The sequence below is a fragment of the Scyliorhinus torazame genome, chromosome 19, assembly GCF_047496885.1.
Source record: "Scyliorhinus torazame isolate Kashiwa2021f chromosome 19, sScyTor2.1, whole genome shotgun sequence".
Lineage (NCBI taxonomy): Eukaryota > Metazoa > Chordata > Chondrichthyes > Carcharhiniformes > Scyliorhinidae > Scyliorhinus > Scyliorhinus torazame.
This window is the reverse complement of record NC_092725.1, coordinates 128,578,990-128,723,168: the sequence shown is the minus strand read 5'-3', so window position 1 is coordinate 128,723,168 and position 144,179 is coordinate 128,578,990. Positions and strand designations below refer to the sequence as shown.

Here is a 144,179-nt window from a genome sequence, read left to right as displayed (position 1 = left end):
AACCGGCCCCCTCCCCCTAACCCTCACCTCCTGCCCACGACCCCTTCAGCTTCAGCTTCAGCTCCCCCCCCCCCACTTTACCCCCACCCCAGGTCTGGTGTAAACTCCTGATCCACGTCACATTTTAAGTTGGTGCTGAGGCTCAAGTCGCCCTCTCCTACCTTTCCAGCCAGCTCTTCGACATGATGACTGCAGGTCAAACACCCCAATCCTCCGCAAAACCGGCGAAAACTGCATCCACCGTCTGCCCGCCCGTGCGCGCGCCTCCCAACGGCCGCTTCCCGCACGGCCAAGAGGCAACGGCCCGGCTGCGGAGCACGGCGCCGGCGGGGGCGCCCTCTGCGGCGGCCGAGCAGATTGACTCATCCAACCTCTTCAATTCCCCATGGAGGGCTCACTTTGCTCTTCATGGACACATGTTTGAAAGACTTCTTTTTGAAGGGATCAGTGGCAGCAGTGTGTAGCATCTGCAGATGCCAAGAGAGTAACTTCAAAACCTACACTCATTTATTCTCTAGATTGGAAGTAAGGTAGCAGATGTCTGGGAACACAACCACTTGAAATAATTGCTGGCCTTGCCAGTGATGGTCACATCCCATCAACAAATAAAAAGATGGCCCTGTTTTCTACTTGCTGCATTACCACTTCTTATAGACAGTCCGTCAGGATGACTTACATCCACTCTAGTTCACTAGTTTCTGAGGAGGTCAATAAATCCAGTTCGCAATCTGCAGACTCTGCCAAATGAGGGGTAGGTGGTATTGGGTGAGAGTCAGGTGCATGAGTTGTTGGGAGATTTGCGTCCTCTTTCCGACACACTCTTTTACTGTATATGATGCCTTCCGGATTGAAGCTTCTCCATTTTAGGGGCGGCTTGGTGGCACAGTGGCTAGCACTGCTGCTTCACAGTGCCAGGGTCCCAGGTTCAATTCCAGCCTTGCATGACTGTGTGGAGGTTGCACATCGTCTGCATTTTCGCTAGAATTTAGAAGGACACCAATTATTTCTAGTGGTTGTGTTCCCATACAATAATTTCCACAGGTTGGAGATTCAAAAACTAGGGGGCATAGTCTAAAAATTAGGGCTAGAGCACGCAGGAGATGTTAGGAAGAATGTTTTCACTCAAAGGGTGGCAAAGGTTTAGAACTCTCTCCCACAAACAGCAGTTGACGCTGGATCAGTTGTCAATTTTAAATCTGAGATAGATAGATTTTTGTTCATCAAAAAATATTAAGGGGTATGAGGTAATATATGGAGTTAGGACACAAAACAGCCATGATCTCATTGACAGGCTCGATGGACTGAATGGCCTATTCCTGTTCCTATTCAGGGATTCTATGATGTTGGTCACTTACAAGACAAGGACTCCAATGAGTCTGTGGGGCTGTTTGTCCTCTTCAGGAATGCTTTGAACACATCCCTGAAGCATTTCTGTTGTCCTTCTGGGAGACTCCCATTTTGACTGAGTTTTGGTGTACAAACAACATTTCCTGCCGTGCGGAGCTGAGATTTTGAGTGATAGCACCTCAATGCTGGAGAATCTTCCAAAGGCGCTGCTGGTGGTTCTTTTCTAGTGCGTTGAGGTGCTACCTGCTGTAAGTTGACCATGTCTCTGAACAATAGAATAATATAACTTACTGTTAAGTATATTCATATTCAGATTGGTTAGCGATAAAGAGCCAAGCTGAGATACTATTCCCGAGGTTGACTATTGCAGAGATCAATAGGGTCTTAACATTCCTCATGCCATCGGTCTCAGACCTTTTCCCCTCTCCCTCAGCCACCACAATTCTTCTTCTGGTCTCTGCCCAAAGGCAGGTCCAACCCTGGTACCACGACCTGCACCATAGATTGGGAAAGGAGGCAAGTCCCAAAGCCACTCCTGCCAGGCTGGGGTCAAATCCAATCTGATCCAGCGAAATGAACCGACTGCGGAGTTTGAGTAGCTATGGCAACATGTATATGCATGTTGTAGTTCGGAGCTATGAATTGTGATGGTGGTGCCTGGAATTTTCTTTCCATCATAAGGTTGACCAATTATCTCTCCTGCTCTTACTGTGTGCTATTGGTGTATGTTGCTCACTGTCTGTATGGAGTCTGCACATTCTCCCCGTGTCTGCGTGGGTTTCCTCCGGGTACTCCCGTTTGCTCCCACAGTCCAAAGATGTGCAGGTTAGGGGCATTGACCATGATAAATTGCCCTTAGTGTCCAAAATTGTCCTTAGTGTTGAGTGGGGTTACTGGGTTATGGGATAGGGTGGAGGTCTGAGCTTGGGTATGGTGCTCTTTCCAAGAGCCGGTGCAGACTCGATGGGCCGAATGGCCTCCTTCGGCACTGTAACTTCTGTGATTCCATGATTCTATGAACCCTCCCACAGACACACACTAATCCCCACACCCACACATACAGACAATATCCAGAGACTGAGGGTTCCAGAAAAAAGGAGCATACAAGTAAGATTAAACATAAGAGATTAAGCATAGATAGAAGCTGGGGAAACATTTGACATAGAGGTTGACAATTTTGAACTGTAATGTCAGATTTATTGAAGCAGAAGCAATCTAAACTTTTAACAGTAGATTAAAGGGAATAAATGTATATGAGAACAGTGAAGGAAAAGAATATAATTATATAGCACTGTTCAGGGCTTCAGGATGCTGCTAAGCAATTTACCGTCAATCATAGAATATCTACAGTACAGAAGGAGGCCATTCGACCCATCAAGTCTGCACCAACCCTCTGAAAGCGCACCCCCCAAGCCCACTCCCCCGCCCATCCCTGTAACCCCACCTAACCTTTTGGACACTAGGGGGCAATTGTAGCATGGCCAATCCATCTAACCTGCACATCGTTAAGACTGTGGGAGCAAACCAGAGGAAACCCACACAGACACGGGGAGAATGTGCAGTCTCCATACAGACAGTGAGCAAAGGTCAGAATCAAACCCGGGTCCCTGATGCTGTGAGGCAGCAGTGCTAACCACTGTGCCACCAAGCCGCTCGTCAATGTTGTGTAGTTGTAATGTAGCAAACACAGCTTTGAAAATCTGTATTTGTGATACTGCTTCAGGGATAAATATTGGCCAACAATACCAAGGATAACTTCCCTGCTCCTAATCAAAGGAGTGTCATGGGATATTTTCAGCTCAGCTACGAGGACAGAAGGGGCATCAGTTTAACACATTGCGAAGCATCTGCATCTCCAGCAGCGGCACTGCATTGGCCTGTCAGTCTAGATGTTTGTTCTCAAAACCTGTATTGAGACTTGAACCCACAACCTTCCAACTCAAAGAGCAAATAGTGCTACCAACTGAACCTCACCTATGCACATGAGGTGGCAACTACTACTGAAGTACAATCACCAACGTGGATTGGTTGAGTCATCAGGTCAATTTCTGTAGTTGTAATGTCTACCTACCTATCTATCCCCTTTCTGGAGGGTTCCTCTGTTGTACCCTTGTTCAATTTTCTATCATCACAATTTCCAAATATTCTTCCACTGACACCTTTCAGCAGAACTTCAATTGATACATCAGCTGTTCCTTCACTTCGCCCTTTGTAATTGTTCAGCATGCCAAACACTCCTTTGTGGAGTTGTCATTTATTTTGTAATTTTTGTAACCTGATATTATCAGGTTCACTGTTGTGTTTTCTACACACTGAACAGCAAGTTCTGATTAGTGGACTACTTCACAGAAAATTGCTGTTCGATTCAAAAGTGTGATCTTGAGCTCCCCACTGCTTGAATTTTAAGTGCCACCTTCCAATTTTCAATCTGATCTCTCTGTTTTTGGCCTCCTGCACCATCTTCACCATGTCAAATGCAAGCTTCTATATGTTCCATTGGGTGTTGGTGGTATGGAACTATGGAATGGATCTGTCACTCTTCTTCAAGTGAACTGCAGATGTCAAGTGGATCCTTCACTGCCATGATGGAGGAAGGTTGTTAGGATCTCTCCTGATGTATGAGCTAAAATGTGTGAAGGCCTTCCTCATTTGTAAATATCTAGTGATCTGGTGGTAATATCAGTTCTAACAGTTATGCATTTCCTGTTATTCATGTAAACACTTAAGCTGAATGGATTGGATTGGTTTATTGTCACGTGTATCGAGGTACAGTGAAACGTTTTGTTCTGTGTGCAGCTCAAACAGATCATTCCGTACATGAAAGGAAAATACATAATAGGGCAAACATAAAATACACAATGTAAATACATTGACACAGACATTGGGTGAAGATGTGTGAAGAGACCAGGTCAGTCCTTAAGGGCGGCACGGTAGCACAGTGGTTGGCTTGTTGCTCCACAGCGCCAGGATCCCAGGTTCGATTCCCACTTGGGTCACTCTCTGTGCGGAGTCTGCATGTTCTCCGCGTTTCTGCATGGGTTTCCTCCGGGTGCTCCGGTTTCCTCCCACAAGTCCCAAAAGACATGCTTGTTAGGTGAATTGGACATTCTGAATTCTCCCTCGGTGTACCCGAACAGGTGCCGGAGTGTGGCGACTAGGGGCTTTTCACAGTAACTTCATTGCAGTGTTAATGTAAGCCTACTTGTGACAATAATAAAGATTAGTATATAAAATTACATCAGTCGACTGGAAGGTCGTTTAGGAGTCTGGTAACAGCGGGGAAGAAGCTATTTTTGAGTCTGTTCGTGCGTGTTCTCAGACTTTTGTATCTCCTGCCCGATGTAGGAAGTTGGAAGAGTGAGTAGGCCAGGTGGGAGATTTGATTATGTTGCCCGCTTTCCCAAGGCAGCAGGAGTCACTGGATGGGAGGCGGGTTTGTGTGATGGACTGGGCTGTGTTCATGACTCTGTAATGTTTCCGGTCCTGGGCTGAGCAGTTGCCATACCAGGCTGTGATGCAGCCAGATAGGATGCTTTCTATGGTGCACCTGTAAAAGTTGGTAAGAGTCAATGTGGACATTAGTTTCCTGAGGAAGTTTAGGCGCTGTGTGCTTTCTTGGTCATAGCGTCAACGTGGATGGACCAGGACAGATTGTTGGTGATGTGCACACCTAGGAATTTGAAGATGTCAACCATCTCCACCTCGGCAGACAGGGTTGTGTCCAATGCTTTGCTTCCTGAAGTCAATGACCAGCTCTTTAGTTTTATTGACATTGAGGGAGAGATTGCTGTCGTTACACCACTCCACTAGGTTCTCCATCTCCCCCCTGTATTCTGTTTCCATCATTCTCTGTTCTTGTTCTGTTTTCTGAATAAATCTATTTTTTTTCACCTTTCTCTATTGTCTGATTGAGATGGTGGGGTAGATTTTAACTTGGAGACCCCAGCTTAAACAGCTAGAAAATAGCATAACACTCAGCTGACAGCTGCTATTTTTGAAGTTGCATGGTCAGAATGCCTTCATGTTTCAGGTAGTACTGTAGATGACTGCAGTGTGCAAATCATGGTCTTAGAAAGTTCATAAGATGCTGAATGCAATTTTTACAGGAAACTAGGCAGTGGACAATGTGCACGCTCCCCCCAGTGTTAGCAACTGGAATTGCAGAAGGGACACAAGAAGTAAGTTAGCTAGTCACTTGGGAGTACAGAACTTGAGTATTGATGAAAAAAGAGACATGCTATTGAAGATTTTCATCTTGTACTCATCAGCACAGCTGCACAAGATAAACCAACAGTAAAGGGAACTCAATTTTGCTGCTCTTGATTGACGTATATAGGATACTGAATGGTCTTGACAAATGGACTTGGAAAGGATATTTCCTCCCGTGGGTGAGTCCAGACTAGTGAAGCTGTTATCAAATTAGGAGTTGCCCTTTTAGGGCTGAGATGAGGCAATTTGTTTTCTCCCAGAGGCTTTTGCAACTTTAGAACTCTCTGCCTCAGAAGGTGGTGGAGGCGGGGTCAATGAATATTTTTAAGTTGGAGGTAGCAGGATTCTTGTTAGGCAAGGGAATCAAAGGTTATTGGCGGTAGATGGAAATGTGTAATTCGAAATACAAACAGATCAGCCATGATCTTATTAAATGGTGGAGTAGGCTCAAGGGGCTGAATGGACTACTTATGCTCTTGATGTGTATGTTCGTATGCACTTGAAAAGAGTAAGGTGAAGTCACCATAGTTCCAGATGGCCATTGGCTGCTTTCCCCTTTGAGGGGGAGAGCTGACTGGTGGTGATTTAAACTGAGGATCACCACAGCTCAGGCGAGGGGCAAGGTTGAGAAGGCAGAGCCTTCATGAAAAGAGCACTGATCAGTTTGTATGGCAATGCCTCTACCAATGAGAATTCACTTCCCAACCAATCAGCACTCACTTCTCATGCAATATTAATTGTTGCTTCTTTACTGTTGGTTTATCTTGTGTAACTGTCTTGATGAGTGCAAGATGAAAAGCTTCAATGGGATGTCTCTTTTTTCAGCAATTTGTGAGTTAACTATCATCGAATCCCTACATTTGGCCCATCGAGTCAAATTAATTTTGGTGAGGTTAGTAGAAGCAGTCATTTTTCTCCAATCTCCACAGCTGCTGTTGATACAGTTTCCCTCCACCCAGCACCTTCCAGGAAGTGTGTTTGGGGGAAATTGCTTGATCAGTGATGTGACCATCAAGTCACACGAGACGATTAGTAGAAGTGAACAGTGGTTTTAATAAGCTAGATCTGTGCCTGCCTGCAACTGCTCTGTACTGAGTGCCGCCGACAGGCTGCAGGTTTATATACCACCCCCGAGGGGGCGGAGCCACAAGGGCATCAACATAGTACAGTACAATACAGAGGTGGATTGCAGTAGCAATACGTTCACCACAATCAGTACATTCCTGCTCAACAGGAAGGAGAATTTGCTACACCTGGTTCTGGGGAATGAGGTGGATCAAGTGGAACAAGTGTGAGCACTCCTCAGGAACTATGATCATAGTACTGTAAGGTTTTGATTAGCTATGGAAAAGAACAAGGAGCAATACAGAGTAAAAATAATTAATTGGGGGGAGGGAAAATTTTAATAGAGTGAGAATGGATCTGGTCCAGGTAAATTGTAATCACAGACTGACAGGCAAAACTGTAGCGGGACAATGGGCTGATTTAAAAGAGGAAATGATTTAGATTCAGGCTAAGTGAGTTCCTATGAGGGGAAAATGGCGGGCAAGCAAAACTAGAGTTCCCTGGGTGACAAAGAAATAGTCATTTGGTAGTACAGATCTTGAGTATTACTGAAAAAAACACATTTGACAAAGCTTTCCAACTTGCACAATCAGAACAACTGTAAGAATATCAACGTTAGGGGAAATAACAATTTTATGCTACATGAGAAGAGAGTACTGATTGGTTGGCAAGTGGACTCTGACTGGTCAACGCTTGCCCTGAGGAATGAACCAGTGAATGGCTATCACTTATTTTGTTTAGCTGAAACAGGTGCAATGTGTGTACATGTTCTTTCTGTCCGCAAAAACAGGCCCTGTGTATTGACATAGGTAGCTTCCAATACATACAAATGTGCCACACTTTGAGCCTGATCAACAATCTTAAATTGGTTTGTCGGCATAATTTTTAGCACATCATGGATTATTTAGCAAACATTGTCCAATCGTGCAATCATTCATAATGTTGGACACTGAGGTTTGAACATGAGTGGCATTCTCCACTAACAGACATTCTGCCCATCACAAAATGAGTCATGTGATATATGAATTGCAGTGCCAGTGTGATGATGGGTGTCCAGGACGTATGTCCCTAAGACTGGCTGGCGGATCATACCAAACAGCATATCCCAACCGCTGTTTGTAATGGGCAAGTAACTCAACCAGCCCATGCTTGCAAACTCAAATTCTGGGAAGGTTCTATTGAGCAGATACTTAAAAGATTCAAATAGTGTTTCCTATTCACCCATGATGGTGTGCTAGAAATAGCCTATTTCTCAGGTCTCTATAATAATAATAATCTTTATTATAGTCACAAGTTGGCTTACATTAACACTGCAATAGCACCTGTTGCTGCTAAACCTACTCCTTGTTCTTTGCCAGTCGCTTCCTAAGCTCCAGAAATGGCATTGTCAGGCTCCCTGAGATTGACCTGAATTGAGAAGTCACGATGCCTAAAACAGGCCACTACAATTTACAAGACGAAGCCTAACGTATGCCATAGACTTACCCAGGCCCATTCAGATAGCGGACTTTTCTTACAAGCAGCCAATGGTTTGCTCAGTTTCATCTCTGTCCTTATGTGCATCACTATAATTCTATAAAGAGGTCATCATTTGTGAATATAATGGGATGGAATTCCAGTGAGTTTAATTAAATTGAAAATTGGATGGTTTCTATAACAGGCAAACCAATCCGCAAGACCAGTCTCATGCCTGGGGGCAAGTCGAAAATACACCTCATTAAGCTCTGAGACATAAGCATTTAATCATCTTTCCTTGGTTTATATTTATCGTTTCCCTTTAGAACAGCCTTGCAATCAGTTAACCCATGTAACTGGGTTAATTCAAGAATATTTATCATGGTGTGTTGTGTATATAATCCGAATATGACATTTTAATTAAATTTCAAAAGTGCTTTTCTTAAAGTCAACCTATTCAAAAAACTTGTGCAAAACGGCTAAAATGTAGTTTTCTGCAAACTCTTCCACTTAAAGACAACCTGGTCAGTTTACATATGCAGCCTGATCTTTTCTCAGCATATTGTATTAGAATTGCAAGAAAGAAGCCCTTAAGTTATTTATACAAGATTTAGATGATTTCAACCAAATACAATTGTGTTTAGTAAATGCTGCATGTCATTGCAATTGCAAAAAGAACATGTGACATCTAGAATTTCTAAATCTTTCTTTCAAATCTCACTGGACGGCACGGTAGCACAGTAGGTAGCACTGCTGCTTCACAGCTCCAGGGTCCCAGGTTTGAATCCCGGCTTGGGATATTGTCGGTGTGGACTCTGCAAGTTTTCCCTGTGTCTGTGTGGGTTTCCTCCAGGTACTCCGGTTTTCTCCCACAAGTCCCGAAAGACGTGCTGTTAGGTGAATTGGACATTCTGAATGTGTACCCGAACAGGTGTAGGTGTGTGGCGACTAGGAGCTTTTATCAGTAACCTCATTGCGGTGTTAATGCAAGCCTACTTGTGACAATAAAGATTATTATTAAAAAAATAAGAAGGGTGGATTTGTGAAATAAACCCATGTATCATTCACTTATCATTGGATACACAATTTATAGAACGTGCATCTTCAAGTCATTCATCAATTCAGTATACATATTTTTTTAATATAAGGGCATTCAAATGCAACCGAATGGTAATTACAGATTATAGATACAATTCCTCATACATAGAACATAGAACATTACAGCGCAGTACAGGAACTTCAGCCCTCAATGTTGTGCCGACCTGTGAAACCACTCTAAAGCCCAACTACACTATTCCCTTATCGTCCATATGTCTATCCAATGACCATTTGAATGCCCTTAGTGTTGGCGAGTCCACTACTGTTGCAGGCAGGGCGTTCCACGCCCTTACTACTCTCTGAGTAAAGAACATACCTCTGACATCTGTCTTATATCTATCTCCCCTCAACTTAAAGCTATGTCTCCTCGTGCTAGACATCACCATCTGAGGAAGAAGGCTCTCACTGTCCACCCTATCCAATCCTCTGATCATCTTGTACGCCTCAATTAAGTCACCTCTTAACCTTCTTCTCTAACGAAAACAGCCTCAAGTCCCTCAGCCTTTCCTCATAAGATCTTCCCTCCATACCAGGCAACATTCTGGTAAATCTCCTCTGCACCCTTTCCAATGCTTCCACATCCTTCCTATAATGCGGCGACCAGAATTGCATGCAATACTCCAAATGCGGCCGCACCAGAGTTTTGTACAGCTGCAACATGACTCTGAAACTCAATCCCTCTACCAATAAAAGCTAACACACCGTACGACTTCTTAACAACCCTCTCAACCTGGGTGGCAACTTTCAGGGATCTATGTACATGGACACCGAGATCTCTCTGCTCATCCACACTGCCAAGAATCTTACCATTAGCCCAGTACTCTGTCTTCCTGTTATTCCTTCCAAAATGTATCACCTCACACTTTTCTGCATTAAACTCCATTTGCCACCTCTCAGCCCAGTGCTGCAGCTTATCTATGTCCCTCTGTAACTTGGAACATCCTTCCGCACTGTCCACAACTCCACCGACTTTAGTGTCATCTGCAAATTTACTCACCCATCCTTCTACGCCCTCCTCCAGGTCATTTATAAAAATGACAAACAGCAGTGGCCCCAAAACAGATCCTTGTGGCACACCACTAGTAACTGGACTCCGGTCTGAACATTTCCCATCAACCACCACCCTTTGTCTTCTTCCAGCTAGCCAATTTCTGATCCAAACTGCTAAATCACCCTGAATCCCATGCCTCCGTATTTTCTGCAGTAGCCTACCGTGGGGAACCTTATCAAACGCTTTACTGAAATCCATATACACCACATCAACTGCTTTCCCCTCATCTACCTGTTTGGTCACCTTCTCAAAGAACTCAATAAGGTTTGTGAGGCACGACCTACCCTTCACAAAACCATGTTGTCTATCTCTAATCAAATTATTCCTTTCCAGATGATTATACATCCTATCTCTTATACACCTTTCCAAGATTTTGCCCACAACAGAAGTAAGGCTCGCTGGTCTATAGTTACCGGGGTTGTCTCTACTCCCCTTCTTGAACAAGGGGACAACATTTGCTATTCTCCAGTCTTCTGGCGCTATTCCTGTAGACAAAGATGACTTAAAGATCAAAGCCAAAGGCTCAGCAATCTCCTCCCTAGCTTCCCAGAGAATCCTAGGATAAATCCCATCCGGCCCAGGGAACTTATCTATTTTCACACTTTCCAGAACTGCTAACACCTCCTCATTGAAGAAGACACACTTTAAACCACCTTCCTGCCTGCCGGTACACTCTTGCAACTTTGAAACCTTACTCATGACCTCACTACTCTCAACCTCCTGTATACTGGAGCTACAATTCAGGTTCCCAAGCCCCTGCTGAACTAGTTTAAACCCTCCCGAAGAGCATTTCATACATGAAAATAGTTATGTGCAAAGTAATGAACTTGGACAGTTCAGTGTCAAGAAACAACATGCCTTCACATTAGTACTCAGAACTACTGAGAACATTATTGCAGGGCAGACAATTCAAAGAAAGCTATTACCAAATTTCAGCAGCAATATCAAATTCAGCCCATTCCTATTATTATGGACCAAGGTTTAGAGAGCACCAAAGTATATCATGGAGTTCACCTGACCCACAACTTTGAACAGATTTTGGTTATGGGGAGCACAAGGGACCACTTTACATGCGATGCAACAGAAAACTAAAAGTATTTTTAAACAAAAACAATGTTTATTCTATGAATCCAGTTAACATTTTATAAACACACAGTAAACATCTTATCAACTACGAACACTGATAATCCCCCCAAAAGATACTGTACTCTAGAGATAACCCTTAGTAACTTTCCTAACACCATCCATAAGCCAAAACACTTTTTAACAAAGACAGTGGGCGCGATTCTCCGCTCCCGCGACTAAGTGCCCATGCCGTCGTGAACGCCGTCGAGGTTCACGATGGCACGAAACGGCCCCGATCTCGACCGATTCAGGGCCCGAAAATGGGCTAGGATCGGGGCTGCGAGAAACTCGGGGGGCGTGTCGCGAAAGCAGCGTCGTCAGCGCGCGCCGGGCATTGACGCCGCATAAAAGCGGCGCCGCGTCATCCACCGTGTAACTGGCGTCACCCGCGCATGCGTGGTTGCCGTCCTCCCCGAGGCCGCCCCGCTAGAAGATGTCGGATGGATCTTGCGGGACGCAGAGGAAAGGAGGTCCTCTTTCAGAGAGGCCGGCCTGCCAATCGGTGGGCACCGATCGCGGGCCAGACCCCTTTTGAGTCCTACCCCGGTGAAAGAACCCCCCTCGCCCGCCCACAGGCCGCCACCCCCAGCGTTCACGCGCTGTTCCCGCCGGCAGCGACCAGGTGTGGATGGCGCCGGCTGGAAGCCGTCGTTTTGGGCACTCCGCTCGGCCCATCCGGGCCGGAGAATAGCGGGTGTAGCGGAGAATCGCCGTTTTGGGTGTCCCGGGCCATTCTCCGGCCTGTGCCGCGCAGAACTCAACGGGGCCACTCTCGCCGCTTGGGTGCATCGCGGGAGGGCGTCGGACCGGCGTCGCGGGGAAAAATGGCGCGCCAGGCGATTCTCCCAAACGGCGCGGGAGCGGAGAATTGCGCCCAGTAGGTTTGAATTCTCTGCAGAAACAGGTATTACTTCAAAATCATCAAGTGATCCGAAGGCATTCTTTAGAGAGAGAGAGAGATAGACACCTTCTTGTTTGAATGCAGCTCTCCAACTGAAAACGAAACTAAAACACAGAGCCAAAAAAAACTTCCAGCTCAAAACGAAAGTAAAAAGCAGAATCACATTCCAGCTCCACCCACACAATGACATCACTGCAGCCATTTGATAAAACACACTTTTCTTAAAGGGACTCTCACATGACATTATTTATCATAATAATCTTTATTGTCACAAGTAGGCATCAGGTTCAATGTGCAGATCAATACCTGCTGCCATTAGAACATAGAACATAGAAAAATACAGCACAGAACAGGCCCTTCGGCCCACGATGTTGTGCCGAACCTTTGTCCTAGATTAATCATAGATTATCATTGAATTTACAGTGCAGAAGGAGGCATTGATTGAAGATTTGTTGTTGGCCTAGCAGTAGGACAGATGTTCAACAAGATTGACCTATTGCAGGCCTACCTGCAAATGAATGTTGCGGCTGTATCCCAGCAGCTGCTCAGCATTTTAGCACATAAAGGCCTTTTCCGTTATAAGAAGTTACCTTTTGGAATATACTAATTATTGGCAACCAATGAAAAAGAGCATTTACATAACTTAGAAGCCACATTGAAACACTTTCAGATGGTCTTCGTGTGAGGAAAGATAAGGGTGATTTCTTTCAACTATCATTACAATATCTAGGCCATGTAATCGATAGTGGGAGTTTTCACAAAGCACTTAAGATGGAACTATAATCAAGGGCTCCATGACCAATGAATGTGACACAGTTAAGGTCATTCCTAGGATTAATGAACTACTATTGGAAATTGGTCCCGAATCATCTAGCAACCCTACTCAAACCTTTACAGATCTTATTGTGTGTGAAGTAAGCTTGGCAATGGACACCAGAATGCGAGAATGTATACCAGTCAGCTAAACAAACACTGAAGAAATCAGAAACGTTGCTACATTTCAACCCAAGGTTACCAATGCAACTTGCCTGTGATGCTTCGCTATACGGAGTTGGAGTGGCGGTGTCACACATACTACCTTCAGAGGAAGAAAGACCAATAGCCTTTGTGCCACATACCTTAACAAGTGCTGAATCAAACTCAGTTGGAGAAGGAAGCACTGAGTTTTACTTTTGGTGTGAGAAAATTTCACCAGAACCTCTCTGGTCGTCACTTCACGTTGACAGATCACATGCCCTTAACAGCTATTTTTGGGCCACATAAAGGTACTTCTTCGTTGACAGCAAGTAGACTCCAGCGTTGCAGACGACACAAAGGTTGGTGGAATTGCGGATAGCGATGAGGATTGTCAGAGGATACAGCAGGATTTAGATCGTTTGGAGACTTGGGCGGAGAGATGGCAGATGGAGTTTAATCCGGACAAATGTGAGGTAATGCATTTTGGAAGGTCTAATGCAGGGAGGGAATATACAGTGAATGGTAGAACCCTCAAGAGTATTGAAAGTCAGAGGGATCTAGGTGTACAGGTCCATAGGTCACTGAAAGGTGCAACACAGGTGGAGAAGGTAGTCAAGAAGGCAAACGGCATGCTTGCCTTCATTGGCCGGGGCATTGAGTATAAGAATTGGCAAGTCATGTTGCAGCTGTATAGAACCTTCGTTAGGCCACACTTGGAGTATAGTGTTCAATTCTGGTTGCCACACTACCAGAAGGATGTGGAGGCTTTAGAGAGGGTGCAGAAGAGATTTACCAGGATGTTGCTTGGTATGGAGGGCATTAGCTATGAGGAGCGGTTGAATAAACTCGGTTTGTTCTCACTGGAACGACGGAGGTTGAGGGGCGACCTGATAGAGGTCTACAAAATTATGAGGGGCATAGACAGAGTGGATAGTCAGAGGCTTTCCCCCAGGGTAGAGGGGTCAATTACTAGGGGGCATAGGTTTAAGGTGCGAGGGGCAAGGTTTAGAGTAGATGTACGAGGTAAGTTTCTTTTACACAGAGGGTAGTGGGTGCCTGGAACTCGCTGCCGAAGGAGGTGGTGGAAGCAGGGACGATAGTGACATTTAAGGGGCATCTTGACAAATACACGAATAGGAAGGGAATAGAGGGATATGGACCCAGGAAGCGTAGAACATTGTAGTTTAGTTGGGCAGCATGGTCGGCACGGGCTTGGAGGGCCAAAGGGCCTGTTCCTGTGCTGTACTTTTCTTTGTTCTTTGTTGGTCTTTGATTCTATCCCCACATTCATATGAGATCAAATACCGACAGTCAGAGCATTGTCTTTGCCTGCTGGTCAGATAACACCTAGTCACGCAAATATTTTCTATTGTGCGCAGATAGAAAATGCTCCAGTGACTGCAGTTCAAGTCCAAGGACCAGAAATGATGGCAAAGGTACTGGAAATAGGGTTAAAAGGGAGGATAATGGGAAAGCATCCCGAATTGAAGCTGTATATTTCTAGGAAACTAGAGTTGGCAGACAGTACATGGTGGATGCCTGTTGTGGCGGATGAGAGTTATAATTCCTCCAAATTTGCGACACATAATAGAACAATTACACGAAAGACACCCAGGTATAGTTTGAATGAAGGAACTCGCACGAGCTACCTTTGGTGGCTGGGAATCGATGCCCAGATAGAGGACAAAGCCAGTCATGTGCACCGTGTAAGGAACGCACTGCTGTTGTCCCCATTGCATCCATGAGAGTGCCCGAAATTGTCTTGGCAACGTCTAGATGGGTTTCCTCCGGGCGCTCCAGTTTCCTCCCACAAGTGCTGAAAGACGTGCTTGTTAGGTAATTTGGATATTCTGAATTCTCCTTCTGTGTACCCGAACAGGCGCCGGAATGTGGCGACGCGGGGCTTTTCACAGTAACTTAATTGCAGTAACTTCATTGCAGTGTCAATGTAAGCCTACTTGTGACAATAAAGATTAGTCTATTCTACACATTGACTATGCAGGTCCAAACGAAGAGCACATCTTCATGGTCGTAGTAGACGCACATTCCAAGAGGTCTGAGGTGGTCCTGATGAAATCAACCACTGCAGAACAAATCACTGAAAAACTTTCTTTTTAAAGTGTTTTTATTGGGTTTTCACATCTTATATTTCACAATTCATAAGTTACATATTACAAAACCGGGCCAAAAAAGAGAAATAATAAATACAAACAGAAATCAACACATATATTTACAGGCAATTATCTTCCCTCCCACTGTGGCCATGAACCCCCTTTAATCGGGATATGCCTGTTATAATCCCCCCGTATGGCCAGAGCAAGTATTTACAGATGTCTATTTACAGTTTAATTTGGGCTTCAGCTTGCCCTCAGACCAGTCCCCTGCGGCTTTGTCCCTTGTCCCTCTCGCTTTCTTTGCATGCCTTCTCCCCCCCCTCCCCACCCCCTCTTCCTTTTCCTCTTTGTCCCGTGGTTCGTTTAGGTCCCCCCTCACTCGACTGGTCGCTGGCTCTGAACAGATCTTGGAACAAGTTGGTGACTGGTTTCCAGGTCCTACGAAAGCCCTCTTCCGACCCCCGAATGGGAAATGTTATTTTCTCCAGCCTCAAAAAAGGCCATCCAGTACCCAACAAGTCTGGGGCAAGCCTAGAACATGTGGGTGTGGTTGGCTGGGCCTCCCTGGCACCGTTCACATTTGTCCCCCACCTCTGGAAAGAACCCACTCACTCGGGTTCTGGTTAGGTGCGCTCCGTGTGCCGCCGTCAGCTGTGCTGGGCTCAGCACTGCGCACGTGGAGGTGAAGTTTGCCTTGCGTGGAGCTTCGATCCAGACTCCTCCCCTATCTATATGCTGACTTCCTCCTCCCATTTTTTCCTCGTCTCGTCCAAGGGGAGTGTACCTCCTCCAGCATTCCCCTGTACAGGTCCGCACAGTTTTCCTTCACTAGGTACTAGGGAATGTAGGACCTTCTTTTGGATCCTCGGGGTCTTTCCCCCCCCCCGCCCCCCCCCGCCCCGCCCCCCCGCCCCCCCCCGCCCCCCCCCCCCCGCCGCCGCCCCCCCCCCCCCCCCCCCCCGCCGCCGCCCCCCCCCCCCCCCCCCCCGCCGCCGCCGCCCCCCCCCCCCCCGCCGCCGCCCCCCCCCCCCCCCCCCCCGCCGCCGCCGCCCCCCCCCCCCCCCCCCGCCGCCGCCCCCCCCCCCCCCCCCCGCCGCCGCCCCCCCCCCCCCCCCCCCGCCGCCGCCCCCCCCCCCCCCCCCCCCCGCCGCCGCCCCCCCCCCCCCCCCCCCCGCCGCCGCCCCCCCCCCCCCCCCCCCCGCCGCCGCCCCGCCCCCCCCCCCGCCGCCGCCCCCCCCCCGCCGCCGCCCCCCCCCCCCCCCCCCCCCCCGCCGCCGCCCCCCCCCGCCGCCGCCCCCCCCCCCCCCCCCCCCGCCGCCGCCCCCCCCCCCCGCCGCCGCCCCCCCCCCCCCCCGCCGCCGCCCCCCCCCCCCCCCGCCGCCGCCCCCCCCCCCCCGCCCCCCGCCCCGCCCCCCGCCCCCCGCCCCCCCGCCCCCCCCGCCCGCCCCCCCCCCCCCCGCCCCTGCCCCCCGCCCCCCGCCCCCGCCCCCCGCCCCCCCCGCCCCCCGCCCCCCGCCCCCCCCGCCCCCCGCCCCCCCCCCCCGCCCCCGCCCCCCGCCCCCCCCCCCGCCCCCGCCCCCGCCCCCCCCCCCCCCCCGCCCCCCCCCCCGCCCGCCCCCCCCCCCGCCCCCGCCCCCCCACCCCCGCCCCCCCCCCCGCCCCCGCCCCCCCCCCCGCCCCCGCCGCCCCCCCCCCCGCCCCGCCGCCCCCCCCCCCGCCCCGCCGCCCCCCCCCCGCCCCGCCGCCCCCCCCCCCGCCCCGCCGCCCCCCCCCCCGCCCCGCCGCCCCCCCCCCCCGCCCCGCCCCCCCCCCGCCCCGCCGCCCCCCCCCCCGCCCCCCCGCCCCCCCCCCCCCCCCCCCGCCCCCCCCCCCCGCCCCCCGCCCCCCCCCCCCGCCCCCCCCCCCCGCCCCCCCCCCCGCCCCCCCGCCCCCCCCCCCGCCCCCCCGCCCCCCCCCCCCGCCCCCGCCCCCCCCCCCCCGCCGCCCCCCCCCCGCCGCCCCCCCCGCCCCCCGCCCCCCCCCCCCGCCCCCGCCCCCGCCCCCCCCCCCCCCCGCCCCCGCCCCCCGCCCCCGCCCCCCCCCCCCCGCCCCCCCCCCCCCCCGCCCCCGCCCCCCCCCCCCCCCCGCCCCCGCCCCCCCCCCCGCCCCCCCCCCCCCCCGCCCCCGCCCCCCCCCCCCCCGCCCCCGCCCCCGCCCCCCCCCCCCCCGCCCCCGCCCGCCCCCCCCCCCGCCCCGCCCGCCCCCCCCCCCGCCCCGCCGCCCCCCCCCCCGCCCCGCCGCCCCCCCCCCCCCCCCCCCCCCATAATTTGGGATGCTTTCGTGGCAGGTATGACTTCCCCCGACATCCGCAGAAGGCTCCTTGAAATGGACACACTGGGCCTCACTGAGGCACGGGCCCTGGTAGGGTCCATGGACGTTGCGTACAAAAACGCACTGGCTTTTGCTCCCGGACGCACGGCGCCACCCTGGGCTGCGTGGCACCCCGTCGCGGCAGCCCCCCAGACTTTCCCGCTAACCCCGCAGGCCTGCGCGTCAAGACGGCTCGTTTTCACCGCCGGCCAATGCTGCTTCTTCTGCGGCCAGGCAAATCATCCCCGTGCGCGCTTCCCGGCCCGCACCGCCACCTGCAAAGGGTGCGGCAAGAAAGGCCACTATGTCGCAGTCTGCCAGGCCCGCGCCGTGGCCGCGGTCTCCGGCGACTATCGGCAGCCTTTTTTTCAGTCCCGGCCGTCCAAGGCCACCACCGCCCTTCTATCCCCAGGCAACGTGCGACCCACGGCCGTGGCTATTTTGCCCCCCGGCACACCACGCTGGATGGGTGGGCGCCACCATTTTGTCCCTCGCCGCCGCCATCTTCGGCATCCCCAGACTCCATGTGCGAGCCGTGGCTGACACCATCTTGGATGGGGCCTCAAGCCCCCAGCACAGCCGACTCCGCGCTGCCCGACCAGAACTCCCCCTTGCTGCAACTGGCCTCCGTTACCCTGGACCAGAGTCGGCCCCGGACGCTAGCGAAAGGCACCACAACGATCGCCATCAACGGCCACGTGACGTCGTGCCTGATCGACTCCGGGAGCACGGAAAGCTTTGTCCACCCCGACACGGTAAGGCGCTGTTCTCGTCACCCATCCCGTAAACCAACGGATCTCCCTGGCCTCCGGGTCACACGCAGTGGAGATAAAGGGGTTCTGCCTAGCGAACCTCACTGTCCAAGGCAGGGAATTCCGCAATTTCCGCCTGTACGTTCTGTCGCACCTCTGCGCAGCCACCCTTCTTGGGTTGGATTTCCAGTGCCACCTACAAAGCCTGACTTTTAAATTTGGCGGCCCTATACCCCCCCTTACTGTCTGCAGCTTCGCGACCCTTAAGGTCGACCCGCCTTCCCTGTTTGCGAACCTCACCCCGGATTGCAAGCCCGTCGCCACCAGGAGCAGACGGTACAGCGCCCAGGACCGGACCTTCATCAGGTCCGAGGTCCGAAGGCTGCTGAAGGAAGGGGTCATCGAAGCGAGCAACAGGCCCTGGAGGGCTCAAGTCGTGGTGGTAAAGACCGGGGAGAAACATAGGATGGTCAGCGACTATAGCCAGACCATCAACAGGTTTACGCAACTGGATGCGTACCCTCTCCCCCGTATAGCCGACCTGGTAAACAGGATTGCGCAGTACAAGGTTTTCTCCACGGTGGATCTCAAGTCTGCCTACCACCAGCTACCCCTCCGTCATGGTGACCGCCAGTACACTGCCTTCGAAGCAGATGGGCTGCTCTATCACTTTTTAAGGGTTCCATTCAGTGTCACGAACGGGGTTTCGGTCTTCCAACGTGAGATGGACCGAATGGTTGACCGGTACGGCTTACGCGCAACATTCCCGTATCTTGATAACGTCACCATCTGCGGCCATGACCAGCAGGACCACGGCACCAACCTCCGAAAATTTCTCCAGACCGCGAATATCCTTAATCTGACCTACATAGAACATAGAACATAGAAAAATACAGCACAGAAACAGGCCCTTCGGCCCACGATGTTGTGCCGAACCTTTGTCCTAGATTAATCATAGATTATCATTGAATTTACAGTGCAGAAGGAGGCCACTCGGCCCTTTGAGCCTGCACCGGCTCTTGGAAAGAGCACCCTACCGAAACTCAACACTTCCACCCAACACCAAGGGCAATTTGGACATTAAGGGCAATTTATCATTGGCCAATTCACCTCACCCGCACATCTTTGGACTGTGGGAGGAAACCGGAGCACCCGGAGGAAACCCACGCAGACACGGGGAGGACGTGCAGACTCCGCACAGACAGCGACCGAAGCCGGAATCGAACCTGGGACCCTGGAGCTGTGAAGCAATTGTGCTATCCACAATGCTACCGTGCTGCCCTTGAGAACAAATAAATCTACACTATCATTTTACTGTAATCCATGTGCCTATCCAATAGCTGCTTGAAGGTCCCTAATGTTTCCGACTCAACTACTTCCACAGGCAGTGCATTCCATGCCCCCACTACTCTCTGGGTAAAGAACCTACCTCTGATATCCCTCCTATATCTTCCACCTTTCACCTTAAATTTATGTCCCCTTGTAATGGTTTGTTCCACCCGGGGAAAAAGTCTCTGACTGTCTACTCTATCTATTCCCCTGATCATCTTATAAACCTCTATCAAGTCGCCCCTCATCCTTCTCCGTTCTAATGAGAAAAGGCCTAGCACCCTCAACCTTTCCTCGTAAGACCTACTCTCCATTCCAGGCAACATCCTGGTAAATCTTCTTTGCACCTTTTCCAAAGCTTCCACATCCTTCCCAAAATGAGGCGACCAGAACTGTACACAGTACTCCAAATGTGGCCTTACCAAAGTTTTGTACAGCTGCATCATCACCTCACGGCTCTTAAATTCAATCCCTCTGTTAATGAACGCGAGCACACCATAGGCCTTCTTCACAGCTCTATCCACTTGAGTGGCAACTTTCAAAGATGTATGAACATAGACCCCAAGATCTCTCTGCTCCTCCACATTGCCAAGAACTCTACCGTTAACCCTGTATTCCGCATTCATATTTGTCCTTCCAAAATGGACAACCTCACACTTTTCAGGGTTAAACTCCATCTGCCACTTCTCAGCCCAGCTCTGCATCCTATCTATGTCTCTTTGCAGCCGACAACAGCCCTCCTTACTATCCACAACTCCTCCAATCTTCGTATCGTCTGCAAATTTACTGACCCACCCTTCAACTCCCTCATCCAAGTCATTAATGAAAATCACAAACAGCAGAGGACCCAGAACTGATCCCTACGGTACGCCACTGGTAACTGGGATCCAGGCTGAATATTTGCCATCCACCACCACTCTCTGACTTCTATCGGTTAGCCAGTTCGTTATCCAACTGGCCAAATTTCCCACTATCCCATGCCTCCTTACTTTCTGCATAAGCCTACCATGGGGAACTTTATCAAATGCCTTACTAAAATCCATGTACACTACATCCACTGCTTTACCTTCATCCACATGCTTGGTCACCTCCTCAAAGAATTCAATAAGATTTGTGAGGCAAGACCTACCCCTCACAAATCCGTGCTGACTATCCCTAATCAAGCAGTGTCTTTCCAGATGCTCAGAAATCCTATCCTTCAGTACCCTTTCCATTACTTTGCCTACCACCGAAGTAAGACTAACTGGGCTGTAATTCCCAGGGTTATCCCTAGTCCCTTTTTTGAATATGGGCACGACATTCGCCACTCTCCAATCCCCTGGTACCACCCCTGTTGACAGTGAGGACGAAAAGATCATTGCCAACGGCTCTGCAATTTCATCTCTTGCTTCCCATAGAATCCTTGGATATATCCCGTCAGGCCCGGGGGACTTGTCTATCCTCAAGTTTTTCAAAATGCCCAACACATCTTCCTTCCTAACAAGTATTTCCTCGAGCTTACCAATCTGTTTCACACTGTCCTCTCCAACAATATCGCCCCTCTCATTTGTAAATACAGAAGAAAAGTACTCGTTCAAGACCTCTCCTATCTCTTCAGACTCAATACACAATCTCCCGCTACTGTCCTTGATCGGACCTACCCTCGCTCTAGTCATTCTCATATTTCTCACATATGTGTAAAAGGCCTTGGGGTTTTCCTTGATCCTACCCGCCAAAGATTATTCATGCCCTCTCTTAGCTCTCCTAATCCCTTTCTTCAGTTCCCTCCTGGCTATCTTGTATCCCTCCAATGCCCTGTCTGAACCTTGTTTCCTCAGCCTTACATAAGTCACCTTTTTCCTCTTAACAAGACATTCAACCTCTCTTGTCAACCATGGTTCCCTCACTCGACCATCTCTTCCCTGCCTGACAGGGACATACATATCAAGGACACGTAGCACATGTTCCTTGAACAAGTTCCACATTTCACTTGTGTCCTTCCCTGCCAGCCTATGTTCCCAACTTATGCACTTCAATTCTTGTCTGACAACATCGTATTTACCCTTCCCCCAATTGTAAACCTTGCCCTGTTGCACGTACCTATCCCTCTCCATTACTAAAGTGAAAGTCACAGAATTGTGGTCACTATCTCCAAAATGCTCCCCCACTAACAAATCTATCACTTGCCCTGGCTCATTACCCAGTACTAAATCTAATATTGCCCCTCCTCTGGTCGGACAATCTACATACTGTGTTAGAAAAGCTTCCTGGACACACTGCACAAACACCACCCCATCCAAACTATTTGATCTAAAGAGTTTCCACTCAATATTTGGGAAGTTAAAGTCGCCCATGACTACTACCCTATGACTTCTGCACCTTTCCAAAATCTGTTTCCCAATCTGTTCCTCCACATCTCTGCTACTATTGGGGGGCCTATAGAAAACTCCTAACAAGGTGACTGCTCCTTTCCTATTTCTGACTTCAACCCATACTACCTCAATAGGGTGATACTCCTCGAACTGCCTTTCTGCAGCTGTTATACTATCTCTAATTAATAATGCCACCCCCCCCCCACCTCTTTTACCACCCTCCCTAATCTTATTGAAACATCTATAACCAGGGACCTCCAACAACCATTTCTGCCCCTCTTCTATCCAAGTTTCCGTGATGGCCACCACATCGTAGTCCCAAGTACCGATCCATGCCTTAAGTTCACCCACCTTATTCCTGATGCTTCTTGCGTTGAAGTATACACACTTCAACCCATCTCCGTGCCTGCAAGTACTCTCCTTTGTCAGTGTTCCCTTCCCCACTGCCTCATTACACGCTTTGGCGTCCTGAATATCGGCTACCTTAGTTGCTGGACTACAAATCCGGTTCCCATTCCCCTGCCAAATTAGTTTAAACCCTCCCGAAGAGTACTAGAAAACCTCCCTCCCAGGATATTGGTGCCCCTCTGGTTCAGATGCAACCCGTCCTGCTTGTACAGGTCCCACCTTCCCCAGAATGCGCTCCAATTATCCAAATACCTGAAGCCCTCCCTCCTACACCATTCCTGCAGCCACGTGTTCAACTGCACTCTCTCCCTATTCCTAGCCTCGCTATCACGTGGCACCGGCAACAAACCAGAGATGACAACTCTGTCTGTCCTGGCTTTTAACTTCCAGCCTAACTCCCTAAACTTGTTTATTACCTCCACACCCCTTTTCCTACCTATGTCGTTGGTACCAATGTGCACCACGACTTCTGGCTGCTCACCCTCCCCCTTAAGGATCCTGAAGACACGATCCGAGACATCCCTGGCCCTGGCACCCGGGAGGCAACATACCTTCCGGGAGTCTCGCTTGCGACCACAGAATCTCCTATCTATTCCCCTAACCATTGAATCTCCTACAACTATTGCTTTTCTATTCTCCCCCCTTCCCTTCTGAGCCCCAGAGCCAGACTCAGTGCCAGAGACCTGGCCGCTAGGGCCTTCCCCCGGTAGGTCATCCCCCCCAACAGCATCCAAAACGGTATACTTGTTTTGAAGGGGAACGGCCACGAGGGATCCCTGCACTTTCTGCCTGTTTGTTTTTTTCCCCCTGACTGTAACCCAGCTATTCTTGTCCTGTACCTTGGGTGTGGTTACCTCCTTGTAACTCTTCTCAATCACCCCCTCTGCCTACCGGATGATCCGAAGTTCATCCAGCTTCAGCTCCAGTTCCCTAACACGGTCTTTGAGGAGCTGAAGTTGGGTGCACTTCCCGCAGGTATAGTCAGCGGGGACACCGGTGGTATCCCTCACCACCCACATCCTACAGGAGGAGCATGTAACTGGCCTAGCCTCCATCCCCTCTTACCTGACAGAATATAGCTGCCCTGTGGACTAACTAGATCTCCGCCCTCCGACCCTGCTCCCAGTCAGCTACACTTTCTGTAAACTCCTGGCTCTCTTCGCACTCTTTGCGGAAATGTCGGAAACAAAATGAAAGGAGCGCCTTACTCCCTCCTCACCTAACTCCCTCGGTCACCAAACTCTCACTATCGCACTCAAATGCACCAAATTCAGCACTCCCTCGGTCACCAAACTCTCACTATCGCACTCAAATGCACCAAATTCAGCACTCAGTGCAAACAAAGTCTGCACTCTAGGGGATCACTTTTATACTGTGAATCTAGCCTCTGAAACTGGCCTAATCCAATTAACTAATTAACAAGCTCCAGCTGCAAGTGCCTACAAGTAGAAACCTGTTTAAAGCTTATTGAAAATTCACCTTCTTCTAAAGCAAACAGCAACTTTTAAGTTAATTAACTAAATAAAAGAAAGACTAAACTTTAGATAAAAATGAAGCCTTATACTCCCTCGGTCACCAAACTCTCACTATCGCACTCAAATGCACCAAATTCAGCACTCAGTGCAAACAATAAGGATAAATGCGTGTTTAGCATCCTAGACTACGTAGTGCGAAATGGAGTCATAGACCCCGACCCTGAACGCATGCGCCCCCTCATGGAGTTCCCCCTCCCTCGCTGCCCCAAGGCCCTAAAGCGCTGCCTCGGCTTCTTTAGCTATTATGCACAATGGGTCCCTAATTACGCAGACAAGGCGCGACCCCTGATCCAGACCACGACCTTCCCCCTGTCGACGGAGGCCCGCCAGGCCTTCTGCCGCACCAAAGCGGACATCGCAAAAGCCACGATGCGCGCCATCGATGAGTCCCTCCCCTTCCAGGTCGAGAGCGACACGTCCAACGTAGCTCTGACGGCCACCCTCAACCAAGCGGGCAGGCCCGTGGCTTTCTTCTCCCGTACTCTCCATGCTTCCGAAATTTGCCACTCATCGGTCGAAAAGGAGGCCCAGGCCATAGTAGAAGCTGTGCGACACTGGAGGCATTACCTGGCCGGCAGGAGATTCACTCTCCTCACGGACCAACGGTCGGTGGCCTTCATGTTCGATAATGCGCAGCGGGGCAAGATTAAGAACGACAAGATCTTGCGGTGGAGGATCGAACTCTCCACCTTCAACTACGAGATCTTGTACCGTCCCGGGAAGCTGAACGAGCCTCCTGATGCCCTGTCCCGCGGCACTTGTGCCACCGCGCAAGTGGACCGCCTCCGAGCCCTCCACGAGGACATCTGACACCCGGGGGTCACTCGTTTCTTTCATTTCATTAAGACCCGCAACCTGCCCTTCTCCATCGAGGAGGTCAGGACAGTCACCAGGGACTGCCGAATCTGCGCGGAATGCAAACCGCACATCTACCGGCCAGAGAGAGCGCATCTGATAAAGGCTTCCCGTCCCTTTGAATGCCCCAGCATGGATTTCAAAGGCCCCCTCCCCTCCACCGACCGCAACACGTACTTCCTGAACGTGATTGATGAATACTCCTGGTTCCCATTCGCCATCCCCTGCCCGGACATGACAACGACCACCGTCATCAAGGCCCTCCACGGTATTTTTACACTGTTCGGTTTCCCCGCATACATTCACAGTGATAGGGGGTCCTCCTTTATGAGCAACGAACTGCGTCAATTCCTGCTCAGCAAAGTATCGCCTCCAGCAGGACGACCAGTTACAACTCCCGGGGAAACGGGCAGGTAGAAAGGGAGAACGGAACGGTCTGGAAGACCGTCCTGCTGGCCCTTCGGTCCAGGAATCTCCCAGTCTCCCGATGGCAAGAAGTCCTCCCAGTGGCCCTTCACTCCATCCGGTCGCTGCTCTTTACTACCACAAACCAGACACCTCACGAACGTCTCCTTGTTTTCCCCAGGAAGTCCTCCTCCGGGACCTCGCTCCCAACCTGGCTAGCGACACCCAGACCCGTCGTGCTGTGGAAACATGTGAGGGCGCACAAGTCGGACCCGTTGGTCGAGAGGGTCCACCTGCTGCATGCCAACCCCCAGTACGCCTACGTAGCGTTCCCCAACGGCCGCCAAGACACGGTCTCCCTTCGGGACCTGGCGCCCGCCGGAGCCCCACGCGCACCCGCACCATTGCCCCCACCCCCACCCTCCCCGCAGCACATGACCGGAGGGTCAGTACTGCCGCCGCCCCTACCCAGCGCTGAACAGGCACCGACGTTCCCTACAGGTGCCCCCACACCTGCCCACTTTTCGCCCCAACAGCGCCCCCTAGGGGTGACGAAGCTGCCTGGGAGGAAGACACCACGTTCCCGGAGCCACAACCGCCGGGGCCCCCACCAGGATCATCGCCGAAGCCCAGACGGTCCAGAAGGACGACCAGGCCACCCAATCGTCTGATTGCTGCACCATAAACACTTCTTCTGTTACCCTCGACATCACGGTACCTCCATACCTGGTCCTACCATGCAAAAGGCGACAGTAATGCTGGCCATCACCCCGCTGGGTTCCTTTTTAACAGGGGGTAAATGTGGTAATACCAGGTATTGCAGTACCTGAGAGGTGGATGACCATTGGCTAGACCTAGGAGTCTACCATTGGCTAATGTACATAGCTCCGCCCTGAGAGGCGGGGTATAAGAACCAATGCTGTCCCAGCAGTTTTCACTTTCTGTATCAAAGCTGCTGGGTACAGTTCTAGCTGATTAAAGCCGATTAGTATGACTCACCTTGTCTCGAGAGTAATTGATTGTGCATCAGGAATATAGATCGTGAGGGATCTAAACAGGAAGAGGAACCTGGGCATCACGATCATTTTGAACATCTGTATTCTCCCTGCGAGGGAGTGTGAATGGGCCCACCTCTGCAGGTCCCTTTTGACTTCCTCCGCCAGGCTCGCCAAATTCCATTTGTGGATCCGTGTCGAGTCGTGGGCTATTTGGATACCCAGATAGCGGAATTTGGTCTGGGCTTGCTTGAACGGCAGTCCCCCCCCAGCTGACCCGCCGCTCTGCGGGTCTCCAGTGAGGCGATCTGGTCGCTGTGCTTGGTCACAGCCTGCTCCAGCTCTCTGATCGTTGTGTCCTGTGTCTCCAGACGCCGCTCCGTCTCTTCCAGCACTGCATGAAGTGGGACCAGCGCCTCCGCTACCACCACTTCCACCGACGCCATTATTTCGTGTGTGATCGCGTCTTTGAGCACTTTGAGCAATTGTACATTGTGGTGGTGTTGGAGGACGCCCGGGTTTAGCAGTCTATTTTTGGACTATGAGTGCCTAAGTTCAAGTTCCCAGCTCAGCACATCCCCATTAACGGAAATCAACCATTGGAAAACTTGATGTGATTTTCGCCAGATTAGAAAAAACTGAACAAATAGTTTGAGGTGCAGGAGTTTGTGGATTACTTAAAGACGGATGGCATTCAACATTTAATTTTAATGTATACATTTAAAATTAGCACCTTACCACCCCTCCATGAACGGTTTAGCCGAAAGGTTAGTCGAGTCTTTCAAGCATGTACGAAAGGACCAACATCGCCACTTAAAGTTCCTTGGTGACGTATTGCAACACCACACCTACAACTACACAGACTGCCCCAGCTTTATTCCTAATCAAGAGGAATCTGAGAACCATTTTTGATCTACTCGTACCGCACGAGATGTCTGAGATAGAGTTGTAGAGGGCAATCAGCAGTCACAGATCGTGAGAAGGTAATTAGAGAAAAAGTTTGTTTGCACAAGGAGAGCAAGTGTTGCCACGCAGCTATACCACTAGTGAGAAGTGTGTTCCTGCAGCTGTATTGGCTCAAACTGGTCCAATCTCTTATACCGGACAAACAGGAGAGGAGTGTGGAGATGACACGCAAATCAGCTGTTATCTACACTCATCAATGTGCCGTGCCATGTATGATAGAACCACCTCAAGTGGAAACACCATCCACACAGCCAGATCATGTGGCTGTGACTGCTGGTCAATCCCCTGAGGCAGAGATTGCCGAAGAATCCCCAGCTGCCACTAGTCTTCCTTCTACAAAAGAGACTGTAACACCCTCCCCAGGGTAGAGCCATCCACAGACGTACCTAAGAATACACCCAAGGTCAAGAACGTAGTGCGCAGGCAACCACTGCAGAATGGACATCCACCAGATCGCCTTTCCTATTGACTATATTACCACTCCGGAATAATGGAATGCCTGCCCTTGTGTAAATTACTAAGTAAAAATACTCTGACTATTTGTTGTATTGGACCTTAGAAGTAAAGGGGGGGGGGGGGGGGGGGGAAGAGAGAGAAAGAGATGTTGTATATGTGTGTTGATATTGTTGTGCTTTGCGTGGTCCCTTTAAGGGTTGAGTCATGAGATGGTCCGTGACATCATTGGCTACTTTGCAGGCTTAGGGTCAGTCTAGACCTGGCCTTTGTACAATTAACAACCATCTAGCAAACTTCTACTGATTATTGCATTGAACTCATGTGCTTCAACAATTCCTTTATTTTAAGCTGCAAGTACAAAACACAACAGGAGGCATTCCTGGAGCTTATCTATTATTCGGAGCAGGGCAATGGGGTGGGAAGGGCGCAGAAGGTACTCTGAGTGGGGAACTTAGAGGACTATCTCAAAGAGTGGCTCAGTAGCACCTCAGCAGAGGTGGTCGAGTGCTAAAGGACATAGCTGCTGGACCGGGTCTGCGGCAGGTGGTGAGAGTACCAACATACCTGGCCTCATCTTCACTAACCTGCCTGTCACAGATGCATCAGTCCATGACAGCATGGGTAGGAGTAACCTCCCCACAGTCCTTCTGGAGACGAAGACACCTCCATCTTGCTGTGTGGCACTATCACCGTGCTAAATGGGATAGACTTCGTACAAATCCAGCAGCTCAAGACTGATCTTCCACGAGACAGACATCATCAGCAGAATTGTACTTGACCATAATCTGTAACCTCCTGGCCCGGTATATCCCCCACTCCACCATTACCAACAAGCCTGGGGATCAACCCTGGTTCAATGAAGAGTGCAGGAGAGCATGCCAGGAACAATACCAGGTATGACTAAAAATGAGGTGTCAACCTGGTGAAGATACAACACAGGACTACTTGTGTGCCGAGCAGCATAAGCAGCAAGTAATAGACAGAGCTAAGTGATCCCACAAGGAACGCATCGGATCTAAGCTGTCACATCCAGCTGTGAATGGTGGTGGACAATTAAGCAACTCACTGGAGGCAGAAGCTCCACACATATCTCCATCCCTAATGATGGAGGAGCCCAGCACATCTATGTAAAAGACAATGCTGAGGCATTCGTAACAATCTTCAGTCAGAAGTACCAAGTCTTTGGCCAAATTGACTCACTCCACGTGATACCAAGCAACAGCTGAAGGCACTGGATACTGAAAAGGCTATGGGCCCTGACAATATCTTGGCAATTGTACTGAAGACTTGTGCTCCAGAACTAGCCAAACCTGTAACCAAGCTACCACACTGGCATCTACCCAGCAACATGGAAATTGGCCAAATAGGCCATGTATCCAAATAGCAGGACAATTTCAATCCAACTAATTAATGTTCCATCAGTCAACTCACGATCATCAGTAAAATTATGAAAGGCGTCATCAACAGTGCTATCAAGCGGCACTTGCTTTGCAATGACATGCTCAATGATGCTCAGCTTGGGTCAACCAGCTCCTGACCTCATTACAGCCTTGGTTCAAACATGGACAAAAGAGCTGAATTCGAGGTGAGAATAACTGCCCTGGACATCAAGGCTGCAGTTGAAGGAGGGTGGCATCAAAGAGTCCAAACAAAAATGGAGTCAATAGGAATCAGCTGGGGGAACCTCTCTGCTGGTTGGAGCCATACCTGATTGGAGGTCAGTCATCTCAGTTCCAGGGCATCACTGCAGGAGTTCCTCAGGTTGTGTCCTCGGCCCATCATCTTCAGTTGCTTCAATGATCTTCCTTCCCTCATAGGTCAGAAGTGGGGATATTTGCTGTTTTTGCACAATGTTCAGCACCATTCATGACTCCTCAGAAACTGAGGTAGTCAATGTCCAAATGTAGCAACACCTGGACAATTGCCAGGTTTGGGATGACAAATGGTAAGTAACATTCACATCACACAAAATGACCATTTCCAATGAGAGAATCTAACCATCACCCCTTGACATTACCATCGCTGAATCCCTCACTACCAATATCCTGGGGGTTACCATTAGCCAGAAACTGAACTGGACTAGCCACATGAATACTCCAGCCACTAGAGCCGGTCAGCGGCTAGGAATCCTCCTGAATTCCAAGGCCTGTCCATCTACATAGCACAAATATGATGAAATACCACTTTTCTGGATGCGTGCAAGAACACTCAAGAACTCAACACCACCCAGGACAAGGCAGACCACTTGATTGGCACTGTTAGGATATTATCTGTCTGTCCTGTGTTTCCTTTTAATGTCCTTCCTGCTGCCTGTTCTGATCTACATTCTTCTGGTAGCTGCTACAAATCTACTGCACCCTTTGGGATTTTGGTTTAAATTGTAGTCTTTGGACACTGGAAAACCACCCTGTTCTGATGGGTTAGTCTAAAAACATCCCCTTTAGGGTCTGTGGCAGAACCTGTGATGTCGTTTGACAGACTTAGCAAGCAGCCTATCAGTTTATCTTGGATTTTCAGCCAGCTCCGTTCATTGCCTGTGGTTGGTGAAGCCAGTCAGAAATTTTCAGGAAAGAAGGCAGGTCTTCTGGAGAGACCTTAAGAATTGGGGTTTAAAGTGGGAGCATTTGTGGCTAAAGCCACCAGAGTCTTGTACAGGAATCAGGCCAGTACAAAATGCTAAATTCCAGGATCAGATCTGCATTGCTCTCACAAGGAGGTGAATGCTCCATCTGGTGCTAGAAAGGCAGAAGTGCACTGATCTGAGCATCCTGTGTATAGCACCATCTGGTGGCTAGTGACAGGACCTGTACTGATCTGAAAACCCCAGACCTAGCTCCCATCTAGTAGCTGAAGAGCGGAATCACACCGACCTGGAATTCTTAGGTGAAACACCATCTGGTAGTTGAAGGATAGAATTGCACCAACCTCAAGTCCTGAAAGATGTGCTTGTTGGGTGAATTGGACATTCTGAATTCTCCCTCTGTTTACCCGGACGGGTGCCGGAATGTGGTGACTCGATCCTTTTCACAGTGACTTCATTGCAGTGTTAATACATAGATATATAGAAGAAAGGAGCAGGAGACCTTTTGGCCCTTCGAGCCTGCTCCGTCGTCCATCACGATCATGGCTGATCATCCAACTCCATAGCCTAATCCTGCTTTCTCCCCATAGCCTTTGATCCCATTCTCCCCAAGTGCTATATCCAGCCGCCTCTTGAATATATTCAATGTTTTAGCATCATCTACTTCCTGTGGTAATGAATTCCACAGGCTCACCACTCTGTGTGAAGAAATGTCTCCCTATCTCTGTCCAAATGGTTTACCCTGAATCCTGAGACTATGACCCCTGGTTCTGGACACACCCATCATTGGTAACATTTTCCCTGAATCTAGCCTGTCTAATCCTGTTAGAATTTTATAAGTCTATGAGATCCCCCGCATTTTTCTGAACTCTAGCAAGATCTATCCCAATCTAGTCAATCTCTCCTCATATGACAGTCCCTCCATCCCTGGAATCAGTCTGGTAAATCTTCGCTGCACTCCCTCGAGAGCAAGAACATCCTTCCTCAAGAGACCAAAACTGCACACAATACTCAAGTGTGGCCTCACCAAGGCCCTGTACAATTGCAGTAACACATCCCTGCTTCTATACTCAAAACCTCTCGCAATGAAGGCCAACATACCATTAGCCTTCTTTACTACCTGCTACACCTGCACGCTTACCTTTTGCGACTGATGCACAAGGACACCCAGGTCCCGCTGAACACTCCCCTCTCCCAATTTACAACTAGTCAGATAGTAATCTTTCTTTCTGTTTTTGCTTCCAAAGTGAATAACCTCACTTATCCAAATTATACTGCATGTCATTGATTTGCCCATTCGCCCAACCTGTCCAGATCTTGCTGTAGGATCCCTACATCCTTGTCACAATTCACCCTCCCACCTAATTTGATATCATCTACAAACTTTGAAATGTTACATTTTGTTCCCTCATCCGAATCATTTATAGTGAATAGTTGGGGTCCCAGCACCGATCCCTGTGGAACCCCACTAGTTACTGCCTGCCAATTTGAAAAGGACCCATTAATCCCAACAGTTTTCTATCCATCTCAATACATTTCCCCCAATTCCATGTGCTTTAATTTTGCACAATAATCTCTTATACGGGACTTTGTCAAACACCTTCTGAAAGTCCAAATATACCACATCGACCGGCTCCCCCTTATCAACTGTACTAGTTACCTCTTCAAAGAATTCCAATAGATTTGTCAAGCTTGATTTTCCCTTCATAAACCCATGCTGACTCTGACTGATTCTGCCACTGCTTTCTAAATGTTCCGCTGTAAAGTCCTTGATAATGGATTCAAGCATTTTTCCCATTACCTGTGTTAGGCTTACTGGTCTATAATTCCCTGCTTTCTCTCTACCTCCCTTTTTGAATATCGGAGTGATGTGAGCTACCCTCCAATCTGGAGGGACAGTTCCAGAGTCTATAGAATCCCGGAAGATGACCACCAATGCATCCACTATTTCCTGAGCCACCCCTTTAAGCACTCTGGGATGCAGATTCTCAGGCCCTGGAGATTTATCCGCCTTCAATCCCATCAATTGTCCCAGCACCATTTCTCTACTAATGGTGATCTCCCTCAGTTCTTCCCTCTCACTAAACCTTTCATTCTCCAACATTTCTGGGATCCGATTAGTGTCCTCATTTGTGAAGACAGAACCAATTGCTCAGCCATTTCTTTGTCCCTTATTAAGCATTCCCGTTTCTGTCTGTAGGGGGCCTACATTTCTCTTTACCAATCTCTTTCTCTTCACATATCTATAGAAAATCTTAATGTCAGTCTTTATGTTCCCTGCAAGCTTCCTTTTGTGCTGTACTTTCGCCATCTTAATCAATCCCTTCGTCCTTCTTTGCTGAATTCTAAACTGCTCCCAATCCTCAAGACCTATTCTTTTTCTTGGCCAATCTGTATGCTTCTTCCTTGTATAGGATACTATTTCTAATTTCCTTTTTAAGCCATGGATTGGCCCTCTTACCCCCTTTGCTTTTGTGCCAGAATGAATGGTTGCTGTCGTTCCTCCATGCGTTCCTTGAATGTTTGCCATTGTCTATCCACTGTCATCCCTTTAAGTAATTCTCCTTGTAAGCCTATTTGTGACACTAATAAAGATTATTGTTGGGACTGGTCATAACACCACACATTCCCTTCTCCAACACTGACACACAGTAGCAGTGTGTAATACACTGCAGGACCTCACCAAGGCTCCTTAGGCAGCACGTTCCATATCCACACCCATTTACAAAGACAAGAGAAGCAGACACTGGAACTCCCAGCTAACACCATTGTGGGTGTATCGACACCATATGGTGGACTGCAGCAATTGAAAAAGGCAGCTCACCACCACCATTAGGGATGGGCAACACCCACATCTCAAAAATGATGTTAAAAATTTAGTTGCCGGCAGAGCACTTTCCACTTCTGGGTAAGAACTTGCAAACATCTTTGTTGAGTTTCTTAGCAGCTGTTGAAGCACTGTTCTCTCTGAAATTCTTTTATTAGATCTCATTTTAATCTTCTCTGCTCCAGTTGAAATTTTTCTGTTATCTCAAGTCTCTTCTCATAACTTTACTGATTAAAACAGTACCCCAAGACCGAACTGAACAACATGGAAATATTGACCACAGCAAAGTGAAATGAGAAAAAGATCAAGTTTAATACATTCAGAGGGGATCGGGCCAAATGAAAAACTTAGAAAACTGGACTGTCATGGTAAAACATGACCTGCGATTCGAGAGCAGCTTCTGATGTTTGAAAGATACAGTTCCATTTTGACATTGCTTACATCAGGCTAAAGCAACAGTGAATCTTCCATAATTAAATGAATAGATTACAAAAGAGATATATTCTTATAAAGTAGAAAGGGAGTGCATAGAAGGATGGAACTCTGGCTGATCAGGTTAAAACCATACAAACTTAAATGAAAAATATTGATAAAATACAGGACAACAATACTAAAATAGAATGATCAATATAGAAGGCTAGTGGGGAGGTGAGCAGGGAAATTTGAAAGGGTAAAAGAAAACTCGAAAAAAAGCTAGCAGGTAGTATAAACAGGAGACATCTAAAATTAATACAAAAATAGCTTATCAGGGAAAAATCCTTCAAGCTGAAGGAAACTAGTTGTGAAGTATGAAAATGTAGCAGCAATTTGAAATATCGTCACATTTTACAAATGTTGGAGGAATAAATGTATCAGAGCAGGATGTGGTAGAATTGTTAAAGCTAACTATAGAAAAGGAATTGGTTCAGAGAATTAGCACAACTTGAAGTCCCCGGATCAAGTTGGTATGCATTAGATTATCAGAGGTTAGCGGAGGGTCTGACCACAGTTACTCAAACTGCTCTAGATATATCAATTGCGCCAGGGGAGAGAAAAATAATTAACTCGTTGTGACGAAAGATGCACAGATGCACACCGAAAATGTTAATTTCTGTTGTCTACATAGGAATAGGAGTAGGCTATTCCATAGCTGATCTACATCTCTGTTCTCCCTAGAAGTTTTGATCCTGGAATGCTCAACAATCAAAAAACACCAATTTCAGTTTTAAAATTTTCCATTTAGCCAACTCTCGAAGGGCCTGTACAGTTCCATGTTCTTTGGAAGAAGAGTGTTCCAGATCCCCACTCACCCATATGAAGTATAGCCCTGACCACCCTGATAACCTCGATTCAATTTTTAAGGCTGTGCTTCTTTTCTGGATTTTCCCACCAGAGCTAGTTTCTATCGATACCATCAGATCCTTCATCACCATAAACATCACAATTACATTGTGCCTGATCTATTAAATATTAAATGATCTTGGCCAGCAGAGATCAACTAGGTTGATGTGCAGCCGTATACTTGCATAGGGCTGGGTGAAGACTGGTAGTGATCCCCAAAATCATCGGGTAGAATGGGGCCACACAATGGTTAGCACTGCTGCCTCACAGCACCAGGGATCCGGGTTCAATTCCACCCTTGGGTCACTGTCTGTGTGGAGTTTGTACGTGCTCCCCGTGCCTGAGTGGGTTTCCTCCCACAGTCCAAGGATGTGCAAATAAGTGAATTGGCCATGATAAATTGCCTTAGTGTCAGGCGAAGTGCAGGTTAGGATATGGAGTTACAGGGATAGGGGGGGGGGGGGGGGTGGGGAAGAGTCGATGCAGACTCAATGGGCCGAATGGCCTCCTGCACAGTTGTGATTCTATGAGAATCTCACCAATGTTGTTTTTGAAAGTAGACATTTCTGGATCTCGACCCTAATGATGCCTGTGGACCGCCTGCCTGATCTTCCCGGAGAGGCCAATTAACAGGTCGTCTTCACGTTCTCCCTCTAATTAAGGATACAGGAGGGCTGTGCAGGTGGAAAGACAAATTGGAGTGCCCACGGCTGTGGGAGGCCAGCAATCCCACTGGGAGACATGGCGGCTCCCAATATTGGCAGAACAGAAGGACACGTCTAAAGACTTTGAATTAAAAAAAAATAAAGTTTGGCAACAGCATAACTGCCAGGCCATCATTGGGGAGCCCTGCCCCTTGTAGGATGGCCTGCAGCTATGGTCTGCTGATCCCTGTTGCTCCAGATTTAAAATAGCCCCTGGTAGGCAGCACGGTGGCGCAGTGATTAGCATTGCTGCATCACGGCGCCGAAGTCCCAGGTTTGCTCGCGGCTCTGGGTCACTGTCCCTGTGGAGTTTGCACATTCTCCCCATGTTTGCGTGGGTTTTGCCCCCATACCCCAAAGATGCGCAGGGTTGGTGGATTGGCCACGCTAAATTGCCTCTTAATTGGAAAAAATGAATTGGGTACTCTAAATTTTTTATTTTAAAAACATACCTGGTATGTTGTCAGGAGACCATCTCTAGGACCCTGCTGGGCTTCAGTCTTTGGGTTGCGGTGGTGGTGGTGGTGTCACCACTTTGTCCCCATGTGAGCACTTCATTGATCCTAATTAGCTACTCGCCATTGTAGTGGGTGCCAAATGAACTCTGCACTCAGAGGCAGGAATGTTGTTAGGTAGCTGACCAAACATGCAACCTTCAGAAATTTCTCATCCTCCCAGTTCCAAACTCACCCTGTGTGGCTGTTTAGATTCCACCCAGATTTAAAGAATCTGTGAAAGAATTAGAGGGGAGTGGAGAAATGTTTTCACTGAGGGTGATGGACACCTGAAACTCAAGAAATCCTATTGCCTTTAAAAATACTTTGATATGAAATGAAAATCGCTTATTGTCACGAGTAGGCTTCAATGAAGTTACTGTGAAAAGCCCCTAGTCGCCACATTCCGGCACCTGTTCGGGGAGGCTGGTACGGGAATCGAACCGTGCTGCTGGCCTGCCGTGGTCTGCTTTAAAAGCCAGCGATTTAGCCCAGTGTGCTAAACCAACCCAGATATGCACTTAAGGTGCCGTAACTTACATGGCTGTGGACTAAAAGCTGGGAAATGGGATTAAACTGATAGCTCTTTTTCAGTGGGCACAGAACAATGGGCCAAATGGCCTCCGCCTGTGTTGTAAATTCCCTACGTTTCAATGTAAAGTCAGAGGAGGGTTGGGAATGGTGGAACTCAACTGAGTAATATTTAAACTATGAAGATTGCAGGCTAAAGCATTGCAAAAAATGGATTTGGATGATCCCACTTATCCCCCTTTCAAGGTTCTCAGCATCACAGATACCAGTTTCCAACCAGTTCAGTTTACTGCACGCAATAACCAGCAGCTCAATGTGCTGGACAAAAAAATGCCATGGCCCTATCGTAATCCTTACTGCAACGCTGAAGAACTTACACAAGTAACCAAATCATGGCACTGGCATCTACTGGAATGTGGAGGTTTGCTTAAGCATGTCCACACAACAAGAAAAACCTGAAAAATTTAACTATTTCCGATTTGTGGGCCAACAAGAGTTAGTTGGACTGTGTGCTTATGAAATATTGTTGATTTTTATTTATAGTGCCAATGTTTTTTCTTAATATTGTAGCAATATTAGCCTCCAGCTGTTTAAGTAGAGAACAAAGAATCAATTCTAATGTAGTGAAAACTGAACTTTTAAAATGAGTCTGACCTTCCAGTAATGGACAGTTTCTGTAGGAAATAATCACCTGCTTAATGAGGGAATTTAATGAAAGACATGCAACTGCAAGCGGATTCTTAACTTTCAGGAATGCAGGGACAGAACTTGCCCTGCAAAAGGAATACTGCGGGGTAATTACCATCTTTTTAAATCACGGCTTAATCAGACTGGGGAATTTGTTGAAAGATGCAGAATCAAAGACATACTTTTGATTAAAGGTTTTACTTGAGGAAAATATTTCCAGAAATCAAGGATCAACAATAAAATTACCCCAGCCCATATTCTTTTAAAAAGCAATTCCTTTTGTGTGGCGTTGTAGTATAGGCACAAACTTTGAACCTTTACATCAATACAACGCGCAAAATATGCAGACTGCTCTAAATAAATTATGCTTTTGAATTATTTTATCTGCTCTTTAAAAGTGTAACAATCATCAACACAACACACAACCGGACAGGGCAGTCAATGTACACAATGTATTACATTTACAAAAGTTAACGAATACTTTATTTACTTGCAGTTAAAACATGACAAAACATTCAAGTGGCAGATAATCATAATGCAAGCCCTTGCAAGGCAATCCAAAAACGTATTGAACTGATGCAAGGTTATACATAAAAATTGCACCACTCTATGGAAATTAAGGCTTTTTAAGTTTACATTTGGCCACCTTAAAGCACTTGTAGCATTAAGTTGGTCATTTCAAATACTGTGGCTCAATTCCATACACAATCTTCTATCCAAAAGTTAATGCATACAAAGCGTGAAGGCATTGTTAAATAAATGAGCAGAACCTAGGCCATGTGACCAATTACACGCAAATAAAAATTATTTCTCACATTCACCATCAATACCCACGGTACTCTTCCACCAGGAAACATTTCAACAAAACATTACACGTGAAACATAACCACTAGCAGGCAATGTCTAATTTAATGTATATTTGGTGCTGATAATTACAAATATGCACAAGCAAGCAGAATTAGTGAGAATCCACAGCTGCAGGAGCATATCAAGAGTGATCTCCAAGAAAACTTGGAAAGTCTTAAAATAAGTATCTTAAAATATATAATTCCTGTTGTAGACCCGCACTATACAATCCTTTATAAACATTATCCATGTAAACGAAAAGGAAACATACAATGAAAGACTTGACATTTCTCTGAAAGTGTTAACAGCTATTTGAAGGCAACATTGTAGACCAAAGACAAAGTATGGTTGAAACAAAAACATACACTTTCTATACATAGAAATCACCGTTTCCACAGGTTTTACTAAAATAAAAACTCAATTATTTTAACAGCTGTTGCAATTATCAGAGCGCAGTTATACACTAAAACAATGATTTTGCATCGCCATTTTAAAAGCTACAAATATCAAAGAAGCAGATTTAGCTTTGCGAAATCGTCTAATCTACAGAGATCTTTGGACTTCCATCTTTATTAAGCTAAAATAGTGGTGCTTTCAGGAAATTACATAACACAATTGCCAAAAAAAGGGAATTACCAATAGTTATTTACCAGTTGAATGCAACATTGTGAAAGGAGTACTCGCTCCAATGTGATCAGCAGTAACACTGAATGTAGGTCCTAGTTTGAACAGTTGCCTACTATTAGAATGTTTAGAAGTAAAAAATAGCTTTCTGTTCCTGAAATGCTGAAAACATCATAGTTACTTTATGTGCAAAATGACTTGGGAGCTTTCATCCACTTGTTGAAGGGTACCACCACAGGAAAATCCATTTTTTCAGATGTCAATAGGTTTAGTAAAGTGGAATGCTGGCACTGTCAAAATGGAAAATAGTTCATCATATCTGAAAATTTTTTTTGGGGGAAAAAAACCAAACTTCAGTTTAATACATACTATAACTATCTTTAGTCGAGACAGCTCGAAATTTCTTCTTCACAATTTAAAAATCTTCATAAAAAAGGACGCAAGGCCCAAAAGCCCATCCCTTTGAATCCCATCATCCTCCTCAAAATTCACTTAAATTTTTTTAAATTTCAATCTTTCTTTTCTCCAGAAGGCAATCGCGTTGAACCCATTTATGTTGTGCATTCCTGTGGTTATTTACGTAATTTTTAAAAAACCTTTGTGCAAAACAAAATCCACCTTAAATAATGTGTTTGTAGGATTTATAACAATATAAAGCAATGTGAAATCTGTGTCTCAGATACTTTTAGGAATAGGTAATTCAGAGTTGCAAAAAACTTACGTGAAGTTTAAGATTTTGGCTAATTAACTCAACAATGAGATTACAAAGGAGCTTGCTGTATTAAATCCTTAGTTTATGTTTAGTTCTTTCAGATTTGGCATGGTAGTATCATGAATAGTACCACAGTTAGTCTTATTGCCCTGAATCTTGGGTACATTGAAACATGCATAGAAAACAGAAGCAGGAGGAGACCATTCGACCCTCCAAACTTGTTCAGCCATTCATTATGATCATGGCTGATTATCAAGTTCAACACTCTGATCCTGCCTTCCCCCCCATATCCCATGATCCCTTTAGCCCCAAGAACTATATCTACTTCGTTCTTGAAATTACACAATGTTTTCCCCTCAACTACTCTCTGTGGTAGTGAATTCCACAGATTCACCACTCGCTGGATGAAGAAAGTTCTCCTCACCTCAGTCCTAAAAGGTTTAACCCTTATCCTCAAAATATGACCCCTTGTTCTGGACTCCCCCACCATCAAGAACATTCTCTCTGAATCTACCCAGTCTGTGGTGATATGCACATATGCATCTCTGTACATAATAGACCAATGTATATAACTGTATATAATAGTACCAATGTATAAAGCTAATCAATACATGTGGAACCAGACACACACGGAGCCAGATATATATTTTGATCAGGTGACTGACGAGATGCAGGGGGTCGATAGCAGGATGGACACAGGACAGTTGCATCTCACCGTAGCTCTGCAGTAACTTAGATATAATTGTCTGTGCACAGGCTTGTTACTTACCTGTCGACGTATTTAAGAATAAATACTTTTTATAGCTAAGCACACATGTTCTATGCATGTCTTCATGATCAGGGGAGCCATAGAACACAATACTGTCTAATCCTGTTAGTTTTTAATGAGATCCCCTCACACTCTTCTAAACTCCAATGAATACAATCTTAACCAATTTAGTCTCTCCTTATATGACAGCCCCGCCATCCCAGGAATCAGCATGGTAAACCTTCGCTGCACTCTCTCCATATCAAGAATATCCTCCCTCAGATAAAGGACACAAAAACAGCACACAATGAGGCCAACATACCATTTACCTTCTTTACTGCCTGCTGTACCTGCGCGCTTAGTGACTGATGCACGAGGACACTAAGGCCTCGTTGAATATCCACCTCTCTCAACTTACACCCATTCAAATAATAATCTGCCTTCCTATTTTTGCTACCAAAGTGGATAACCTCATATTTCCACAGTAACTTCATTGCAGTGTTAAAGGAAGCCTACTTGTGACAATTATAAAGATTACGATTATTTATCCATGTTATACTGCATCTGCCATGCATATGCCCACTCAAGACTGTCCAAATCCGCTGAAGCATCTCTGCATCCTCCTCACAGCTCACCCACCCAACTTGGTATCATCTGCAAATTTGCGGATGCTGCATTTAGTTCCCTTGTCCAAATCATTAACGTACAATGTGAACAGTTGGGAGTCTCAGCAGAGATCCCTAGACACTGCCTGCCAATCGGAAAAAGACCCATTTATTCCAACTTTGTTTCCTGTTTGCTAACCAGCATTCTATCCATATCAAGACATTACCTGCAATCCCATTCGCTTTAACTGTACAAGTGGTAGAAGTGGAAGCACAAGAGAATTCTTCAGTGTAATCTAGTGATGGTCGGTCTTTTCCTTCTAACAGCCTGAAAATAAAATCGCTATCCAAGGACAAAAGTATGGCTACTGGTCTCTGTCAGCTAAGAAATTGTACGTCAATACAAATCAAGGCATTAAGAACAGACTAAACGTGGTGGAGGAGGGAGAACTGGGAAAATTGAAGTGCTGCGAACAGATCTGTAACTTCACAATTTTTCAAACATTTAATGTTTAGTACTGCACAGGATTTATTTTATGCTTGCATGCAAGTTCAAAAAGTCTTTTGAATTGATACCAGTGAAAATTCCCAGCTTTCTTATTCAGTTTAAGCTGTGGCAATGATAAAATATTTTTTAATCATCAGGTTTGGTTAAAATTCAATGAACAGCCGTCAGCTAGATTGAATCCTTTGTCACAGAAAAAAAACACAGGCCGCAATTTCCAAAAGAGAATGTTCACGTTTATTAAACAAGAACAACTTTTCAAATATATGTAGCTAATACCATAGTGCAAAGTACTCGCCCTCTTTTCTCTCCCCGCTTCCCCAAAACTAACAGGTCGAAAGGTCACAGGCAATCATTTTACCTGGCTTGAAGTTAGAATCGAGCTGTATTAAAGCAGCTGGCATTTTGAGGTTTTCTGAGGCTTTCCGTAAACGGGAGATTTTCTGTTGATTTGTCGAACCAGATCATAGAAAATCTGTAATTTACAAAAATTTGAATAACTCAATGAGATCTATCATTTTCACGATGTCTCTGAAAGCAGAAGTGTTGTTTAAAGTATACACTATATAGAAAACAATCCAAACCGTAGCAAGATTTCAGACCACAAACGTGTCAATTTCCAGACTATGTTTGGTATATTAATATAGTCGCGCTGTTAAATTGGCTACATACCATCTATTGAAGTTTACTACCCGATGGATAATACTACTGCCATTCAAACTCAGATCCTTTTTTCCCACCAGCAGTTGAAGTTACAGGTATTGTTTGATATTTGTTTTTGAATAAAGTCTTTCTAACAAGCTTTATACCCATTTTGAGGAAACAAAGCCAAACGCTTTCATAGTGTGGTATGGTGGCACTGCACTCCTACCTCAACACCAGGGGCTCTGGTTCAATACCGGCCTTGGGTGTCTGCGTGTGTGGCGTTTGCACTTTCTCCCAGTGTCTACATGGATTTTATCCGGGTGCTCCGATTTTCTCCCACAGCCCACAAATTGCAGGTTAGGTGGATTGCCCCTTAGTGTCCAGATATGTGAAGATTAGGTGGAGTTATGGGGATAGGGCGGGGTGCCCTTTCAGAGGGTCGGTGCAGACTTGATGGGCCGAATTGTCTCCTTCTGCACTATAAGGGTTCTATGATTTTAAGGTCCTAAGTAATGGGACATCTTAGCATCATAAACAATGGTTATCATGGAATTCGATAGATGACAATCAATCCAAATCCTTGACACCCCCATCTACACCATTTCACATTCATGAGTAACCTGTTATTTTGTGCTACAGATTGCTCAGTTTAAAAAAAAAAAATTTCGAGTACACAATTATTTTTTTCCAATTAAAGGGCAATTTAGTGTGGCCAATCTACCTACCCTGGATTGTGGGGGTGAGACCCAAACTTCATACGGTCAGTAACCTGGGGCCGGGATCGAACCCGGTCCTCGGCGCTGTGAGGCAGCAGTGCTAACCACTTTGCCAGATTGTTCGCAGTAGCTAATGGTAAAAGGTCTAGGGGAGACAGATTTAAGGCTTTGGGCAACAGGTGCAGAGGGGAATACAAGGAAGATTTGTTTTTAAAACGCAGTAAATGGTAGTGACCTGGAATACTCAGCATGAGGGTGGTGGAAGTGGAGGCAATAATGATTTCAAAAAGAAATGGGACAGGCAATTGATGGAAATAATATTGCAGGCCTGTAGATATAAAACATGGATGCACGTTCTCCCTGTGTCAGCGTGGGTTTCACAACCACAACCCAAAAAAGGATGTGCAGGGTAGGTGAATTGGCCACGCTATAATTGCCCCTTAATTGGAAAAAAGAATTGGGTACTCTAAATTCATAAGAAATAAAAGATACAAAATGGGGAAGTGTGACTTTGGTCTGCAGAGAGCTGGCATGGAATTGATGGACCAAGTAGCCTCCTTCTGTACTACAATGACTCAGATTAATTTATTCTTAGTTGGACATTTTGGACAGAAATATTCAGTTTACCAAGAGAAAATACCAAACCTTTCGGGCAGGAATTGGTCTGGGTTGTGCCTGTTGTTTGTACATAGATCAGGCACAGACAAAATTACCAGTTGCATAGCACACGTTCAATCTGTCAGTGCTAAACTTTACAAATGTCGAAAATGGATGTTAGGACTCTATGTTAATTTGGGACCTAAAGTCTGGTTCCAGATCTTTTGGGGAAAATTTATATCCATTAGATAGGGCAGGTGCCAGACCTGGGCTATTGAACATTAACGAAAGGCAATTTAAAACCCTTGAATGGGCCAACAACAGGAGTGCGCTTCCGATTCAACAGTTGTCACAATCAACCAAGCTTGCCACTTCCTGCTCCAATCGTCCTTCGGGCTACTGCTGACTAGGCAAACACCTCAACATTCAGGATGCTGTGGTGGCAAAACAGACACTAGTAGCTCCCTCAGGGAAAGGTGGGGTTGGGTGAGGGTGTGGATAGTTTTAACCATTGACTTTGAGCTTAAATTGGCTATCCAGATCAAAACCATGGCGACAAGTGAGAAGCAGGGTATTCAGTGACAAAACCTCCACCACCGACAAGATTCAAGCTAGGAGCATGATCACCTACCATTTTCTTCTCTGGATCCATTCAAAAATTAAACTACGAAACTCAACACTATGAAAAACAGAGCAGTCTCCCTTTGACTGGGCCCACTGGCCTCAATATCAACCCTCTCCATCAGCAGCATACAGGATACATTATAGCAACTCACCCTAGACAGCACATCCCAGCTGACTGACCATTGTCATCATGAAGGATAAGAAGAAACACCTATCCCTCCAAGTTGCACAAAATTCTGCCATTCCTAACACAATAATGAATGTAGCACCACGAGGACTGGAGCAGTTCTGGAAGGTAGCCCAGCAACACCTTCTTGGAGAATTTTGGGATGAGCAACAAACAGCCTGGGAACATATTTTCTTTTAAATTAAGCCGATACAAAATAACCAACCAGAAATTAACTTCACACACTTTCCAAATGTTCTTCACCCTACAGCAGCAAAACTGAATGCTTTGATGCAAGTTTCAATCATTGTCAATTTGTCTGCTTTCTAATCAAATTAAAAGAATGGATAATTTTCCCATTATAAAAGAAATAAATCATTTAGTGCAACAAATGGTATTAGTGATCAGTGTTTCTGTGCATGAGTCTTACCTCATTAACGTTAATCTTTGACTTTGCAGAGGATTCTAGAAAGGCACAGTTACACCACTGTCTTGCCAGATTCTGTCCTTGTTCTTTTCCAACCACTCGTTCTTCTTCCAAGTCACACTTATTACCAACCAAAATCATTGGCACCTGCAAAGGGGAAGATACATTTCTGTTAGAAGCCGTTACATTTGGTCTGAATTGGAAGGGGGGGGGGGAAAGAGAGGAGAAGAGAAGAGATTTTGACATTATGTTGGAATTATTTTTAAAGATCTAGTCATAACTTTTGATCATCTTCACTAGTTACTGAAAGAGTTAAAACCTTCAGTTTAGTTGAAAGGCACACAGCTGTGAAGAGACGTCCAAGGGCACAACCTGCCAGCAGTTAGTTCTCAGGAAAGGACACCACAGGTGTCAACTCTCAAAGACTGAAATAACAATGTGGGATCTTTTACCATTTGCTCTGGTGCCAAAGTATCTGGAGATAACGGAAGGGAGATGAGAATTTGGCTATTGGAGCAGCTATTAAACAGCAGAGGTACCCGACAGGGGCGGTTGATTGATGTGCACAAGCCAGATAACATATAACTGATATAAATAATTGTAAGACAATATATATACGTGCCTTTGCACTGAGTGGATAATATAATCAAGTAGATGTGCACACATTGCAATTGGTCAGTTGTATTTATTTACGGTGCATTAAGTAAACGTAATCAATGGTTGTGATTGGACATAGATAACCAATAACAACTGTAAACCGTTGATTGGTATATTTTAACTTGTTGTAACCGAACCCAAATGTAAAACTGTGGTGTAATGCTTCAATCAGGGATGCCTGGTGTGTGCCACTAGTTGGAGCACAGGAGTCCTTGCTGTAGCTCAAAATAATGTCCCAGACACCACTATCATCATTCCCGAGTATGTCCTGTCTCACTGGCAGGTCAGACCAAGGAGAGGTGGCGTGGCGGCAGTGATATACAGTCGGGAGGGAGTTGCCCTGGGAGTCCTCAACATTGACTCTGGACCCCATGAAGTCTCATGGCTTCAGGTTAAACATGGGCAAGGAAACCTCCTGCTGATTATCACTGGCTACCATCAGCTGATGAATCAGTACTCCGCCATGTTGAACGCCACTTGGAGGAAGCTCTGGGGGTGGCAAGAGCACAGAATATGCTCTGGATGGGGGATTTCAATGTCCATCAGCAAGAGTGGCTCAGTAGTACCACCACAGACCGAGCTGGCCAGGTCTTAGAGGACATAGCTGCTAGACTGGGACTGCAGAAGGTGGTGTGGGAACCAAAAGGGAAAAATCTCACCAATCTGCCCGCTGCAGATGCATTTGTCCATGACCGTATCGGTAGAAGTGACCACCACACAGTCCTTGGTGGAGACAAAGTCCCATCTTCACATTGAGGAAACTCCATCGTGTTGTGTGGCACTTCCACCGTGCTAAATGGGATAGACTTCAAACAGATCTAGCAACTCAAGACTGGACATCCATAAGGCGCTGTGGGCCATCAGCAGCAGCAGAATTATATTCAGCCACAATATGAAGCTCAATTGTCTGGCATATCTCCCATTACCACCAAGCTAGGGGATCAACCTTGGTTCAATGAAGAGTTCAGGAGAGCATGCCAGGAGCTACATCAGGCATACTGAAAAATGAGGTGTCAGCCTGGTGAAGATACAACACAGGACTACTTGTGTGCCAGCATAAGCAGCAAGTAATAGACAAAAACTTTTATTTTTGAAAAATAAATTTAGAGGACCCAATTTTTTTTTCCCAATTAAAGGGCAATTTGGCGTGGCTAATTCACCTACCCTGCACATCCTTGGGTTGTAGGGGTGAGGCCCACGCAGACACTGGGAGAATATGCAAACTCCAAATGGACAGTGACCTGGGGCCCGAATTGAACCCAGTTTTACGGCACCGTGAGGCAGCAGTGCTAAACACTGCACCACCATGCCACCCCAGGGCTGAACGATTACTTCTGCTCATACATCTATTTCTTATGTAGAACATTCCCCAAATATTCACCTCCAGCAACTGAATAAATTTCAAAGTCAAGCATTAAGGTTTAGATCGTGTTTTTCATTAGTCACGGATGCTAACGGATAAACCTGAATGCACACAGGCCTCATTAAATCTTTCAGAAACTCAAAGCACTTCACTTATAATGAAATATTTAGAAGTGCGGTGACTGTGATGCAAACAACTGGCAGTCATCTTGCACACCAATACCCCACAAACAATAAAGAACTGAATAATTAGTTCAAAGATACCAGAAATCCTATTTTTTAAAAATAGGTCTTCAACATACAATAAAATTAAGAGTACAGGCAGATAAGGGTCAGTATTTTACATTAACAATCCAAAAGCGCATAGAATTACACAAGATGTCGAATGTGCATCCCAACATCATCGTACCCTTGCACGATATACTGGTTAGCAGGCATGAGAGAGTCAGAAGCACATCCGCCAACAATCATGAAACCAATTTAAATTAATAACGGCAATTGATTGATATTTTACATTGCCTGTCTGCTTTTATGGTTGGCAGGCAGGTTGGTTGGCAGGCAGGCCGGTTGGCAAGGCAGCCTTTAAGTTGAAGCTGCAAGCTCAACCCAAGAGGGGACAAAAGTCAGGACTCAAAATTAACAAATGTATTGGGGGGCTGAGGTCTGTGCATGTTTATGCTATAGAGACACTCATGGCATAGTTTTTCCACCGATACATATATATTTTTTATAAACAGGTCAGCAGCTCCCTCAGACAGCTCCACAGCGGGAGCAGAATGGAAATACCATCTCACATGCTCCCTTTCCTGGCATCTGCCATCCTCCCATCCCCCCCAGTTGCACTCAGCCTTTCACAGAGTGTGTTTCATGCTGGATGGCTGTTAATTGGCCAGTCAGCATAATATCGTGTTACAACACTATCTCGAGCAGGAGTGGATACCCTCACCGACTACGGGTGTGCCCCAAACGTAAAATTCAGGCCAAAGTCCTTAATTGTGGCTCCAAGATAAAGTTTGAGCCATGGTGAATTAGAATATGGCTCGAATTCTTACTTCAAATTCAGTCAAGTGTGCTATCCACACATTAAATTATTAAATTTGGATCGAGTAAGTTAAACCTGAGACTACAAAATGATTCTATTTATACTGAAAGGCAGACAGTTTTCATTGAAGCAATTCAGACACTTATGTAGAAATTACAATTTGGAGTTTGCTCTTTTAGAGGCAGAATCAAACGCTGCCAAATCCATTATAACCTGTATAAAATTAGTTACATACAATAAATATTATGCATATTCTCGAGTGTTATGATTACAATATTGTAGTGTTTGGTCCTTAGTACTTCACAAAGAAAATTAACAAACACTTCGACTTGTCAAAACCAGAATCTTTTATTGGGTCTCTTGTGGTAAGATAGCAATCTGAACAGAACACGTTATCATGGAGTCTGCTAACTACTCCTCTGGAATTTGCACCTAGCACTGACCATTCACATACATATATATTACCCTCTCAATCTTCTTCTGAAGATGGCCGGATATATCTCCCTTTATATCTGAGTCAGAGGTCACATAACCTTGGTCAAGAGACAGCATGGTGTGCCTGTACCGCCACCTGCTGGTTGGAGGTCGCACACCACCCAACTATGATATAGCCCATAGTCATAGTCACATCACAAGTACCATTTTACAATTATTTAACCACACAAGTTAAGCCAGTGATTTCAACTTTCAAATAGACATTCCTGAAAGATAAAGATTACAGAAAGACACAAGACATTTTATAATGCTACGGTATATTCCCCACCCTCACACCATTATTTTTTAGTGGCACTTTTATCATAACAAGAACATAAGAAATAGGATAAACTGATCACAGGAGCTTGCTTTGCCATTTAGTATGATCATGGCTGAACTTCTACACGAGTTCCTCTTTCCTTTCCTATTCCTATAACCTTAAGAAGTTTGGGCAAAATTTCAGTCTCGGTCTTGAATCTACTTATTGACTGAGCCTCCAGGGTGCCTCCTCCATTCCCTGACCACCACCTCCCCCACACCCCCAATTTCTCCATTTGCCTTTGCTTACCCAAGCTTGCAGTCCCCCTTTCAATTTAATTCTTCCTCGCTGCAGCAGCACTCCTACAGTGATATTCTACAATTTCTACAAAAACAATTATATTTCATATTTTCACAGTTTGGGTGCTGTCAAGCGTTTAAAAATAGGACGCGTGTCCGTTATAAAAATGATAAGTAAATTATTACTTAAGTGATGACTAAGTTAGCAGGAAGAGAGAAACGCGCTTTAAATTCATGAGTAACATACACAGCTATAGACAGATATGTTGTGATAGTTCAACTGTTGAAAGAAATGAAGCCACGTTAATCTCAACATGGAATGACAGAAATTATTGAAAACACGAGAGTAAACTGGACACCTAAGTTTTCACAGTAATTTCACTGCAGTGCTAATGTAAGCCTACTTGTGACAATAAAGATTATGTTATCTCCTTCCCAAGAAGGGAAAAGGAACACCAAGCTTCATCTTTCCACACTAATGCTTTGGGTTGAAATGCTATCCATGAAGCTAGGGGGATAATCTAACAATGAGTGACATGCAGGAAGGAAAATAAAACAAGAATTATGGTTTCTAAATATACATTTTTAAATTTTGTGTCTTGACAAAAATATAGCAGCTGCCTCAGCTTTGCAGTACTGCTGCCACTACAAGACTTCATCTGGGTGTAAAGTGTTATTATATGCTTATCCATCACGTGTTGACAGGCTTGCAAGAAGATTTGTGTGATAACACTTATTCGCGAGCCACCGATCATTTTAAATAGAGGTAAAATTGTGCGATAGATACAAGGCTGATAAAGCAAATGTCATAACTAACAGTGTTACTTCAATTGTGTCAAATAGAAGGATTGTTTAGGGGTAAACGGGAGTTGTTTAGGCAACAATCTAGTGAGGGCCCTTCCTGTTGATTCCCTTATTTCTCATTTCTTTACTTTTGTTATCATTTTGAGCCATGTATGCTTAATGGACATATACCTTTAAGTCGAGCAGGGGGAAGAAAGGAACTCAAAATTACAAAAGAGAACACTGTGCTAACTTTTGAACAACAGAACTCTTCTGAGATCAGTGAGACTCGGTTCAATTGGTTGACTGGTTGCCATTGAATTGGCCAGATGGCCATATACTGCCCAATACCAGGCAGTGATTGAATCCTGCCCGAGTGGGATGACTTTCAGAGAGACAGGGAATAACAGTTGGAATGCTGGATGCTCAGAGAAAAGGACTCTTCATGACTCTACAGTGAAAACCTCAAACTGGAAGCCTAGTTTGAAGGAATGTGGCCTATAAGACAACCATCTGAAACAAAGACTTTTATCCCTTTACTCATTATTTTGCCCCCCTGTTTGTCTGTTGTGTGTGTGTGTGTGTGCATGTGAGATTTTTATTTTTATTTATATATATATATATATATATATATATATATATATATAGATAGATAGGACATCACAAGTTAAAGTGGGGGGAGGTGGTTAGGAATTAGACACTAGTTCACCTGCTGTATCTCTAATAAGTTATTGTTATTAATAAACTTAAGTGTTTACATTTACAAACCTGCCGATTTTAATAATAATAATAATCACTTATTGTCACAAGCAGGCTTCAATGAAGTTACTGTGAAACGCCCCTAGTCGCCACATTCCGGCGTCTGTTCGGGGAGGCTGGAACGGGAATTGAACCCGTGCTGCTGGTCTTGTTCTGTATTACAAGCCAGCTGTCTTAGCCCACTGGGCAAAACTCAAGGTTCGATGAAAGTGAGAAAAAACTAGGTAATGATCAGAGAAGCAAGGGTTAGTGCTGAATGGAGTGCACAGAGCTCTGTTAGGAAAGCCAAAACCGTAGACCGTCATGCAGAGGAAATTATAATCAAACTAAACAATGCTCTAGTCAAGTAGTGTTCAATTCTGGTCATCAAGAAATGAAGGAAACAGGGTGGCACGTGGCGCAGTGGTTAGCACTGGGACTATGGTGCTGAGGACGCGGGTTGGAATCCCGGCCCTGGGTCACTGTCCGTGTGGAGTTGGCACATTCTCCCCGTGTCTGCGTGGGTTTCACCCCATCAACCCAAAAGATGTGCAGGTTAGGTAGATTGGCCACACTAAATTGCCCCTTAATTGGAAAACAAAATAATTGGGTACTCTAAATTTGTTTAAAAAAAAGAAATAAAGGAAACAGTCAAGTGCTGAAGGAAATGCATGGGAGAATCATTAGCCTGACCCTTAGTGTCAAGTATCTGAGTTGACTCGAGGGGGTTCTGGTTTTAAAGCCTGTAAAGGGGACAGCTGAGGGGTGATTTTAGAGATAGTTAAAATATGCAAGAAAAAGGTTAATAAAGAATATAGTTCCATATAAAACATGCAAAATAAGATAAGCGCAAGTATACACGAGTTCAAACTTGTCAAAGTTACTTTAGAACAGATGAGGAGGATCTCCTCCATGCACAGTGAAATCAACACTTGCAATAGATTTCAGATCAGAATGGTGAAGGGAAAACCCGTAGTTATTTAACAACCAACTACAACAATGTAGGGTATTTAGGGAGTGTAAGATTTTTCTGCCTTCATGGATTAATTGAAATTATTCAAAGACCTATCTCCCACAAGTATTTTGTGATGTATATTATACCTAATGTTATTTAGTCTGGATTTTCTTTCATAAAACACATTTTAATAACCTCAAATGCGCATTTGAACATGAAACAAAGCAAATTCATTAGATTCAACTCGTCATTATATATACTCTTTGCTAAACAAAGAGAACAAAAGAAAATAGACCAATATTTCTTCAACTCTCTTGGAACATAAATCCAAGAGCTAATTTGTAAATATGTAGAGACTGCAGCTAATTTCCATACACAGGTCATGTAGCAAGCTGAGGGGAATGGCAGTAGGCCATTTAACCTTTGGGTTTGCTTTGCCAACTAGCCTGATTAGCCATGATAGTTTGCTGTTTCAATTTTCCATATGCTGTCAGCACCTTTAATTCCCAAGCATCCATTCACCTCACTTTTAAACATTTCAATTCATTCAGGTATCTCAGGTAGCAAAGTCTTCATATTCCTTTACATGACTTCCCCCTCCCCCCCCCACCCTCCAGATTCACTTTTGATTCTAATGTTATTTAGACTGAGGTTTGACCAGCATTCTATATAAACAGTACATCCTGCACTCACATTCTCTATCCCAAGTCATCAAAAAAGAAAGTGGCTATTTTTCATCAACTTGTGCCTCGAGCTAGTGTTAACTAGAATCCAAGATCCGTTAGCTCGCCAAGACCCTGTGTTTCCTCACTTAGACTTTCTCATCTCCCATTCTGAATATCACACGCTGGTTTTTTAAAATGGCATATGTCATTATTCGGCCCATTTGCTCCAAAGCTATTTGCTCTTGTTCAACCATACTGGCAGAAAAAGCACCTGTGGTTTAACATCCTTTGACAAGTCTCAATTCTGTTGAGATAAGCAAATGCAGTAAACCACAATCAGAAGATTTAATTTCTCAGCACAAATTCCATTTCCTGTCAGGCATTTTGACTTCTATAGCACAATTACTGGTTACCATTTGGGTCGGTAATTAATCACATCAATGTTTCGGAGTGCAATATATTTCAATCAGTGTACTTTTGGCTGTTGTTGAAGTAGAGGATGGTGGAGAATCTGGGAATGATGGAGGGTTCAAGTTTAGAGTGAGGCAGGAAGCCCATTTTCAAATACGGAGGTAGTGCACACTATCTGATTCAGGTACTATCAAATTGTGAGGCAGCTGGGGAGTAAATATATATCTGAAAAGAAGCACTGTAATGTAAAAGTTTGACCTGGTTATGTTGATATAAAATGGGGAGTGGCTTGAGGGGGGAACTTCCAGGTGGTGCTGTTCAAATGCATCTATCCTCGTCTTTTTAGAATGTAGTGGCCGCGGGTTTGGAATATGCTGTCTAAGCAGCTTCAGTGAGTTCCTGCAGTGCATCTTGTAGATAGTACACTCTGCTGCCACTGTGCGTCAGTGGTATAGGGAGTTAATGTTTGTGATTAGGATGCCAATCAAGCAGGTGATTGCAGGTGGCTGTGTCTTGGATGGTATCAAGTTTAGAGTGCTCTTGGAAATGCACTCTCCAGGCATTTCCAGGGTTAGATAGAACTGGCCGTAAACTGGACCACTGAAAAAATATTCAAGAGGTGTTATGCAAAAGGGAGGGCCTTGTTTATTTGCTCATATCTATCAAGGCATGAGGTTCAGTTGAAGTATTTTTATAACCAATACTATCATAATGCCATAGCAAACAGACCAAATGCAAAAGGAAACGGAAAGTGCTGGAAGCACACAGGAAGTCTGCCAGCATGTGAAGATACATATTGAGTTTATGCTTCAAGTAGAATAGGACTCTTCAGCACTTTGTTTTTATTTCAGATTCACAGTATTTGGTTCAATTCATCCACCATCTCCTTATTTTCCATTATTAGTTCCCTGGATTTTGCGTAAGATCAATAGTCATTTTACTTTCTCCACCCCCCCCCCCCATTTTTAAATACCAGTTGAATCTCTTAACATCTGATTTGATATTTCTAGCTAGCTTTCCATCGTACTTCAATTTCTCCCTCTTTGTTTAGCTATTCTTTGCTGTTTTTTATATTCTGTCCAATCTTCTAGCCCGCCACTAAACTTGGCGTAATTGTACACTTTTTATTCCAATTTGCTACTGTCAGGGATTTTCTCGCCCCGTCATGGCAGGACATTTGGCAGCTCAGCCAATCAATGAGACCGGATAATCTGGGCAGCAGGCAGGCCTGGAAAATCGGACCCACTCCTTTACCTTCCTTAGCTAGCCACAGATAGTTATGATCTTCCCCTAGAATTTCTCTCTCACCATTCACCCCCACAACCCAAAGATGTGCAGGTGAGGTGGATTGGCCACACTAAATTGCCCCTTAAATTGGAAAAAAATAATTGGGCACTCTAAATTTATTTATTTTTTAAAAAATTCTCACTGGAATGCATCTTTGCTGAGTGTTCAGAATATCACCCTAAATGGCTACCATTTTCATCTCTACCGATTTATATAGAACATAGAACAGTACAGCACAGTACAGGCCCTTCGGCCCACAATGTTGTGCCGACCACTTATCCTAATCTAAGATTAACCTAACCTACACCCCTTCAATTCAATTTATTGCTTTCCATGTGCCTGTCCAAGAGTCGCGCAAGTGTCCCTGATGACTATGACTCCACCACCTCCGTTGGCAGTGCATTCCACGCACCCACCACTCTTGTGTAAAGAACCGACCTCGACATCTCCCCATACCTTCCTCCAATCACCTTAAAATTATGTCCCCTCATGACAGCCATTTCCGCCCTGGGGAAAAGACTCTGGCTATCCACTCTATCCATGCCTCTCATCACCTTGTACACTTATCAAGTCACCTCTCTTCCTTCCTCGCTCCAGTGAGAAAATCCCCAGCTCCCTCAACCCTTCTTCATAAGACATGCCCTCCAGTCCAGGCAGCATCCTGGTAAATCTCCTCTGCACCCTCTCCAAAGCATCCACGTCCTTCCTATAATTAGGCGAACAGAACAGGACACAATATTCCAAGTGTGGCCTAACCAGGGTTTTATAAAGCTGCAGCAAAAACTCACGGCTCTTAAACTCAATCCCCCATTAATGAAAGCCAACACACCATACTCCTTAACAACCCTATCAACCTGGGTAGCAACTTTGAGGGATCTATGTACGTACACCCCAAGATCCCTCTGTTCCTCCACACTTCCAAGAATCCTGCCTCTTACCCTGTATTCAGCACTCAAATTCGACCTTCCAAAACAAATTACTTCACATTTATCTAGGTTGAACTCCATCTGCCACTTCTCAGCCCAGCTCTGCATCCTGTCAATGTCCTGTTGTAACCTGCAACAGCCCTCAACACTATCAACAACTCCACTAACCTTCGTGTCATCGGCAAACTTACTAACCCACCCTTCCACTTCCTCATCCAAGTCATTTATAAAAACCACAAAGAGCAGAGGTCCCAGAACAGATCCCTGCGGGACGCCACTGGTTACCAAACTCCAGGCGGAATACTTTTCATCCACTACCACTCGCTGTGCCAATTCTGTATCTAGACAGCCAAATTTCCCTGTATCCCATGCCCCCTAACATTCTGAATAAGCCTACCATGGGGAACCTCATCAAATTCCTTAGTGAAATCCATATACACCACATCCACTGCCTTACCTTCATCAATGTGTCTCGTTACATCCTCCAAGAATTTAATTAGGCTTGTGAGGCATGACCTGCCCCTCACAAAGCCATGCTGACTATCTTTAATCAAATTATGTTTTTCTAATTAATCATAAATCCTATCTCTCAGAATCCTTTCCAGTATTTTGCTCACCATAGACACAAGACTGATTGGTCTGTAATTCCCAGGGATTTCCCTATTTCCTTTCTTGAACAGGGGAACAACATTCGCCTCCCTCCAATCATCTGGTACTACTCCAGTGGAGAGTGAGGACGCAAAGATCATCGCCAACGGCGCAGCAATCTCCTCCCTTGCTTCCCTTGTAACCTTGGGTATATCCCGTCTGGCCCAGGGGACTTAACTAGCCTGGTGCTTTTCAAAATTTCCAGCACATCCTCCCTCTTAATATCAACCAGTTCGAGCCTATTAACCTGGTTCACGTTGTTCTCACGAGCAACAAGGTCCCTCTCTCTAGTGAATACTAAAGCAAAACATTCATTTAGGGTCTCTCCTATGTTCTCAGACTCTAGGCACAAGTTCCCTCCACGATCCCGGATTGGCCCTACTCTCACTAATTATCCTCTTCTTTCTCACAAAAGTGTAGAATGTCTTGGGGTTTTCCCTAATCCTTCCCGCCAGGGATTTTTCATGCCCCCTTCTAGCTCTCCTAAGTCCATTTTTGAGTTCCTTCCTGGTTACCTTGTAACCCTCTAGAGCCGTGCCAGATCATTGCTTCCTCAACCTTACGTAAGCTTCCTTCTTCCTCTTGACTAGAAGCTCCACTTCTCTCGTCATCCAAGGCTCCTTCACCTTACCATTCCTTTCTCATCTCAGTGGGACAAAACTATCCAGCACTCACAGCAAGTGCCCCTTAAACAACCCCCACATTACTCTTGTGCATTTCCTTGAGAACATCTGTCCCCATTTATGCTCCACAGCTTCTGTCTAATAGCAGTCTATTTTCCCCTCCCTTAATTAAATACCTTCCCATACTGTCTGTTTCTATCTCTCTCCATGACTGTGGTAAAGGTCAAGGCATTGTGGTCACTGTCACCAAAATGCTCTCCCACCGAGACATCTAACACCTGGCCTGGTTTGTTGCCAAGCACCAAATCCAATATGGCCTCACCCTAGTCGGCCTATCTACATATTGAGTCAGGAATCCTTCCTGGACGCACCTGACAAAATCTGCTCCATCAAAACCATTTGCACTAAGGAGGTTCCAGTCAATATTAGGGAAGTTGAAGTCACCCATGACAACAACGCTGTTATTTCTGCACCTTTCCAAGATCTGCCGTCCAATCTGTTCCTCCATCTCTCTGCTGCTATTGCGGGGTCCATAGAAAACTCCCAATAAAGTGACTGCTCCTTTCTTGTTTCTGACTTCCACCGATACTGACTCAGTAGACAAACCCTCCTCGACTACCTCCTTTTCTGCAGCTGTGATGCACTCTCTAATTAACAGTGACGCCCACCTCCTCTTTTACCTCCTTCCCTATTCTTCTTAAAACATCTAAACCCCGGAGCATCTAACAACCATTCCTGCCCCTGTGAAATCCATGTCTCCGTAATGGCCACTACATCATAGTTCCAAGTGCTGATCCATGTTCTAAATTCAACTCCCTTACTCCTGATACTCCTTGCATTGAAACAGACACACTTTAACCCATTCCACTGAGTGCAACTTTGACCTATCAACAGTCTATCCTTCCTTACAGACTCGCTGCGTACTATTTCTGCTCGTTCAACAGCTACCCTATCCTCTGATCCGTAGCTCTGGTTCCCATCCTAGTTTAAACTAGTTTTAAACCCTCTCAAAGAACTATAGCAAACCTCAAACCAAGGTTATTGGTGCCCTTCCTGTTTAGGTGCAACCCGTCCCTCATGTACAGGTCCCACCTTCCCCAGAAGGCATCCCAATGATCTACATATCTGAAGCCTTCCCTCCTGCACCAGCCCTGTAGCCACGTGTTCAGCTGCAGTCGCTCTCTGTTCCTTGCCTCAGTAGCACCGTGTAATTGGCACCGGTAGCAATCCTGAGATTCCTACTCTGCTCGTCCTGCTCTTTAGCTTCCAACCTGACTCTCTAAAATCACTTTTTAAGATCCACATCCCTTTTCTTAGCTATGTCGTTTGTGCCAATGTGCACCACGACTTCTGGTTGCTTCCCCTCCCCCTTACGAATCCTGGAGACTCGATCCGAGACATCCCTGACCCTGGCACCCGGGAGGCAACATACCTTCCGGGAGTCTCGTTCGCGACCACAGAATCTCTTATCCGTTCCCCTAACCATTGAATCTCCTATCACTATTGCTTTTCAGTTCTCCCCCTTCCCTTCTGAGCCAGGCCGCTATGGCCTTCCCCTGGTAGGTCTTCTCCTCTCTTCCCCCCACCCCCCCAACAGAATCAAAAGCAATATACTTGTTTTAAAGGGGACTGGCTCCAAGGAATCCCTGCTCTGTCTGTCTGTTCCCTTTCCTTCCCCTGACCGTAACCCAGCTACTCTTGGGTGCGCCGACTTCCCTGTAACTCCTCTCTATTAACCTCTCTGCCTCCCGGATGATCCGAAGTTATCTCAACCTAATTTCTCAGTTAGCTTTAACCAATGGTCTTCATACCCTCATAATTGCCTATATTTAAGTTTAAAAAAACAGCCTCAGGCCCAACCCTACTCTCCCTCAAACAGAATGTGAAATTTAAACACATTATCACTGCAACCGAGGGATACCTTTACTATGAAGTAATCAATTAATCCTGTCTCAGCTTCAATATCAAGCCAAATGGAGGAAAAGTCCTCTCTGACCCATTCTCATATGAATCTTACGATGAGCTAACGGATACATTTTAATATCTGGCACCCCAAACCCCCTTTGAACTGGGAAGCTGCTAGTTTAAAGCGTGGTTTCTTTTCGCTCCAAGTGAAGGAACAGAGCACCCCACTAATTTCCTTTAGGTCTTTAGCAAAAAGCAAGATTGGCAGATTTGGTCTTCAGAAATTATTGGGAGTTTAAGGGGGGAGAAGAAATGCTCCATCTGTGACAATGCATTCCCAGAACTGGTCTATTTTATATAATTTGGCATAAAAACCTGCAAATGTCCTATTAATGTCGTCCGTTTTATTCATTTTATTACCCTTCGAGTCTAATGCAGAGGAAATATCCCGAGAATCTGCCCTCTTCCAAGTAGGAAAAGCCAGGGATCTACTTGGTTTGCTTCCAAACTCCTATAACTTTTGTTTGCCAAACTTTAAACTCCTCAGCATGTCAAGTCAACAAGGAGTCCAGAGCTGTTCGAGTGCATTAATTTCTTTCAGAAGCAAATGGTTCGGATTCCCTCCATATTCCCTCAGTAGGTTGCAAAAACTGTTTTTTTTAAACATACGCAAATTAAGCAACGCCACCCTCCAAAGGGCACTCCCGACCCAGCCTTCACTTAGGCCGGGGTTTTATACTGCACAGGCTCCCCTCTTTAAGGGGAAGCCCCACCCCGTCACCGGGGAAGTCCGCACTCAGCAGAGTTCATGGGGCCCATGCGACCTCTGTGAGGGTTGTAACAGGCTTACATCAGAGAGAGAATTTTAAAAAATTAATTTAGAGTACCAATTAATTTATTTTCCAATTAAGGGGCAATTTAGCATGACCAATCCACCTACCCTGCACATCTTTGGGTTGTGGGGGCGGTGGAATGGAGAGTAGGTCTTACGAGGAAAGGTTGAGGGTGCTAGGCCTTTTCTCATTAGAGTGGAGAAGGATGAGGGGCGACTTGATAGAGGTTTATAAGATGATCAGGGGAATAGATAGAGTAGACAGTCAGAGACTTTTTCCCCGGGTGGAACACACCATTACAAGGGGACATAAATTTAAGGTGAAAGGTGGAAGATATAGGAGGGATATCAGAGGTAGGTTCTTTACCCAGAGAGTAGTGGGGGCATGGAATGCACTGCCTGTGGAAGTAGTTGAGTCGGAAACATTAGGGACCTTCAAGCAGCTATTGGATAGGTACATGGATTACGGTAAAATGATATAGTGTAGATTTATTTGTTCTTAAGGGCAGCACGGTAGCATTGTGGACAGCACAATTGCTTCACAGATCCATGGTCCCAGGTTCGATTCCGGCTTGGGTCATTGTCTGTGCGGAGTCTGCACGTCCTCCCCGTGTCTGCGTGGGTTTCCTCCGGGTGCTCCAGTTTCCTCCCACAGTCCAAAGATGTGCGGGTTAGGTGAATTGGCCAATGATAAATTGCCCTTAATGTCCAAATTGCCCTTGGTGTTGGGTGGAGGTGTTGAGTTTGGGTAGGGTGCTCTTTCCAAGAGCCGGTGCAGACTCAAAGGGCCGAATGGCCTCCTTCTGCACTGTAAATTCAATGATAATCTATGATTAATCTAGGACAAAGGTTCGGCACAACATCGTGGGCCGAAGGGCCTGTTCTGTGCTGTATTTTCTATGTTCTATGAGACCCACGCAGACACAGGGAGATTCTGCAAACTCCACACGGACAGTGACCCAGTGCCAGGATTATTGAACCCAGGTCTTCGGTGCCATGAGGCAGCAGTGCTAACCACTGCACCACAGTACCGCCCTCACATCAGAGGGATTGACTGAGTAGAAGGGATCAACTTCCGCATTAACGTACAAGATAAAGTTATGATCCCCAAGCAAAGACGCATCAAATCTCCAAGATTGAAACCTTGAGTAAAAATTCCAGGATCAAAAATCACAATACTACCTTTAAAGCAGGAAGTCACTGCATGTAGGACTGTTTTTGACTTGAAAAATAGTCAATTCTTGTAGGTCGTGGGGAGCAGAGAAGAAAGTGAACTCTTAATCCTTAGGATGCAGTGTTCTCCACAAATCTAAATACCCAACTTCCTCACAAACCTAAAGCTTTTGCATGTTGGGTGAGGGCATTCCTAGCTATGGGAAGTTTGTCCATCAAAAGGTTAAGATGACAGCTGAAGTCCTCTCCTGTAGAGGAATTTGTCGATGCTAATTTAGCAAAGTCAATGAAGGCTTGAGTAACAAAATCAGGAGAATAATTTGGGGGATCATTGACATTCATTGTAGAGATATTTTCCTCATACAATAGCCACTTGATAATCACTTACCTCCCCTTTATCCTTCACACAGTCCTCCCATGAGGAGCACATTTTAAAAGGCACATTTTTATTGACCAACACTGCAACACCCAAGCTACTGGTCGAGAATGAGGGAAAAAAAAAAAAAACACCTACCCCACCCAGTCCTTCTTCAATTTTAGGTGCTAACAGTGGTTAACACTGCTGCCTTAAAGCACCCGGGTTCTTTAAGGGACCCGGGTTCAATTCCAGCCTTGGGTGACCGGGCAGTTTCCTCCCACAGCCCAAAGATGTGCAGGTTAGGTGGATTGTCATGCTAAATTGCCCCTTTTTGTCCAAAGATGTGATGGTTAGGTCGACGTTATTGGATTGGGGTGGTGAAGTGCTCTTTTGGAACGTCGGTGCAGACCCAATGGGCCAAATGGCCTCCTTCTGCATTGTAGGGATTCTATGATTCTACCGCACATTACCAGATCCAGAATAACTTAACTCTTTGGTTGGTTCTTGCACATGCTGCTCCAAGAAATTATTCCCAAAACACAGAGTTCTAGACTACCTTTGCCAATCTGATCTCCCCAATCTATAGATTAAAACTCACGATTATCGCCATAACGTTCTTACAAAGCCCCATTTCTTCCTGGTTATTCGGCCCTACATTGAGGTCACTTGTTAGTGGCCTATAAACACCTCCCACAAGTGACTTCCTATCGTTATTATTTCTTATCTCTACTCAAACTGATTCTATATCTTGATCTTTAGAATGAAGGTCATCTCTCTCTATTGTCATTCTTAATGTATGAAGAAGTAGTCTGATAATATCCTCCTTGCAATCATTTTGGGATAGCATCTGGCTTCCACTTGCCAGCTCCAAAGCAACATTAAACCCAGTGGCAACTACTGTGTCAATCTCAGCAGGTCTGATAGCATCTTTGGAGAGAAAAGGGAGCTCACGTTCTGAGATGACTCTTTGTCAGAGCCAGACAGAACTGGAAATGGGGTCAGATTTATACTGTAATGGGGGTGGAGGGGGTGGGGGTGGATAGGGGGCCAGCAATAGGTGGAGATTGACAAAGATACCGAGGTCAGAAGACAAAAGGAATGTAAATGGGGGTGATTAACCCCCAACGCCTCATCCTCTTTACACGCCACCTTCCCATGCAATCACAGTAGGTGTAACACCTGCCCCTTTACCTCCTCCCTGCTCACCATCTCGGGCCCTAAACACTCTTGTCAAGTGAGGCAGTGCTTCACGTGCACCTCCTTCAATCTGGTCTATTGCATTTGTTACGCCCAATGCAGCCTACTCTACATTGGAGACTAAACGCAGACTGGGTGACTACTTTGCAGAATCCCCCGGTCCGTCCGTAAGCAGGACCCAGACCTTCCTGTTGCTGTCATTTCAACTCACCGTCCTGCTTTCACGTCCACATGTCCTTTCTTGGCCTGCTGCAATGTTCCAGTGAAGCCCAGCGCAAACTGGAACAATCTTCCGATTAGGTAGGTTACAGCCTTCCGGACTTAACATTGGATTCAACAACTTCAGACTATAAACTCTCTCCTCCACCTTCACCCCATTATTATTTCTATCAATTTATTTTCATTTCTTCCATTGATCTGCTCTTCCCTCACCATTGTTCCCCGTCCCTCCCACCCCATTTGGGCCAACTGTTCCTAGTTGCCCTTTGACACACTGCTCACCTTTGTTTTACCATTCGCACATTCTAAACTCTTTATGTGCCACTATCAGCACCCTTCTTAGCCTTAATCACCCCCTTTTGTTTTCTCTCCTCGACATCTGTCAATCTCCACTTATCGCTGGCCCCCTATTCAGCCCCACCGCTCCACACACCCCCCACTAGTGTAAATCTGACCCCATTTCCAGTTCTCTCCAGCTTTGACAGAGTCATCCAGTCTCAAAATGTTAGCTCCTTTTTCTCTCCACAGATGCGGTCAGGCTGGCTGAGATTGTCCAGTATTTGCCATTTTTGTTTCAAATCCCAGCATCCACAGTAATTTGCTTTTATCCACACTACTGTGTCATTCATCAATTTTACAGTGTAGTACGTAAACATAGGCATTTTTCGGTTTTAAATTAATTTCTTTTAGTATAATCGGAAATAAATTTTGGGTCACAGTAATATTTTCACCCTTTCCGACTGGGCATTTAGTTATTGGATCTCAACAGAAGCTAACCGGAAAATTCTGGCTTTGGTTTTCCAGGGAAGGATTGGTTGCGCATACTTACATCATCCGTGTCTTTGACTCGAAGAATTTGCTCTCTTAAATCCTGCAAGTCATTAAATGTTGACTGCGCTGTTATAGAATATACTAATGCAAAACCTTGTCCATTTTTCATGTAAAGGTCTCTCATTGCAGTAAATTGTTCCTGCAAACAAAATACATCCAAATCAGACCAATACACAAATTGTTATAAATTTTATCACTTTTCAAAATTGTAACTTGATGTAGTAATCGAAAAAGACAAGATTACAGTGCGCTTTTACCACATAAATAAATGCATGTCAAATTGTATGGTTTTCAGTGATGGTCAGCTCAGACGGTTTTGGGCTTCCAAACTTTGCAAATATCTTAACTTGGCCACCCTAATGATTCAGATTCACCCATGTTTAGAATAATTGCCTTTGGAGCCAGTGTAATTAAAAATTAAATGTTAATCACTTTGAACAAGAGCAAGATGCTTCAAGTATTATAAATATCACAAATTAAGAATAGTAGATGGGCTCAGAATCGAAAAATACTACACCAGTAGATAGCCCTGTCAATATTATAATTACTCAATGAATTAAAAGCACCATAACATTCCCAAATGACACAAATCTATTCAACCCAGAGGGAAATCAATGCCTGCGGTATCAAAAGATTGTGAAATGAAGCAGACAGTATAGTTAATCTAATTGAAAGACCATAAACTGTTAAATCAAAAGCGATAGGAAAATACATTTAGTTAAAAATGCCTGAAGAAACAGAATTCATGGAAACAAAATCCAAAGTGATGGAAGCAAGTAGGAAACAAACTGAATAATGGAAAGAAACAGAGGCCTGAAGGGGTGAAAAATAATAAGAGGATGACGGATTGCATTTTCAGGAAGAGAAAAACGGATTGTCAGAGTTACTATTTTTATGGACATGAACCATACCCCTAATGGATTGCTGGGCCTTGGAACAAGCAAAATTGCTTTCCTCAAAAATATAAGGATCGTAAATAAATTCTGCTCTGCCAGCAATGTTCCAAGAACAAATAAGCATATAAATACATTCATTTTCACTTGGTAGTACAGAGCTCTAGTATGGTGATAAAAGAGACATCTTGCCAAATATCGGCTCGTACTCATTAGGTCAGAATCACAAAAATACAAAATCTCAAAGGGAACAGCATTTATACTGCATTAGAAGAGAGTGCTGATTGGTTGGCAAGTAGACTCTGATTGGTAGAGGTGTTGCCATGGAGAATGCACCATGGAATAGTTGTTAGCCATCACAAAACAATAGTTGGAATGTAGTAATAGCTAAAGTTACTCAAGATAAAATACATACACAGGATCTGTTGCACATGTTACACAAAGGCCATGGGAGAATCCAAAACCAGGGGCATAAATACACAACTATCAACCCATTGTGAAATAAGGAGATATTGTTTCACTGTGGTCCGAATGTGGAACTCTGTACCACTGGAAGTGGTTAAGACAAATAGAGAAGATGTTTTCAAAAGGAAACCAAATGAGTACATGAGAAATGGAAATAAAAATATATGCTTACAGGCTGAAATGAGGCAGTTGGAAAAAGTGGAGACCAGCAGAGACTTGTTGGGTTGAATGGCCTGTTTCTACAATGTATATTTCTATGTATCTATGTCTTACCGTTCCAGCTGTATCTAGGATTTCAAGCATACATTGTTGTCCATCCACTTCAACTTGCTGCCATAAACAAAACACAGGAGTTGAAACTCACAGGGATTAGCCCAATTGTTTCTGGCTTTTGTTTTAAATGTAAGCAGATTTTTTTTTCATTACTCAGACAGAAACAAAATGTTGAACTAATTGTGGCAAGTGTCAAATTAGTTAATGCTGTTATCTTACAGTCAAATCTGCATTGTACAATATATTCAATGGAAACTTGCAATATTTAAATAAAGTTTAAAAAGTACTATAATAATAATCGCTTATTGTCACAAGTAGGCTTCAATGAAGTTACTGTGAAAAGTCCCTAGTTGCCACATTCCGGCACCTGTTCGGGGAGGCTGGTACGGGAATTGAAACCTCGCTGCTGGCCTTGGTCTGCATTACAAGCCAACTGTTTAGCCCACTGTGCTAAACCAGCCCTTACGTGCAAAGGATTCCAAAAATTATAGATTTGTTCAACATTGAGCCACAGCAAACTATTACTAGCAGTATTTAGATATTTCCAGCTGTGCACCCATGCCCATATTCTTGACACAAATAATTTATCACTAGCTAATGGTCATGGGCGGCACGGTAGCACATTGGTTAGCACTGTTGCTTCACAGCTCCAGGGTCCCAGGTTCGCTTCCCAGCTTGGGTCACTGACTGTGTGGAGTTTGCACCTTCTCCCCGTGTCTGTTTGGATTTCCTCTCGGTACTCCGGTTTCCTCCCACAGTCCAAAGATATGCAGGTTAGGTGGATTGGCCATGCTAAATTGCCCTCAAGTGTTCAAAAGGTTATCTGGGGTTACTGGATTATGGGGATGACGTAAAGGTGTGGGCTTAAGTGGGGTACTCTTTCCAAGGGCCAGTGCAGATTCGATGGGTTGAATGGGCTTCTTCTGTACTGTAAATTCGATAAAATCCATGAAACCAAGTTTTACCTGTACTTCACCAAGACAACTATTTTAAGCAGAGTACAGCATGCACTGGAGAAGTTAACATAGAACATTACAGCGCAGTACAGGCCCTTCGGCCCTCGATGTTGTGCCGACCTGGGAAACCACTCTAAAGCAAATTGTCCCACCCAGCTATTTGAAGGAAGCTTATTAAGTAACTGGAAGTCATCAAATTTAGATAGTATTTCCTGTTTCTGAGCATGTGGCTTTATCATCACCTGAGCTTTGGAGACATTAAGGCTTTTCACTTTATGATAAACTCACCTTTCTGTAGGAGTCCTCTATTGTTGGATCATACTTTTCGACAAATATTCCTTGAACAAACTGGACGGTCTGCAAAACAATGAAATTGACCCAACCTATTAAAACAAATGGGTATACACAAGTTGAACTTCACAGTTTGAGGTCAAATAATAATATTTAGGGAATAAAATTTGAAAAAATATGCTCTGGATGAATATATTGGCCGCAATTTAATGGTGAAAAAATAGGGGGTCCTCAAGGCCACTCACCCCACCTCATAAGGAGAGGACATCCCTGGGCCCGATCCCCGGCACAGGCAAAATGCTACCTGGGCACCTTAGCACTGCTAGCCTGCCAGTGCCACCTGACTTTTCATTCCCGGAACCATTCTCCTAAATCTTTTCTGAACCCTTTCCCAAAGTGTCCAGGATTGGCCACAATACACCAGCTGAGGACAAACCAGTGTTTCATAAAGGTTCACTGTTGCATTCTTGTTTTTGCAGTCTATTTACGAAGCCCAGGATACGGTCTGCCTAATTAACTCCTTTCTCAACCTGCACTGCCACATTCAATAATATGTGCACATACACTCCCAGCTCTTGCACCCACTTTGGAATTGTATCCTTCATTTTATATTCCTTCCCTCATTCATCCAAGCTAAATATATCATTTAACACTTCTCTGCATTTTTTAAATATTCGTTCACAGATATAGGCTTTGCTGGCTAGGCTAATGTTTATTTCACATTCCTAATTGCTCTTGAAAAAGTGGTGGTGACCACCTTCTTGAACCACTGCAGTCCATCTGGTGTAGGTGCTGTTAGGAAGGATATTCCAAGATTTTGACCCATCTGACATGCATGCCCATCCACAAGCCTGTCCATGTTCTTTTGAAGTCTGAGTGCTCATGGATAATCAGTTACCATTCAGTATTCAGACTTGCAATCATTGAAGTTAGGAGGGTTGGTAACAGGGGACCCATACAAGAGTGGTTAAAAGCAAATTGGAAGCACGTATATATGTGACATAGCATTGTTACAAGACTCACCAAAGCAGACTTTCCGACTCCTCCTGAACCGAGGACCACCAACTTGTACTCGCGCATTGTGTTGCGGTTTCAGTGAATATAGTTTTCAACTGCACCAAAACAAAAATCACAATTGTTAAATAAATGCTGCTGTTCGAATTGGATTGAAGGTCAATTTCAGAACAAAGTAAATCATGTTATAGTAAGCTAGGTACATAAATACATAGATGATAGGAGCAGGAGGCCTTTTGGCCCTTCGAGTCTGCTCCGCCATTTATCACGATCACAGTTGATCATCAACTCAATAGCCTAATCCTACTTTCTCCTCATAGCCTTTGATCCCATTTGCCCCAAGTGCTATATCTAGCTGACTCTTGAATATATTCAATGTTTTAGCATCAACTGCTTCCTGTGGTCATGAATTCCACAGGCTCACCACTCTTCGGGTGAAGAAATGTCTCCTCATCTCTGTCCGAAATAGTTTACCCTGAATCTTCAGACTGTGACCCCTGGTTCTAGACACACCCACCATTGGAAACATCTTCCCTGCATCTACTCTGTCTAGTCCTGTTAGAATTTTATAAGTCTCTATGAGATCCCCCCTCATTCTTCTGGACTCCAGCGATAACAATCCTAACCTAGTCAATCTCTCCTCATATGATATTCCCCCCATCCCTGGAATCAATCTGGTAAACCTTCGCTGCACTCCCTCAAGAACAACCTTCCTCAGAAAAGGAGACAACTGCACACAATATTCTAGGTGCCTCACCAAGGCCCTGTATAATTACAGCAACACATCTCTGCTTCTGTACTCGAAAACTCTCGCAATGAAGGCCAACATACTATTAGCCTTCTTTACTGCTTGCTGCACCTGCATGCTTACCTTCAGCGACTGGTGCACAAGAACACCCAGGTCCCGCTGCACACTTTCCTTTCCCAATGTACAACAGTAATCTGCCTTCCTGTTTTTGCTTCCAAAGTGAAACTTTGTGCTTCCACACTTATGCAAATTATACTGCATGTCATTGATTTGCTCACTTGCCCAATCTGTCCAGATCATGCTGTAGGATCTCTGCATCTTGGTCACAATTCACCCTCCCACCCAACTTGGTATTGTCTGTAAACTTTCAGATGTTACATTTTGTTCCCTCACCCAAATCAATACAATATATTATGAATAGCTGGGGTCCCAGCACTGATCCCTGTGGCACCCCACTAGTTACTGCCTGCCAATTTGAGAAGGACCCATTAATTCCTACTCTTAGTTTACTCTCTGCCAACCAGTTTTCTATCCACCTCAATACATTTCCTCAATCCCATGCGCTTTAATCTTGCACAATAATCTCTTATGCGGGACTTTGTCAAACACTACAAAGAACGTACAGCACAGAAACAAGGTCTTCAGCTCAACTGGCCCATGCCAGATCTTAAGCTACACATGAAACCTCCCCAGGCCTCTCACCATCTTACCAGATCAGCACTAACTCTTGTTTCTAAGTTGTTTCTAACTCTTGAAGGTGTATATTTAGCTTCCCTTTAAATGCATCTCTGCTTTTATTTGAACTACACATTAGCTCCATATCGTAACCACTCGATTGGTAAAGAAGCTTCTCCTGAATTCCTCACTGAAATTAATGACTTTTTTTAAAGAGGAGGGTGGGTAGTTTGGGTCTCCCCCACAACTGAAACCTCTTCTCCACATTTAACCCATCAAACCTTTTCATGATTGTAAAGGCTTCTATCAGACCAAGGAAACAGCCACTGCTCGTTCAATCTTTCCTTATTGATATAACCTTTTCAAGGCCCGCCCAAGTACTTCGGTAAATCTTTTTTACATTATATTTCTCTACTATAAACTGTCAACAAGTTCCATGTGCGTACATATACTTTCATCACAAAGTAAGTTAGGAACAATGCTCCTCAGAGAACATACAGCACTTTTGTTTCTGAAAGAAAAGATTGAGTGTTCAAATCTCCTTTCAGAGATTCAAGTACATAATCTTGGTTTCTCTTCAGTTCAATACTGTGGGAAATCAGCACTCAAACTTTTTTTTTAAGGTGAGATAATAAACCAAAGTCTCATCTTTTTGCTCAAGTGGTTCTGAATGACTCATTGCAGTTTTCAAAGAAAAGCAAGGAACTTCTCTCCATGCTGTGGCCAATTCTTTTTTATAGAATACCTCTCTAGTGCCGGACACGACCAAAACATGTGTGTGTGGTTCGCCGGGCTTCCCCCGCACCTCCACTCCGAAGAACCTGCTCAACCTCGCTCCCGTTATGTGTGCTCTATGTAGCACCTTAAATTGGACCAGGCTAAGTCTGGCACACGAGGAAGAGGAATTTACCCTACTTAGGGCATCAGCCCACAAACCCTCCTCAATCTCCTCCCCGAGCTCTTCTTCCCATTTTCCCTTTAGTTCTTCTACCAGCTCCTCTCCTTCTTCTCTCATCTCCCGATATATTTCGGACACTTTGCCCTCCCCGACCCACACCCCCGAAAGCACCCTGTCCTGGATCCCTTGTGTCGGGAGCAGCGGAAATTCCCTCACCAGTTGTCTCGTGAACGCTCTCACCTGCATATACCTAAAGATATTTCCCCGGGGCAGCTCATACTTTTCATCTAGCGCTCCCAAACTCGCAAACATCCCATTTATAAATAAGTCTCCCACTCTCCTAATTCCTGCCCGGTGCCAGCTCTGGAACCCTCCGTCCAACCTCCCTGGGGCAAACCTATGGTTGTTCCTGATCGGGGACCACACCGAGGCTTCCAGCACACTCCTCTGTTGCCTCCATTGCCCCCAGATACTTAATGCTGCCGCCACCACTGGGTTCGTGGTAAACATTTTCGGGGAGAGCAGCAGTGGCGCCGTCACCAGCGCTTTTAAGCTCGTTCCTTTGCAGGACGCCATCTCCAGCCTTTTCCACACCGCCCCCTCTCCCTCTATCATCCACTTACGGATCATCGCCACGCTGGCGGCCCAGTAGTAGTCGCCCAAATTCGGCAACACCAGTCCCCCTCTGTCTCTGCTACGTTGTAGGAACCCCCTCCTTACCCTCGGGGCCTTCCCTGCCCACACGAAGCTCATGATGCTCCTATCTATTTTTTGTAAAAAGGCCTTAGTGATCAATATGGGGAGACATTGGAACACAAATAGGAACCTCGGGAGGACCATCATCTTAATCGCCTGCACTGTGCCCGCCAGCGACAGCGGCTGCATATCCCACCTTTTGAAATCCTCTTCCATTTGTTCCACCAGCCGAGTCAGATTGAGTCTGTGTAGGGTTCCCCAGCTCCTGGCTATCTGAATCCCCAGGCATCGGAAGTTTCTTTCCACTCTCCTTAGCGGCAGGCCATCTATCCCTCTACTCTGGTCCCCAGGGTGTATCACGAAAAGCTCACTCTTTCCCATGTTAAGCCTATATCCCGAGAAATCTCCAAACTCCCTCAATATCTGCATGACCTCTGTCATCCCCCCCCCCCACTGGATCCGCCACATACAGCAGTAGGTCATCCGCATAGAGTGACACTCGGTGTTCCTCTCCCCCTCTAACCACCCCTCTCCATTTCCTGGAGTCTCTCAGCGCTATGGCCAGTGGTTCAATTGCCAACGCGAACAGTAATGGGGACAGCGGGCATCCCTGTCTTGTTCCCCTATGTAGTCGAAAATACTCCGACCTTTGCCGATTTGTGACTACACTTGCCATTGGGGCCCCATAGAGGAGTTTAACCCAGCTGACAAACCCCTCCCCGAACCTCCTCAGCACCTCCCATAGATACTCCCACTCTACCCTATCAAATGCCTTCTCTGCATCCATTGCCACCACGATCTCGGCCTCCCCCTCTGCTGGGGGCATCATTATCACCCCCAATAGCCGTCGCACGTTGACATTCAATTGTCTCCCCTTTACGAACCCTGTCTGATCTTCGTGCACCACCCCCGGGACACAATCCTCTATCCTTGTTGGCAGCACCTTTGCCAGCAACTTGGCGTCCACATTTAGGAGTGAGATAGGCATACAAGACCCGCATTGCAGCGGGTCTTTATCTCGCTTCAAGATTAGTGATTTCGTCGCCTCCGACATTATCCCGAAGGGGGTAGGGTCCCCCCTTCTCTGGCCTCGTTAAGTGTTCTTACCAGCAGCGGGGCCAACAAGTCCACATATTTTCTATAAAATTCCACCGGGAACCCATCAGGTCCCGGGGCCTTCCCTGCCTGCATGTTCCCCAGCCCTTTGGTCACCTCGTCCACCCCAATTGGCGCCCCCAGGCCTTCCACCTCCTGCTCCTCCACCTTCGGGAACCTTAGTTGGTCCAAAAACTGCTGCAGCCCCTCTTTTCCCTCAGGGGGTTGGGACCTATATAACCTCTCATAAAAGGTCTTAAACATCTCATTTATCTTCCCTGCTCTCCGCGTCGTGGCTCCCGTTTCATCCCTAACTCCCACTATTTCCCTCGCCGTTGTCCTCTTTCGAAGCTGGTGGGCCAACAGGCGACTCGCCTTTTCCCCATATTCATATCTCATCCCCTGTGCCTTCCTCCACTGTGCCTCTGCCCTCCCTATGGCCAGCAGGTCGAACTCCGTCTGGAGTCGTCGCCTCTCCCTGTATAGTCCTTCATCCAGGGCCTCCGCATATTTTTTATCCACCCTCAGAATCTCCCCCAGTAATCTTTCCCTTTCTTTGGCCTCTGTTTTCCCCTTGTGAGCCCTAATGGAGATCAACTCTCCCCTGACCACCGCCTTCAGCGCTTCCCATACTACTCCCACTCGGACCTCCCCATCATCGTTGGCCTCCAGGTACCTTTCGATACATCCCCGCACTCTTCCGCAGACACCCTCATCCGCCAATAATCCCACATCCAGTCGCCAGAGTGGACGCTGCTCCCTCTCCTGACCTAGTTCCAGATCCACCCAGTGTGGGGCATGGTCTGAAACAGCTATGGTCGAGTACTCAGTTCCTTCCACCCTCGAAATCAGTGACCTTGCCAAAACGAAGAAATCTATCCGGGAGTATACCTTATGGACATGGGAGAAAAAGGAGAACTCTTTGGCCAGCGGCCTAGCAAATCCCCACGGATCCACTCCCCCCATCTGGTCCATAAACCCCCTAAGCACCTTGGCCGCTGCCGGCCTTCTTCCGGTCCTAGATCTAGATCTATCTAACCCTGGGTCCAGCACGGTGTTGAAGTCCCCCCCCCCCCCATTACCAGGTTTCCTACCTCCAGGTCCGGGATACGTCCCAGCATCCGCTTCATAAATCCCGCATCATCCCAGTTCGGGGCATATACATTAACCAGCACGACCTCCATTCCCTGCAGTCTGCCGCTCACCATCACATATCTGCCACCGCTGTCCGCTACAATGTTCCTAGCCTCGAACGACACCCGTTTCCCCACCAATTTGGCCACCCCTCTATTTTTTGCGTCCAGCCCGGAGTGGAACACCTGTCCCACCCATCCTTTCCTTAACCTAACCTGGTCCGCCACCTTCAGGTGCGTCTCTTGAAGCATGGCCACATCTGCCTTCAGTCCTTTTAAGTGCGCGAACACTCGGGCCCTCTTAATCGGCCCATTTAGGCCTCTCACGTTCCACGTGATCAGCCGGACTGGGGGGCTGCCCGCCCCTCTCCCCTGTCGACTAGCCATCACCCTCTCTGGGCCAGTCCCACGTCCCGGTTCCACGCACCCACCCGTCCCCCAGGCGGCGCATTCCCGCCCCGACCACCTTTTCTCTTACCAGCTCACTTTCGATCTCCGCAGCAGCAACCCAGTTGTCCCCCCCGCCCCGCTAGATCCCCATCTAGCATGGTTACGCCCCCCATATTGCTTCCGAAAGTCAGCTGACTTCAACTGACCCCGGCTTCTCCCGCTCTCTCCTTGACCCCCGTGTGAGGAACTCCCATCCTCCTTGCGCCTATCTTCCCGCCATCATCTTTCTGACGCGGGAAAAAGAAAAAAGAAACCCCGCGCTCTCTAGAACCATCCCGCCCCTCGTGGCGCAGCTCCCCCTGCCGCCCCATTCCCATCCCCCACCTGTGTCTCTTCTTCCCCCCCCCCCCCCCCACTGGCGCCCACATTTCTCAGTGTCCCCCCCTCCCCAATTGACATCTCTATATACATCAGCATTGTTGTTTCCACTCCAACATCAGTCCCTCAGTTCTGATCCAGTTTCTCGTTTTGAATGAAGGTCCATGCTTCTTCCGCCGTTTCGAAATAGTAATGTCTATCCTGGTGCGTGACCCACAATCGCGCCGGCTGCAACATCCCGAACTTCACTTTCTTCTTGTGCAGCACCTCCTTGGCTCGATTGAAACTCGCCCTCCTTCTCGCCACCTCCGCACTCCAATCCTGATACACTCGTATCACCGCATTCTCCCATCTACTACTTCATACCTTCTTGTCCCATCTCAGAACCACCTCTCTGTCATTGAAGCGGTGAATTCGCACGATCATCGCCCTAGGTGGTTTTCCAGCCTTTGGTCTCCTCGCAGGGACCCGGTGGGCCCCTTCCACTTCCAAGGGGCCCGAGGGGGCCTCAGCTCCCATTAGCGAGCGTAGCATCGTGCTCGCGTAAGCCCCGCCGTCAGCTCCTTCCACTCTCTCAGGGAGACCCAGGATCCGGAGGTTCTTTCTCCGTGATCTGTTTTCCAGGACTTCAATCCTTTTGATGCACTTCTTATGGAGCGTCTCGTGCGTCTGCATTTTGACCGCTAGGCCCAGGATCTCGTCCTCGTTGTCCGTTACCTTCTGCTCCACCACACGGAGCTCTATCTCCTGGGCCTTTTGTGTCTCTTTAAGCCCCTCAATTGCCTGTAGCATCGGGGCCAGCACCTCCCTTTTTAACAGCTCCACACACCGTCTTAGAAACTCATCCTGGTCCGGTCCCCATATCGCCTGGGCTCCCTCCGCCGCCATCTTGCTCCTTTCTTCCTTCTGCCACTGCCCTCGAGGATTCTCCGAGATCTGGCCTCCGCCGCCGATATTTTTCTTTTCCACTGGGGGGGGACTCCCTGTTGCCTCACCCCACACCGGGTTTCGTCCCGAAAACATTTCCCGTTGGGGCTCTTGAAAGAGCCTGAAGGTCCGTTCGAGCTGGAGCCGCCGAAACGTGCGGCTTAGCTGGTCATCGCCGCAACCGGAAGTCGCTGTGGCCAATTCTTAACCAACATTCATGATGATAGATATAAATGATTATGCCAAATTACTATATTTGTTCTATCTAAAGAGGGAAATCCTGAAAAAAATTCAACACAAATACAGACGGTAATGTAATTATATCATCTAATAAAGGAGTTGATGAGAATGAAAAAGGAGCTCCTGCAATCTAAACAGTAGCCCTAAAAGCTCAAAAGGCAACGCTCAAAAAAATTGGACCAATGATATCATCCTTGCAATCATACCTTGCCTATTTTGTTCAATATAACACGGAGACCAAAACTTCGCAATACTTCAATGATCTAACCAAGGTTCTACATAAGTTTAGTTATTTTTATTTTTGCTTTTGGAAATGAACACCACTGCTTTCTTTAAAAAATGGTGTCACAAGTTGGCACCCCTTATCTGAAATTTCAAAAACGGAAAAATTCAGGAATCTGCACTTTCTTTTCTCCCCCGAGCGCCGACATGATGTCCTTGGGTGATGCTTGGGTGCAGTTACCAACGTGCACCAGATGCACATTATATTCTGAAAAATTCTGAAATCTGATACGCACTCGGCCCAAGCATTTCGGACAAGGGATGCTCAACCTGTATTAACGTCTGCTTCTTTTAGTGATTTGCCTATCTGTATGCTTCAGATCTCTTAAGGCCTTTACTCCATTTAGACTACTATCCAATGAATGTTATGAAACCAAAACTTCACTGGTATATGTCAGCAATTCCAGGTCCTGACAAACCTCAGGACTTCCTGCGCATGCCGTAGATCAGAAGTTATGCCTGTCATTTGGTGCTCGAGTGAGTACTTGGGAATCCAGGGGAACGGAATCTCAGGAGACCAGATTGAAACCTTGTGAGATGGCTGTTGCTGATGCCATCCAAATCCAAGCCCTCAAGATCTAAGAAGCCAGAAGGTTGGAGACGCAATGCTGCAGGCCTTTGAAGCAGTGGTGCTCTGCTTGGCATACACAAAGAACTGAAATACTGCTTGTGAGTTGGTGTTTTGAGTGCACTCTCGAATCCAGGGGAACGGAATCTCAGGAGAAGAGATCAAAACCCAGTGAGGTGGATTGTTTAAGGAAGCGCCAGAGTTTGAGCAGCTTTTGGAGAAAATTCCAAGGAGATGCGTTCGAAGGTGAAGATTGGAAACCCTCGTGGAAAGAGATGGAGTTTCAGTGAGATTGGTTGACAAAATGTTGCTGGCGTCTGGGCAAGTTGCTGAGAAATCCTTGACTCTGTCTTGGTCGCGTCTGCCATTTATTGTGTAATGCGGTATGTTCGATCACAGTTGGATTTTCAATTCACATGTGCCTCATACTTACCCTGAATGTCATAGTACAAGAGATATTATAAATTACTTTATCTTTCTGACCTTATTTAGTAAAGCTAATTTTTGTTTGTTCAAAACCTGTGGAATCTTCTGGATTTATTCATTTAGTTAAGTGCCTCAAGTCTCAAACTTTGTCTACATTAGAAATTATTGGTCCCTATTCATGTGGAAAGCTATTTATAAACTGAAAACAAAACTCAAATTCTCAACATAATTTCTCTCTGTATGAAGTTGCACCAACATTGTCAATGGGAAGGACTGCTGAGGATATGGAGACAAGACAGTATCATTTTCTACAATAAGAGTAATTTCCTGTAGAAAATCAACATGGGGGCAAGGTTGCAGTGTAGGATTCTACAGCATCAGATGTGTTAAAAATTCTGTGCTGACCTCCAGCTCTGAATGGAAGATGTCCAAAGATGTGCAGGTTAGGTGGATTGGCCATGATCAATGTGCGGGATTACAGGGACAGGGCGGGCGAGTGGACCTAGGTAGAGTGCTCTTTCGGAGGGTCGGTGCAGACTCGATTGGCTGAATGGCCTCCTTCTGAACTGCAGGGATTCTACAATGTGAGACATTTTCTCTTTAGCTACATGGTAAGGTAGCATGTAAGAGGCTATTGTCGTTCAATGTAACATTTCTGCTGAGGACTTCAGCTGACGATTTAGAGGTTCTCGCAGCATCCTTTGAAAAAAATCAAGGTTTGCCCTTGAACTCGCCATGCTTAGTTTTCAAATGTCTTTGAAGTTTTGAGTTTTACACTCTTATTTGCCTGTACTTCCCTGCATATTTTGTTTCAGGTATAGCTTTATTGACAGTGCCACACGTGCTTCGCATCCTAATTTGCATTGGCACGATTAGTAAAGCCATACCTTAAAAAAAAATCTTTGTACTGCTTTGTACCTGATTTCAGCTTCTTCTTATTGAGCTGTTCACCAGAGGTCCTGGAGCTCACACCAGCACTGCTTTGTCCTGTTGTGGACTCTCCTGAACAGATCACACCACACCCTGCTTTGTCCTCCTGTTGATTTTCCTGAGCCACACTCTCCAGCAAGTTTAATTGAGAGACCCTGGTTTATTTGCGTCTCTGGCCCGGTCTTCCTTATTACACTACGATCCACTTTAAATTTTTCACTTCTGTTGCTCGTTTGCTGCTACAAAATGGAGGAATCCCAATCGTGCCCAGAGCATGTGACATCAGTGTTCAGGGTGTGTAACCAGTTCTCTGCCGTCACTTCAGGCAGGAAGACTGCATCAAATTTTTTTTAAAAAAATCTTCTCCTGGGTCACCATGCTGACGTCAGGAGGAGGCGGTGTTTCTCATTAGACTCCAGGCATGCGCACTGATGAGCGGGGACGCATGCGCAGCACACCCGTATTCTGAAAGCTGGTCGCATCCGTCATTTTTAAAGCAGTCGGAGCCAGCATTTTTAAAAGCCGGCTGCTGCGACAAAGCGCATTAATTCCCACGGTCAGGGAATTGATGGCTCCACGAGCCTCCCGGCACCCACCCATGAGTCGTGACCCCAATTTTGAAATGACTGGTTTACAAGGATTCCAGCAAAGCCTTTGTGGGTCCCACATGGGAGAAACATTAAGGCGGCAAATGCACATGGGATACAGGGCGATTTGATACAGGCATTTCATAATTGGTTAGCGATAAGAGACAGAGGGTGATGATAGATGGCTGCTTTAGTGTCTGGAAGTGACCAGTGGCACACCGCAGAGATCCATGCTGGGCCTCCTATTATTGGTTATTTATATAAATGACACAGGTGACTATGTGGGGGGTAGTATCAGTAAGTTCCCAGATGACACAAAGATTGGTCAGGTGGTTAACAGTGAGGTTGAGTATCGTGGGTTACAGGAAGATATAGATGGGATGGTCAAATGGGCGGATAAGTGGCAAATGGAATTTAACCCTGAAAAGTGCGAGGTAAATCACTTTGGAAGGAATAATTTGACAAGGAAGTATACTATGAAAGATCTGACACTGGGAAGTTTGAAGAACAAAGGGACTTTGGCGTGTTTGTCCATAGATCTTGGAAGGCAGGCGGGCAGGTTAATAGGGTGGTGACAAAGTCATATGGGACACTCGCTTTTATCAATCGAGGCATAGATTACAAAAGCAGGGAGGTCATGATGGAGCTGTATAGAACTTTGGGGAGGCCACAGCTGGAGTAGTGTGCAATTCTGGTCGTCATATTATGGGAAGGATGTAATTCACCAGAATGTTGCCTAGGATGGAAATTTAAGTTAGAAAGAGAGGTTGGATAGGCTTGGGTTGTTTTCTCTGGAGCAGAGAAGACTGAGGGGCGACCTAATTGAGGTGTACAAGATTATGAGGGGCATGGACAGGGTGGAAATGGAGCAGCTGTTCCCCTTCGTTGAAGGGTCAGTTACGAAGGGACACAAGTTCAAAGTGAAAGGTGGAAGGTATGGGGAGATTTGAGGAAAAACGTTTTTTTTACCCAGAAAGTGGTGACAGTCTGGAATGCACTGCCTGTGAGGGTGGTGGAGGCAGGATGCCTCACATCCTTTAAAAAGTACCTGGATGAGTACTTGGCACGTCATAACATTCAAGGCTATGGGCAAAGTGCCGGCAATGGGATTAGGTGCGCAGATCAGGGCCATTCATGCATTGGTGTAGACTTGATGGCCGAAGGGCCTCTTCTGCACTGTAGTATTCTGTCATTCTGTGAACTCACAGGAGGCAGTGGATCTACAACTATCCCCATCAATGATGGGAAGGCCAGCACATCAAGGCAAAAAAGGGCTTCAGCATTCGCAACAATCTCTAGCTAGAAATGTCAAGTGGATTATACATCTTGGTCACCACCTCCTCCTCCTCTTCCGAGGGATGTACGGTGGCACAGTGGTTAGCACTGTTGCCTCACAGCGCCAGAGACACAGGTTTAATTCCAGCCCTGGATGACTGTGTGGAGTTTGCACATTCTCCCAGTGTCTGCGTGGGTTTCCTTTGTGAGCTCTGTTTTCCCTCCCACAGTCCAAGGGTAGGTGGATTGGCCATGCTAAATTGCCTCTTAGTGTGCAAAGGTTAATCGGGGTTGCAGGATTACGGGGGTGGGATGGGAGAGCGGGTGTAGGTAGAGTGTTCTTTCAGAGGTTTGATGCAGACTCGATGGGCCAAATGGCCACCTTCTTCACTGCAGGCTGCAGTGCAGGTATTCCATGAGCACCATTTGTGACTCCTCAGACAATGTCCAGGCTTGTACAAATGTTCATTATGTTATAGGCACTACACAGGAGCATTACAAAGAACAATACAATGCCGAGGCACACAAGGAGATATTAGGAGGAGCAATTAGTCAAAAACATAAAAGCTAAGAGTTCGGGGAATGCCGATATCTGGGGCTGCAGCATGTAGATGAGAAATAAGAGGGAGTGAAGGATAAGGAAACAGTGCGGTATAGTAATAATAGCTATTGCACGTTTGCTGGCTATATTTAGATAGATTAGAATGGAACGAGAGGAGAACAGTCTTGCCTTGCTGGGTGATAGTGGAGAGGTATTGGAGGAGGATGGTATAGTCAACCACGTCAACGGTTATGGACAGATTGAGAAGTAGGACAAGGGAAAATTTACCTTTGTCTGTCACATAGGATGTCATTTCATGGGAGTTGATTCTGTACTGTGGCAGAGGCAGAAATCTAATTGGAGGGATTCAAACATGGAGTTCCAGTAAAGTTAAATAGATTTGAGGGGCGACAACAGCACAATCAAGTATTTGCAGAGGAAAGGGCGTTCTCTCTCTTTTAATTCATAGTACCCAATTCTTTTTTTTTCAATGAAGGGGCAATTTAACGTGGCCAATCCACCTACCCTGCACATATTTGGGTTGTGGGGTGAGACCCACACAAACACGGGGAGAATGTGCAAGCTCCACACAGACAGTGACCCAAGGCCAGGATCGAACCCAGGGCCTCAGCGCGTGAGGTAACAGTGCTAACCACTGTGCCACTGCACTGCCCCAGGGATTAGTTTCCAAGGATAGTGGGATCAAACGTTGGTTTCTGGAGGGGATGATGACAAATTTAGAAGATGGGGAACAATGCCTAAACAGGGAAACATTAACAATATTAGCAAACATGCTGGCGAAGTTGAGTGATCAGCAGTTTAGTGGATTTCATGGACAAGATGAGCTCAGAGAGGGTGTGGGAGATGAGGGGTGAGCGGAGAAAGAGAGAGAGACAAATTAAAGATGTAAATTCAGGGCTAGGATGGGGAGGAACATTAGAGGAAGTTTAGTTTGATGAGCAAGCGGATGGGTCACTGCAACTCAAGTGGCGTTAGCACCCTAGGTTGGAGAGGGGGAAAGTTGATCACTGTCCTAATTTAAGTTTCCCACTTCCAATTCGATGTCGATGTGTGAGCATCAGGAAGAATGGGTCTGAAGGGGATGTCCACAACAGCCAAAAAAAAGGCTTACAAACTCTCAATATTAAGGCTCAGACACTAATAAAGGCCATTTAGATAAGATACCAGACCATAACCAAAACCTGAGGAAACATACTCCTAGCAAGAGACTGACATTCAGGACAAATATAAAGAAAGGTTAATATTCAAACAAAGTTACTCACTTTTAGAAACGCTCCCAAAAATTGACATCTCCAACCCAGAAAGTATTTATTTTAGCTCCTGACTTACATTTATTGTCTAACATGCACTGTTATAATCTCCGAATACAGGGCAGCACAGTGGCGCAGTGGTTAGCAAGCATTGCTGCCTCACGACGCTGAGGTCCCAGGTTTGATCCCGGCTCTGGGTCACTGTCCGTGTGGAGTTTGAACATTCTCCCCGTGTTTGCGTGGGTTTCACCCCCATAACCCAAAGAGGTGCAGGGTAGGTGGGTTGGCCAGGCTAAATTGCCCCATAATTGGAAAAAATTAATTGGGTACTGTTAAATTTATTTTTAAAAAATAAAAAAATCTCTGAATACAATGCAGTAATTATAGCAAGTGTTTAAGTTGGTTAAAAAAATTAATTTTCAATCATGAGAAAATTTACTTGAATTATTAAACTACAATGAGCTACTAGGTTGACCTGTTTGGCAGACAGCAGAAACTCTCTTGCTTCGAAAGTACAATGCAACAATATAGGCACCATTGCCACATTTCATGATTTCAACAGTCTGGTTCCAAACTTCCTATATTTCAGGTGAGTTGTATGCAAACCATCAGTTGGGGAACAATAATTTCTGGGTGAGCGGAGCTGTGCATTGGCCTTGACCAACTGCTTCATGCAGCACTGTTGGAAATCATTTAGCTTTGCTGTAGTTGGCATTTTGTATTGCAGGCAACCACTAATATCACTGCTTAAGGCTTCTGATAGTATTAGTGCCAGGCACTTGCTGCATGGTTGCATTTAACAGCACAGCATGCTTACCAAACTGAATCCTTCAGCACAAAAAAGAATAGAAGACTGTTAAATCTCCAGGGAATTTAATGTTTTCATCTCACACGCTGACTGAATTGTACACTACAATACAATCAATTTTAATTGCTTTCAAATTTACCCTGCAGAAACTATATTAATTACACAGATACATGCTAATTAATTACAAATGGTATCACATCTGGAGTTAAGACGATGTTGAGTCTTCAGATGATGTGGGATCAGATGTCTAGGGATATTTGGACAAAGGCAGTAATAGATTTAGATGTACACAGCAGCCAAGATCTAAATCACTCCATCTTGCATCTTGATTCAGCTCAATACCTTGAGTACTCTTGGCTCTCCAGTATCATATATTACCTTTTCCGATTCCTTTCCACAAAAATAGTATTGTCAGAACCACCTGTCATATAATTTTGTGTTCAACAGGACATTAGTGAGAGGAGGTAGGTATTGTGACAATTTGATTCAACACCAAACACTAAACAACATACTATGCTGAAATATCACTTGATCATCTGAATATGCAATGATTGCCCACCCCTGGGGCCAATTTAAAAGTCAACCATGTTGCTGTGGGTCAGAGCCACATGTAGGCCAAACCAAGTAAACCGAGCAGATTTCCTTCCCTAAAGGACATTAGTGAACCAGATAGGTTTTACAACAATTATGTTTTCAAGGTCATCACTAGACTTTTAAGTCCAGATTTTTAATTGAATTTGAATTTCACTAGGGCGGCACGGTGGCATAGTGTTAGCACCACTACCGCATGGCGCTGAGGATCCGGGTTCGATCCCAGACCTGGGTCACTGTCCGTGTGCAGTTTGCACATTCTCCCCGTGTCTGTGTGTGTATCACCCCCACAACCTAAAAGCTGTGCAGGGTAGGTTGATTGGCCGCGCTAAATTGCCCCTCAATTGGAAAAATAAATAATTGGGTACTATAAATTTATACGGAAAAAATTTAAATTTCACCATCTACCGTGGTAGGATTCGAACCCCTGGGTCTCTGGATTAGCAGTCCAGTGACAATACCAGCTCTTGGTCTGTAACATTGTAGGTAGCAGATGAGGATATGATAGAATGGTGGAGCAGACTCGATGGGCCGAATGGCCTAATTCTGCCATCTTATGAACCATGAAGCCACTGCCTCCACATAAATTTCTGCAATTCTCAAATTTTAGTTAGGTGTACAAATGTTAACCACAGATTGACCTGACCAGATTAAGAGCAAAATTAAAATAAAAAATAAGTGCAACGGATGTTGGAGATGTGAAATAAAAACAGAAAGTGCTGCAAAAATGCCACAGAATCTGCCAGGCCTGGTGAGAGAGAAACAGAGTTAACATTGAGCCAAATATGACTCTCTTCGAGCCTGACCAGATTTGCTCATAGTTGTTCCATCTTCTTTCAAGGGTAAAGTTTCTCGTGTGGCATGGATATTTAAGAGAAGCTGAGAGAACAAAATGGCAATTGCGACTGTCATGTAAAAATAAAATTCCAAAATGCATATATCTGCATTTGAGCCAGAAGCATAAAACCACCATGCTTTGATGGACTGAACTAGCGAAAGACTATGGCATCACTCAAAAAAATCAGCAATTAAATCAGCCTAAAACAGGATTCGACCTCGAAAAGAATCAGACGCGTAGAATTCTGTACTGACATGAAACGTTAAAAATTTCTAAGCTCTAACGTTTGATCATCTTGAAAGGTTTCAAGAAGGTAGCGATAAAAACGCTTGGGAATTTCAGACCAAATTTCATTGAAAAAGCCTTTAAAAATACATTTCTCCAGAAGTTAATCCCAGATGATCAGAAAAGAACAAAATTGCGTCATAGAAAATGGTCAGAGCCAATGAAGAGACCCCAGACATGACAAAAAAAGTGTTAATAATTATGGATAGTTACCATGGAAATGTTTGGTCTGCAGAATAGGAATCTTGCCCACCTTAACTTTGACTGATGAACATTGGAGTTATCAAGCTTTTCAAGGGTCCCATTAGAAGTCCCTGGCTTTAAAATGATTAGCTGCTTAAGAAGCCAGGACTGAATTCTCCATCAGTTCGCCGGATGCAATGACTTTTGTGAGCAGCATTGCAACCTGCTTTTGCAGGTACAGCTGGTAAACGACAGGAGAATTGACAAATTTGAAGAAATTGAAGCTGATCCTTGCAGTGTATTTGTGAGCAACTTCAGCAAGTAAAGCAAATCTCTGGTGTTCCTCAGTCTGACTGAATCACTGTTAATGACTCTGAGCATCCAAATATCCATAGAATCCCTTCAGTGCAGAAGGAGATCATCAGCCCATCCAGTCTGCACCGACTCTCCGAAAGAGCATTCTACCTAGGCCCAATCCTCTTAACCCTTAACATTGAGCAAGGCCAATCCACCTAACATGCACGTCTTTGGACTGTGGGAGGAAAAACTTGTAAACACAGGGAGAACGTGCAAACTCCACAGACAGCCAACCAGGGCTGGAATCGAATCCAGGTCCCTGGAGCCGAGAGATAGCAGTTCTAACCACGGTGCCACCCTATCCTTTGGACTTTCAGCCACCCACACAAGAAATAATGAAATTTGTGGGGATATGGAGAGTTTAGAACATGGCAATTTTGCTCCAGATAATCTGACTCACCAGCCTGTTTCAAGATGCTCTGAGATTGTAAACTAGGTTCATTGAGTGACACAAGTTTGACTTAAAAATATGGGCTGGGAAAAACTTGGAACAGCAAATGCACAATTTAATTCCAAATGCAAACCATTCAAAATAACTGACCTTCATCTTACAGTAAAATATTGGATGTTTACATTTTTCCCTTATCTGTGAAATATAAATGCCATCAAAATAGTCTGGAGCTGTTTGCAAGTGATTCTAAGGAAAGTCCTCCATTGTTACAGTATTTATGTTATCATTTTGTCTGGTCCAAAAATCCTGCTGTGTGCACCACAAAATTGCTTTGGCAATCGGTATTAGGGTGTAGCAGGATGCTGGATTGCGCACCAGCTTTCTCAGTCTGCATTAAACAGAAATTCGTCCTGGCAAGTATCCAACCAGTTATGACATTTCAAATGCTGCAATTTACTTCCTCCTCACATTGTTGTATATAGTGACAAAAAAGGGCAAAATTGATCGACTAGCTCATAATTACAAAAAAAGCTTTTTTCTAATATGAAACAATGCAATTCCCAACTTGCTCTATCAGATATTAATAATAGAACTTTGCATTTTGTCCTGACCCTTAACAGTTATTTTGTGTCATATAATCATTGGTAGGCAAGTCGTCGAAAATGCTCTCCAGTCCCCCACATAGAATAAGATTCCCCCATCGAGAACCCAACTTCAATTATAGAAAGCCCCGCACTGCCGTAGGAGAGTCGTGTACCAATTTGGCAATGAATTGCTAATGTGAAGAAGGAGGCTATTCGGCCCATTGATCTGCACTGAGGCCCACTACCCCACCCTATCCCCAGAACTCCACCTAACCTGCACATCTTTGTACACTGAGGGGCAATTTATCATGGTCAATTGACCTAACCTGCACATCTCCAGACTGTGGGAGGAAACCAGCGTACCCGGAGAAAACCCACGCAGACACGGTGAGAAAGAGCTAACTCCACACAGACAGCTACCCGAAGCCTGAATTGAACCCGGGACCCTGGCGCTGTGAGGCAGCAGGTCCATAACCACTGTGCCATCGTGCCTCCCAATGGAACGACCCTCTGATCCATTTTGGGGGTGGGAGAGAGAGAGAGAGAGACAGACAGACTGAGAAAAGTAAGGGCTTTGTCTCCTCCTCCTCCCTCCCCCCCCGCCCTGCAAAAAAGTAACTTTACACTGGTGTTCTACAACTACTGATCATCAGTCACAGAAGCCTAACTATCTTGTTGCTGTGTCCCATTATATTCAGCTGTGAAAATTCAGCTCGTGTAGGATCTTCTTCATCTAAAGCATAGATAAATTACAACACACATTGGGATTTAAATCATCAATTCACAATCAACTGCGGTCCAAAGGCAGAAAACTGCATATAAAAGCACATAGAACACAGGTGGCATCACATCTGTCGCTGTTTTACAAATTCAGAATTCTACGGTGAGTAACTCACCCCCCACAGGTCTCTCCACCATCTACAAGATACATGTCACAACACGTGTTGGAATATTCTCTACTTTCTTGTATACATAGAAACATGCATAGAAAATAGTAGCAGGAGTAGATGTTCGAGCCTGCTCCGCCATTCATTATGATCATAACTGATCATCAAGTTCGATACCCTGATCCCCCCCCCCATATCCATTGACCCTTTAGCCCCAAGAGCTATATCTAATTCCTTCTTGAAATTACATAATGTTTTCACCTCACCTAATAATTCTTGCAGTGAATTCCACAGATTCACCACTCGAGGTGAAGACATTTCTCTTCACTTCAGTGCGAAAAGATTTAACCCTTATGCTCAAACGATGACCCCTCGTTCTGGATTCCCCCACCTTCGAAAGCATTCTTTCTGAATCTACCCTGTCTAAACCGGTTAGAATTTTGTAAGTTTCTATGAGATCCCCTCTCACTCTTCTAAACTCCAATGAATATAATCCTAACCAATTTAGTCTCTCCTCATATGACAGTCCCACTATCCCAGGAATCAGCCAGGTACACCTTCGCTGTACTCCCTCCACAGAACATCCTTCCTCAGATAAGGACACAGAAACTGCACACAATACTCCAGGTGTGGCCTCACCAATGCCCCATACAATTGTAGTAAAACATCCCTATTCCTATCCTCAAATCCTCTTGCCAACATACCATTTACCTTCTTTACTGCCTGCTGTTCCTGCGTGCTTACTTTCAGCGACTGATGCACGAGGACACCAAGGTTTCGCTGAGTATCCACCTCCCTCAATTTACACCCATTCAAATAATAATCTGCCTTCCTATTTTTACTGTGAAAGTGGATGACCTCACATTTATTCACGTTCTGCTGCATCTGCCTAGGAAATGCCCACTCAGTCAGCCTGTCCAAATCCTGCTGAAGCATCTCTGCATCCGCCTCACAGTTCACCCTCCCACCGAACTTGGTTTCATTTGCAAATTTGGAAATACTACATTTAGTTCTCTCGTCCAAATCATTAATGTATAATGTGAACAGTTGGGGTCCTAGCACAGATTCCTGCGGTACCCCACTAGTCACTGCCAATTGGGGAAAAACCCATTTATTCCAACTTTTTGCTTCCTGTCGGCTAACCAGCTTTCTATCCATCTCAAGACATATCTGCTATGTGACACCCTGTCGAAGTCTAACTAAACTACATCCATCTAGTCAACTCTACTAGTTGGGCAGCACGGTGGCAGAGTGGTTAATCCCTCTGTTAATGAAAGCCAACACACCATACGCCTTCTTAACTTTGAGGGATCTATGTACGTGGACCTCAAGATCCCTCTGTCCAGCACACTTCCAAGAATCCTGTCTTTAACCCTGTATTCAGCATTCAAATTCAACCTTCCAAAATGAATCACTCCACATTTATCAAGGTTGAACTCAATCTGCCACTTCTCAGCCCAGCTCTGCATCCTGTCAATATCCTGTTGTAACCTGCAACAATCCTCAACACTATCTACAACTCCACCAACCCTCCTGTCATAGGCAAACTTACGAACCCACCCTTCCACTTCCTCATCCAAGTCAATTCTAAAAACCACAAAGAGCAGAGATCCCAGAACAGATCCTTGCGGGACACCACTGGTCACCGACCTCCAGGCGGAATACTTTCCATCCACTGCCACTCGCCGTCTTCTTTCGGGCAGCCAATTCTATATACAGACAGTCAAATTTCCCTGTATCCCATGCCCCCTAACTTGCTGAATGAGCCTGCCATGGGGAACTTTATCAAATGCCTTACTGAAATCCATATACACCACATCCACTGCCCTTCCTTCATCAATGTGTCTCATCACATCATCAAAGAATTCAATGAGGCTTGTGAGGCATGACCTGCCCCTCACAAAGCCATGCTGACTATCTTTAATCAAACTATGTTTTTCTAAATAATCATAAATCCTATCTCTCAGAATCCTTTCCAATATTTTGCTCACCGCAGACGCAAGACTGTTGGGTCTGTAATTCCCAGTGATTTCCCTATTCCCTTTCTTGAACAGGGGAACAACATTCGCCTCCCTCCAATCATCCAGTATTACTCCAGTGGAGAGCGAGGACGCAAAGATCATCGCCAACGGCGCAGCAATCTCCTCCCTCGCTTCCCGTAGTAACCTTGGGTATATCCCGTCAGGGCCAGGGGACTTCCCTATCCTGATGCTTTCCAAAAATTTCCAGCACATCCTCCTTCTTCAACCAGTTTGAGTCTATTAACGTGGTTCACACTGTTCTCATGGGCAACAAGGTCCCTCTCTCTAGTGAATACTGAAGCAAAGTATTCATTTAGGGCCTCCCCCATCTTTTCAGACTCGAGGCACAAGTTCCCTCCATTATCCCTGATCGGCCCTACTCTCACTCTGATCATCCTCTTCTTTCTCACATAAGTGTAGAACGCCTTGGGGTTTTCCCTAATCCTTCCTGCCAGGGCTTTTTCATGCCCTCTTCTAGCTCTCTTCAGTCCATTTTTGAGTTCTTTCCTGGCTACCTTGTAACCCTCTGGAGCCGAGTCAGATGCTTGCTTCCTCAACCTTACGCAAGCTTCCTTCTTCCTCTTGACTAGAAGCTCCACTTCTCTTGTCATCCAAGACTCCTTCACCTTAGCATTCCTTCCTCGTCTCAGTGGGACAAATCAATTCAGCACTCGCAGCAAGTGCTCCTTAAATAATCCCCACATTACTGTTCTTGCATTTCCCCAAGAACAATTGTTCCCGCATTTCCCCAAGAACAATTGTTCCCACTTTATGCTCCTCAGCTTGTCTAACAGCAGCATAATTTCCCCTCCCCCAATTAAATACCTTCTCATCCTGTGTGTTCCTATCCCTCTCCATGACCACGGTAAAGGTCAAGGAGTTGTGGTCACTGTCACGAAATGTTCTCCCACTGAGACATCTGACACCTGGCCTGGTTTGTTGCCTAGCACCAAGTCCAATATGGCCTCCCCCCAAGTCGGCCTATCTACTTATTGAGTCAGGAATCCTTCCTGTACACACCTGACAAAATCTGCTCCATCCAAACTATTTGCACTAAGGAGGTTCCAGTCAATAAGTTCCACTCAGTTGGCTGGACAGCTGGTTTGTGATGTAGAGCAAGGCCAGTAACGCAGGTCCATAGCTCTGGGCACCATCCCCCTGCCAAACTACTTTAAACCCTCCCAAAGAGCTCTCGCAAACCTTCCACCCAGGATATTGGTGCCCCTCCAGTTTAGGTGCAATCTGTCCTTCATGTACAGGTCCCACCTTACCCAAACGATATCCCAATGATCCACATATCTGAAGCCTTCCCTCCTGCACCAGCCCTGTAGCCACGTGTTCAGCTGCACTCGCTCGCGGTTCCTTGCCTCACTTGCACGTGGCACCGGTAGCAATCCTGAGATCACTACTCTGCTTGTCCTGCTCTTTAGCTTCCAACCTAACTCCTTAAAATCATTTTTCAGATCCTCAACCCTTTTCTTAGCTATGTCGTTGGTGCCTGTGTGCACGACGACTTCTGGTTGCTCCCCCTCCCCCTTAAGAATCCTGTAGATTCGATGCGAGACATCCCTGGCCCTGGCACCCGGGAGGCAACATACCTTCCGGGAGTCTCGCTCGCGGCCACAGAATCTCCTATCTATTCCCCTAACCATTGAGTCTCCTATCACTATTGCTTTTCTATTCTCCCTTCCCTTCTGAGCTACAGGTTCAGTGCCAGAGACCAGGCCGCTAGGGCCTTCCCCCCGGTAGGTCATCTCCCCCAACAGCATCCAAACCGGTATACTTGTTTTGAAGGGAAACAGCCACGAGGGATTCCTGCACTGTCTGCCCGTTCGTTTTCTTTCCCCTGACTGTAACCCAGCTACTCTTGTCCTGTACCTTGGGTGTGGCTACCTCCCTATAGCTCTTCTCTATTACCCCTCTGCCTCCCGGATGATCTTAAGTTCATCCAGCTCCAGTTCCCTAACACAGTTTCTGAGGAGCTGGAATTGGGTGCACTTCCCGTAGGTATAGTCAGCAGGGACACCGGTGGTATCCCTCACCACCCACATCCTACAGGAGGAGCATGCAACTGCCCTAGCCTCCATCCCCTCTTACCTTACAGCATAGAGCAGCCCTGTGGACAAACTGGAACTCCGCCCTCCGACTCTGTTCCCAGTCAGCTGCACTCTCTGTAAACTCCCGGCGCCCTTCACGCTCTTTGAGGAAATGTAGGAAATGAAATGAAAGGAGCATCTTACTCCCTCCTCACCTAACTCCCTCAGTCACCAAACTCTCACTATAGCACTCAAATGTACCCAAATTCAGCACTCAGTGTAAACAAAGTCTGCACTGTAGCTGGCTCACCTTTATACTGGTAACCTTGCAAAATGTCCTGATGAATGAGTGCAAGACAAAAAGATTCAGCATGTTTCTTTTTTTCAAGCAACAATCTGGTAAAGTTCTGGCCAATTCTGAAGCTCAGTCAATAACTGCCATCTCTAAACTCAAGACTGGGTATTACACTATATTAAAAAGTACTGATCAAAACTGATGAATAACATTGTCTGATAACCACTGAATCTGTCCGCTAACCCTAGTGCAACTCAAGGAAAAACTGGCTGAACAGTGATGTTCTATTAGCATTGAATCGTTCCAGATTGGCCAGCAAACCTTCTGCAATTGAAATACAAAAATAAAATTCTGAAAACTGACACCACTGAGGCTCAATACTTCCTACTCATTCTGCTTATGGAAATACTGGCACTTCATCTTTAGAAGACAACCACTACATTGAATTTATCATGGATCTTCGTAACTTACAAGTCTTCAGCACCTTGTTCTTGAATGCATTAGATTTAATGCTGCAGCAACTGGATCCAGACTTCAATGACTTCCACCTGCAAAGTTAGGGATTTAATACGACAGTAATGAAATGTATATTAATGTTTGAAAATGTATTCTATAAGTGTAGAGTAATAAGACTATACACAATTGGATCACTGATTAACTTTCACAACTGTCAAAATATATACTTATCTATATGGTTGGTGAAATCTCCTTTTTCAATATCCAGTATAGACAAATTTAAAAACAAAAAGATACAAATATACAGAATCTCTTATTCTGAATACAAATGCAAAATTCTAGAGAAAGTTCTTGTGGTACAAGTATTTTGTACTGTCTTACACACTTGTGCTTATAGATGAATATCAGCCGTGGGACCTTTCTGGTCAGGATAGCCGTCAGATTTTATACATATTGGATAATTCATGTCCACCTTTTTCTTCACAAGCAGTATTAATCCAGCTACAAGCAACAAATGTGCAGGGATAATTTTCCATTTCCTTTTAAAGATACAATTTTAGTATGAACTGTAATTTTGAACTTTATACGTGCAACAGTTTTGGTGAAAGTCAATTTTGGGGTGATTTAGACCAATAAAACATTAATATTCTAAAAATGTGAGATAAAAGCAATTAGTAGCTACATTTAAAGTAGCTCTGACTTTGACATCTTGAGCTGAACTAATATCTTCTTAAATGAGACATCAGCGTTAGCTTTTCTTTCAAGTTAACCCAAAATTTGTTCAGTTTCTATAATTGAAAGAAATTCAGATGTTTCATCACCATTCTAAAGCAGGAAGATGTGATTAAGTTGCAGCAGTGGCAGCTGTAGACACAACAGGTAAGCCATATGTTTTCATAAAATAATAAATTTGCTAACAGTACAGATAATACATGCCTCAACTAACACCTGCACTGGTAAGCTTTAATTCAAAATACCAAACATCCCATTGCCCCACAAGATGTTTGACATTCAATAATTGTGAAAGAATGAAGCATTTTTTGATGCATCAGGTTGAGGATATTAGTCTCATGGACGGAAGTAATGGAATTGGTGAAAAGAAACATAAATATAATCCTTCCAATTCAACTTGAAATGCACATTTGCAGTCGCCAATTTTTGTCCCAAGCAAAGTTCTTACTCAAGATAGCAGGAAGCCAAGTAAACTGAACCATCACCTGGAGACCTGTCCTCAAAGATAAACCACAGCATGTTTCAAACAAACACTCTTTCAACTGAAAGCACAGGCAAAACCAGTCCAGAATCTTGATAGCTGTCTCAAAATAGTTTTGTCAAGATTATGTAAACTCAGATAGGAATGCTGCTAATTTTTAAATCATCTGTCTGTATCACTACTTCATTTCTTCAATCAGCACTTGCAGGTTTTAGAGGACAATTTGGCCAAAATACTTAAAAAAAATAAATTTAGAGTACCCAATTAATTTTTCCAATTAAGGGGCAATTTAGTGTGGCCAATCCACCTAACCTGCACATCTTTGGGTTGTGCGGGCGAAACCCACGCAAACATGGGGAGAATGTGCAAACTCCACACGGACAGTGACCCAGAGCCGGGATCGAACCTGGGACTTCAGTGCCATCAGACTGCAGTGCTGCCCATTGAGCCACCGTGCTGCCCCTGGCCAAAATATTTGACTAGACCAATGAATCTAACCTTGTAAGAGAAGAGCTAACACTTTATCATGAAAAAAAGAGTCTGGTTAAAAAACATTATCTGAGGAGTAGTGCTGCAAAGCATGTTACCAACATAGTCTTGCAATTACAAAGTGTCAGTCCTAAAGGTTAATGTGTTTCTGAAGCATTTGCATGTGCTTTATACAAAATCGAGTATTGAATTGCTGGATTGTAGCTGGTTTCAAAATCCATTTTCAGAGTTCTTCTTGCAAAGAGCTAGATTGCTGTGAGTCTAAAAAGGTTTGATCAATGCTGACTGCTATTTTAAAAGACAATTTCATGCCTTTGACCAGTTATGGCTCTCAGATTAAAAGGTTTTGATGAAAGGTCATCAACATGAAATGTTAAGTCTGTTTCTCTCTCCACAGATGCTGCCTGCCTTGCTGAGCATTTCCAGTCTTTCCTGTTTTTATTTGAGTTCTTTCAGATGTTTCAAAGAGCTTCAAAATATTTTTCATCTCACGCATTTTATTTTTCACATTTATAATTTTCTTGACATCTATCATTAGGAAGCGCTTCGAGAGGTTGGTCATGAGACACATCAACTCCATACTCCCAGAATGCCTTGATCCACTACAATTTGCATACCGCCACAGCAGACGCCATCTCCCTGGCCCTGCACTCATCTCTGGAGCATCTCGACAACAAGGACTCCTACATCAGATTCCTATTCATTGACTCCACCTTCAACACCATAATCCCAGCCAAGCTCATATCCAAACTCCAAAACCTAGGAATTGGTTCCTCCCTCTGCAACTGGATCCTTGACTTCCTGACCCACAGTCCACAATCAGGGAGGATAAACAACAACACCTCCTCCACGATAGTTCTCAATACCAGGGTCCCGTAAGGCTGCGTACTTAGTCTGATACCAAACTCCCTACACACACACACGACTGTAGCAAAATGTGGCCCCTATTCCATCTACAAGTTTGCTGATGACACAACCATAGTGGGTCAGATCTCAAACAACGATGAGTCAGAGTACAGGAGAGAGATAGAGAATCTGGAGTGATATAACGATAACAATCTCTCCCTCAATGTGAATAAAACTAAGGGGCTGGTTATTGACTTCAGGAGGCAAAGTATCATACACACCAGTCTGCACAAATGGTGCCGAGGTGGAGATGTTTGAAAGCTTCAAATTCCTAGGTGTGCACATCACCAACAATCTGTCCTGGTCCACCCACGCTGACGCTACGACCAAGAAAGCACAACAGCGCCGATACTTCCTCAGGAAACTAAGGAAATTTGGCATGTCCACATTGACTCTTACCAACCTTTACTGATACACAATAGAAAGCATCCTATCTGATTGCATCACAGCTTGGTATGGCAACTGCTGGGCCCAAGACAGTAATCAACTACAGAGAGTCGTGAACACACCCAAGTCCATCACGCGAACCTGCTTCCCATTCATTGACTCAATCTACACCTGCCTTGGCTGCCTTTGATCATGCTGCCTGCTTTCCCAAGACCCTTCCCACCCGGCTTATTCATTCTTCCAACTTCTTCCTTCGGGCAGGAGACACAAAAGTCTGAGAACACGTACTAACAGATTCAAAAACAGTTTCTTCCCCACTTCCTAAATGACCCTCTTTAGGGACTGATCTGATCTCGTCACACATCTTCTCTACTGGGTAGTACTGCGCTTGTGTATTTATGTATGCCCTTTGTTTTTTTCTTGTATGGAATGATCTGCCCGGACTGTACGCAGAACAATACTTTTCACTGTACCTCAGTACATGTGACAATAAACAAACTGAATCTCCCCATACCCCACCCCTGGAAAAATGACAATCCCTACAACAGCCACCAAGGCACACTAACGCACATTGCGTTTACTTGATTTTCTCAGGCTATAACCTTTCTTTCAATTTCTAGTTGACCCTTTTACCCCAACATGACAAAGAAAGGGTGTAACAAAGTAGATTCAAGGCACCAAGGAAACAAAACAAATTCTTTCCTTAAGGATGTGCAAGAGCAATTTGAGGTAACTATTTTTCTTGATTTCTTTCCTCTCATTAGGCATTTTATAATTACCTTTTTTGTCTCTGTTTATAAGATAAGTGACCCCTGTATGCAATTATTTAATAATATTCTTTATCAGTGTCAAAAGTAGGCATACATTAACACTGCAATGACGTTACTGTGAAAATCCCCGAGTCTTACTCCGGCGCCTGTTCGGGTACACGGAGTAAGAATTTAGAATGTCCAATTCACCTAACAAGCACGTCTTTCGGGACTTGTGGGAGGAAACCGAAGCACTTGGAGGAAACCCATGCAGACATGGGGAGAATGTGCAGACTCTGCATAGACAATGACTCAAGCCGGGAATCGAACCTGGATCCTTGGAGCGTTGAAGCAACAGTGCTAACCACTGTGCTACCATGCATCTTATGTACAATGTTTGAAACTGGTCTCAATATGGGCGAAGCTACTCTGGTTGATGCAGACACACATTGCTGGACCTCTGCATTAACCTCACATGAATAAGCAATTCAACCTGACAGCAGATTTGAAAACTCAACATTTTTGTGAACTTACAACGTTATTAGTTCCCTGAATGTCAAGATAAATGCAGGAAGCAAAGCGGAATGTTTATTGCCAGCTGCACTTCTCCAACTCTAAACCACCCAAAGGGAAGTCTCAATCACCTTACCAATAGTTAGGAAAAGTGCCAAAACACAAATGTGTGGGGAAATAACATGAGAAAACCCATCATTAAAATACCGTGTAGCAGTACAGCATCAATTGCAGTTTAAATTTTAACCTGGAAGAGAGCAACCACAGTGTCCCTTCAGAACATGTTGTAGAAACCAAAACATCTTCCCCAAAGGAGCTTTGAGCATGCAACTTTTCTTTTCTGATTGAAGGTTAATGTTGCATAATCCCACACTCAAAATAGCTTCCTCCAGAAATATAACCAAGTCCAAGCCCAATCATCTCCACACATTTTCAACAGTTGCAGTTGAAATATTGTACAACCGCTAGATATGATTCAAACACACACAAACGCTGTTGGGAATTGTGTACTGTCTGCGCCTTTAGCATTTGTTACAAAAATCTTCAGCCCAACTAAACGGTAATGTTTAGCTCTTTTAAAGTAAAGGTGACCAAAATGAACCCACTTAACACTCTGACAACAGGAGATTTGCTATAAAGGCAGGTTTTTTTCATTGATTTTATATCTGGAGAGTTTTCATTTTAAGAGATTGAATCCAGATGAAATAACATGTTGCCTGCTCAAAACCAGGAAATGCTAACTTCATGTTGCTACATTACGTCCTTGTACATGAATTCATAGAAAAATAGAAAAGAGGAGGCCATTCAGCCAATTGAGCCTTCTCACCATTCAATGTGATCATGGCTGATCCTCAGTCTCAACATCATACTCCCACTATCTCCCCATACTTTATTTCTTAAATACATTCAATGACTTGGCCTCCACAATCTTTTGTGGTAGAGAATTCCACAGGTTCACCACCCTCAGTGAAGAAGTTTCTCCTCAACTCAAATCTTAAATGGCCCTGTCTGAATTTCATACGTTTCATTTAGACCCAGTGAATACACGCCTAGGTCATCCCAATCTCTCCCCATAGGACAATTCTGCCATCGCCATCCCAGGAATCAATCTGGTAAACATTCACTGCACTCCCTCTATGGCAAGCATAACTTTTCTTAGTCAGGGAGACCAAAACAATACCCTAGGTGTGGTCTCACCAATGTCTTGTACAGAATCAAGCATGTCTTACTGCAGTTGTACTATAATTGCTTTGCAATGAAGGCCAACATACAATTTGCTTCCCTAATTGCTTGCTTTCAAATGAATGGAGTACAAGGGTACCCAGGTCCCTTTGTACATCAACATTTCCCAATCACCACTCTCCATTCTGTTTTTTTCTAACAAAGTGGATAACTTCATATTTATCCACACTATACTGCTTTTGCCATGAATTTGCTTACTCACGCAACTTGTCTAAATTGCCTCTCTATTTCCTCCTCACCACTTAATTCCACCCAATTTTGTGTCGCGAGCAAACTTGGCAATATTACATTTGATTCCCCTCATCCAAATCATTGATATATATTGTGAAAGCTGGGGTCCAAGCACTGATCCTTGCAGTACCCCACTGGTCACCTCCTTCCATTCTGAAAAAGATCCACTCATTCCTACTCTGTTTCCTGTCTGCTAACCAATTCTCAATCCATGCCAGCATATTACCAATTCCATGTAAAGGTTTCTGAAAATCCAAATACACTACATCCATTCCAAATACATCCTTTGGTTTTCCCATAACTTCTACTTGCTGCATCCTCAAAAGTTCCAGTAGGTTTGTCAAACATACGGATTTATGAAAGGGAAATTGAGACATTTTCCAAGTGTCCTGATATCACTAATGTTAGGTTAACTGGTCTGCAATTCCTTGTTTCCTCCCTCCCTCTTTTTTAAATAGTGGGGTTACATTTGTCACTCTCTAAAATGCTCGGACTGTTCCAGAATCTACAGAACTGTGGAAGATTACCACCAATGCATCCGCTATTTCCATGGCCACCTCCTGGAATGTTGATCATCGGGCCCTGGGGATTATCAGCTTTCAGATCCATTAATTTCTCCAGCACTAATTTTTTTATGCAAGTACTTCCCTTCAATTCATCCTTCTCACTCGACTCTTGCTTCCCCAGCATTTCTGGGAAGTTATTTGGGCCATTTTCTGTGAAGACAGAACTAAAGTAGATGTTTAATTGCTCCGCCATTTTCTTATTCTCCATGATCAATTCTCCCACTTTGGAGTTATGTTGTTGAGAGTTGGGATGCCAATCAAGCAGACTACTTCTCCCTGGAGCTTCTTGATTGTTGTTAGAGCTGTACTTACTCATCCAGGAAAGTGCAGAGTATTCCATCACATTCCTGATTTGTGGCTCGTCGTTGGTGGACAGATTTTGGGGAGTCAAGAGGCGGGTTACTCACTGCAGAATTCCTAGCCTCAACATGCTTTTGTAGTCACATATTTATATGGCCGGTCCACCTCAGTTTCAGGTCTATGGTAACCCCATGGATGTTGATAGTTGGAAATTCAGTGTGGTAATGCCATTGAATATATCAAGGGGAGATCGTTGGATTCTCTCTTGTTGGAGATGGTCATTGTGTCCCACAAATGTTACTCGTAATTTATCAGCCCAAGCCTGAATGATGGGCAGGTCTTGCTGCGTATGCGCACGGACTGCTTCAGTAGCCGAGTTGCAGCAAATGGGGATAAACATTGTGCAATCATCAGTAAATCAGTTAACATCCAGCAGAGGGCAGTAGAGTGGAGCTGCTGATTGGCTGGTGCGGGGAAATGTTGCATCAGTGCATTACGGTCACTGCATCCAGAAAGTGTACCTGAGCAAGACACCCTAGGTGTTCAAGTGAAGGCAAGCATCCAGCAGAGGGGAGTAGAGCAGAGCTGCTGATTGGCTGTTGCGGGGAAAATTTGCATCAGTGCATGGCGGTCACCGTATCTTGAAGGTGGTTTGTGGAGGAGCTGTTGTCAAGTGACAGTTAAACCCGAAACACTTCTTCAGTGTTTCCCACCCTACCTCCTCCTCTGACCAAAAAAAAAGACAATCACTGTAAGGATCCCAGCCGAGTAAAGATCAAGAGGGAGACTCGAGGGCAGGTAGAAGTAGAAAGAAGTTGAACTGTGACGTCACACGGTTCGTGATTGGCTGGTGACTGGTAAGTACTTATTCTTTTCCCTGAGGTGTTTTAAAAAAAATTTTTATTAAAGGTTTTCATAAAATATCAATAACCAAATAAAACAGGAACCCAACAGGGTTAAGTGCAAAACACAGTCCAGAAAAACAACCCTCCATACCCCGCTCCTCCCCTGTACATAAATAATAAATTAACATTGACACCCCGACTTAATGCAACAAGTATATACACCCCCTCAGACCCTGAATAAGAGAAACAAAAAATAATAAAGTGACCCCCCCCCACCCGAGTTGCTGCTGCCATTGACCAATGTCTACCGCTCTGCCAGGAAGTCTAAGAACGGTTGCCACCGCCTAAAGAACCCTTGTACCAACCCTAAGGCGAATTTCACCCTCTCCAACTTAATAAACCCCGCCATATCGTTGATCCAGGTTTCCACGCTTGGGGGCCTCGCATCCTTCCACTGAAGAAGAATCCTTCGCTGGGCTACCAGGGACGCAAAGGCCAGAATACCGGCCTCTTTCGCCTCCTGCACTCCCGGCTCCCCTGCGACCCCAAATGTTGCGAGCCCCCAGCCTGGTTTGACCCAGGATCCGACCACCCTCGACACCATCCTCGCTACGCCTTCCAAAATTCCTCCAGCGCTGGGCATGCCCAGAACATATGGGTGTGCTTTGCCGGGCTCCCTGAGCACTTAACACACCTGTCCTCACCCCCAAAAAAACAGCTCATTATTGTCCCGGTCATGTGTGCCCTGTGCAGCACCTTAAACTGTGTGAGGCTGAACCTCGCGCACAATGAGGGAGAGTTCACCCTCCCCAGGGCATCTGCCCACGTCCCTTCCTCAATTTCCTCTCCCAACTCCTCCTCCCACTTACCTTTTACCTCCACCACCGAGGCCTCCTCCTCCTCCTCCTGCATCACCTGGTAAGTTTCCGAGATCTTCCCCACACCAACCCCCCCGCCCCACCCCCCGAGAGCACCCTGACCTGTACTGTGTGTGGCCGTAGCTGCGGGAATTCCGCCACCTGCCGTCTGGCAAACACCCTTAACTGTAAGTACCTGAAGGTGTTCCCCGCGGGGAGCCCGTACTTCTCCTCCAGCTCACCCAGGCTCGCGAACTTCCCATCCACAAACAGGTCCCCCAGCGTTCGTATCCCTGCCCTGTGCCACCCTGCAAACCCTCCACCTGTTCTTCCTGGGGCGAACCGGTGGTTGCCCCGAAATGGGGTCCCCGCCGAGGCCCCCACTTCCCCCCTGTGCCGCCTCCACTGCCCCCAAATTTTGAGGGCAGCCACCACCACCGGGCTCGTGGTATACCTCCTCGGAGAAAGCGGCAGCGGCGCCGTTGCCAGCGCCCCCAGACTCATATCCACACAAGACGCCGTCTCCAGCCTCTTCCATGCAGTCCCCACCCCTTCCATCACCCACTTGCGCACCATCGTCGCATTGGCGGCTCAGTAGTATCCACAGAGGTTGGGCAGCGCCAGTCCCCCCCCTATCTCTACTCCGCTCCAGGAACACCCTTCTCACCCTAGGAGTCCCTCGCGCCCACACAAACCCCATTATACTCCTGTTAACCCGCCTGAAAAAAGCCTTCGGGATAAAGACGGGGAGGCACTGGAACAGGAACAAAAATCTTGGGAGCACCGTCATTTTGATTGACTGCACCCTACCCGCCAAGGACAGCGACAATGCGTCCCACCTCTTGAACTCCTCCTCCATTTGCTCCATCAGCCTTGTAAAATTAAGCCTATGCAAGGCCCCCCAGCTCCTGGCCACCTGGACTCCCAGATACCTGAAGCTCCTCTCCGCCTTCTTTAGTGGGAGCTCGCCAATCCCCCTCTCCTGGTCCCCTGGATGAACTACGAACAGCTCGCTCTTCACCATGTTGAGCTTGTACCCCGAAAAGTCCCCGAATTCCCTAAGAATCCTCATTACCTCCGGCATTCCTCCCACCGGGTCCGCCACATACAGCAGCAGGTCGTCCGCATAAAGTGACACCCTGTGCTCCTCCCCACCTCGCACCAACCCCCTCCAGTTCCTTGACTCCCTCAGTGACATAGCCAGGGGTTCAATCGCCAGTGCGAAGAGCAGGGGGGGATAAGGGACACCCCTGTCTCGTCCCTCGGTGCAACCGCAAGTACTCGGACCTCCTCCTGTTTGTGGCCACACTCGCCATCAGGACCTCCTACAACAGCCTAATCCATCTGACAAACCCCTCTCCAAACCCGAACCTCTTCAGCACCTCCCAAAGGTACCCCCACTCTACCCTATCGAAGGCTTTCTCAGCGTCCATCGCCACCACTATCTCCGCCTCCCCCTCCCTCGCCGGCATCATGATAACGTTCAAAAGCCTCCGCACATTCACGTTCAACTGCCGCCCTTTCACAAATCCCGTCTGGTCTTTGTGGATGATCTGCGGCACACAATCCTCAATCTTCGTGGCTAAGACCTTCGCCAGCAGCTTGGCATCTACATTTAGCACAAAATCGGCCTGTAAGACCCACACTGCAGGGGATCCTTGTCCCGCTTCAGGATCAAGGAGATCAGTGCCCGGGACATCGTCAGGGGCAAAGCCCCCCCCTCCCTTACCTCATTGAAGGTCCTGACTAACAGCGGGCCCAACAGGTCCATATATTTTTTATAGAATTCGACTGGGAAACCGTCCAGCCCCAGTGCCTTCCATGCCTGCATGCTTCCTATCCCTTTGATCAGCTCCTCCAGCCCAATCGGGGCCCCCAATCCCACCACCACCAGTCCCTCTTCCACCTTTGGAAACCTCAATTGGTCCAGGAAGCGGCCCATCCCTCCCCCCTCCCGTGGGGGCTCGGATCGGCACAATTCCTCATAGAAGTCCCTGAAGACCCCATTGATGCCAGCTCCACTCCGCACCACACTCCCTCCCCTGTCCTTAGTTCCCCCCATCTCCCTAGCTGCGTCCCGCTTCCGAAGCTGATGCGCCAGCATCCGACTTGCCTTTTCCCCATACTCGTAAATCGCCCCCTGGGCATTCCTCCACTGCACCTCCGCCTTCCTGGTGGTCACCAGGCTCAAGGCGGATGTGGCTATGCTTCAGGAGACACACCTGAAGGTGGCAGACCAGGTAAGATTGAGGAAAGGGTGGGTAGGTCAGGTGTTTCTCTCGGGGCTGGATGCCAAAAACTCGGCCTGGAGGCTACGCCTCTTCCTCAACAATCCTTCCTCGGACTCCTCCGCATACCTCCTGTCTACCCTCACCATCTCCCCCACCAGCCTCTCCCTCTCCCCCCGCTCCCTGCGGGCCGTAATGGAGATCAGCTCTCTCCTCACCACCGCCTTCAGTGCCTCCCATACCATCCCCACTCGGACCTCCCCGTTGTCGTTGGTCTCCAGGTACCTCTCTATACTTCCTGGTCCCTCTCCTCCCCCATCTCCAAGCCCACCCATTGCGGGGCGTGGTCCGAAATGGCTATTGCCGAATACTCAGTATCCTCTACTCTCGCTATCAGCACCCTACTCAAGATGAAAAAGTCAATTCGGGAACAAGCCTTATGGACATATGAAAAGAATGAAAATTCCCTCGCCCCCCCGGCCTTGCAAATCTCCAAGGGTCCATCCCTCCCATCTGGTCCATAAACCGCCTCAGCACTCTAGCCGCTGCCGGCTTCCTACCCGTCCTAGACCTGGAGCGATCCAGTGCCGGATCCAGTCCCGTGTTAAAGTCTCCCCCTATTATCAGGCCCCCCACTTCCAAGTCTGGGAACCGACCCAACATACGCCGCATAAAACTCGCATCGTCCCAGTTCGGGGCATACACATTGACCAGTACCACCCTCTCTCCCTGCAACTTACCACTTACCATTATGTACCTGCTGCCATTATCTGCCACAATGCTCGATGCCTCAAACGTGACCTTCTTTCCCACCAAGATCGCCACCCCTCGATTTTTGGCATCCAGCCCTTTCCTCAATCTTACCTAGTCTGCCACCTTCAGGGGTGTCTCCTGAAGCAGAGCCACATCTGCCTTGAGCCCCTTCAGGTTTGCGATCACGCGGGCCCGCTTAACCTGCCCATTCAGTCCCCTTACATTCCAGATTATCAGCCGGTACAGGGGGCTACCCGCCCCCCTCCCCCGCCGACTAGCCATGACCCCGCCTCGGCCAGCCACTCGCCCGCACCACACACCCGGCCCGTTCCCCACAGCGGCATACCCCCGTCTTGACCCCCCCCCCAACTCGCTCCAGCTCCTCCTTGACCATAGCAGCAGCAACTCTATTCCCCCGCCCCCCCCCGGGGCTAGGACCCATCCTAGCTGATTTACTCCCCCCATTGCACTTCCGCAAGTCAGCTGACTCCTGCTGACCCTGGCCACTCCCGCCTCTCCTTCGACTCCTCCCATTGTGTGGCACACCCTCCTCTCCCGTCCCCATCCATCGGCTCTCCCCCTCCCCCTTCCGTTCTAAGCGCGGGAAACAACCCTCGCTTCCCCGCCCCAGCCCCACCCCCTCCAGTCTTCAGCGCGGGAAAGAGCCCGCGCTTTCCACCTACCAGGCCCCGCCATCTCTGACGCATCTCCTTTTACAGGCCCGGTTCCCTCACCCCTGGCTTGGGCCTCCCCTTCCCCCGCAGGGCCCCATCTCACCTCCAAGAGCCCCCCCGACCAACCCAACCAAAACAGTGCCCAACCGCCCCAGCCACCCTCACCAACCCAAAAGAGAAAAAACACAAAGAAAAAGAAACCCGGAGCAATAATACAAAGGACCCCCCCTCGAAACTAAAATAAACATAGCATATCAACCGCAGTCCCCAATCGCCCGTCCCGACCCTAAATCTGTGTCCAACTTCTCGGCCTGAACAAAGGCCCACGCCTCCTCCGGAGACTCAAAGTAATGGTGCCGGTCCTTGTAGGTAACCCACAGTCGCACCGGCTACAACATGCCAAACTTCACCCCCTTCCTGTGCAGCACCGCCTTCGCTCGATTGTACCCGGCCCTCCTCTTCGCCACCTCCGCAATCCAGTCCTGATATATCCGAACCTCCGCGTTCTCCCACCTGCTGCTCCTCTCCTTCTTGGCCCATCTGAGCACACACTCCCGATCGACGAACCTATGGAACCTCACCATCACCGCCCGCGGAGGCTCGTTAGCCTTGGGCCTCCTTGCCAGCACTATGGCCCCCATCCAGCTCCAGGGGCCCCTGTAAGAACGCCGCTCCCATCAGCGAGTTCAACATGGTGACCATATAGGCCCCCACGTCCAGCCCCTCCAGAAGGCCCAGAATCCGCAGATTCTTCCACCTCGACCGATTCTCCATCTCCTCGAACCGCTCCTGCTATTTCTTGTGGAGCGCCTCCATCTTTACCGCCAGGCCTAAGATCTCGTCCTCATTGTCAGAGATCTTTTGTCGAGCCTCGCAGGATAGGTCTTATGAGGAAAGGTTGAGGGAGCGGAGGAGGATGAGAGGCGACTTAATAGAAGTTTATAAGATAATGAGGGGGATAGATAGAGTGGACGTTCAGAGACTATTTCCTCAGGTGGATGTAGCTGTTACAAGGGGGCATAACTATAAGGTTCGGGGTGGGAGATATAGGAGGGATGTCCGAGGTAGGTTATTTACTCAGAGTGGTTAGGGCGTGAAATGGACTGCCTGCTGTGATAGTGGAGTCAGACACTTTAGGAACTTTCAAGTGGTTATTGGATAGGCACATGGAGCACACCAGAATGACAGGGAGTGAGCGAGCTTGATCTTGGGTTCGGACAATGCTCGGCACAACATCGAGGGCCAAAGGGCCTGTTCTGTGCTGTACTGTTCTATGTTCTATCCTCACTTCTGATCTTATGAAGGCAGGTTGGTCATTGATGAAGCAGCTGAAGATGGTTGTGCCCCAGACACTACCCTAAGGAACTGCTGCAGTGATGTCCTGGGACAGAGATGATTGATATCCAACAACTACAACCATGCTCCTTTTACTTTAGTTACTCTCTTCCTTTTTGTATATTCTGATACAACACTCTCACAATCTGCTTTTATATTTCTGGCTAGTTACAGGAAAAATGCAGCATAAAATTGTTGACAGTCGAGCATCAGCAGAGATGCCATTAACTTTGCACTTCATGTATTGGGCCAGAATTTACTGTCAAAATTGGAGCTATTATTCACCATTATTTATGTTGAAACCACACACTAACTTCAGCAGATCACAGATCGTAAATCCACATCTTTCAAATTCACCAAATAACATGACATTCCTGTACTTGCACAGCAGATAAGAACTAAACACACCACAAAAAGTTAAAGCTTGCCCACTTCAATCTCATGGCATGATTAACCATTATGAAGTCGAAGTACGAAGTTGCATTATGAAGTTGCACTAAAAGTCAACTAGGTTACCCATGTGAAGTCTCATTCGTTCATCTTTCAGTTAAAGATTATGTTTAAAGGAAGGCAAGTACATTTCCTTGGTTGTCATCCAATCGACACTGAAGATACCAATTGACATTTAACAAAGGCATAGGGCAAGGGCAAAGGCAAGGACAGCACGTTGGCACGATGGTTAACACTGCTGCCTCACAGCGCCAGGGGTCTGGGTTCAATTCCAGCCTTGGATGACCGTCTGTGTGGAGTTAGCACTTTCTACTCGTGTCTGCATGGGTTTCCTCCCACAATCCAAAGATGTGCAGGTTAAGTGGATTGGCCATGTTAAACTGCCCCTTAGTATCCAAAGAAATGATGTGGAGATGCCGGCATTGGACTGGGGTGAGCACAGTACGAAGTCTTACAACACCAGGTCAAAGTCCAACAGGTTTGTTTCGATGTCACTAGCTTTCGGAGCGCTGCTCCTTCCTCAGGTGAATGAAGAGGTCTGTTCCAGAAACACATATATAGACAAATTCAAAGATGCCAAACAATGCTAGGAATGCGAGCATTAGCAGGTGATTAAATCTTTACAGATCCAGAGATGGGGTCCGAAAGCTAGTGACATCGAAACAAACCTGTTGGACTTTAACCTGGTGTTGTAAGACTTCGTACTGTATCCAAAGAAAGTTAAGGTGGGGTTACTGGGAAGGGTGGGGGTGGCCTGGGTAGGATGCTCTTTCCAGACTTGATGGACTGAATGTCCTCCTTCTGCACTCTAGGATTCTATGATTCTATAGTATAAAAGCGGTACTTTAAAAGTACTAGCGAATTCAATTAAAATTCCTCAAACTTCTGTCAATCCAATAGATTATACATATTCCTGCTGAAACAACTTTTGCTGTTTTCTCCCAGGCTACTGGATTTTCTGTAAATATCGTTTCTCATACCCAATTCTGGATCCAAACCCATTCACCCATCCTTGCTGTTCTCGCCAACTTATATAAATCTCCTTGGTTTCCTTCTCCCATCCCAACACCTCAAATTTAATATTTTTCATTGTTGTATCTAAACTCTCAGCTCACTACCACCAGCTTCCCCAACACCAGTAAACTGTCTATCAAAAGAGAAAATGCTGGAAAATCTCAGGTCTGGCAGTATCTGTAAGGAGAGAAAAGAGCTAACGTTTCGAGTCCAGATGACCCTTTGTCAAAGCTGGCTGTCTGCCCATCTTAATCCAGCCTCTTGTACATTAGCTTCTCACCACTGGTGGTCATGCTACCTACATTCTGGAGTTCTCTCCTCAATTTGCTAATAATAATCTTTATTGTCACAAGTAGGCTTACATTAACACTGCAATGAAGCAACTGCGAAAAGCCCCTAGTCGCCACATTCCGGCGCTTGTTCGGGTACAGAGAGGGAGAATTTAGAATGCCCAATTCACCTAACAAGATCTTTTCTTCCCTTTGGTGATTGTGCCTTTAGCTTTCTTGGCATAAATAACCTAAAGGACTTCACAAAGTACAACCAAAAATATATGCTGGGATATGTGGAGATATTGGTCAAAGAGATGCATCCTTGGAAGATTTTTTCAAAAGTCGCATTAAGTTGGGTAGGGTTACGGGGATAGGGCAGGGGAGTGGGCCTAGGTAGGGTGCTTTTTTAAAGAGTTAGTGCAGACTTCATTGGCTGAATGGCCTCCTTCTACACTTCATTGGAAAGGGTGCTCTTTCCAAGAGCCGGTGCAGACTCGATGGGCCGAATGGCCTCCTTCTGCACTGTAAATTCTATGATAGAGATTCTATTAAGAGGCTGAGGGATTTAGGTAGGAAATTAAGAGTGTGGTAACCATTGTTATTAAGGACAACTTTGTTTGACGAGCTATTATCCCATTAGAGTCGGTTCGTCAATGGAAAGTCAGTTGCATATGAATGGCATGGCTCTGGTCTTTTGTGTAAATGGGAGTGAGCAATCAAGCAGTCCAAATTACAGTTGATAGGTTCCAGTCTGGACATCCCAGAGGAGACCTTGGTTTTGAGGGCTGGTCGGAGCTTAGAGAGAGAATCAATTTGAAACAGGTAAAGAGAGAAGGTTGTAAGGAACCATCGTAGTGGTGATGAAAAAACCCAGAGAGGCGGCTTTGGAAAAGGGTTCTAAACGAATGCCCCCAACAGAAGAAAGATTTCTTCCTTAATGCAAGTGTTGCCTTTGCCTGAATGTGCAAGTGAAATGAGTGCTGTATTTTCATGAAAATGTTGTTTGATGAGAACTAGTGTGAAAGTTAAGAAACTACATGTAATCTGTTTGCGGTAGAGTTGAAGTTTAAGTGTTTAAATATTGTTTTCTTTCCTTTTGTTTTAATAAAGTTTGTTTCTAAAAATAACCAAGTCCCATCTCTTACATTCTTACTCACTCTGGTTCAGTATCTTAGCCACTGTTGAGGGCTGAGCAGGTATCCGTAACAACCATCTCCGCATTTACATCCTTAAATGAGGTAACCACCAATGTATGCTACTCGAGATGTAGTCTCACTAATGCTCTGTAACGTGGGCAGCACGTGGAGCAAGTGGTTAGCATGGTTGCCTCATGGCGCCGAAGTCCCAGGTTCGACCCCGGCTCTGGGTCACTGTCGGTGTGGAGTTTGCACATTCTCCGTGTTTGCATGGGTTTCACCCCCACAACCCAAAAGATGTGCAGGATAGGTGGATTGGCCACGCTAAATTGCCCCTTAGTTGGAAAAAATTAATTAGATACTCTAATGTATTTTTTTTTAAAGTTAATGCTCTGTAACTGATGCATAACCGTCCTATTTTTGTTTTAAATTCCCCACAAAAACTTTGCTTGCTGTACCTGCATACTAACCTTTTGCAATTCATGCACTTAGACATTCCGCTACACCTCAGAATTCTGCAATCGCTTACCGTTTGGATCATATGCTTTTTTATTCTTCCAGCCAAAATGGACAATTTCACATTTTCCCACATTATACTCCAAATTGCCAGATCTTTGCCCACTGACTTAATATCTTTTTATAGCCACCTTATTTCTTCACAACTTACTTTCTTACCTATTGTTGTCATCAGCCACTTTGGTAATCATCTCATCCCTTCATTCAAGTCATATATACAAACTGTAAACGGTTGAGATCCAAGCATTGATTCCCATCATGCACCACCTGTTAGATCCTGTCAACCTGAGAGACCCATATGTGCCTACTCTCTACTTGCTGTTAGCCAGCCTATCTCTCCATGCCAATATGTTACCCCTATACATTTTCGAATGCCTTCTAGAAATCTTAAATACAGTGCATCCAGCAGTCTCCCTTTATCCACAGCATGTTACTTCCTCAAAGAAATTTAATAAACATGATTTCCCTTTTGAAAAACCATGTTGACTCTACCTGACAAACTCAAATTTCTCCAAGTGCCCTTCTATAGCTTGTTGAACAGTGGATTGTAACATTTTCCGTGACAGCTAACTGGCTTGTCGGTGCCGACTTTCGGTCTCCTTCCCGTTTTGAACAAAGGAGTTGCATGTTATCTTCCAATCTAATGGGACTATCGCCAAATCTAGGGAATTTTGAAAAATTTAAACAATTGCATTAACTATTTCACTAGCCACTTTTCTCAAGGGAATGAAATCCATTAGGATCCAGGTGCTCGTCAGCCAGCAGCTCCATTTTACTCAGTGCCACTGCTTTGGTGATTGTAATGTTTCTGCATTCTGCCCCTCCCTTTAATTTCCTGATTGAAAGCTGCTTCTGGGATGTTACATTATCCTCTAGAAGACCGATCCAAAGTACCTCTTCAATTCATCTGCCATCTCCTTGTTTTCTATTGTCAATTCTTCAGATTCTCTTTCTATAAGGCCCACTTTGTTAACTTGTTTCTTTTTCACATATTTATTAAAACTTTTACTGTCTATTTTTACATTTCTGGCCAGCTTTCAGTCGAACTAATTTTTCTCATTAATCTTTTGAGTCATCCTTTGCTGTTCCTTATATTCTGTCCAATCTTCTGACCCTCCACCTATCTTTGCACAATGATGTGCCTTTCCTTTAGCTTTTATACCCGCTTTAACCTTTCGAGTTAATTACTGATGATAAATCCATCCCTTGTACTTTTACTCGTTGGAATGCATCTATTATGTGTATTCTGAAATATGGTCATTAATGTTTGCCACTTCTTCTCTTTTGACCAATCCTTTAACGTAATTTGTCATCTCACTTTAGCCAGTTCTGCTTCATACCCTCATAATTGCGTCTCATAATCTATGGCGTCTTGTATGTCTCGCTCACCCTGCCCCGTGGGAACCTGTCGTGGGCAGTTACCTTTGGCAGGATCTCCTTAGCCTCGGACCCATTCCTCTCACCCGCAAGCTGAATGTGAAATTGAATGTTATCGACATTGCTACCTTGGGGCACCTTCGCTGTGAGATCATTAATGAATCCCATCTCGTTGTGCAATACCAGGTCTACCATTGTTTCTGTTTGGCTCCAGAACATGCTGTTCTGAAATACCATCCTGGAAACATTCTATGAACTCATCTAGGTTCCCTTTACCCATTTGGCTTTTCCAGTCTATGCGTGGATTAAAATCTCCCATGATTTTGGGCATGCCTTTCTGACAAGCTCCCATTATTTCCTCTTTTGTGCCCCACCCTACCATGTGGCTATTATTGGGAGGCCTGCATGGGTCCTTAAAAATGAATCACTAAATGTTAGCCTGAAGGTTCAGCAAGCGATTAGGATGTCAAATGGAATGTTGGAAATTATTGCAAGGGAGTTAGGAATATAAAAGCAATGACATGTTGCCGCAACTGTATAAGGCATTGGTGAGACCATACCTGAATACAGGTTTGGTCTCCTTGAATGAGGGATATTATTGCATTGGAAGCCGTTCAAAAAAGGGTATTCCAGGCCAATTCCTGCGATGTGTGTGTTGTTGCTTGAAGAAAGGTTGAGCAGGTTGGACCTATACTCATTGGAGTTCAGATGGATGAAAGGTGATCGTATTAAAATACACATCCTGAGAGAAGCTTAATAGAGGTGGAGCGGATGTTTCCTGAACTAGGGACCAGGGTTTAAAAATAAGGGGTTTCCCTTTTAAGTCTGATACTTGGCGACAGATTTTTGATTAACAAGGGAGTCAAGAGTTATGGGGGCAAACAAGAAAGTCGAGCTGGGGCCACAATCAAATCAGCCATGATCTTATTGAATAGCATAGCAGACCTGAGGGGCTTGTATTTCTTATGATTTTACGATCTTTGAGCTGTCAGGTTTAGAATGGATGTAGCAAATGCATTGATGCATTTGTATTTCAGTGAAATACAAAAAGTAATATACAATTGCAGTTGATTTACCACCTTTTGCAGAGTATGCTCAAATAATTTGTACGCATGTGATGGAGTAATGTATCTCCTACCATTAGAATAAATTCAGAGGGGCAGCACGGTGGCGCAGTGGTTAGCATTGCTGCCTCACGGCGCTGAGGTCCCAGGTTCGATCCCGGCTCAGGGTCACTGTCCGTGTGGAGTTTGCACATTGTCCCCGTGTTTGCGTGGGTTTCGCCCCCACAACCCAAAGATGTGCAGGCCAGGTGGATTGATCACGCTAAATTGCCCCTTAATTGGAAAAAATGAATTGGGTACTCTAAAAATGTTTTAGTAAAGAATACATTCGGGGCATGCTTTGAATATTCTCTACTATTTTTAAAATAGATTTAGAGTACCCAATTCTTTTTTCCCCCTAGTTAAGGGGCAATTTAGCGTGGCCAATTCACCTACCCGGCACATCTTTTTGGGTTGTGGGGGTGAGAACCACGCAGACAAGGGGAGAACATGCAGATTCCACATGGACAGTGACCTGGAGCTGGGATCGAACTCAGGTCCTTGGCACCGAGAGGCAGCAGTGCTAAGCACTGCGCCGCGTGCCGCCCCTAATATTCTCCACTATAACTGGATTTACTTCACTATATTGCAGGGTATATAATTTTATACGGGTCACTGAAGATACTTGGAACAGCATGTATTGTACATCTTAGGTCATGCTCAGTGCAATTATTTACAATACTTACAAATTGAAAATATGTATAATATATCCTGGAACGTGTTTAAGGTTGGCGTTAAGGTATTTTCAAATTAATCATTTTAAATTTTGTTAAATGGTACGGCTTAAGATTCCATGATTGTTTATACAAAATAACTGAACATTTAGTAAATGAATTGTTTATAACACTAAGGGATTCTTTTTTGAAATGTATCCAGGGCCACATTGTTGAACTGGGCCAGAACAATATCATTTCACCTCTAGATCCTCTGCTTTAATATATTTCAAAATAACATTGTGGATAGAAATCACTTTGGCCTGAGGGATCCTAGCTTAACTAGATTAGTTCAATACTTTTAGCACATTTCCTAAGGGGCATGAGCTCACAGCCGCCTTTAATTTAGGTCTGGATCAGCCTCACTTGAGAAATCAACATAACAGCTGGTGTAGAGAATGATGTGATTTTCACAGCAAGGTGTGCTTTTTGAAGTTGCAATAAAAGCATATTGTTTGGCAGATTAATTAAATTTTACCTTACTTCTGTTCCAATACTGCCAAAGGTGGAAATATCTTCCACACAGCCTGAATATCATTGCATATCGTTGAACCAAAGTGGTTTACAACATGAGTCAAAACCATGAAATTGGATTACAGCATATATTATACAAATGGGGTGCCAATGGCCGTTTTTGATCTGTGGGTTACTATGCAATTTGCATGAATTGCTTGAGCCCAGATTCTAGAACATTAGAATCCTTCTTTGTTAAATTTGCACATTGTACATCCTGCTTATTCATATTTAGCTGAACCATAGTGGTTCATTGCTGCTCTCTTTCAACAAATGTAATTAAAGGTGGCATTGATTAGGAATGTTGCATGTCTCTTGGCACGGATGCAGCAGCAACAACCTTAGGGCAGTTTATTTGCAACTGAGCTTCAGCTACTTCATAGGTGGCACAGTGGTTAGCACTGCTGTCTTACAGCTCCAGGGACCACAGTTCCAATCCGGCCTCGGGTTACTGTCTCTGTGGAGTTTGCACTTCCTCCCAGTATCCGGTTTCCTCCCACAGTCCAAAGATGTGCAGGTTAGGTGCATTAGCTATGCTAAATTGTCCCTTAAGTGTCCAAAAGGCTAGGTGGTGTTACGTGGTGACAGGGTTAGGGTGGAGGCGTAGGCTTAAGTAGGGTGCTCTTTCCAAGGGCCGGTACAGACCCAATGGGCCGTATGGCCCCCTTCTGCACTGTAAATTCTTTGAATCTATGATACGATGTCCTGTGTGGATTGGGAAAAGTAAAGGGAGATGGCATGTGAGGTTTGTAATTTGTAATTTTATCCCCATTGCCTTTGGATTAAAACCAAGAATTGAGAAAATTGTTTATTCACTGTATTTTCTTTCAAATAGTCATTGTACAGTATTTCAGGAACTGATTGAACCACCACATGTGTATTCGCATAAAATCAGTGAACCAAAATCAATTAGTGAACTTTAAGCGGTCTGGGGATGGGGACTGCATGCAAATGCAGCAAGACTTAAACAATATCCAGACTTGGGCTGACAAGTGACAAGTAACATTTGTGCCACACAAGTGGCAGGCAAAACCATTGCCCATGACATTCAATGGCATTACCATCATTGAATCCCCCCCCCCCCCCTCACTATCAACGTCCTGGGGGCTACCATTGACCAGAAACTGACGAGCCATATAAATACTGTGGCTACAAGAGCAGGTAAAGGGCGAGGAATCCTGCGTCGAGTAACTCCACTACTGACTCCCTAAAGGCACAAGTCAGGAGTGTGATTGAATACTCTCCCTTTGCCGAGATGAGCACAGCAGCAACAACAGTCAACAAGCTCAACACCATCATGGACAAAGCAGCCTCCTTGATTGACACCCCTTCCACAAACATTCCTTCCACCGCCGAGGCACAGTAGCAGCAGTCTGTACCATCTACAAGATGCACTGCAGGAACTCATCAAGGCTCCTTAGGCAGCACCTTCCAAACCAACGACCACCACCATCTTCTTCTTCTTGGGCAATCCCTCAGCGTTGAGGAAGGACCAATTTCCACTCTGTGGAGGTGGGTTCTGCAGTGGCGGAATAATCCGATACTAGGTCCACAGTCTCTGCCACAGATTTGGCAGGTGGAGCTTGATGAAATGGGTGGGTTGGACACCGGATTCTGCACTCTCCGTCCGCTCCGTATACTCCAGCCTACAATGCTAGAGGTGATTGGCGCCTTCGTGGATGCTTGTTCGTTCTAAGGCCAAACGATTCCCACATGTCGGTGGGGATGTTGCATTTATTTAGGGAGGTTTTCAGAGTGCCCTTGGAGCATTTCCTCTGCCCGCCTAGTCATCGTTTGCCATTGCGTAGCTCAGAGTAGAGCGCTTGTTTTGGAGTCGTGTGTCGGGCATGCGGGCAAAATGCCCTGCCCATCGCAGCTGGTCGAGCATGACCAGTGCCTTGATACTCACATTGGTATGCCTGTTCTGCCAGTGGAGACGGCGTTGGTGATATCTCTCCAAGGATCGGAGGTGTCTGCTGTACATTGTCCATATTTCTGATGCATACAGAGGGCTGGGAGCACCATGAGCTTGGTTCTAGGTTTGAGGTCTCGGTCTTCGAATACTCTGATCCTCAGGGGCCAAAGACTGCCCTGGCACATTGGAGACGATGTTTGACTTGGCTGTCAATGTCTGCTCGCACAAGAGAAGGCTCCCGAGGAATGGTAAATGATCCACATTGTCCAAGGGTTCATCGCGGATCTTGTTAGTTGGGGGGCAGTTTTGTGTGGCAGGAAACTCCCAAGGCTGGACCTTCCAAAACCACGACCACTGCCATCTAGAACGACAAGGACTACATGGGAACACCACCACCTGGAAATTCGCTCACTCTCCTGACTTGGAAATATATTACCTTTCTTCACTGTCGTTGGGTCAAAATCCTGGAACTCCTTCCCTAATAGTAGAGGGTGTACGTTTACCAGATGGTCTGCAGCGGTTCAAAAGGCAGCTCACCACCACTTTCCGAAGGGCAATTAGGGATACAGATATAGAAGCATACGTGGAAAATAGAAACATGAGGAGGCCATTCAGCCCATCGAGTCTGCTCCACCATTCATTATCATGACTGATCGTCAAAGTCAATATCCTGGGAGGGGGCACAGTGGAGCAGTGGTTAGCACTGCTGCCTCACGGCACTGAGGACCCGGGTTCGCTGCCGGCCCCGGTTCACTGCACATGTGGAGTTTGCACATTCTTCCCGTGTGTGTGTGCAGGGTAGGTGAATTGGCAATGGTAAATTGTCCCTTAATTGGAAAAAAAAGGAACTGGATACACTAAAAGAAAATGTTTTAATGTTCAACATCCTGATCCCACCTTCCCCCCCATATCCCTTTAGCCCCAAGAGCTCTATCTAATTCCTTCTTGAAATTACACAATATTTTCGCCACAACTACTTTCTATGGTAGTGAATTCAAAAGATTCACCATTCTCTGGGTGAAGAAATATCTCCTCACCTCAGTCTTAAAAGGTTTACCCCTTATCCCCAAACTGTGACCCCCAGTTCTGGACTCCCCCCACCACCGGAACATTCTTTTTGAATCTACCCTGTCTAATCCTGTTAGAATTTTATAAGTTTCTGTGAGATCCCTTCTCTCTTCTGAAATCCAGTGAATATAATACCAACTGACTTAGTCTCTTCTCGTACGACAATCCCGCCATCCCAGGAATCGGTCTGGTAAACCTTCACAACACTCAGTCTACAGCAAGAACATCCTGCCTCAGATAAGGAAACCAAAACTACACACAATACTTCAGGTGTCGCCTCACAAATGCCCTACAAATTGCAGTAAAACACCCCTATTCCGAGACTCAATCCACTCGCTATTCACAGATTCACAGAATTTACAGTGCAGAAGGAGGCCATTCGGCCCATCGAGTTTGCACCGGCCCTTGGAAACAGCACCCCACCTAAGCCCACACCCCCACCCTATCCCCGCACTTCCTCCTATCCCCGTAACCCCACCAAACCTTATTTTCTTGGACACTAAGGGCAATTTAGCATGGCCAATCCACCTAACCTGCACATCTTTGGACTGTGGGAGGAAACCGGAGCATCCGGAGGAAACCCACGCAGACACGGGGAGAACGTGCAGACTCCGCACAGAGAGTGACCCAAGCCGGGAATCGAACCTGGGACCCTGGAGCTGTGAAGCCATTGTGCTAACCACTATGCTACCATGCTGCCCACTATGAAAGCTATGAAAGCCAAAATACCATTTGCTTCCTTTACTGCCTGCTGTACCTGCACGTTTACTTTCAGCGACTGATGCACCAGGACACCAAGGTATGGCTGAGTATCCACCTCTCCCAATTTACACCCATTCAAATAATAATCTGCCTTCCTAATTTTGCTACCAAACTGGATCATCTCATTATATATCTGCCATGCATTAGCCACCCACTCAGCCTGTCCAAATCCCATTGAAACATCTCCTCACAGCTCACCCTCCCATCCAACTTATTATCTCCAAATTTGCAGATGATACAATGTAATGTGGACAGTTGGGGTCCGAGCACAGATCCCTGTGGTACCCCACTAATCTCCTTGCTAATCAAAAAACTTTTGCTTCCCGTCTGCTAATCAGCTTTCTATCCATCTCAAAACACTGCCAGCAATGGTCAACAAATGCTGCCTAGCCAGCGATGTCCACACCTTGAAAAATGAACAAAAACGGTCCCTCAGGAAATGATTGAGAATGAGGGCACAGATTTAAAGAAATTGGCAGAAGATGAGGAACAACTTTTCATCAGACTGAATACAGGTAGGGATAGTAAAGTGAATAGTAGAACCCTCAAGAGTATTGACAGTCAGAGAGATCTTGGTGCCCAGGTCCACAGGTCACTGAAAGGGGCACAGGTGGAGAAGGTAGTCAAGAAGGCATACAGCATGCTTGCCCTCATTGGCCGGGGTATAGGACACATTTGGAGTATAGTGTTCAATTCTGGTCGCCACACTACCAGAAGGATGTGGAGGCTTTAGAGAGGGTGCAGAAGAGATTTACCAGGATGTTGCCTTGTATGGAGGGCATTATCTATGAGGAGGAGGTTGAATAAACTTGGTTTGTTCTCACTGGAACAAAGGAGGTTGAGGGGCGACCTGATAAGAGGTCTACAAAATTATGAGGGGCATAGACAGAGTGGATAGTCAGAGACTTTTTCCCAGGGTAGAGGGGTCAATTACTAGGGGACATAGGGTTAAGGTACGAGGGGCAAGGTTTAGAGGAGATGTACGAGGTAAGTTTTTTTTTTACCCAGAGGGTAGTGGGTGCCTGGAACTCGCTGCCGGAGGAGGTGGTGGAAGCAGGGACGATAGTGACGTTTAAGGGGCATCTCGACAAATACATGAATAGGATGGGAATGGAGAGACACGAACCCTGGAACTGTAGAGTTTAGTTTAGACGGGCAGCATGGTCAGCGCAGGCTTGGAGGGCCGAAGGGCCTGTTCCTGTGCTGTACTTTTCTTTGTTCTTTGAACTCTAACATGCTGATGGGCATAGAGCTCCTGCTGTTAGAATGCACTGGTCCGTGTTCTGGCTCTACAAAGATGAAGTTTCTGGCAAACTCCTTTACATAAGCCGAAACACAAGTTTCCAACTATTTTGTCCCACAAAGAGCTAAGCAAACAAAATCAAATAAACTGTAATAAAAGTAAAGAGACAGCCCCAAATGGAAACTGCCTTAAACAAATAACGAATCACAAATGAAACTTATGCATTAAATCAAAATGTGATTAATGGCGTCAATAAGGCCTCCCAGCCCCTGCGGGCATGGAAGGTCTGAGAGGTCTTAGCATGCATGCTCCCTCTCCAGGGACACCTGGCCACAAACATAGCCATGGAGGATTGGTAAGCAGTCAGTGGGACAATGCCCTCGATTGTCCACTGCCCGGACCTGTTGATGGCAAGCTTTGCCAAGCCCAGGAGCAAGTTCACAAGGAGGTCCTTCTCCCTCCCTGCACCTCTCCGCACCGGGTGCCTGTATATCAGAAGTGTAGGACTGAGTTGCAAACAAAACTGCAACATGGATCAGTGCAAATCAGCAGCATAATTGATCGAAATTGATTTGTGACTGGAACAGGGCTTTCTCGAGCATCGCAGATGGGTGGAATGGCCTGGAAAATTACTGCGATGAATTGACTGATTTAATGCTCTTTGTTTTTAATTGGTACCAGTTGGCTGCTTTGATCAGCCTATGGTGCATGAGACCTGTGACCAGCAGCCAGTTAAACCTGCACAGGTGTGTTCTGCTCTGCTGTAATTGACTGAATGCAGATTAATTAAAACATAATTTGAAGTAATTGTAGCAGCAGGAGAAACAAGATCAAGCGTCAATTTGCTGGTCAGTGCAGGTACAGGTGATTAACACTGGATTCATTTGTGGACAGATGTGTGCACCTGAGAATGTAGTTCAAAAAAGTCATGATAGTACTTAAAATTCTGCAATCCTCAATGCTATTTCCTGAAATGCCACAGCAGAAATTATGCAGCAACTCCCAAGTCATGCAGTCCTGACTTGGGTCTGACGTGTGCCAATTCGTATGTTGTATGTGCAAATACGGTGGAACATTTGTAGTGCATTGCTTTGGTTAAATTGGCACCCTACTATTGAAACCCTTAAAAATATATTTGATTATTTACAGCTCCATGCATAAGCATGAAATTAGCTTCCAGATATGCATTTGCCCACGATCGGGCGTGCGCTTTGAAGAGTAGAGCATCCCAAGGAACTTCGTAGGAGTGTTATCAAACAACATTTGATGCTGAGCATTAGGAGGCGGTTTCCAAAGCTTGTTGGCTGAAGCCCTGGTTGGTAGTGGTGAAGTTACTAAAATCGATCCCGGCTCTGGGTCACTGTCCGTGTGGAGTTTGCACATTCTCCCCGTGTTTGCGTGGGTTTCGCCCCCGTAACCCAAAGATGTGCAAGGTAGGTGGATTGGCCACGCTAAATTGCCCCTTAATTGGAAAAAATTAATTGGGTACTCTAAATTTATTTTAAAAAGAAAAAAAAGTAGGGTGCTCTTTCCAACGGCCGGTGCAGACTCGATGTGCCGAATGGCCTCCTTCGGCACTGTAAATTCTATGAATCTATGTTGTCTAGCCATTCCACTACTGCTTTTACCCTATCCAGCTTCCTATGTGATATTAGGGCTTGGATAATTCATAACTTCTGGATAAAATGATGATATAATTTTTTAAAAATAAAATAAATTTAGAGTTGCCAATTATTTTTTTTTCCAATTAAGGGTCAATTTAGCATGGCCAACTCATCTACCAGGCACATGCTTGGGTTGTAGGTGAGACCTACGCAGACACGGGGAGAATGTGCAAACTCCACAGTCAGTGACCCGGGATCGAACCTGGCTCCTCAGCAGTGAGACAGCAGTGCTAACCAATGCACCACCGTGCCGCCCAAATGTTGATAGAATTAGCATCATGAAATTAATTTTGTTCCGAATGCTTTGTGCATTCAGATAAAAGCTTTTAAGTTTGGTCTATTGTCAAAATTCCCTGCTCTTTCATGTGTGTCTCATCTTTATTTTCTGGTAACCATCCGCCAGATTGCTAACCTGCACTTCTACCTTATCTTTTAATTTGGGTTATCTCATTTGCCCTGCAACTGAACCCCCCTCCCCCCTACTATTGAGTTGAAAGCCCCATCTCCAGCCCTAGTTATGCAATTCACCAGCACTCTGGTCCCAGCATGATTCAGATGTAGACCGCCCCATCAAAACAGGTCCCTCCTTGCCTAGTACTGGGGCCAAATGTTCCATGAATTTAAACTCCGTTCTCCCACACCAATTACAAGCCACGCATTTAACTTCCTAATCTTATTGACCTTGTGCCAATTAGATCATGGCTCAAATAATAATCCAGAGATTACTACCTTTTTGGTTCTGCTTTTTAATTTACCCCCACAGACCCCAGACGAAAAACTCAAACAGCCCAAGTTCGAATATGCTGGACAGGGATAGACAGATCGGAGATAATCAGCCCTATTCAGATCTGTCAATTGTTGTGGATTGCGCAGATGAAGCCGAACTTTCTGGCACCTTGACTTCCCGCCATTACCTTATATGGGATAAGGGTACGTGTGGACAATGCACCTGGAGATGAAGCCGGACGGTGGTTCCCGTTTTCCTGCAAATTTGCAATCAACAGCTACATTGGGTGTTGTGACTCCGCCCAATTACCTCATTGGCTGAGGGTCAGAGAAACGTCAAGGGCACAAAGAGGGGGAGACTGGGATAAGAATAAGACACCCAGGGACCCACCCCAGCTGAAACCAGACACGGAGACAATGGAGAAGATTCGACGGCAGACCGGAGAACAGACGGAAGAGGTGTGCGGGACCCATCTTCGCAGAAGAGGGCCCTGAGACAACCAAGGCTCAGAGGACTGGACCCGCAGCTCGGTCAAAATCATCAGCAGCGGGAGTAGTATTTGAATCTTTGGCAGATAATATTTGGGATTTTATTATGTTTGTGAATAAATTCGAGTTGAATTGTAAACCTGCGTTTGTCCTTTGTTCACCTCATAAACAAGGTACCTGGGTAAAACAGTTTGCTAATATACTGGTCAAAGTGACTGATAATTTACAGACAATACCTTGCTTTTTATTATTCCATTTAACCACAATCTTAAAATTATCGTTTGTAAATGTCCAGTAAAAGGCAACTACTTTTTTTAAAGTAATTTAGAGTATCCAATTATTTTTTTCCTAATCGACCTAACCTGCACATCTTTGGGTGAGGGGGTGAAACGCACATCTTTGGGTGAGGGGGTGAAACACACAGACACAAGGAGAATGTGTAAACTCCACAGAGTGACCCAGGGCCAGGATCAAACCCAAGTCCTCATGCGCTTTAGGCAACAGTGCTAACCACTACGCCACCGTGCCGTCCAATAGGCAACTAATTTAATTCTATTACAACAAGTTTAAAATAGCAGTTTTCCAATCAGTACCACAGGCCAACCCATTATAATCCATCGCCAGGACAAATTGCCAGATTAGTAATCTATGAAAAGGTAGCCAATTCGTGTCAATATCATTTTATTCACTGTAGTTCCTCCAATTAAATACTGGGAAGACGGAAGTCAATTGAGTTCAGCCTCTGCCACAATTCTGTTCCTTATCCGTCAACTTGCTCTCTTGTCCTGGCAACTATGAGGCTGAACCAGACTGTTCTTGGCACAATGGTTAATACTGCTGCCTCACAGCTCCAGGGTCTGTGGTTCAATTCCAGCCTCAGGTGACTGTCTGTAGAGTTTGCACTTTCTCCCCGTGTCTGCGTGGGTTTCCTCCGGGTGTTCTGGTTACCTCCCACAGTCCAAAGATGTGGTTAGGTGGATTAGTCAGGCTAAATTGGCCCTTAGTGTAAAAAAGGTTAGGTGTGGTTACTGGGTTATCGGGATAGGGTGGAGGTGTGGGTTTAAGTAGGGTGCTCTTCAGGGCAGCACGGTGACAGTGGTAGCACTGCAGTCTCACGGCACCAAGGTCCCAGGTTCATGGGGTGATGGATAAACAGGACTTTGTGCAAGTTGGGACAGGGACAGTCGAGTTTTGGATGCCTTCAAGATTACAGGGAATAAAATCTGAGAGGCTGCCTCGTGCAGCATTGGAATAATCAAGTTGAGGTTTATAATACGAGTTTCAGCAGCAGAAAAACTGAGATGGGTGAGTTTGGTGATGTTATGGAGGTGGAAATAGGCCATCTTAGGGTGATTGGAATTTGTGATTGGAATATCATCTAGTTTCATAGAATTTACAGTGCCGAAGGAGGCCATTCGGCCCATCGAGTCTGCACCGGCCCTTGGAAAGAGCACCCTACTTTTTTTTATTTTTTAAATAAATTTCGAGTACCCAATTAATTTTTTCCAATTAAGGGGCAATTTAGCGTGGCCAATCCACCTACCTTGCACATCTTTGGGTTGCGGGGGCGAAACCCATGCAAACACGGGGAGAATGTGCAAACTCAACACAGACAGTGACCCAGAGCCGGGATCGATTTTAGTGACTTCACCACTACCAACCAGGGCTTTAGCCACCAAGCTTTGGAACCCCCTCCTGATGCTCAGCATCAAATGTTGTTTGATAACGCTCCTACGAAGTTCCTTGAGATGCTCTACTCTTCAAAGCGCTCTGTATAAATACAAGTAGGTGCGTTTCATTTTTTTCAACATATCCGGAGTAAATAAAAAAGGTTTAAACTGCAAAGATGCACTCCATCTCCTCTTATCACACTCTTCACACAGGAAGTATATAACTTGTCATGCCTTCCATCACTTGAGTTACATATTTCATAAACTCACGAGATCACTTCCTGCCTGCCATTTTTGACACTTGAGGAAATAAAAAGTCTTTAAAAAGACTTTACCCCCATTCCCCAATCGGACTAGAAAGTCTTCATTTTGCAGTACCATCCTGATTAGTTATGACATGCGCGGCTAGTTTTGCACTGTTTCACAGGCTCCTTCAATACAATAAACATTTAATGGGTCGTGCAAAACAAAAACCATTTAGCAACAATAAAGCACGCAGGGCACATGAAAAAAATACAAGCACACAAAAATAAAACAGGCTTTTCAAGGACTTCCTTTTTTTCGGGAAAATCAAGCTTGTGCACCAATGCCATATTAGGAGGCCAACCGATTAGAAAATGACAGAGAAAGTAAAACGATCAGCTAATATTTTACCATCCGAGCTGGGATGTGGCGGTGATTAAACAGTTCGGAGCTTGAGAACCACCAGCGACTACTGGAGCCGCCTCAGGGGACACTTTCCCATTAAGGTGCGGCCTTATACTTAATATCTCATTGGCAAGATTATAAATTACAGCCAAATATATAAAAGTAGCAAAGTACACATAACAGGTTGAAAACATACATTATTTAAATAAAAAATGACTCGGAATGATGTGGGTGAGAAGGGTGGGGTGTGTGAGAGAGAGATAAAGAGAGAGGGAGAGTGCCGTTGGAGTTGGGAAGGGGCGAGGTGAGAGGGAAGGTGTAAGGGGCAGGGGTTGTCGAGAACTGGGGGGTGGGGGGGGGGTTAGAGAGATAAGAGAGAGGAGCGAGCTGAGAGGAGGGAGGGGTGGGGGTGCGGGGTCGAGATCTGGGGGGGGTCGAGATCTGGGGGGGGTCGAGATCTGGGGGGGGGTCGAGATCTGGGGGGGGTCGAGATCTGGGGGGGTCGAGATCTGGGGGGGTCGAGATCTGGGGGGGGTCGAGATCTGGGGGGGGTCGAGATCTGGGGGGGGTCGAGATCTGGGGGGGGTCGAGATCTGGGGGGGGTCGAGATCTGGGGGGGGTCGAGATCTGGGGGGGGTCGAGATCTGGGGGGGGTCGAGATCTGGGGGGGGTCGAGATCTGGGGGGGGTCGAGATCTGGGGGGGGTCGAGATCTGGGGGGGGTCGAGATCTGGGGGGGGTCGAGATCTGGGGGGGGTCGAGATCTGGGGGGGGTCGAGATCTGGGGGGGGTCGAGATCTGGGGGGGGTCGAGATCTGGGGGGGGTCGAGATCTGGGGGGGGTCGAGATCTGGGGGGGGTCGAGATCTGGGGGGGGTCGAGATCTGGGGGGGGTCGAGATCTGGGGGGGGTCGAGATCTGGGGGGGGTCGAGATCTGGGGGGGGTCGAGATCTGGGGGGGGTCGAGATCTGGGGGGGGTCGAGATCTGGGGGGGGTCGAGATCTGGGGGGGGTCGAGATCTGGGGGGGGTCGAGATCTGGGGGGGGTCGAGATCTGGGGGGGGTCGAGATCTGGGGGGGGGTCGAGATCTGGGGGGGGGTCGAGATCTGGGGGGGGGTCGAGATCTGGGGGGGGTCGAGATCTGGGGGGGGTCGAGATCTGGGGGGGGTCGAGATCTGGGGGGGGTCGAGATCTGGGGGGGTCGAGATCTGGGGGGGTCGAGATCTGGGGGGGGTCGAGATCTGGGGGGGGTCGAGATCTGGGGGGGGTCGAGATCTGGGGGGGGTGTCGCGAACTGGGGGGGGTGTCGCGAACTGGGGGGGGTGTCGCGAACTGGGGGGGGTGTCGCGAACTGGGGGGGTGTCGCGAACTGGGGGGGTGTCGCGAACTGGGGGGGTGTCGCGAACTGGGGGGGTGTCGCGAACTGGGGGGGTGTCGCGAACTGGGGGGGTGTCGCGAACTGGGGGGGGTGTCGCGAACTGGGGGGGTGTCGCGAACTGGGGGGGTGTCGCGAACTGGGGGGGTGTCGCGAACTGGGGGGGTGTCGCGAACTGGGGGGGTGTCGCGAACTGGGGGGGTGTCGCGAACTGGGGGGGTGTCGCGAACTGGGGGGGTGTCGCGAACTGGGGGGGGGGTGTCGCGAACTGGGGGGGGGGTGTCGCGAACTGGGGGGGGTGTCGAGAACTGGGGGGGGTGTCGAGAACTGGGGGGGGGGGGTGTCGAGAACTGGGGGGGGGTGTCAAGAACTGGGGGGGGCGGTGTCGAGAAGTGGGGGGGGGTTGTCGAGAACTGGGGGGGTGTCGAGAACTGGGGGGAGGTGTCGAGAACTGGGGGGGGTGTCGAGAACTGGGGGGGGTGTCGAGAACTGGGGGGGGTGTCGAGAACTGGGGGGGGTGTCGAGAACTGGGGGGGGTGTCGAGAACTGGGGGGGTGTCGAGAACTGGGGGGGTGTCGAGAACTGGGGGGGTGTCGAGAACTGGGGGGGGTGTCGAGAACTGGGGGGGGTGTCGAGAACTGGGGGGGGTGTCGAGAACTGGGGGGGGTGTCGAGAACTGGGGGGGGTGTCGAGAACTGGGGGGGGTGTCGAGAACTGGGGGGGGTGTCGAGAACTGGGGGGGGTGTCGAGAACTGGGGGGGGTGTCGAGAACTGGGGGGGGTGTCGAGAACTGGGGGGGGTGTCGAGAACTGGGGGGGGTGTCGAGAACTGGGGGGGGTGTCGAGAACTGGGGGGGGTGTCGAGAACTGGGGGGGGTGTCGAGAACTGGGGGGGGTGTCGAGAACTGGGGGGGGTGTCGAGAACTGGGGGGGGTGTCGAGAACTGGGGGGGGTGTCGAGAACTGGGGGGGGTGTCGAGAACTGGGGGGGGTGTCGAGAACTGGGGGGGGTGTCGAGAACTGGGGGGGGTGTCGAGAACTGGGGGGGGTGTCGAGAACTGGGGGGGGTGTCGAGAACTGGGGGGGGGTGTCGAGAACTGGGGGGGGGTGTCGAGAACTGGGGGGGGGGTGTCGAGAACTGGGGGGGGTGTCGAGAACTGGGGGGGGTGTCGCGAACTGGGGGGGTGTCGCGAACTGGGGGGGTGTCGCGAACTGGGGGGGGTGTCGCGAACTGGGGGGGTGTCGCGAACTGGGGGGGTGTCGCGAACTGGGGGGGTGTCGCGAACTGGGGGGGTGTCGCGAACTGGGGGGGGGGTGTCGCGAACTGGGGGGGGGTGTCGCGAACTGGGGGGGGGGGTGTCGCGAACTGGGGGGGGTGTCGAGAACTGGGGGGGGGGGGTGTCGAGAACTGGGGGGGGGTGTCAAGAACTGGGGGGGGCGGTGTCGAGAAGTGGGGGGGGGTTGTCGAGAACTGGGGGGGTGTCGAGAACTGGGGGGAGGTGTCGAGAACTGGGGGGGGGTGTCGAGAACTGGGGGGGGTGTCGAGAACTGGGGGGGGTGTCGAGAACTGGGGGGGGTGTCGAGAACTGGGGGGGGTGTCGAGAACTGGGGGGGGTGTCGAGAACTGGGGGGGTGTCGAGAACTGGGGGGGTGTCGAGAACTGGGGGGGTGTCGAGAACTGGGGGGGGTGTCGAGAACTGGGGGGGGTGTCGAGAACTGGGGGGGGTGTCGAGAACTGGGGGGGGTGTCGAGAACTGGGGGGGGTGTCGAGAACTGGGGGGGGTGTCGAGAACTGGGGGGGGTGTCGAGAACTGGGGGGGGTGTCGAGAACTGGGGGGGGTGTCGAGAACTGGGGGGGGTGTCGAGAACTGGGGGGGTGTCGAGAACTGGGGGGGGTGTCGAGAACTGGGGGGGGTGTCGAGAACTGGGGGGGGTGTCGAGAACTGGGGGGGGTGTCGAGAACTGGGGGGGGTGTCGAGAACTGGGGGGGGTGTCGAGAACTGGGGGGGGTGTCGAGAACTGGGGGGGGTGTCGAGAACTGGGGGGGGTGTCGAGAACTGGGGGGGGTGTCGAGAACTGGGGGGGGTGTCGAGAACTGGGGGGGGGTGTCGAGAACTGGGGGGGGGTGTCGAGAACTGGGGGGGGGGGTGTCGAGAACTGGGGGGGGTGTCGAGAACTGGGGGGGGTGTCGAGAACTGGGGGGGGTGTCGAGAACTGGGGGGGGTGTCGAGAACTGGGGGGGGTGTCGAGAACTGGGGGGGGTGTCGAGAACTGGGGGGGGTGTCGAGAACTGGGGGGGGTGTCGAGAACTGGGGGGGGTGTCGAGAACTGGGGGGGGTGTCGAGAACTGGGGGGGGTGTCGAGAACTGGGGGGGGTGTCGAGAACTGGGGGGGGTGTCGAGAACTGGGGGGGTGTCGAGAACTGGGGGGGTGTCGAGAACTGGGGGGGTGTCGAGAACTGGGGGGGTGTCGAGAACTGGGGGGGGTGTCGAGAACTGGGGGGGTGTCGAGAACTGGGGGGGGTGTCGAGAACTGGGGGGGTGTCGAGAACTGTGGGGGTGTCGAGAACTGGGGGGGGTGTCGAGAACTGGGGGGGGTGTCGAGAACTGGGCGAGGCGGGGGCGTCGGGGCGAGGCGGGGGCGTCGGGGCGGGCGGGGGGGTGTCGGGCGGGCGGGGGGGGTGTCGAGAACTGGGTGTCGAGAACTGGGGGGGGTGTCGAGAACTGGGGGGGGTGTCGAGAACTGGGGGGGGTGTCGAGAACTGGGGGGGGTGTCGAGAACTGGGGGGGGTGTCGAGAACTGGGGGGGGTGTCGAGAACTGGGGGGGGTGTCGAGAACTGGGGGGGGTGTCGAGAACTGGGGGGGGTGTCGAGAACTGGGGGGGGTGTCGAGAACTGGGGGGGGTGTCGAGAACTGGGGGGGGTGTCGAGAACTGGGGGGGGGTGTCGAGAACTGGGGGGGGGGGGTCGAGAACTGGGGGGGGGTCGAGAACTGGGGGGGGGGGTGTCGAGAACTGGGGGGGGGGTGTCGAGAACTGGGGGGGGTGTCGAGAACTGGGGGGGGGTGTCGAGAACTGGGGGGGGTGTCGAGAACTGGGGGGGGGGGGTGTCGAGAACTGGGGGGGGTGTCGAGAACTGGGGGGGGGTGTCGAGAACTGGTCGGGCGGGCGGGGGGTGGTCGGGCGGGCGGGGGGTGGTCGGGCGGGCGGGGGGTGGTCGGGCGGGCGGGGGGTGGTCGGGCGGGCGGGGGGTGGTCGGGCGGGCGGGGGGTGGTCGGGCGGGCGGGGGGTGGTCGGGCGGGCGGGGGGTGGTCGGGCGGGCGGGGGGTGGTCGGGCGGGCGGGGGGTGGTCGGGCGGGCGGGGGGTGGTCGGGCGGGCGGGGGGTGGTCGGGCGGGCGGGGGGTGGTCGGGCGGGCGGGGGGTGGTCGGGCGGGCGGGGGGTGGTCGGGCGGGCGGGGGGTGGTCGGGCGGGCGGGGGGTGGTCGGGCGGGCGGGGGGTGGTCGGGCGGGCGGGGGGTGGTCGGGCGGGCGGGGGGTGGTCGGGCGGGCGGGGGGTGGTCGGGCGGGCGGGGGGTGGTCGGGCGGGCGGGGGGTGGTCGGGCGGGCGGGGGGTGGTCGGGCGGGCGGGGGGTGGTCGGGCGGGCGGGGGGTGGTCGGGCGGGCGGGGGGTGGTCGGGCGGGCGGGGGGTGGTCGGGCGGGCGGGGGGTGGTCGGGCGGGCGGGGGGTGGTCGGGCGGGCGGGGGGTGGTCGGGCGGGCGGGGGGTGGTCGGGCGGGCGGGGGGTGGTCGGGCGGGCGGGGGGTGGTCGGGCGGGCGGGGGGTGGTCGGGCGGGCGGGGGGTGGTCGGGCGGGCGGGGGGTGGTCGGGCGGGCGGGGGGTGGTCGGGCGGGCGGGGGGTGGTCGGGCGGGCGGGGGGTGGTCGGGCGGGCGGGGGGTGGTCGGGCGGGCGGGGGGTGGTCGGGCGGGCGGGGGGTGGTCGGGCGGGCGGGGGGTGGTCGGGCGGGCGGGGGGTGGTCGGGCGGGCGGGGGGTGGTCGGGCGGGCGGGGGGTGGTCGGGCGGGCGGGGGGTGGTCGGGCGGGCGGGGGGTGGTCGGGCGGGCGGGGGGTGGTCGGGCGGGCGGGGGGTGGTCGGGCGGGCGGGGGGTGGTCGGGCGGGCGGGGGGTGGTCGGGCGGGCGGGGGGTGGTCGGGCGGGCGGGGGGTGGTCGGGCGGGCGGGGGGTGGTCGGGCGGGCGGGGGGTGGTCGGGCGGGCGGGGGGTGGTCGGGCGGGCGGGGGGTGGTCGGGCGGGCGGGGGGTGGCCGGGCGGGCGGGGGGTGGTCGGGCGGGCGGGGGGTGGTCGGGCGGGCAGGGGGGGTGTCGGGCGGGCGGGGGGGGTGTCGGGCGGGCGGGCGAGGGGGGCGGCGGGCGGGCGAGGGGGGCGTCGGGCAGGCGAGGGGGGCGTCGGGCGGGCGGGTGGGGGGGTGTCGGGCGGGCGGGGGGGTGTCGGGCGGGCGGGGGGGTGTCGGGCGGGCGGGGGGGGTGTCGGGCGGGCGGGGGGGGGTGTCGGACGGGCGGGGGGGGTGTCGGGCGGGCGGGGGGGGGTGTCGGGCGGGCGGGGGGGGTGTCGGGCGGGCGGGGGTGGTGTCGGGCGGGCGGGGGGAGTGTCGGGCGGGCGGGGGGGGGGTGTCGGGCAGGCGGGGGGGTGTCAGGCGGGCGGGGGGGGTGTTGGGGTTGTCGGGGGTGGTGTTGGGGTTGTCGGGGGGGGGTGTTGGGGTTGTCAGGGGGGGGTGTTGGGGTTGTGGGGGGGTTGTTGGGGTTGTGGGGGGGTTGTTGGGGTTGTGGGGGGGTGTTGGGGTTGTGGGGGGGTGTTGGGGTTGTGGGGGGGTTGTTGGGGTTGTGGGGGGGTGTTGGGGTTGTGGGGGGGTGTTGGGGTTGTGGGGGGGTGTTGGGGTTGTGGGGGGGGTGTTGGGGTTGTGGGGGGGGTGTTGGGGTTGTCAGGGGGGGGTGTTGGGGTTGTCAGGGGGGGGGTGTTGGGGTTGTGGGGGGGGTGTTGGGGTTGTCGGGTGGGGGGGGTGTTGGGGGGGGCGGAATGTGGGGGGGGGGGGGGGAATGTGGGGGGGGGGAATGTTGGGGGGGGGGGGGGAATGTGGGGGGGGGGGGGCGTTGGGGGGGATGTTTGGGGGTGGGATGTTGGGCGGGGGGGTGTTAAGGTTGTTGTTCTCCCTCCCCCGGCTCCGGCCGGGCCGCTCGGCAGTAACGGTTCCTCAGGGCGGGCGGTCCGACCGGCAGCAGCTGCGCTGCGACCGGGGGCGGACTCCGCTCCTCCATCTTCCGGCAGCGGCCCCCACCCCACCGCACCGCATCCTCCCCCTCACCCCTGCACCCTCCCCACCCTCCCCACCCTTCCCCGGAACACTTTAAACCGGGATTTCCAGAGAAAGCTCGGCTCCCTGCGGAGTTGCCGTGCCAACACTCACCGCTCGGTCCCGGGCTCTGGGCGGCTGTCCGTCTCTCGCTCTGATCTTGTGGGCGGGCGCCGGCCGCTCGAGGCGCTCCCGCTTCCGTCAGCGCCGCCTGACGCAGGCGCTCTCCACACATCCCCATCTCTCCATCTCTCTCTTCATCACCTCTCATTCTCTCCATCTACCTCTCACCCCATCTCATTCTCTCCATCTCTCTCTTCACCCGCTATCATTCTCTCCATCGCTCTCTTCAACCCCTCTCATTCTCTCCATCTCTGTCCTATCCGTCTCTCTGGTCACGTCCTCTCATTCTCTCCATCACTCTTCATCCCATCCCAATCTCTCCATCTCTCTGTTCACCCCCTCCTATTCTCTCCATTTCTATCTTCACCCCCTCTCATTCTCCCCATCTCTCTCTTCAGCCCTCTCATTCTCTCCATCTCCTCTCCACCTGTCTCATTCTCTTCATCGCTCTCATTCTAACCATCTCTGGATTCACTCCTTCTCAGTCTATCCGTCTTTCTGTTAACACCCTTTCATCCTCTCTATCTCCTCTCCACACAAAGAACAAAGACAAATACAGCACAGAAACAGTCCTTCGGCCCTCCAAGCATACGCCGACTATGCCGCCCTTCTAAACTAAATCATTCTACACTTCCGAGGTCCGTATCCCTCTATTCATGGATTTGTCACGATGCCCCTTAAACATCACTATCGTCCCTGCTTCCACCACCACCTCCGGCAACGGGTTCCAGGCACCCACTATCCTCTGTGTAAAAAAACTTACCTCGTACATCTCTAAAACTTGCCCCTCTCACCTTAAACCTATGCCCCCGAGTAATTGACCCCTCTACCCTGGGAAAAAGTCTCTGACTATCCACTCTGTCTATGCCCCTCATAGCCCTCTCATTCTATCCATCTCCTCTCCACCCCTCATTCCATCCATCTCTCTGTTCACCTCCTGTCACTCTACCCATCCCCATACTTTCTCTCTATTGATCTTTCTTTACATATATTTCTCATTTTGTATCTCCCTGTGTATCACAATACCTATTTTTCTATGTTCATCTCTCTCACTATCTGCAGATGCCAGATGCTCCCTATTATGTCTCTCTTGCTGTATTTGTACGTATCTCTACTTCACTACATCTATCTATCTACCTACCTATCTATCTACCTACCTATCCATTTCCTCCTTAACAGTGGTTACCCAGCAGATTTGTCACAAAGCCTGTAGGTATTAAAGATGAATTTCCAGGACTCTGCTGCCAGCAACAATTGAGGAAAATTTTCTTTGTGCACTTTAATTGATTGACTTTTAAAAATGGTGGCAATGTAAAAAAGATAGTCTGATAGTCAAGATTCGTGCAATCGGGTAATGAACATGTTACTTTTCGATTGGCATACGTCTGTGAGTATGCTGTGAGGATGGATCCTGGCCCTGTCTGGAGTTTGCATATTCTCCCCATGTGGCGTGGGTCTCACCCCAAAACGTGTGTTTCCCATTGATAGGCAAATTTGCATCTCATCATTTCTGCAGACATCTGTTTTACTTTCTTTTGTAAGGGCCACGAAGAATCCAGCACGAGTTTTAAGGATACAAAGTAATAACATTTATTTACTATAACATATATACATAACAGTAGCGTAACTTCCCTTGCTACATACTCCTTCCTGCTGGTTCCTGAACTGACCAGCTTTATTTATACTAGGAGTTTACTAGTGGTTTCTCCGCCCCCCCCTCATTGGGGAAGCTCATACTCCCACAGGATTGTGGGATAGTCATTAGTCCCCAGCCAATGGTAAGTAGGCAGGTTATAACAACCCTCCCCCCAAAGTCCAAGGAATCCACCGAAGACCCTGGCGAAGGAGGGCGTCGGACTCGTTTGGCCGCAGGCCGGACACCATTTGCACGCGGCGCTGGATCAGGCGGCGTGTAACGAGACGGAGACCGGCGCTTCCGTGATGAACGGCGCGGTTGTACGTCCACGGCCCGTGGACCCGAGGATTCCCCCTCTGATGCATCCTGTGTCTCCATCTCGGAGTCAGAGTCTGCTGCCTCCGTCATGTCAGCGTCTCTATCTCCATTCGGTCCCGTAATGACCTGCGCAGGCTTCGAGTGAGGCACCAGTGGAAGATTGTGAGGACTACCTTCCCTTGTCTCTGGTCTCTGCGGCTGTTGAAATGAGCTCCGGGGGCGGGGAATCTTTTGAGGGGATGGTCTTCTGGACCGAAGTGGTCTACATGTTTGCGCTGGAGACGGCCCTGGGCTTGCACTTGGTAAGATATAGGGCCCGTTTGGCGAAAAATTACACCAGGAACCCATTGTGAACCACCAGCAAAATTCCGAACTAACACTGGGTCACCGGGCGCAAACTGCCGAATCGGCCGATGCCGAGAAAATCCCTGTCCCTGCCGTTCTTGTGTGCGGCGTACTTTTGCGCCAATGTCCGGCAAAACCATACTAAGGCGGGTGCGAAGTCTCCGGACCATTAAGAGTTCTGCGGGAGCTACCCCAGTCACTTCATGGGGGGTGGTTCTGTACGTAAACAAAAAACGAGCCAGTCTCGTGTCCATTGATCCGGAAGACTGCTTCTTTAGGCCTCTTTTGAATGTCTGCACTGCGCGCTCTGCCAACCCATTTGAAGCCGGGTGGTAAGGGGCAGTGCGGATATGGCGGATGCCGTTCAAATTCGTGAACCTCGCAAACTCGTCACTCGTGAATGGAGTGCCGTTATCCGTGACCAGCACCTCGGGGAGGCCATGCGTACTAAACGATAAACACACCTTTTCAATTGTTGCACAGGACGTTGTCCCCTGCATCTTATGCACCTCTAGCCATTTGGACTGGGCGTCAATTAGTAGAAGGAACATGGATCCTTGAAAAAGGCCTGCGAAATCTGCATGCAAGCGTGCCCAAGGCCGCCCTGGCCATTCCCAGTGATGTAGGGGCGCGTCCGGCGGAAGCTTCTGATGCTCCTGGCAAATGGAGCAGTTTTGGGCCACCTTCCCAATGTCGGTGTCGAGCCCTGGCCACCAGACATAACTCCGGGCCAACATTTTCATTTTGGTCACGCCTGGATGCCCATTGTGCAAGTCTGATAGTATCAGCTCCTGGCCTTTTTCCGGGACAATCACACACGTCCCCCACAAGAGGATGCCGTCTTCCACGCTGAATTCTGACAGCTTGGAGGAAAATGCCCACAACTCGCCTGGGAGCTGTCTATGCTGCCCACCATACAGGACTATGTGCCGAACCTTTGACAGGACTGGCTCCGTCTAGGTCCACTCATGGATCTGTGATGCCGTGACAGGCAAGGTGTCCATAAAATTTAGGGTTGCAACCACCTCACCGGTCGTGGGGGTCGACATGGGGCCGGTCGATAAAGGCAATCGGCTCAGTGCGTCGGCATTTGCTATCTGCGACCCTGGTTTGTGCTCCAGAGAATACTTGTATGCAGCAAGCAACAAAGCCCAGCACTGGATCCGTGCAGAAGCAATGGGCGGTTTTGGCTTATCCTCTCTGAAAAGTCCCAGCAGGGGATTATGATCAGTCACGATAGTGAAATGGCGGCCGTACACGTTATGGTGGAAGCGTTTCACCGCAAAAACCACTACCAGGCCCTCCTTCTCGATCTGCGTGTACTTTTTCTCCGCTGCAGTCAATGTGCGGGAGGCGAAAGCTATTGGTCATTCGGCCCCGTTCTCCATCTTGTGGGACAGGACGGCCCCAATACCATACGGGGATGCATCACATGTGACGAGCAAAGGCTTTCCAGGATCATAGTGAGTTAGTAACCCAGACAACGACAATTGTTGCTTTACCCACCGGAAAGCGGTTTCTTGCGGCTGATCCCAAACCCAGGTGTGATTTTTCTTTAGCAGAAGGTGCAAAGGGGCCAGCGTAGTTGCCAGATTGGGGAGGAACTTCCCGTAATAGTTTACGAGACCGAGAAAAGAACGAAGATGCGAAGTGTCAGTCGGGGCGGGGGCATGTTGAATTGCACGCACCTTCTCTGCGACGGGGTGCAGACCTTCGCGGTCCACCCGATAACCTAGGTAGACTACTTCCTTTGCCTGAAATACGCACTTTGTGCGACGTAAACGGACTCCAGCCTCCGAAAGGCGTCTAAGGACAGCCTCCAGATTTTCCAAATGTTCCTGCTCCGACGTCCCTGTAATCAAAACGTCATCTAGGTAGACAGCCACACGTGGTAAACCTCTCAAAATGCCCTCCATAACACGTTGAAAAATTGCGCAGGCAGAGGATACTCCAAAGGGCAACCGTGTATATTCATACAGGCCCCGGTGTGTATTAATCGTTACATATGATCGGTAGGCAGGGTCCAGCTCCAACTGCAGGTAGGCGTGACTCATATCTAATTTTGTGAATGAGAGTCCACCTGCAAGTTTTGCGTAGAGATCCTCTATGCAAGGCATTGGATATCGGTCGAGTCGGGAAACCGTATTCACTGTAAGTTTATAGTCGCCACACAAGCGAACTGTGGCATCTGGCTTCATTACAGGTACAGTTGGTGCTGCCCAGTCAGCAAAACAGACGGGCCTGATAATACCCAAACTCTCCAAACGAGTGAGCTCCCCTTCTACCTTCTCAAGCAAGGCGTAAGGCACTGGGCGCGCCCGGAAATAGCGCGGCGTGGCTCCTGGTTCAACTTGGATATGGGCTACGGCCCCTTTTATTTTCCCCAAACCAGGCTGGAATACATCTGGGTATCGTCCTAGCACCTCAGTCAACCCTTCAGAAACTGTTTGGAGGATGTGCTGCCATTGCAACCGCAAATGGCGCAACCAGTCCCGACCCGACAGGCTGGGCCCATGGCCGCGCACCACGATAAGTGGGAAACGCCCCTCCTGGCGTCCATAGACAACAGGGGTCATTGTAGTTCCTGCAATGTCCAGTGGTTCCACCGTGCAGGTGGCCAACCTGGCCTGTGAGTCGGTTAATGTAAGGGTCTGTATACCCTGCTTGATGCGGTCGAATGTCCTCTGGGCGATCACGGAGACCGCTGCGCCAGTATCCAACTCCATCTCAAGCGGGTGGCCATTGACCCGTACTGTCACCTTAATGGGGGCCACACGGGGAGCTGCCACACAATGCAGCTGCAGGCAGTCGTCCTCCGTCTCCACGTCCTCGGGGGTAGTCGCCGCATGTTCATCCACATGGAAGGTACGGCCTCTGGGCTGGTCCCAGTTACGGCCCCTGGCTGGTCCCAGTTTCGGTCGGAACGACGGCGCCTCTGGCGTCCCCAGGACCGCCGTCCGCGACGGGGTCGGCGCCTACAAGTCTGACACGGACATGGCTCCTCATCCATTGGCTCTGGAGAAGGCTCCCTTCGGGGAGGAATGTCCGACGGCCACTGGCGTCGGTCCGGACGTTGCCCCGCCCAAGGTACCGCAGGAGTGCGGGGGAATGTTTTCGGAAGGGGTTGCGCCCCAAGGCATGCACTTCCATTCCCTGTAGCTCCTGTACTCCTCGCTCTGCGCTCTCTCGGGACAATACTATTTGAATGGCCTGTTGAAAAGTCAATGTTGGCTCCGCTAACAACTTTCTCTGGGTGACCGCATTGTTAATACCGCAAACCAAACGGTAGCGTAACATTTCTGACAAGGTCTCACCATAGTCACAGTACTCCGCAATCCTGCGTAGCCTGGATAGAAAATCGGCAAGGGATTCTCCAGGGGTCCTCTCAGCGGTATTAAACCAGTAACGCTGGACTATCGTGGATGGGGTTGGGTTAAAATGTTGCCCCACTATATTCACAAGTTCATCAAACGTTTTGGTGTCCGGCGCAGCTGGGTACGTAAGGCTCCTAATCACCCCAAACGTATGCGGGCCGCAGGCGGTGAGCAATATGACCACCTGGTGCTCGTTTTCGGTGATATTGTTTGCCCGGAAATAGTAACGCATCCGTTGTGTGTACTGGTTCCAGCTTTCCAGCGCAGCATCAAAAACATCCAAACGTCCGTACAGAGGCATGGTCTAATAGAAAACAACTTCCAACATGTATCCAACAAAAATCCAGGGAGGTGGCTTCAGCAGTGTAGACAGCTATTCACTTTAACCTTCATCGCCAGTTTTGTGAGGGCCACGAAGAATCCAGCACGAGTTTTAAGGATACAAAGTAATAACATTTATTTACTATAACATATATACATAACAGTAGCAGTAACCTCCCTTGCTACATACTCCTTCCTGCTGGTTCCTGAACTGGCCAGCTTTATTTATACTCGGAGTTTACTAGTGGTTTCTCCGCCCCCCTCATTGGGGAAGCTCATACTCCCACAGGATTGTGGGATAGTCATTAGTCCCCAGCCAATGGTAAGTAGGCAGGTTATAACACTTTGTTTTTTAATTTTAATTTTCCCCAATTCTTAATACTCACAACTATACGTAGTCCCACATTAACCCAATGTGTGCCAGATCCTTATACCACAGAAATCTTCTAGAATAGGCAGGTTATTTTATGAGGAAAGGCTGGATATGCTAATATTATGGGCCAGGGTTTAGAGAACGCCAAAGTGTCTCGACAGTCACCTGACCCACAACTGTTTATCGATTTTGGTTATGGGGAGTACAAGGGCCCACTTTACAGGTATGATGCAACAGAGATCTGAAGTATTTTTAAAACAAAACAATATTTATTCTCTGAATCCAGTTATTATTTTATGAACCTACAGTAAACATCTTACCAACTACCAACACTGATAACACCCCAAAAAGATACAGTACTCTCTAGGTAACCCTTAGTAACTTTCCTAACAACATCCATAAGCCAAAACACTTCTCAACAAAGAGAGTAGGTTTGAATTCTCTACAGAGAACAGTTACCACTTTTAAATTATCAAGTGATCTAAACACCTTGTTTAACATACAGAGAGACCAGTATACATCTGCTTGGTTTGAATGCAGCTCTCCAACTGAAAGCAAAACTAAAACACAGAGCCAAAAAAAGCTTCCAGCTCAAAACGAAAGTAAAAACCAGAATCACATTCCAGCTCCACCCACACAGTGACATCACTACAGCCATTTGATTAAACACACTTTTCTTAAAGGGACTCTCCCATGACACTAAGCATGTATCCACTGGAGTCTAGAAAAGTAAGACTTGATTGAAACATGTAAAGTTCTTGAGGGGACTTGACAGAGTGGATGTGGAAAGGATGTTTCCTCTTGTGGGAGAAAGAGCACCCTACCTAGGCACACTCCCCCGCCCTATCCCCATAACCCCATCTAATCTGCACATCTTTGAATGGTGGGAAGAAACCAGAGCACCTGGAGGAAAGCCAAGCAGACACGGGGAGAATGTGCAAACTCCTCACAGTCACCCAAAGACCCTGGCATTGTGAGGCAGCAGTGCTGGCACTATGCCAGTGTGTCACCCCGTTCCTTCCTGATGCTTATGATTTGCGTTTTGGGTTACAGTTTGAATGTTCTGTTGATAAGGTGGAGCTGTATTCAGCCTGGCTTGTGCCTTTCAGGTTGTTACTGACTATGGCAAGCTAGGCAGTACATTCAGTAAGACTGCATTTTCAAAACCCAAACATCCCCTTTTTCATAGCAAACAAAAGATACATTTGCATGCATGACCTTGTGTGACTGTGAATTACACAACTTACCCACTGTTGACCCACAGTTCCCATGTATTGACATCCGTTTGTTCTCCTCGTCAGTCAGTACAAATGCATTTCACACAGGAGCCAGAATTCTCCAGCACGTTAAGGCAGCAGGATCTTCCAGTGCCGCTGATGTGAACAGAGATTTCAATGCTGTAAAATTACGGCCACCGCCTTTAAACCACGCAGGTCACATTTTGGAATGCCTGCGCATTAGCATTGGCTGTTTTTCTCTGGTGATGTTCCTTGTCTGGAGAGTGTCATTCCCGTGGTCCTTGTTGCCTTGGTGATTGTTATTGTTCCATTTCGGTTGTTGGGGACTCATGGACCACTGTAATTGATGGTAGTTTTGTACACTGTACAGCTGTCGTGATCACTTCTTCCCGACCATCTAATTTCAGTGAAGGAACAGCTTGACTAGGTGATCATATATGCCTACAGTTGCATTGGTATATTTAGTGGATCACTTCCACCACATACGTTTGAGCTGACAATTTCTCTACGCGTCCCAAGGTTACATGTGGGCTAATTCCTGTTGAAAGTTTGTACCTTGACTGGATCCTCATGTTTTTTGATGACTACATGATTTTTTCAAGGAGTCTTTCAAGATTTCAACTTCTTTGTGTGCCTTTTCTGCCTTCCATTTTGCCTGGCTTTTCACCTGCTGGAGTTTTTTCAACTCCTGCTTTGAATAGCCAACTGTGGAATTAAGGGTCATTATTTCCACCTGGTATCTTTGTGTCGTCCCCGAAATCTGTTTGTTTTCATCTCACACAGCTTGGTTCATTGAAAATTTCAGTTTATCGTGCATTTTCCCCGGTACAAACTCTGCTGGAACATTGCCCTTCAAATCTTCCAGTTCAGTTCTGATGTGAAGATTTTGCTGAAGAACTGCTTCATTTAACTTGAGCCTATGCACTTCATTGCACTGAAGTGGTCAGCAACCATCTTGTGGTTTACTTGAACATTGTCTCTCTCTTTCTCTCTCTCTGGGGTCTTCTGCCCATTTGTGCCCTTTCTCTCTTGACACATTCAGTGTTACCAGCCCAAGATTTAGATGAAATGCGTGGCTGTTTTGCTCCATCTTTGATCTGGAACTCTAGATCTTCCTTCTTGCCAGTGCAATGGACCCTCAGACTAATTTGTCCTCGCGGTCTGAGAATCATGACATCACATAGCCTCAGCCTTATTTTTCAGTGTTTCATTTTTACATCACCATGTTGAGCCACTTCACACAGACCTGCATGATGCTGCATGATGTCCAGTTTCTATCTGGCCCTTTTTGTTTGCTTGATACTGTCCCTCTATAGTCAGAATTGTAACAGTTACAAACCACTTGTTGCGTATGGATTTAACAGAACCATCCTGATGTAACGTGTATCGTTCCGTCGGCTGACACCTCTCCCATGGCTTTCTGTATAGGCTTGTTTTGCTTCTTTCTAGCCAAACACTTGTGTGCGAAGTGATTCTGCTTCTTGCAGTTAAAACATTGCTTACCCCATGCTGGATAATCCTTCTTTTCCTGTGCATGCTGTCCTGCACAGTATTTGTATCCTGTCCTTTGTATGCGATTGCTCTGCTCTTTCAGCTTGGGCTGTCTCTCAGCACAATGTATTTTGCCATACATATGCGCTAGTTGATGTTTCACAATTTATCCATTTTAACACATGTCTAACGCTTTCTTTAGCATCAGTTCCTCATCTTTCAATAGAATTGCTCTCACTGAAGGGCCTTAGATGCCTAAAATTAATCTATCTTTAATCAGATCATCTTTTAGCTTTCCAAATTCACATGATTCTTCAAGCTGTATTACGGCAGTTATATGCTGTTCAATGGTCTCATTTGCACCCTAAACTCAAATGTTGATTACATATTGTTTATATGTAACATTCATTCAGAGTTTAGAATGTGTGATCAAGGCATTTTAAATCTCTGTCATCTTTGTTCTTTGTCCATCAGTTAGATTTTGGATGGTACACACTTTGTAACAGCGTTAGATATGTGATTGTTCTTATCAGTTCAGGCGGGTTAATTAAGTTTGTTGCAATCTACTAGTTTTGCCATTGTAAATGGCAAAACAACCGGTTTTGCCATGCATCACTTTTCAATTCGACTGAAGATGGGAAGAGAAAATTTAATTGGATCAGAAATTGGCGAGCTGGAAGAAGACAAAGGGTGGTGGTTGATGGGAAATGTTCAGACTGGAGTCCAGTTACTAGTGGTGTACCACAAGGATCTGTTTTGGGGCCACTGCTGTTTGTCATTTTTATAAATGACCTGGAGGAGGGCGTAGAAGGATGGGTGAGTAAATTTGCAGATGACACTAAAGTCGGTGGAGTTGTGGACAGTGCGGAAGGATGTTATAAGTTACAGAGGGACATAGATAAGCTGCAGCGCTGGGCTGAGAGGTGGCAAATGGAGTTTAATGCAGAAAAGTGTGAGGTGATTCATTTTGGAAGGAATAACAGGAAGAAAGAATACTGGGCTAATGGTAAGATTCTTGGCAGTGTGGATGAGCAGAGAGATCTCGGTGTCCATGTACATAGATCCCTGAAAGTTGCCACCCAAGTTGAGAGGGTTGTTAAGAAGGCGTACGGTGTGTTAGCTTTTATTGGTAGAGGGATTGAGTTCCGGAGCCATGATGTCATGTTGCAGCTGTACTAAACTCTGGTGCGGCCGCATTTGGAGTATTGCGTGCAATTCTGGTCGCCGCATTATAGGAAGGATGTGGAAGCATTGGAAAGGGTGCAGAGGAGATTTACCAGAATGTTGCCTGGTTATGGAGGGAAGATCTTATGTGGAAAGGCTGAGGGACTTGAGGCTGTTTTCATTAGAGAGAAGAAGGTTAAGAGGTGACTTAATTGAGGCATACATGATGATCAGAGGATTGGTTAGGGTGGACAGTGAGAGCCTTCTTCCTCGGATGGTGTTGTCTAGCATGAGGGGACATAGCTTTAAGTTGAGGGGAGATAGATATAAGACAGATGTCAGAGGTAGGTTCTTTACTCAGAGAGTAGAAAGGGTGTGGAATGCTGTTATAACCTGCCTACTTACGATTGGCTGGGGACTAATGACTATCCCACAATCCTGTGGGAGTATGAACTTCCCCAATGAGGGGGGCGGAGAAACTCCTAGTATAAATAAGTTGGCCAGTTCAGGAACCAGCAGGAAGGAGAAGGTAGCAAGGGAAGTTACTGCTACTGTTATGTATATATTGTTATAGTAAATAAATGTTAATACTTTTTATCCTTAAAACTTGTGCTGGATTCTTCGTGGCCCTTACAAAACTGGCGACGAAGGTAAAAGTGAATAGCTGTCTACACTGCTGAAGCCACCTCCCTGGATTTTTGTTGGATACAGGTTGGAAGTTGTTTTCTATTATACCATGCCTCTGTACGGACGTTTGGATGTTTTTGATGCTGCGCTGGAAAGCTGGAACCAGTACACACAACGGATGTGTTACTATTTCTGGGCAAACAATATCACTGAAAACGAGCGCCAGGTGGTCATATTGCTCACTGCCTGCGGCCCGCATACGTTTGGGGTGATTAGGAGCCTTACGTACCTAGCTGCGCCGGACACCAAAACGTTTGACGAACTTGTGAATATAGTGGGGCAACACTTTAACCCAACCCCGTCCACGATAGTCCAGCGTTACCGGTTTAATACCGCTGAGAGGACCCCTGGAGAATCCCTTGCCGATTTTTTTTATCCAGGCTATGCTGGATTGCGGAATACTGTGACTATGGTGAGACCTTGTCAGAAATGTTACGCGACCGTTTGGTTTGCGGTATTAACAATGCAGCAACCCAGAGAAAGTTGTTAGCGGAGCCAACATTGACTTTTCAACAGGCAATACAAATAGTCTTGTCCTGAGAGAGTGCAGAGCGAGGAGTACAGGAGCTACAGGGAATGGAAGTGCATGCCTTGGGGCGCAACACTTTCCGCCCAAAAACGTCCCCCCGCACTCCTGCGGTACCTTGGGCGAGGCAACGTCCGGACCGACGCCAGTGGTCATCGGACATTCCTCCCCGAAGGGAGCCTTCTCCAGAGCCAATGGATGAGGAGCCATGTCCGTGTCAGACTTGTAGGCGCCGATCCCGTCGCGGACGGCGGTCCTGGGGACGCCAGAGGCGCCGTCGTTCCGACCGAAATTGGGACCAGCCCAGGGGCCGTACTTTCCATGTGGATGAACCTGCGGCGACCACTCCTGAGGACGTGGAGACGGAGGACGACTGCCTGCAGCTGCATTGTGTGGCAGCTCCCCGTGTGGCCCCCATTAAGGTGACAGTACGCGTCAATGGCCACCGCTGGAGATGGAGTTGGATACTGGCGCAGCGGTCTCCGTGATCGCCCAGAGAACATTCGACCGCATCAAGCAGGGTATACAGACCCTTACATTAACTGACTCACAGACCAGGTTGGCCACCTACACGGGGGAACCACTGGACATTGCAGGAAGTACAATGACCCCTGTTGTCGATGGACGCCAGGAGGGGTGTTTCCCACTTATCGTGGTGCACGGCCATGGGCCCAGCCTGTTGGGTCGGGACTGGTTGCGCCATTTGCGGTTGCAGTGGCAGCACATCCTCCAAACAGTTTCTGGAGGGTTGACTGAGGTGCTAGGACGATACCCAGATGTATTCCAGCCTGGTTTGGGGAAAATAAAAGGGGCCGTAGCCCGTATCCAAGTTGAACCAGGAGCCACGCCGCGCTATTTCCGGGCGCGCCCAGTGCCTTACGCCTTGCTCGAGAAGGTAAAAGGGGAGCTCACTCGTTTGGAGAGTTTGGGTATTATCAGGCCCATCCGTTTTGCTGACTGGGTAGCACCAATTGTACCTGTAATGAAGCCAGATGCCGCAGTTCGCTTGTGTGGCGACTATAAACTTACAGTGAATACAGTTTCCCAACTCGACCGATACCCAATGCCTCGCATAGAGGATCTCTACGCGAAACTTGCAGGTGGACTCTCATTCACAAAATTAGATATGAGTCACGCCTACCTGCAGTTGGAGCTGGACCCTGCCTCCCGACCATGTGTAACAATTAATACACACCGGGGCCTGTATGAATATACACGGTTGCCCTTTGGAGTATCCTCTGCCTGCGCAATTTTTCAACGTGTTATGGAGGGCATTTTGAGAGGTTTACCACGTGTGGCTGTCTACCTAGATGACGTATTGATTACAGGGACGTCGGAGCAAGAACATTTGGAAAATCTGGAGGCTGTCCTTAGACGCCTTTCGGAGGCTGGAGTCCGTTTACGTCGCACAAAGTGCGTATTTCAGGCAAAAGAAGTAGTCTACCTAGGTTATCGGGTGGACCGCGAGGGTCTGCACCCCATCGCAGAGAAGGTGCGTGCAATTCAACATGCCCCCACCCCGACTGACACTTCGCATCTTCGTTCTTTTCTCGGTCTCGTAAACTATTACGGGAAGTTCCTCCCCAATCTGGCAACTACGCTGGCCCCTTTGCACCTGCTGCTAAAGAAAAATCACACCTGGGTTTGGAGTCAGCCGCAAGAAACCGCTTTCCGGCGGGTAAAGCAACAATTGTCATCGTCTGGGTTACTAACCCACTATGCTCCGGGAAAGCCTTTGCTCGTCACATGTGATGCATCCCCGTATGGTATTGGGGCCGTCCTGTCCCACTAGATGGAAAATGGGGCCGAGCGACCGATAGCTTTCGCCTCCCGCACATTGACTGCAGCGGAGAAAAAGTACGCGCAGATCGAGAAGGAGGGCCTGGCAGTGGTTTTCGCGGTGAAACGCTTCCACCAGTATGTGTACGGCCGCCATTTCACTATCGTGACTGATCATAAGCCCCTGCTGGGACTCTTCAGAGAGGATAAGCCAATACCGCCCATTGCTTCTGCACGGATCCAGCACTGGGCTTTGTTGCTTGCTGCATATGAGTATTTTCTGGAGCACAAACCAGGTACGCAGATAGCAAATGCCGACGCACTGAGCCGATTGCCGTTATCGACCGGCCCCATGTCGACCCCCACGACCGGTGAGGTGGTTGCAACCCTAAATTTTATGGACACCTTGCCTGTCACGGCATCACAGATCCGTGAGTGGACCCAGACGGAGCCAGTCCTGTCAAAGGTTCGGCACATAGTCCTGTATGGTGGGCAGCATAGACAGCTCCCAGGCGAGTTGTGGGCATTTTCCTCCAAGCTGTCAGAGTTCAGCGTGGAAGACGGCATCCTCTTGTGGGGGACGCGTGTGATTGTCCCGGAAAAAGGCCAGGAGCTGATATTATCAGACTTGCACAATGGGCATCCAGGCGTGACCAAGATGAAAATGTTGGCCCGGAGTTATATCTGGTGGCCAGGCCTCGACACCGACATTGAGAAGGTGGCCCAAAACTGCTCCATTTGCCAGGAGCATCAGAAGCTTCCGCCGGCCGCGCCCCTACATCACTGGGAATGGCCAGAACGGCCTTGGGCACGCTTGCATGCAGATTTCGCAGGCCCTTTTCAAGGATCCATGTTCCTTCTACTAATTGACGCCCAGTCCAAATGGCTGGAGGTGCATAAGATGCAGGGGACAACGTCCTGCGCAACAATTGAAAAGATGCGTTTATCGTTTAGTATGCATGGCCTCCCCGAGGTGCTGGTCACGGATAATGGCACTCCATTCACGAGTGAGGAGTTTGCTAGGTTTACAAAGATGAACGGCATCCGCCATATCCGCACGGCCCCTTACCACCCGGCTTCAAATGGGTTGGCAGAGCGTGCAGTGCAGACATTCAAAAGAGGCCTAAAGAAGCAGTCTTCCGGATCAATGGGCACGAGACTGGCTCGCTTTTTGTTTGCGTACAGGACCACCCCCCTCCATGCAGTGGCTGGGGTAGCTCCCGCAGAACTCCTAATGGGCCGGAGACTCCGCACCCGCCTTAGTATGGTTTTCCCGGACATTGGCGCAAAAGTACGCCGCACACAAGAACGGCAGGGACAGGGATTGTCTCGGCATCGTCCGATTCGGCAGTTTGTGCCCGGTGACCCAGTATTCGTGCGGAATTTTGCTGGTGGTGTCCAATGGGTTCCAGGTGTAATCTTTCGCCAAACGGGCCCTATATCTTACCAAGTGCAAGCCCAGGGTCGCCTCCAGCGAAAACATGTAGACCACGTCCGGTCCAGAAGATCATCCCTTCAAAAGATTCCCGCCCCCGGAGCTCATTTCAACAGCCGCAAAGACCAGAGACAAGGGAAGGTAGTCCTCAAAATCTTCCACTGGTGCCTCACTCGAAGCCTGCGCAGGTCGTTACGGGACCAAATGGAGATAGAGACGCGGACATGACGGAGGCAGCAGACTCTGACTCCGAGATGGAGACACAGGATGCATCAGAGGGGGAATCCTCTGGTCCACGGGCCGTGGATGTACAACCGCGCCGTCCATCACGGAAGCGCCGGTCTCCGTCTCGTTACACGCCGCCTGATCCAGCGCCGCGTGCAAATGGCGTCCGGCCTGCGGCCAAACGAGTCTTCGGTGTATTCCTTGGACTTTGGGGGGGTGGGATGTTATAACCTGCCTACTTACGATTGGCTGGGGACTAATGACTATCCCACAATCCTGTGGGAGTATGAACTTCCCCAATGATGGGGGCAGAGAAACTCCTAGTATAAATAAGCTGGCCAGTTCAGGAACCAGCAGGAAGGAGAAGGTAGCAAGGGAAGTTACTGCTACTGTTATGTATATATTGTTATAGTAAATAAATGTTAATACTTTGTATCCTTAAAACTCATGCTGGATTCTTCGTGGCCCTTACAAAAAATGCCCTGCCTGCAACAGTAGTGGACTCGCCAACACTAAGGGCATTCAAATGGTCATTGGATAGACATACGGACGATAAGGGAATAGTGTAGATGGGCTTTAGAGTGGTTTCACAGGTCGGCGCAACATTGAGGGCCGAAGGACCTGTACTGCGCTGTAATGTTCTATGTTCTAATGCAGCTATTTTTACTCACTCAGTAGTTTACTTGCAGCTTTTGTCTGCTTTGCTCTTGTGTTTTTTGCCAGCATTTTTGCAGTTTTGAACCTTTCCGCTCCCCTGGATTTGCAGTGCATTCTCGGCCCCATTTTCAGCGTTCAAAAATCTATTTTTTCTTCACTTGCTGACGTTATTTTTCTTTTTTTGAACAAAGAATCATTTACGGGATGTGGGCATCGCTGGCTAGGCCAACATTTATTGCCCATATCTGATTGCCCTTCAGAAGGTGGTGGTGAGCTGCCTTCTTGAACCGCTGCAGGTGTAAGTACACCCATGGTGCTGTTAGGGAGGGAGTTTCAGGATTATGCCCCAGCAACAGTGAAAGAATGACAATATATTTTCAAGTCAGGGTGGTGAATTACTTGGAGGGGAAGCTCCAGGTGGTGGGGTTCCCAGGTATCTGTTGCTCTTGTCCTTCAAGATGGTACTCATCGTGGGTTTAGAAAGGAGCATTGCCCTAAGGAACCTTGATGAGTTACTGCAATGTGTCTTGTAGATGGTACACATGGCTGCCACTGTTCGTTGGGGGTAGAGGGATTGAATGTTTGTGGAAGGGGGAGCAAACAGGCTGCTTCGTCCTGGATGGTGTCGAGCTTCTTGAGTGTTGTTGGAGCTGCACTCCACCAGGCAAGTGGAGAATATTCCATTACACTCCATATTTGTGCCTTGTAGATGGTGGACAGGCAGTAAGTTACTTTCCGCAGGATTCCTCGCCTTTGACCTTCCCTGGTAGCCACAGTATTAATATGGCACACTCAGTTTAGTTTCTGATCAATGATAACCCCTTGGATGTTGATTGTGGGGGATTCAGCAATGATAATGCCATTGAATGTCAAGTGGCGATGGTTAGACCCTCTCTTGTAGGAGATGGTCATTACCTGCCACTTATGTGGCACAAATGTAACTTGCCACTTGTCAGCCGAAGACTGGGTATTGTCCAGTTCTTGCTGCATTTAGACATGGATTGCTTCATTATCCGAGGAATCCTGCCTCAAACACTACTGTCCAGTGGCCTTGACATCGATCATTATGAAGTGCTTCGAGAGATTAGTCATGAGACACATCAACTCCATATTCCCAAAATGCCTTGATCCACTGCAATTCACATACCACACAGCAGACGCCATTTCCCTGGCCCTACCCTCATCCCTGGAGCATCTCGACAACAAGGATTCCTATGTCAGACTCCTATTCATTGACTATAGCTCTGCCTTCAACACCATCATCCCAGCCAAGCTCATATCAAAGCTCCAAAACCTAGGACCTGGCTCCTCCCTCCAGCTGGATGTTCGACTTCCTGACCCATAGACCACAATCAATAAGAATAAACAACAACACCTCCTCCACGATAGTCTCAAATGGTGTTGAACATTGTGCAGTCATCTGCGAACATCCCCACTTCTAACCTTATGATGGGAAGGAGGTTATTGATGAAGCAGCTGAAGATGTTTGGGCCTTGGACACAACCCTGAGGAATTCTTGCAGTGATGTCCTGGAGCTGAGATAATTGACCTCCAAACACCACAACCATCTTCCTTTGTACCAGGTGTGACTCCAACCAGCAGAGATTTTTCCCCTGATTCTCATTGGCTACAGTTTTTCAAGGGTTCCCCGATGCCTCACCCAGTCAAATGTTGCTGTGATGTCAAGGGCAGTCACTCTCATCATCTCTGCCATTCAGCTCTTTTGTCCATGCTTGAACCAAGTCTGTAATGAGGTCAGGATCTTAGTGACCTTGGCAGAACCCAAATTGAGCGTCCGTGAGCAGGTTATAAGAACAAAGAACAAAGAAAAGTACAGTACAGGATCAGGCCCTTCGGCCCTCCAAGCCTGTGCCGACCATGCTGCCCGTCTAAACTAAAATCTTCTACACTTCCTGGGTCCGTGACCCTCTATTCTATGAAGAGATAACAAATAGGTTAGACCAAGGAGAGCCAGTGGATGTTATCTATCTTGACTTCCAAAAGGCCTTTGATAAGGTGCCTCATGGGAGATTGCTGAGTAAAATAAGGGCCCATGGTATTCGAGGCAAGGTACTAACATGGATTGACGATTGGCTGTCAGGCAGAAGGCAGAGAGTTGGGATAAAAGGTTCCTTTTCGGAATGGCAACCGGTGACGAGTGGTGTCCCGCAGGGTTCAGTGTTGGGGCCACAGCTGTTCTCTTTATATATTAACGATCTAGATGACGGGACTGGGGGCATTCTGGCTAAGTTTGCCGATGATACAAAGATAGGTGGAGGGGCAGGTAGTATGGAGGAGGTGGGGAGGCTGCAGAAAGATTTAGACAGTTTAGGAGAGTGGTCCAAGAAATGGCTGATGAAATTTAACGTGGGCAAGTGCGAGGTCTTGCACTTTGGAAAAAAGAATAGAGGCATGGACTATTTTCTAAATGGTGACAAAATTCATAATGCTGAAGTGCAAAGGGACTTAGGAGTCCTAGTCCAGGATTCTCTAAAGGTAAACTTGCAGGTTGAGTCCGTAATTAAGAAAGCAAATGCAATGTTGTCATTTATCTCAAGAGGCTTGGAATATAAAAGCAGGGATGTACTTCTGAAGCTTTATAAAGCATTAGTTAGGCCCCATTTAGAATACTGTGAGCAATTTTGGACCCCACGCCTCAGGAAGGACATACTGGCACTGGAGCAGGTCTAGCGGAGATTCACACGGATGATCCCAGGAATGGTAGGCCTAACATGCGATGAACGTCTGAGGATCCTGGGATTATATTCATTGGAGTTTAGGAGGTTGAGGGAGATC

The 144,179-nt window shown here is 47.6% G+C and overlaps 2 protein-coding genes across 4 annotated transcripts in view; both read right to left on the bottom strand.

The window, feature by feature from the left end:
- The window catches only part of nup107 (nucleoporin 107), a 56,887-nt gene extending 56,591 nt beyond the window's left edge, over positions 1-296 (bottom strand). Inside the window, exon 1 of the mRNA XM_072485207.1 lies at positions 162-296. Coding sequence (XP_072341308.1) covers positions 162-184 — 23 coding nt within the window. The 5' untranslated portion in view covers positions 185-296. The remainder of the gene's footprint in view (positions 1-161) is intronic.
- Positions 297-37,322: 37,026 nt separating this feature from the next.
- On the bottom strand, positions 37,323-125,906 carry LOC140396513 (ras-related protein Rap-1b). 3 transcript variants are annotated; one of them, XM_072485203.1, is made up of 9 exons: positions 125,806-125,906; positions 88,426-88,502; positions 65,628-65,716; positions 64,602-64,670; positions 63,358-63,414; positions 61,725-61,865; positions 44,086-44,229; positions 41,269-41,382; positions 37,323-38,656 (listed from the first exon to the last, which is right to left on the bottom strand). In XM_072485203.1, exons 3-8 carry the CDS (start codon positions 65,682-65,684, stop codon positions 41,296-41,298), a joined length of 555 nt encoding a protein of 184 aa, XP_072341304.1. In that variant the 5' UTR covers positions 65,685-65,716; positions 88,426-88,502; positions 125,806-125,906; the 3' UTR covers positions 37,323-38,656; positions 41,269-41,295. The 3 variants fall into 3 exon arrangements, with proteins under 3 accessions (XP_072341304.1, XP_072341305.1, XP_072341306.1); XM_072485204.1 differs by having other exon boundaries at positions 37,323-38,627; XM_072485205.1 differs by having other exon boundaries at positions 88,439-88,502.
- Between the last annotated feature and the right edge of the window lie 18,273 nt (positions 125,907-144,179).

Coding starts and splice junctions, on each gene's coding strand:
- LOC140396513 (XM_072485203.1), bottom strand. CDS start 65,684: ATGCGCGAGTACAAGTTGGTGGTCCTCGGTTCAGGAGGAGTCGGAAAG. Junction 64,671..65,627: donor GAGTCGGAAAGTCTGCTTTG/GTGAGTCTTGTA, acceptor ATTGTTTTGCAG/ACCGTCCAGTTTGTTCAAGG. Junction 44,230..61,724: donor GAGTCAAAGACACGGATGAT/GTAAGTATGCGC, acceptor TCCCCTTTGCAG/GTGCCAATGATTTTGGTTGG.